The 119,701-nt window shown below is 44.3% G+C and overlaps 2 protein-coding genes and 1 pseudogene across 2 annotated transcripts; 1 reads left to right on the forward strand and 2 right to left on the reverse strand.

Moving 5' to 3' along the window:
- The first annotated feature begins 2,451 nt into the window (after positions 1–2,451).
- Positions 2,452–35,933, forward strand: A2ML1 (alpha-2-macroglobulin like 1). The gene is made up of 36 exons (XM_062570848.1): positions 2,452–2,514; positions 3,545–3,642; positions 10,905–11,091; positions 12,094–12,256; positions 12,630–12,682; positions 12,940–12,957; positions 13,450–13,609; positions 14,200–14,284; positions 15,213–15,327; positions 16,659–16,773; positions 17,187–17,296; positions 17,808–17,975; positions 18,333–18,563; positions 19,453–19,516; positions 20,277–20,422; positions 21,392–21,541; positions 21,967–22,083; positions 22,645–22,792; positions 23,264–23,381; positions 25,095–25,320; positions 25,444–25,570; positions 25,854–25,975; positions 26,508–26,562; positions 27,273–27,356; positions 27,745–27,921; positions 28,118–28,199; positions 28,573–28,729; positions 28,961–29,035; positions 32,497–32,659; positions 33,318–33,532; positions 33,747–33,962; positions 34,478–34,602; positions 34,877–34,967; positions 35,400–35,468; positions 35,698–35,800; positions 35,893–35,933. The coding sequence occupies exons 1-36, from the start codon at positions 2,452–2,454 to the stop codon at positions 35,931–35,933; spliced, it is 4,437 nt and encodes a 1,478-aa protein (XP_062426832.1).
- Positions 35,934–71,338: 35,405 nt separating this feature from the next.
- LOC134137727 (alpha-2-macroglobulin-like) lies at positions 71,339–91,195 on the reverse strand (annotated as a pseudogene).
- Positions 91,196–102,130: 10,935 nt separating this feature from the next.
- LOC134137837 (alpha-2-macroglobulin-like protein 1) lies at positions 102,131–106,408 on the reverse strand. The gene is made up of 4 exons (XM_062570979.1): positions 106,322–106,408; positions 104,864–105,010; positions 103,551–103,727; positions 102,131–102,265 (listed from the first exon to the last, which is right to left on the reverse strand). Exons 1-4 carry the CDS (start codon positions 106,406–106,408, stop codon positions 102,131–102,133), a joined length of 546 nt encoding a protein of 181 aa, XP_062426963.1.
- Between the last annotated feature and the right edge of the window lie 13,293 nt (positions 106,409–119,701).

A 119,701-nucleotide genomic window follows, 5' to 3' on the forward strand; every position in this document is an offset into this window, starting at 1 on the left:
TAAATAGACACAATGTGCTGGCCACTCAGGGAACACCAATACTGAAGTGCCCAGGCATTCCCAATGCAAAACTCATTCTAGTTCCTTTGAGGTGGATAGAGAGGGAATGCTGCCCCTAATCTGTGATGCAATGCCTTTGTTCAAGCCCAGGGCCAAAGCCTTGAAGATGTCAGCAGTTTTTTGTCTCTATAATGCTTCAAATATGTTTCCCTGTATGTCTTCCACAAGCCAGAAGACATACTGGTGGAAAAGTCTCACAGCATTCTGCTCTGCCTAGAAAGTAGGTATGACCTGAAGAGTCAGGGAGAGGCCTCAGTAGCTACTGAACGTTGGGCTTGGAGACTAAAAATCTTCTGTGGGCAGGTGCTGTTGCTAGTAGACTCTTAGTACATGAGAAGGCATGTTTTTCCATGAAGGACATATAGTTTATATAGACCTACCAGGATGTCTACATACTTGAATGCTGCTAGTCAGTATGTTACCTGTTCACACACACCTTTGTCCTTCCTTCTTTCCCTGAAAGCTGAAATACTCATCTCCCTTAAATGTTGGTGCTCAGGGGAACTAGTATGGACCAATGTGCCTCACTGTTTTTGGCTAGGTGGGATATGTCTCTTGTGTATTGATTTATTATTTTCTCTGTGATCCATTGGCAGGAAATTCCATCTGGAACATGGTCTCTCTGCAGCTCCCTGAGAATGTGGTTCAAGGTGCAGCAAGAGCCCAAGCATGTGTGCTGGGTAAGAAATCTGTCAGGTACCTGATGTGGTACAGGGTGTGGAAAGGGGTATGTTAGAGTATGTTAGCAGAGTGCGCATGTCTCGGAGCCTGCATGGGTATGTGAGAGGGTTGAGATGCTGATGAAGAGGCTTGGGACTTTGTAGAAGTAGATCTGAGTGCACTGGAATTTGAGGGGTTTGTGCAGGCAGCTTTAGGGAAAGGTGTGAGCAGAAAGTATATCAGGTGAGAAGAACATGTATATATATTATGTCTGTGTTTTATATGTTTATTATTTGAAAAGTGAATTCTATTTACTTTCCAAAAAGTAGGTTTGGTGTTCCAGGATTAGGTTAACTCAGTTGAAGGTAGTGACCTACCCATTTTTCCAGGTGGTTTTATGATAGTTATCCAACTTAGCCTTCTTTTTCAGCTATGTTGCTTCAATTAAAATTGGAGAAAATACATTTTGTTTTGAGTAAAACCCAATGTTTTTGACCAAAATCTATTTTTTTAAATCAAAGGAGTAAAAATAATTTGCTGAAGTTTGGGATGAACAGTACTTTCCTCCCAAACCAACTCTTTCTTTTGAGCCACCAAATCAAGATGTGACTGATGACTGCAATTTGCTCATGTGAGAGAATGCCAAAGGGGATGAATGACATGCATAGAAGTTGATGAAGCCAGCTGGAGGCTGGCTGGCAGAAGACACTAAACAGGCAGAACTCATGTGGTTGAGTAAATGTTGTGAGGATTTTGCTGGAAAGCAGGCAGAATTACAGGATAAGCAGGCAGAATTACAGGATAAGTAGTGACATTACAGAAGTAAGCCCTGCTTACTTACCCTGAATGTGCTCTAGTGCTGGGAGCTTGCCTGTGTCCTTGCCAAAGGACTTGGGCATTCTTGGGTGCTTGGGATGCTAGCCCCTGACATGGCATCTTTCTGGAAGGATCTACAGTTAGTAAAGGGTGTCTCCCTCTCCCTCTATCTCTTCCTCTTCCCTTTCTCAGGACTCGGTAGTTATCCTCCAAGCTCTTGCTAGATATGAGGCAGTGACATTCATCAAAACTGGAGTCAGTTCACTATCTCTGTGACAGTGAAATCATATGAATACTTCCAGCAATCCTACCATGTGGATGCTGCCAACAGGCTGTTGCTAGAGAAGCACTGCCTGCCTGGAGAGTTTGTTATAGACACATATGATGCAGGCTGCATATATATGCAGGTGAGTGCCAGGTTAGCTTGGAGGTGACACTGCCTGGCTCAGAGAGGCAAGTGTAGAGCTTTACAATTTTGCTGCCAGACTGGGGAAAGATAACCAGTGTTGGTGGATTCAGGAGAAATGGGGGCCAATAGCAAGTAAAGATACCTGCATTGCCTTTTGTGGCAGTGTTTGTTGATATTCCCATAAGCATCTTCTTCCAGATGGTTCTGAGGTATAATGTGCCTGCTGCAAAGAGTACTGAGGCATCCATCTTGAGTATGAAAGCAGGAAAGGATGGATGTGAGAAACAAACTATTCCTTGCTTCCTTCGTGTCACCATCAGCGTTAGGTGAGAGCTGGGAGGCAGGAAGCTGATGAGAGGGTCAAAGCATGTAGGGAAGGGGGTTGAAAATGAGGTGTCAGGATGGCAGGAGAAGCAGTGGATAGGGTGGAGAATCCTCACATGTACCATTAATGCAATTCTTTCTCTCCCATCCTTACTTATGTGGGGAGGAGTGGTACCTCCAACATGGCCATCATCAAAGTGAAGATGCTGTTTGGGTTCTGTCCAAGACAAGGCACTGAATACTGTGTAAGTTCCTACCTCTTTGACCCTGCCGTGGAAGTCAGACCCATATCACTGTGAGGAAGGGGAACTCAAGCCAGACAGTCTAGACAGTAGTGCCTGTATCGGTTTTCCCCTGAGGGCAGTGCCCATTGCACTGCTTCCTATCCTCAAAGAATTCTTCCCCTTCCCCTGGCTTGTTAGATTGCTTTAGCTCACTACTATGAATCTGAGATACCCAGGGAGTGCACTATTGCAGTACTGTGGTCAGGTTTGGACTTTGGGTAAGCAATGCACGCTCTCTCTTGCAGTCCCACTGAACAGATCCACCATTGGGCTAGGCTCTTAACTCCCATTCCCTTTTGTCAGCTCAAGTGGCAGCCCCTTTTGTGAAGAAAGTGGAGGTTGGGGATGAAGATCACACAATGTACTTGGAACAGTTTCATCCTGAGAACAGATGATTTGCACATCAGATCACTTTCTGCGTATTTCATGTATGTACAAGACATGATTTGGAGTCAGAGAAGGCAATTCAAATGAAAATTCAGACTAGATACTGTGACTTGAGTCAAAACTTTCACCTTTGCATCTCAGAAACCTGCTTGCTCTGTATTCTCTCAGCTTACTCTGGCTGCCTAGCTCATTGCCATCTAAAGACTGGCAGTTGCAGGCTGTATGATCTTTCCTCTTGCTCTTCTTCTGTCATTGAAGACTAGCAAGGTTCAGTTGCTCGATCCATTTATGCTAATCTGCAGCCATTCTTATATGGCCTGAAAGTCCTTTCTGCACTTGCACCTGCTACTACAGTTTCTTAAACGTTGAGAATTTAACCCTTATAACCATCTTTTCACATCCAGGAGTTGATCTTAATACTTTGTTTTCCCAGAAAGTCACCACTCCCATTGCATGGTCATACACTGGTTCTGTTCCTCGCTTTTAAAGCACACTTTGGAGACAATGCCCCACTGGAGTTGTACTGTGAGCTGCTCCTTGTTGTCACTCAGACCTTCACAATTTTTTTAATTCTGCCTATTCTCCGTTTCTCCTGCAATGATAGGCCCAGCATGCCTGGGGCTATCGCTTGTGGCGCATGGCTGGTGATGTCCAGATGCAGTCTGTTGCAACTACTCTGCCACATCCTGAGAGTTTCTGGGGGTGAGATGAGACTGAGGAAAGATCCAACTTGTAGGCCTATGTCTTACATTGAAGTTGAAAGCAACTGAAGGAGAACATCGATGTGGGCAGTACAGAGTTCTATAGAGTAAAGAAATCTCTGACTGTTCCTTCCTTTCCAGAATCCTGGCTGAGGAGACTACCTTAATTTTAGAGGTGTCCTGTAAACATAGACTGCCTCTCCTCTACCTTAGTCTGAACTGTGTTCTTCAGCATGCTGGGGTACAATGTTGTGAAGGCTTGCCTTCTTTTACTGACAGAGTGGATGCCTGACAGAGGCAGACTTGCTTGAACAGCACATAACCCCTCCCTTCCTTCCCATCACAGCAAGGCTAGTGTCCCTGGCACTAACAGATCAGCAGTAACTCGATCATGTGTTTTTCCTATCACAACAGAGCTTACAAGCTACTTCACCTATCTTTTCAACTTTACCTATCTTTTCAAAACATTTTGCAATCTTGCCTTTCAAATGGTCAATTACTGTGTTTAGTTGTAGATTATTATTTCCCAGGGAGGCTACAGCTGGGGCATAATACAACAGGTTGCTTCTGACCTGGAGAGATCTTGGGCCTTCAGAATATAAAAGCTGATCTAGCCTGTTTCTGCTTGATTTATGACAGAGTCCTCAGCTAGAAAAGTCCAAGCACATATACAGAACAAGAGTGTTTTCTCAAGTCTTTGAAATATCTTCACAGAGGACCAGGAAGCACCCTATTCCTACTGCCTTAATCCGCACAGTTATGTTAATCTCTTCTGCAAGGCATCACTGACAGAACAAGAGCAAAAAGCTATGTGACAATTCTTTGAACAAAGCAAATGCTAGAACCGCAGGAATGGTGAAGAGTACACCAGCCAGCTCTCTGCAGAAGCTGTAGAAACAGATACTAGAGTAATGCTTCCTAAGAAATGCCCATAAATAAATGCTTCTAAAAGCTGGAATTTGAATCATGCTGCTTTCTTAACAGTCACATCTGTCCACACTTGCAGAACAAACTGAAGCCAAAACTCAGGTGCTCTAGGGATTATAACAGTAGGGCATGCTAAGACTGTCTCAACAAGTGACAGATCCGCAAAACTGCAGAACCAAGGACTGAAACTGGTGCCAGAAGGCACAAGTAAATGAATCTTAAGGTCCCTTCAGAGCCTGGTTCTGTATCTCTTCCTCCTCTCCATCTGAACAAGCAGACTCAGACAACTTCACCATAATCCAAGATGTTCCAGTCAAGAACCTGAAGCCAGCAGTGGTCAGAGTCTACGATTACTACCAGCCAACTGAGTTATGGTTCTATATATGTCAGACAGTAGGCAGCCTAGGCCTCCAGCCTGATGTGAAGAGCTCCTGTGTTGTGGGAGATGGGGCATTTGGGCTGAAATAGAAGGAGGAGAAACTCAGCAGTCTGCGTAACTGAATAATAATGTGAATCTTGCTCCTGGAATGTGATTTCCCTTCTACATTTGGTGTGCTGTTTCACTTAAACAATTGACAACTCTTGTTAGGGGTGACCCCGAGCATCCTCTGATGCAGAGCCTCCATCAGAGTGAAAGCAGGGGACAGAAATATATGAACTCATTTTTTCCTCTTTCAGGAGATGAAATGAGAAGAAACAACTTGTCACAAAAAAATCCTATTTATTCCATTGTATGGACTTCTTAGGTCAAAGGGAAAGAGAATTGTCATATCCGGACTGCTCTTACATGTCTCTGGATCAGAGGACTAATATTGTCTTGCCTGATAGCTAAGAGGAAGAGAAAGGATTGAAGAGACCCTCTTTGATCCCTGTATAGAAAAGAGAGAGCTTGTGAGCTGTGAGTGAGAACTTGGGGAGTTCTTGGGGAGCCAGCTGGTCAGGGTGAGCCCTTTAGATGTTACCTGTTTGAGAGTTATGAGCATTATGAAGAGAAGAATCAGGAGCATGTACCCAGTGAGGGGAAAAAAGAAAAGAATTTTAGTTTATATACAATCTCCTTGCCAAGGCTGACTTGGGGAATGCCCTTGAGAATTATGCTGAGGGGGTGGAAAGTAATAAGTGCAGGGGTAGAATTCAGAAAGGGGTATATTGGTCAAGTGGCATTCTGCACTGTGTCTTAACATTCAATATCTATTTTACAATGATGCTTGGCGATGTGCCTTTTATTTTTAAATTTCTAGGCTTTTGTTCAGTAATCATACGCATGTCCCTATTGCTTGCTGTGTGGTTACTGCCCAGTCTATATGCTCAGTCTTACATTAGATGGAAATGGCATGGTAACAAGAATTTTAGGAAATATCTTGACTTTGGCCTCCTGCCCATGTCTGGCAGTATCCAAGGTATTCCACAAATGTCAGTCCTACCAAGCTGCTGCAATGTGTCAGATTAGTTTACTAGAATTGTTTTCCTGTACAATGACATTTGATTTGTGATGCCACCAAGAAGGAGCTGCTTGGGTAAACAGTCTAAGATGCCACTTAATTGAAAAAGTAGATGGCTTTCACAAAACAAAGGATCTCACATAACATATGAAAAATATATTACAAGTTGTGTCTGCAAGGCAGGCAAGACAGAGTTGGATACCATTGTAGAGAGACACTGAAGGTTCATAAAGGGTTAAACAAGGTAGATTTAAAGGACTTGCACTCCAAGCTGTGCGGGGAGCCTTGGGAGCTGTGTGGAGGAGTTGCAGATGGGAGGCTGCTGGACTCACAAGTTGGATGGATGGGTCACACATCCAGGTGGTACTTGACTCATATCCTTACATCTACTAGAGCTCTTTCCTTATCTCAGCTGTGATAACCTCGAGTAGCAACTGTCTGGGAAGCAGTTCAGACATTGTTGACAAAATGGAATATGCGTGCCTGGTCCTGATGGGAATTCGGTCAGTGTGTAATTTCACATGCTGGGCCTGCTGTCATGTACTCTGCCAGTCAGTGACTCCTCGACAGATCTTCTGTAGGAGAGCTTCCAGGTAGTGGAAGCTCTCCACCACAATTATTTTAACAGAACTTGCTTTATGTAGGACCTAAAACTTTCTCACTAGGTTCTGGTTTGGGTTTTGATTCTTTGTTAGCACTAGTGATGATTCATAAGCCAGAATTTTCAGACTGGACATCTTTAGTGGTTTCTAAATCTTGTGGTTTTGGTTGCTAGAGCTTACCAGCTTACATCCCGTTCTCAGCTTCCATGAGTGTCAGTCATTTGACACCTAGATTTGAATTTACAAGTCAGAATGTTGTAATTCAAAGAAGTCACCATGCTTGGAGTGCTGGTGAGACTTCTCATATTAATAAGATGAGAGGGAGAGATGAGGCAAGAACCAAAACTTTGGTACTGAACTAAGAAAGTTCTGGAGGTAAACTGTTTTTCTGGTGTGTGTGGGTCTCTGGATTCTTTGGCTAGAACTGAGCTGTGTAGTGTGTTCTTTTGTGAAAAATATGCTCCTTAGCAAAGCTGCAGCCTTCAGCATTCACACCTGTTCTTTTGGAGAGAGATTCATGGTTTGTCCATGGTTTGGGAGCCTTCTTGTGAAGGTTTCCACACTCGCTTGCAATCTTTATACAAGTTTATTAATTTGGGCCTAGTTTCATAATTCTTCAAAGTTCAATTCCAGTTAAAGAATTCTAAACCTGCAAGCTAAAGGCTTATATTAACATGCTGGGCAAAGTTTTCAGAACATGGGATTAATCCTGATAAAGGCTTCTGGATTTGTCTCCAAAATTCAGCTGTTTGAATGGTCTCAGCATAGGTGCCAAGCACTGACAGGACAATTTGCTCTATACTGCCTTTAAACTCTCTGACTGAGTCTGTTCCTATTTCTTTTGCTGTGTTTGTCCAGGTGTGCTCTCAAATTCTTGCTTGGTTTTGGGGCAGTGGATGGATTCTGCTGTCAAAACAACAGAAAGTGGGGGCAGCGCTCTACCTCAGGATTATGGAGACATACTTTGAAGGCATTCCATTATGTTAGGTATACTGGGTAGGCTGCAGAAGCATAATGGCCCCTGCAGGTATTACAAACCCTGAATGGATTCTAACATAGCCTTTCAAGCAGAAGGAGGCCCTAGGCCTGCTAGAAGCAGTTGGTGACTGTCTAGAGGAGAATGAAGACTGTTACTGTTTCTTTGATGACTTTTTCTGCCCTCCAAGCTCTTTAACAGGGTGCATTCTTTAAAGAAAATGATGGCTTCTTCCTTTCTTCATAGTCTCCCGTCAAAGCACTCAGCAGACATCCGTTTTTCCCCAGTACTCCTCTCACAGGAAACATTAATGTTATTGCCTCTTTATTTTCTTCAAAGAGATTAACACATAAGAGTGGTCCGCTGTGATGCTGTTGCTCCTGCCCCTGATTCTTAATTACAGCATATATCTTCCTTGATCATAGTACTAAGTGTCCTCATTTTCAGTTCTATTTTTGCTTCAAGTCCTCTGTGGAGAACAGGAATCTATCTGTTCCTGCTTTGTCAGCATGTAGTATTTCCTTTGCTCCAGCTTGACAGCGTCTTTTCATGAGGGACAGATCCCTTCCTTCTCATGGCTTTCTTGGGTGAGGACACAAAAGCATTCTTTTAGTCCATTTACAGAAAGAAACTGCAGAGCTAGAAACTGTGCTCAGCCTCGATCAACTTTGTCTAGTTCAGAGACACTGTTCAGATCTGTGACACCTGTGCAGCTGTCAGCCACTGCCTTCAGCAGGGATCCTTCAAACCTATCCTGCTGTGACCAAGAGCCAGATTTGCCTATGTCAAGCAAGGAATAGAGAACGCACCTGGGCAAACAGGGTAGGAGAAGCATGATGGGGCAGGGTCAGAGAGCTCTGTCCAGTGCCAGCCTAGGTAGGTGCAACTCCTGTCACTCACAAGCAGTGACAAGCAGCAGCTGGTCCTTTCTGGCTATGGTTTATTGATTTCAGGTCTGGCTGGTGCTTTTTGTAGGAAAGTCCCATATTTTAGGCAAAGGGGCAGTTTAAAGGAGTTCCTGCAGTTCTCACTAACATGATCCTCTTTCATGAAGAGACAGGAACAGGGAGAATGTGTTCATCAAAAGAAAGTAGCCAGTCTTTCTCACCTAATAGCATAGCACTGATTTAAACTAACTCAACAAACCAACTTTTCTGAAATCAGTTCAGAAAAAATACCCAGAAGCCAGAATGAGCAGTGAAGTATACACCCAAGACTAAGGCAGTGCTAGCACTAACTACACCCATGTATAGTGTATACACTATAATGTATAGTCTTTGTGATGTTCTCTTGCTCTAGAGTGGTCCAATGTTAGAAACAAAATGGAGATCAGTCTTTCCAAATCCAGCTGGAAAAGAGTATGGAGAGCTTTGGGAATGGTGATCCTAAGGATACCTGGAAATTCCTAAGCATCTTGGAACATGGTTTTACTGGACAAAGAAATCCTAACCACTTGCTTGAGAAATACCAGGTTAGGAACTTTATATGGAAAGCTTAAGCCACATCAACCCTATTACATTAAACAGTGCTGGGAAATATTTCCAGGCACAGAACCTTAGCTCTCTGTATTATTAGGACAGTCCCTGGTACATCTGAGCCTGGGCTATCTAACACTCTCACACAAATCTCTGACACAAATCTCTGACATGATTCAGGAGTTAATGCAATTTGTGGACCATACAGAACAGACAGTTTACATATGGCCATACTGTTTTGGAGGCCACGATGGTTTAGCAGCATGACTGACTATCCTTCTGTATAGGTTGTCCTCAGTGCTAGGGAACAGTATTTAGTATTTAATTTATGATATATAAATAGATTCTCATGTTCAAAAAAACCTAGATCATTCAGACTCAAAAATGAACAATGAAGAACCGGAACCAGCTCCTGAAATTGTTGAAGAAATGAGAGACCTCTCCTTGCAGATGTTGCCATTGCTAATGGATGTGGCAGGGAGCTGGTGGAGAGCTCTCTTGGCCAGTAAGTGTTTCATTTTTCTTCGAATGGGTGCAGAGAAGGAAACGTTAGAGTACAATCATCATAAACTAATTAGCGGGTGCTGGCTGGTGGCAGTGTTGATACTGTACTATCCTGTGCATGAGCAAGGAACTGCTTCATGTTCTCAAGTCTAACAGGATCTCTAAATCCCCAGGGAGATCCATAAATCCATAATCTGACCTCATGAAGCTGTTGAGCCCTCTGTCCTGAACAACAGCACTACCATCTGTGTACTGTTGGCTGCACAGCAGCAATCCATTTTCAGCTGAAACAAAGGGACATGAAAGACAGGTGATCAGGACCTGGCCTGGGTCACTGAGCAGCAAAGTTCTCTCTGTTTTTTTTCCATGAAAATGGAGAAAGGTCTCCATAGGGGCCTTGTAGAAGGGGATGTTCTGAACTACCAGTACTACCAGTAGGTGAATGACAGCCTAGACAGGCTTCTATTGGCTACGGGATTTTGGCACAGTGTGCCAATCTCTACTGCTGTGAGTATAATTTCAGGAGAGAGAAAGAGGTGGGGAGAAGCTGGCTCCTCCCTCATCTTATCTCTCCATTTAGGCTGTCCTAGAAAGAAATTATCCCCCCAAAAACAGCCACAGTGATCTAAGAGGAAGAGGACCATTGGAAGTTGGGCAGCAAGAGTCCCCAAGGATGTGGATAGTCATCCACCTGAGCTTTCTGCTCCACCTTGCAGCTGCTTTTCATCAACTGTGAGTGATGCTGAACTTCTGTTTTAGTCTCCTTCATAAAGGCATCAGTTTAGGTAGATAACCACATTCCATGTAGTCAGCTATCCTGCTTCCTGCTCTATCAGATCAGCCCAAAGGGCAGCTGAGTTTCTTACCATGTCTTCCATGCCTTAAATCAACTCTTGTGAGTTTAAATATAAGCTTTTCTGAGAGGAGGAAGGTGGGCGGAGGCTTCCATGTCAACTCTTAGACCCAGGTATATTTGTTTCTCCAATTGCTATGCAGATCATATCACTCGTATCTAGACGGCAGTGCTATGAGGCCAACTCTACCCAAAGACTTTAGATGCCAAGGAATTTTTGGGAGGAGTTCTGGAGATGACTAAAGTAAAGAGATTGAATAGAACATAAGGCTTTAAATCAAGCAGAAACTATTTCTTGAGTAGGCAGTAAAGCAATCTTCTCAGTGGGATCGCTTGCTTTTGAATATTTACTGCAATCTTGGCATAGTACTGAGGAATTCTCCAGTGGTGGGCTGCCAGTCACTGTGCAGCTGGGAAGCACTTTAGCATCTCTGAGCCCTCACATTAGTGTCACTGCTTGTGTCTTCTTCTCCCCCTGCCCCAGACATTACCTGGTGGTGATTCCTGCAGATCTCCGCTACCCATCCACCCAAGTTGCCTGCCTCCATATCACCTGTTATAAAGCAAAGCTTCAAGTGAATCTGGTCCTGGAGCGCTCTACAGGACGTGATTTGTTAGTGCAAGAAACCATCCAGAATGAGAAGAAGACCTTCATGTGCACTAAGTTCTGGGTGAGCCATCCTAGACAAATGCCATTGTTGATTCTCTTTACAAGAACTATAAATATGCCATAGTTTTCTCCCAACCAAGCTCCACTTTGCCATAGAGTGAGTCTGCTAGGAGAAGAGTGGGTAGTACCTATGAAGAGGTAGCCCAGCACAGCATCCCTTGGTCAACACTGATGTCCTCCTCTGAATCTAACTTTTGATTTCATTTGTTAAACTCTACCATCCTTCTAGATACACAAGAAGAACCTATCTTTTTCTTCTCCCTCTGCTCCAGACTAGGTGAAGTAGCTTTGGCTCTTCTGTGAAGGATTTACACAACTCCATAGCTAGAAAATGGGGAAATGGTGACTTGCATATCTCTTTGGAGAGAAACAGCAACAAGAGCAGTTGGATGGGAAGGAATGTGCTTGTTATTTATAAACAGCGTCTTAGAACTGATTCACTGTTGTTGAGAATTTAATTAAGATCTAAGATAAGACAGGCTTGCCCAAGCAATAAACTTTCTATTACACAACATTTTCTGTGCTGAGGCTGCTGGACTCAGGAAAACCCTGTGGTTTGTTCTGGCCTTGTAATCTGGCTTTCTTACTCATAAATGCTGGGTAAGTCCTGAAGGCCTAGCATTTGAGGCTGTATTATAGACTGATTTCTCTCCTACCACTTTGTACTACTACCTCCCACCTTTCTGGCACCTGCCAATCTTCCTCACCATGTCTGGAGGACCAAAGGTTTCAGTTACCTCCTTGTCCCCAGAAGCAAAATTCCTGAGCCAGTGGGAAGAGGGAGGGAGTCCATGACCTGCAGGGTCTGCTGCTATACTGTAATTTATACTGTTGACTGAGTGGGAGCTGGATGTGATATGGATCTGGATATTGGAAGGGATATCCTGGGGAATGAGAGGAGGGATTGGGGACTGGTTATCTCTTCCTCTTCCAGCTTACCCTGAATTCTAGCTGAGGGCCCTCAGAATGTTATTTGGGGGCCACATGCTCTCTGTCTGTATAGGTTGCACCTCCAGTTGATGGCACAGAGGAAATTGCCACTGTAATTCTGACCATCACAGGCCAAGAGGTCAGTATGGAAGAGAAGACAAAGGTCCTGATACGCAAGGCAAACAGTGGCACTTTCATCCAGACGGACAAGCCCATCTATCAGCCAGGGCAGACAGGTGAGAGCAGTCGATGGGAGCAAGCATGGCCTAGACTCTTGAGGGCTAATAACACTTCGTGGAAAGACTGCTGTCTCTCTACTGGAGAGACTTGAGATTCATGAACAGTCCTAGCAGAAGGTTTTGAAAAGGTGTCTCTTGTGCAGTGATGTTTTCAATGTTTGTGACGTCCAGCTTGTGGTGACTATGAAGTTGCAGGAGGATGCATTGTCCATGACATCTTACATGTGTGAATGTCTGTGTCAGGTGTTACCACAAGTACATGTGTGGAATGGAGATAGAACCAAGGAGAAAGGCATAGTAGAAGTGTGCAAGGAAGAAGTGAGATCTGATATGGTCAGTTCAAAATATTCCCTGATTTTCTTGCCTTCAGTGAAATTTCGTATCGTGACTCTGGATGAGGATTTCTTTGGACTCAATGACTCGGTAAGCCAGACCTGTGGGGCTGTAGAAGAGGCTACCCTATTCCATGCTTAGATCCTACTCCCTTTCTCTCCTGTTCCTCTGTCACAATCCTAACTTTTCCCTACCCCCAACACCTGGGCCAGGCCTGTTGAGTGTCCAGAGGAAAGTCGCAGCTAGAGTAAGAGATGATAGCTCAGAAAGATGACAAAGTTATCTCAAGTATGTTATGTGTGTTGCTGACATGTTTTTCTAATATTTTTGCTTTTTTTTCTCCCCAGTTTTCCCTGTTTCTTCAGGTGAGTGATGCTGAAATCTAGTGTTATATTAATGCTGATTGCCACCATTTCATTATGCTATTCATATTCTAATCTGGGTAGATTTTAGATCTGTAATTGGACTGGTAGAGCTTCAAGTTTTCTTAAACTAATATACTCCCTACAGCTTCTGTGTCTTTTGTAAGACTTACATGAGGTTATGTTCTCAGTTGCTTCAATATAAATGTGAGTTATTCCAGACTTGCAAGAGTATAGATATGAGATCAATTTAGACCATTATGATAAGAGGTTAGAATTGTAAAGGATCATTTCTTGAGATCTGAATTTAAAATGTAGAAAGAAAACAAAATGCTAGGAGAAGAATCTAGTATTACATTATCTTCAGCATTTCTTGACTAGACTATACTGACCTTATAGCACTTGATAGTCTGCTGCACTGAAATACTAAAACAGGGTTTCTGTGCAGTCTGATGCTGGAGAACAACTATTTCTTCCTCTCTTTTGTGGGTGTAGGACCCTAACAACAACCGGATAGGACAGTGGCTGGATGTGACCCCCCAAGACGGCATTGCAGATATGTCTTTCCAGCTAACTGACGAACCTCTGCTGGGGACATATGTCATCAACGTATCCAAAAAGGAAGCATATGGCAGCTTCTCCGTTCAGGAGTATGGTATGAGTTGGGGAGAGTGTATCTGAGCTGCAAAGAAATCACACTTTGATGCAGGAAAATGGATAGTTATCCCAAGATAACCATCCCAGGAGCAGATGGGAAAAATAATGACATCTGTTACAGAAAAGAGTCTGAACTGAGGCTCAGAAGAAAGACTGCTTTTGGACTTTGGGTCAGTTTGTGGGAGGAGTGCTGTGCAAGGTCCTAGACTTTTGATACAGCTGACTTTTGCAGATCTCTGTGTCAGACAAGACAAGGTCATAAGAATTGGCTTTTCAAGAAAATCAGAAGTGTGGTACCATCCCACTTCTCTTTCATCTAATTAATTGCACTGGGAGGCTAATTTCTTCTCAGAAAGAAGTGGAGGGTCATGGACATGTTTGAGTTTTAGTTTGGGAAGGGCAATCAACCAAGGACTGCACACAAATCTCTGAGAGAACCAAGGGCCACATTCCCTTTCCACTTCTTATCACCACCTTCCCCCTCCATTTCCCATCTCTTGTTCTACTACAGTCTGTCTTCATGTTGATTCTTTGGACAGGCTGTCCATGGACATTTTTTTCTTACAATTCTCTATCTTTTCCTTTCAGGGCTACCAAAATTTGAAGTGATCTTTGAAGGGCCAGTTAAGATTTATGCACTAGATAAAACCTTCCCACTCCGGGTTTGTGGCAGGTGAGAATTCTGCTTGGAAAGATGGGCCCTGTGTTAATTTTTGCCCTAATGATGAGCATAAGCTGGTCATGTAAAACTGTGGATCTCCGGGGAAATTTACTACAGTTCAATTACAGGAGGCCAGAATCTTCCAAGGCAGGTGTTTCAGCACCCTGATGTAACATGAATGTTCTTGAGAACATCCTTCTGTTACTATAATGCCCCTACTCTAAAAATATCCCAGAAGTCACTACAGACAAGATATAGGAACAGCTTACCCTTTGATAAGCGGCCATTTGTAGGGCAGAACGTGGCATATGTTTGGTGTTCATTTTACTGCAGAACAAATTCATGGAAAATGAAGGGAAGCCTTTCTAGATTATTTTCTAGGGGAAGTTACAGAGAAGTAAAAAGTAATCACCCTAGTTATTGTCAAAGGACAGCACTAGGCTTAACAACCTTAACATTAAATGCATGTTCTTAATGAATCACCTATGCTTCTGCTTATAGCGTGATGCCTCCAGCGTATTCTGGGAGTATCACAATTGATGCTGACTGAAAGTGTAGCACTCTATGCTAAGTCAGCACCTATAACATTACTCTTTCTCAGAACAGATTAGTTTTGCACTAATTTTCTTACAAAGCCCTTGGATACCATACCACAGACCTAAACAGACTGATAGACAATGGGAAAGGGCACTGGTGGAGCTCTGGAAAGTTGTGGCATATCATCCAGTTATGATGTTTAATTTGAAGTTCTCACATCATTTCAATGTCCAAGCCTGTCCCTGTTTAGGGACAGTGCTTCAGGGCTCTTGTGCTTGCTTTACAGCTGCTATCTTATTCTAGATTGTGAATATCCATGAATAAATTGTTTCTGGGGATGTGCAAACCAAGTCCCTGTGTTCTCTCACTGTGTAAATGTCTCTTCCTCTTCTCTCCCAAACAGATACACTTATGGCAAAGGCATCCAGGGGATGGTTCATGTGATCCTTTGTCAGAAGATAGCCTCATTCTTGTATAATACTTCAAAATCTGATCTCTGTCAGGAATTCAACAACCAGGTATGCTGCTTTGCAGGGGCTGAGTCCCATTCAGTGACATTTATGCTCAGTCCCAGGGTGAGGCAAGACAATGCTGGAGGTTTCAGCTGAAAAAATAGTGATGTCGTCCTATGGTTTTGGCTGCTTGGCCATGGAGTCTACTGATGCTACCTCTTAGTAACTGTCTGGTGACTATGACTTGGTCACTATATCACATGCCTGTTCTACATTGCTGACTGCTGTCTGTACCATCTGTTGTTTTCCTATTGAGTTGCAGCTTTTTTAATTCAATCTATAATAATATCTGGGAGCCCAGGACCAGAGTAAAAAATGTACTTCTTCAAAGAAATCTCTACCCTGAGGGCAGCATCCTGATGGTGCTGATTCCTTTGTTGCACACAAAAGCCGATGACCCTTCCCCACCTTGCAAAGCTATGTGATGCTCCAGAAGTCCTTGTTCTGCCCAAAGACAGAAATGTCGTAGATTCTGTACAGTCTGCTTAGAGTTTTACTTCTTGCTGTTTGCTCTGCGGAGAAGGGTCATGTCCTGTATCCCCGAACAGCAGCTAACCCCCAAAATAGCAACACCACAAGACTGTTAGGGTGTGAGAGTTGCATCTTTCTGTAGTCCTTCACGCCTCATCCTTCCCCCTTCTCTTGTTCCATTTCATGTTTCACTCCACAATAGGCTCTTTTGTGGTTGTCAGTTGTTTGACAGCTTACCTGAATCTTTTGAGGGAAGCTGGACCTTGATGTCATTAGTCTAGTGTTTATTTTCTCAGCAGAGTCCCTTGCCTCAAGGAATACCTGCTTTTTTTTTAAAAAAAAAGGGAATGGCTTTGACTTACATATCTGCCAGTGTAATAAAGTGCACCCTAGAAAGAATTAAGGAATACAATTACTTTTGTCTTCTCTGTGCACTGGACTGTTTCTTGTGGTGTTCTGGCTTCTTGGAAGGGCCACTTTCCTATGTTTTTTTTAAATGAGTATTTGTGCAAATTCTTCTCACTCAGTGAGGAAGAGAAATAATTCAGTTATGTGCAACGGCACAAAAAAGGCAAAAAGAATTAGTATGAGGAGTCCTCAGAGGGGAGGAAGACAGCTTCCCTCCACCTCCCACATCTCTCTGATGCTGTGCCATGTGTGACCTGGTGCAGATGAGTGGCAGAGGCATATCAACCTGTGGGTGCAGCAGTAATCCCTGAGTCAGAATAGCTCTTATAGGATCCTTTACAGAGTAGGCAAACTCCTTCTGAGCAGGAATTTTGTGCTACTATTTCTCTCACCTTTGGATAATTTCTAACATAATTACCTTGTGCAGACTTTGTTCCCTCTCTCTGTGTGTTTTTCAGACAGACAAGATGGGTTGCTTCTTCACAAGTGTGACTCTGTCCTCCTTTAGCCAAGACTTCTGGTATTATCAGGACAGCATACTTGTAGAGGCCTCACTGGTGGAAAGTGGCACAGGTAACTGGAAATGTCTCTAGGGGCTGAGAAAAAGCATGTGAAGATGCACAGATCTCATCAGGAACACCATAGACTTTCAGGCTAGCAAGGGCTCTGTCGCTGGGTCTTTAAGCCCACTGAGGACACAGATATGGACAGAGCCACTGATGCCTGAAGTCATGACCCTCTCTCTCTGAGTGCCTGTGGTCCAGTTTCAGGCAGGGATGCTTAGGAACCTTTCTAAGGGCTAGAAACAACTGGGAGAATCACCAGATACCCACAGCTCTGGGCAAATCATCTCCCTGGTATGAAACGTGTGTGCAGCCAAATATGCACAACATTATTACTAGTGGGTCATTCTACAGGGTAATTGCTGACTGCTTGTTTTCCTATCTCTCTCTCTCTTACATTTCTGTCTTTTTGCTTTTACTTAGAAATACAGGTCAATGCTTCCCACAAATTATTCATCTCTAAAGTTGGTGGCATGGCCTTGTTTGAGGATGTGAATTCTTACTACCATGCTGGAGAGATGTACAGGGGGAAGGTAATTCTCAGCTACAGCCCTTTGGAGAAGAGAGCAAAAGCAATGTGTTGACAGTGACCATTATCTAACAATGTCTTGTTGTGTTCCACCTCCAGCCAAGGCCTTGGGAGGGCATGACTCCCAGAAAAAAATCTTGAATCATCAAAAGTGAGAAAAAATCCCCAAATAAGCCTTGAGGGAGTAGGTATTATGGGGATACATTTGTGTGGCGTAAATGCCAATCATCTGAAATTTCAGCATCTGAGAGGCCTTCTGCTGGGGAGGGGTAGGGTTGTCTCATGAATGTGGGAGTTTCATCACAGCTAGATCACACAGATGAATTAACAGAATAACATAAATTAAATATAGGAGGTGACCAGCAGCAATGTTGATAATACTGTTAGTGCTGGAAGGATGACCTTGCCGACCTTGGAAATGCTGCTGTTGACTTGCTATTGACTTGGAGAAGTAGGATATTCCAGCCACTAATTAGACTGTTCTGGGATCCTCTCTTTCCCCCCGGTGTTCTCAGATTAAAGTCATCGATTACCAAGGCAAATCACTGCAGTACAAGAAAGTCCTCCTCATAGAAAACAATGGTGAGCAGCAGTTTCAGCGAGAGTACATCACTGGAGACTCTGGGACAGCTTCATTTAGCCTGAACACAACTGCTTGGAACAGTGCCTCAGTCTCCCTGGAGGTGGGTGGGGAAGGCTCTGTCTCAACTGACTGTGCAAGGCAGAGATAAGCCTACATGTTGGAGCTAGTTACTGCCCAATTGACATCTCCACTTTGCCCTCTTGAAGGACCATAAATCAAACCAGAAACACCTCAGCATGGTCTGGATATCTGCTTCTTCTGAGACCTTATTTTCTGGATCCCGGTTGCTCTTTTGCTGAACTCTTCACACAGAGACCTGTGTTGCTCAGCCCTGCTCCAGGCTTCTTATCAAGCCACAGCTAGGGTCATCTGCAGCCTGGGAATATCTGATCTTGCTTCTCGTTCCCTAGCTGAATTGCTTAACCATTTTATTTTATTTTATTTTATGTCTCATCAGGCAAGTGTCCTACATCAAGATTCTGATAGAAAGCCTGGGGCAGTTGATTTGAATTACCAGAGAGCCACTTATTTCATACGTCCATTCTACAGCACCACCAGGAGTTTTCTCACTATTGGCCGTGTGCCAGAAATGATACCCTGCGGTAAAAAGAAGGCTGTCCAGGTGGACTTCAGAATTTACCAGGAAGACCTGGAACATGGGCCTAAGCGTGTCATTTTCTCCTACTTTGTGAGTTTCTGGGGAACTGCTGGTGGATCAGCTTAAGACACAAGAGCAGCATCCTCTACAAATTCAAGCCTAATATTCAATAAATTTGTCTCAGTCCAGGAAAAGTAGTTCATTCTCAGCCATCATGAGGTTCGATTCTGGTTTTGATCCTAGGGCTACAGTGATAGCAGGAAAAGCAGCACCCTTTACTTGGGCCCTGTACAGATTCAGAGCAGGTATGTGGCTTACCTGTCCTTCTCCAAGTGGTATTTGTTGCAGCAGCAGCTATCTACCCCAGGAGCAGTGGTAGGCCAAGGGTATTTGTGGGTGCAAGAGCTTTTAGCTATTTGGAGAGTATTTGATGCCTGAGCAGCTGTTCTCCATCTCCCCTTGGGGTTAATGGCAGATGAATAGAAATATTTCAGGCACTAGGCAAGTTACTATGCCTATGCAGTAGCACTCAGCTTCACAAGCACTATTTTCTGTCAGTGGATCCTAGCTCTGTATTTAACAAAGCCCCTTCAGTAGCCTAGAGATCTCAAAAGGTGTATTCAGTTCCTCTGCACCAAGATGACTGATGTCAAATCCATTTATTACAGGTTTTGCTTCACTCAGTATGTGGGCTATTGTTACTAGGAGCTGGACCATGTGAAGAACTTTCCCCAAAGATCATCAGTCATTTCATAGGACTTTTGCATATACCAGATTTAGTGCCTTTTAAAAGATCTTTATATTCTAGTTCATTGATGTTATGAGCTTTCTGTGATCCCTGAAAGTGAGATAACCACTGTATCTCCTTTGTCTTCTCTTTCCTCCATTTAATCTCCAAGTTCAGTGACAGTTTGATCTGCATAGTGATTTCAAAAATTGTGTGACTGGCATTCCCTTCTCTTTCTCTCTTTTTTCTTAGGTTGTGGGGAAAGGAGGGATAGTCCACGCAGGTCAGAAGACTGTTTGGGTTGGGCTACCAAGAAGTAAGTTTTGTGTCTAGCAAGCACTTACTGTTCTGTGACAGCCCCACTTTGTGGATACATGGTATATGCCTCAGCAATACTGAAATGGCTCCTGTTTTTTCTATTGCATCAGAGCATCTTGTGTTTCTAGCTTGCATATTTCCCTTAGCCTTTTGCTTGGCAATGAGAGGTCAGCGCTCAGCATTTCCCAGCCTATAGGTTCAACCTCTATTGCCTTTGTTTTCAAAGAAGTTTCTTTTCGTTGCCCCTGCAAGGGACATGAGCTATAGACTTACCCTCTTTCAAAACCATCCTCCTTTGATTTGCAGTCAAATAACCTTTGAGTAGTTAGGATGCTGCAGCTTATCATCTTGATGGGTGTTGACTCACTGTCTTCTGCTTCTCCATCCCTCCTTTCTTTACCTAAAAGTACTTAGGGACAAAGATCACCTTTTATTTGGTGATACAATGGGTGATTTTTGGTGATGGGAGGCTCTGAATGATGTCCAAGACTCTCACGCTTTGTAGAGCTAAGCTGGAATTCCAAGCTGTTTCATCTCCTTGAGGTGGTGAATAGAACCAGGAAGATCCCTTTGCTGATCTTGAATAGCAGGTCCAGAGACACGTTGACTACTTCAGTGATCTTCAGAAATCTCCTTGAATTTGAGAGACCTGAGGAGAGGAACTAAAACAGGCACATACAGAATGATGGTAAAAGCTGATCAGAGTCCATTTCCATTATCAAAACTACTTTCTCTCCTTCCATCTCCCCTCCATCTAGCACTGAAAAGCTTCTTCTCCATCCCTCTTACCTTTGACTCGATCTATGCCCCAACTCCAACACTTGTGGTTTATGTCATCTTCCCTAATGGAAAAATCATCGCTGATTTTGCTGTCTTCAGTGTCTCCATGTGTTTCAGAAATAAGGTAGGAGTCATGTCTGAGAGTATAACTGAATGTGTGAAGGTGTATGTGTCTGTTACAATCCATGAAGAGACTGTGAAGAATACCTGTTATGTGTAGTCCTGGGTGGCTTATACTGTGTGGAGTGCTGTGTCAGGTAGACTGCTTTATGGGAATGGTGAAGGATGCTGTAATGTATGGAGCAAGCATGTGCTGAACGCTGTGGGGCATGCTGCACTGTCTTGGAAGAGGCAGAGAATTACTGTGTTTTTCTATCTCCATAGGCTTGTTAGCAAGTACAGCCCAGCAGGATCACAGCCCAGCACACTTAGTGCATTAGTCTCCTGGGAGACCTCAGGGCTACTCTACTGCTTCAGCAGGCACTTGGACTTGCTGGTATTTGATGCTGGACAGACAACTGTGAATGGGTGATGGAAGAAGTAGATTTTACCAGCCATTCAGAAAGGGCTGAAGTTCTGTGGTCATTGTGAAATCGCTGGGAATCTGCTCCTTGGCTAGGCCTTGCATTCCAAAGACTAACTTCTGAGGACTGGAATCAGCCTTACTCCACAGCTCCATATCTGCTATATATCATATTCAAACAAGAACAAGAAATGTTTCAGAAAACTGAGACTAAACTCACAGAAAATATTGAGATAAAAACTAGACCTGTTTCTTATTTGAGACTCCAAAAGGAGCAGAAAGAAGGCTGTGGGGATGGCTCATTTGCTGGGTAGAGAAAGTGCTGTGTTCTGACACAGTAATATCTCCAGTATTGCTAGTCGCTATATCTGTCTTTCATGTAATATGTCATCTTTCCTTTTAGAACTCCAACATTTTCTTAAATATACCTGGGGATACTTAGCAGATTCTTTGGATCCTTGGAAACTTTCTTCATGTAGACTTCTCCCTGCTCAGGAAGTGGTAGAACGGTCAATAGTAGAGATCTCACTCTGCCTGGCTCACTTGCATTTTTATGTTGTTCCCTTCCAGGTGAAGTTGGGCTTCTCAAAGACTGAGACCCTTCCTAATTCAGAAGTCAACCTCCACCTGCTGGCAGCTCCTGGGTCCATGTGTGCTGTCAGGGTTGTGGATCAGAGTGTTCTTCTACTAAAGCCAGAAAAAGAGCTCAGCAACTCTATGGTGAGTGAAACTGCTCTGACTTCTCCTTCCATTATATTAACATGAAGATGGAGAGAGAGGTGGGCTATTGCATCTGTGCAGAATTTACCTCTCAAAGAACTCAAAGCACTGCCTAGAGGGATCAGTATTGCTCTCACTGTGGCATGAGTAAGGATTAGGGGATGTGTGTGAGGAAAAAGGTTAAAGGTCACTCTGCATCAGTGGCAAAACCAGACTCAGGTTTTGCTGTCTGATCTCATGTTTAGTTCAGCAGGTCATGCTAGCTCTGTCAGAGGAGAACCAGAGAAGAGTGACTGTGAGTCTGTGCTTTTTGGCATGATTTCATAAATGGTAGCCAGGAACAATTTAGATTTGGGTGTACTAGAGGAATGAATGTCAGGTTTTACTTGCACTGACTGGTAGTTTGCTGCTTCTTGCTTTCCCAGATCTATGGGCTGTTCCCATCTATTTATAACTCCAGGTATCCTCGCCAAGTGTCTGAAGATGATCATTTGTGTGGGTTCTCAGATTCTGATCAGCCTGATGTGTTTACAGCATTCAGGGTAATAATAATTGATTATTTGGGGTAATCCATGAATTGAGAGAAGTGTGATGATGCCCTTACTTTACCAATATCCTAGGATGGCATTACAGATATTGTAGGGAACAGGTCCTGTTCCTTGAATAAGCTACTTGAAATTGTTGGCTGAAAAGAAACTTGTATGGTTACTGCACATTAGCTGGATGATCCAGGATGCCATGTATTATTTGTTACTTGAATTTGATTTTACATATATTTAATCTCCATAGAATGAGAGATTTGAATTGCCCAGGATTAATTTTGCAGTAGGAACTGAACTGTGCAGGCTGATAAGACTTAGTACCTAAACAACTTTGTGTTTGAAAAAGAATAAATTTGGCTAATTCAGGACAGATAAATGAACTCAGGAAACCTTGTTTCCCCATTGCCAGGGAAATCTAAATGATTTCCTCTTAAACTGAAGCAAGACTATAATTTATCAAGCCAGAAGGACAGCTGAGTCCCCACTGTATGAGGGAACAGGTAAAGGGTGGAGAGGGGAGGACAAGCTTCTGGTGCATCAATTCTTTCTTTTTTTCTATAGGAAATGGGGTTTAAAATTCTGTCCAACACCAATATCAAGAAACCAAGAGCATGTCTAACTACTCCATCAACAACTATATTGAAGGGAACAGGAATGTTTATTTCCAAGCCCATGTTAATGTTTGCCCAGCCCTATAAAGCATATAACAGTAAGCACTTGCCAGCTGTTCTTTCTTATATATGGGATGCTTAGTCTTTCAGGGGAAAGCAGTCCTGTATTTGAGACAAGATGCTACAGTTGCTGTATTTGCAAATAGAAGAGAGAAAAATGTTTCCTGTCTCTAAACCTGTCATATTAGTGTGAAGCTGTCTGGGACTAATGGCTTCCAGCTCTGAAATGTTAGTGATTTGCCTGGAGACCAAATCTCATCTTTGAGATGAGGAAATATTTGTCCTTCCTGTGATGCCTACAAACACAGTAAGTCCCAAAGCACATGAGTACTATCAAATGAGGCAAGTGATTTTAAACTTTAGACTAGCACCTTAGGTTCCAGTGCAGTGCTTCTTCTCATGAGCTGATTGGATGACCTGCAGCCTGACCATCCTGAGCTAAGCTGGGGCTCATCTGCTCTAAACTAGAGCTGAGGATCCTGTGCTAACTGAATCTTTGTTGTTTCCAGCTGGGCACCTGACAACAACTGCCTATCAGCCCACTAAGTATTTGCCTATTTCTCAAGCTGAAGAGAAATTTCACAAGTATTTCCCAGAAACCTGGATATGGGATTTGTATTCCGTGGGGTAAGTAAATTGAGCAGAAGTACCTAGTCTGAGTGGCTTAGTGTAACCTGGATTGCAGATGCAGTAGGCTTAGACTATAAGCTGCTGAGGAAGATACCTAAGAACACTTGTCATGGGGCTTATTACTACCAGACTATTTCTCATTAGAGCTGATATCTGCATCCAGTGCATTTTTCTTTGCTAGATGATAATACAGAAGTAGTATCTATCCATGGGAGCAGGCTGCATGCATTTATAGGAAAGCAGATGTGGTGCAGTGAAAAGGTTTGGTATACTGTCTATAGGCAGTTTGTAGTAGCCCTGTGGGCCAGCAGTTGTCAAACTGGGCACAAGGGATGTATCTTGGGGTGTAAGAGAAGCTGATCCATACAGGAGCCTGTTGCATGACTGTGAATTCTGTCCTGAGAGAAAGGCTGAAGCCTCAGTGAGTGGGCAGGGTCCCCTGAGGGAGGGGACCAGTACTAGTGAGGAAGAGAAGGTGCTTGGGTCTGGAGGGGATATGAGATGAAGTGCTGACAGGGCAGCATGAAGCGAATTCTAGATGGCTTTTAAGTGCTTTTTGTCCCAGAGAAGGAATTTCTATCCGGAGTTTCTGCTGCCCTTCTTCCTTGCTGTTCCATCTACTTCCAAGATTCCCCATATGAGCAGGGAGCAAACTCTTTTTCAAACAAGTGTTTTCAAAATAGGAAGGGTGTGCAGTGAATCACAGAGGAGAGGGAGTAAAATGCTGCTGTGGGAGGTCATTGTTTACTGAGCCTCAGGAGAGGGACTTTTGGAGATTTTTCACTTCTAACTTTTTAAGAATTTCTTGTTTGGAGTCTACTTAGACAAGCCTCTCCTCCCACCTCTGCCCTCCTCACCTCCCTTATAATTCCAACAACATCCATCATTTCACCCACTGACTACCAGAAGATATCTCCTACACAATTTGTCTACCAGCCTGATTTGAGCAACCAACGATGTCACTGATCACATGTGCCTGGCAAAAGGATTCTTTAGGGGAAAGTAAATGCCTCTCATTATTAGAGACAAATATCATTAGCTTATGTGAGGGATGCTTTAATTTCTGCTGTGGTAGCAGCCATGGAACAGTCTAGAGCTTTCAGAAGCTGTGATCTGGAAACAGGTACTTTAAGCCAAGTCTCTGCTTTGTCTTCAGATTGGACTTTAATCTGCTATTATTTCACAAAAACAAGAATGGCTAGATTTGTCCCTTCTGCTGAGTGCTGTTCTTGGGCCAGTTCTGTTGCTCTTCTGTTTCCTGGTTCTTCATTCCTAGGCCGAGCAAAATAAAACTGCTGACAATTGTAAAGCAATTTTAGATAAGAAAAGTGCAAGTGCTGCCTGAGGAAAGTGATGACTATGACTGATGGCATCTTCCAGGCTTGTAACCCCCTGTAATATTGTTGTTCTGTTGATACAAGCATCTGAGGCAGAGGTGGAACTGAGCTGCTAATTTGGACATCTGAAATAGATACTGTGAATATTTTTCCTCTCAGCTGCTCATGGGATGGTGTGTATTGGCACATCTAATTCATCTAAGTGATGTGTCCCTGGGTGCTTTTTCTATACTCTGAGGGCTTCAGGTTCAGTAGAGTTCTGAATTAGTTTAGCAAACTGGATGTACTGGGGAGAAGGATGCAGACCAGGTCACCTGTTGCTGTGTACAATGAGATTCTGTTAAAGTTTCTATTACTATCCACTTCTCCTCAGTCCCAGTGGGAAGAAGAATATCACTGTAACTGTGCCTGACACTGTCACAGAATGGAAGGCAGGGATGTTCTGCACAGGGCGTCATGGCTTTGGACTTGCACCTACTTCCAGTCTGCTTGTTTTCAAGCCTTTTCTTGTGGACCTCACATTGCCATCTTCTGTGATCCAGTGGGAGACTTTCATGTTGAAGGCTGCAGTCTTCAACTATTTGCAGACGTGCATGAAGGTGAGCCTTATCAGGGGCTCTGCAAGGAAAGCAGGGCATAGGTGGGTAGGAAATGGCTAAGGTCCATGGCCTATTTTAGGAAAGGTGAGATGTCACAATCTGCCATTCCTGCTGCCCCTTCAGATCCAAGTGACCTTAGAGGAGTCCACACACTTCCAGCTGAAGCCATGCAAAGGCTGTGTCTACAGCAGCTGCTTGTGCGCCAATGAAGCTAAGACATTTCAATGGAGTGTTACAGCTAAGCAACTGGGTGAGGATAACAGGGAATTGGGGTGGTGGAGTTGGGAAGGGAGATGCTTTGTAAGAGCTGACAGGAAGTGAAGAAACTGGGATGTGTATCTTGTTAACTTGAGGGTTCTAGTTTGCATTCATCCTAAGGACTTAAATACTCACAACTATGGTAAGAGGTACACAGCCTCCCGTATTTAGGGCTTTGATCCAACACTTTGCTGCTAAGAGGTGACTTCAACTGTGTTAGTGGAAAGCTTTTTCTTATAAGATACTTGCTGCACTAAATGTTTCTTTATTTTCAGGGCTAATGAACATCACCCTGAGCACAGAGGCTGTGGCTACCAAAGAGCTCTGTGGCAAAGAGATACCATTTGTCCCAGCCCAAGGACAGAAAGATACAATCATCAAACTACTTCTAGTCCGGGTCAGACAAGCTCTTCTGTTACCTGGATATACAAGTGGGCTTTGTGCAATCCCCAGATGCTATGCAGATTAATTTGGGGAGTTATCCCTTGTTATTCAAGGCATGTAATTAGAGACTCAAGGCCTGAGCTGGGCCCAGTTGTGAGGGCTGATGGATGTGGGAGGAATGGGGTTATCCTCCACTTCATGCCAACCTCTGTTCTTTTGCTTGTGATCAGGCTTCTAAATGGAAAACTTTAAATATACACCCTCTTTCAGGCCCTCCTTCTTCAGTTGAGCCTCCTCAGCTCTCCACTGAATCTTAAAGCATCTGTTTCATATACATTCAGAATTCAGGTCATTCAAAAATTCATATTGTTTTCTTATCTAGAATTAAAATAATTGTCAATAATTTTAATTTTATGTGACAATGATATTACTCCAGCTGGCAATTGAGCCTGAACCAGGGTTTTGTCCATACCTATTTCTAATCCACATGTAATTCTGCTTCTCTCTTATCTGCTCATTAATGTTACTTTTATATGCTCCAACAGCCAGAGGGAGTGTTGGTAGAGAAGGCTCACAGCTTCATCCTGTGTCCCAAAAAAGGTATATAAATTTTTGCATTTCAGTGTGCTCATCTCCTTTCTCCCTGGCTAGCTACCTTCTGAGTTTTTCCATTTACTGGAATATTTTCCTCTGTCAGACTGGTCAAGCTGCAAAGGCATATTCTAATTCTGATGCCTCCAGGAGCTTCTCCTGGTTAGAACAGAGGGATCCAATCCTTTAGCATAAACATCCCTGTTAGTAATGTGACAGCCCAAGGTCTTTCAACATGTGGAAATGAAGCCAGACTACTGAACATGGCCAGGCTGGAGGACATGACTTTGGATTTCTGCTGCTGCCCTGAAGTTTGTGGTATATGATGGAACCAATAGCAGATTTTGAGAGCACTAGGAGCATGGAGAAGACATATCCCTGCAACTGAAATCTGAAATGAAATGCAGTGACTTATGTAGAGAAAAGCAGGAATGTGGCTTTGGCTACAGAGGTTTCTGGTCTTCTGATCAGATCTTCTGATCCTCTCACCCTCTTGAGAAGGAAGGCTGAAGGACAGTACAGTCATGATGAGGTGGACAGAGGAAGCTGAGGGTGAGATGGGACAGAATTTGCTGGGTGATTTGGAAGCTCTGTGACAGGAAAATGGATGTTAGCACACAACAGTCATGATCAGAGAGATTCTGGGTATTTTGAAGGCTGTTTTTATCAAAATCTCTTTCTTTCTGCCTCCCCACACATCTTGCCCCTTCTGGTACCAGAGAATCCCGCACAGGAATCTGTGTCCCTGATGTTGCCTCTAAATGTCATTGAAGGTTCAGTCAGAGCCACCATCTCAGTCACTGGTAAGGAATTCAGCTTTGATAATACCTTTCCAAATCCTGTATATCTGAGTTTATCCCAGGAAAGCCCAAGCCCTTTCCAAGATTTTGAGGCTCCACTGCCTTTTGTATCCCATTTATGTGACTGTGTTTCTGGTTCCAGATGGGCTAAAACACATAAGAGGAGAGAGGTCATTCTTTTTAAGGGCTTCCCCTGGCAGGATAGGAATGTCTTCAGCTGATATGCAGGGCACAGCAGAGCTAATACACCAACTGGACAGAGCTGTACCTGCTCTGCTGTGCTGGGGCTGTGTTGCGTGGTGCACTGCCAGGAACTGGTCACAGATTTCTACAGGTAAATAGCCAACTACCTGGCCCAGAAAGTGGTCAGGGTGCCTATGCTCTGTTCCAGGTGACCTCATGGGGACAGCACTGCAGAACCTGGACCACCTGGTGCAGATGCCGCATGGCTGTGGAGAGCAGAACATGGTGCTGTTTGCCCCTGTTGTCTATATGCTGCAGTACCTGGAAAAGACAAGGCAGCTGACTCCAGAGATCAAGGAGAGGGCTACAGGATTTCTGAGCAATGGCAAGGACTGCAGGCCTGTCTTCCTCCTCTCTCTCCCACTCTGTGTTCACCCTACTAATAATCTCTGGTGCATACTCCCCTTCCCCCCCAGGCAACTCTACCACTTATACACTTACACCCCCAATTCCCTGCCCAGTCATCTCATTGCAAATACCATTCTGAGATCTGAGTACTAATTTCCTGTTCTTCTTCCTAGGGTACCAGATACAGCTGCAGTATCAGCACCCTGATGGTTCCTACAGTGAATTTGGTACCAGGGATGAGTATGGTAATACTTGGTAAGACCTAGGTTCTCTCCTTACAATACCTGCTGTCTAACTGCCTGGAGGGTGGGTAGCTTCCTGCACTGAAACCTTTCTGTCATATTGGACCCAAAGTGTTTCAAATGCTTTACAGGCCAGGGCACTCTAGAGGTGTGCAACTGTCCTTGGGATGAAGAGTGACACTGGACAGGCAAATTAGGAGTAACACTACAATACGAGAGAAGATACTTGTCAGTTTCAAACTCCCAGTTTTCTTTCTCTTTCTCAGTTTCTCTGTAGAGTCCTTCTTTCTGCTTATTCTCCCCTCTCTTTCTTATTCATTCTATCTCATTCTGCTTGTGTTCCCTCTTTCACATGCTTTTTTTTTTTCTGTTTTCTCCTCAACCAGGCTGACTGCATTTGTAATCAAATGCTTTGCCCAAGCCAAACCATACATATTCCTGGACAACAGGGGCATCCAAGCAGCTCTCACCTGGCTGGAGTTCCATCAGCTTCCCAATGGTTGCTTCAGAAATATGGGCCAACTTTTCCATACAACCATGAGGGTAGGGACCAGAGCACCTTCAAGGACATACTAAAAGCAGTTCTTGCCAAATGTACAAGCAAGATTTTTTTTTTTTTTTTTAGTTCAGTTTTGTGTGTTTTCTGCTCTCTTGCATGCAACTAAACCAGAGAAGGGCAGGGCCTTTGCTGAAAAACTTCAGGCCTTTGTGTATTATCCTTCCCAGCTGTTTGGATATTTGTGCATGTTTTTGCATATGATTATATTTATGCAGGGAGGTGTGGATGGAGAAGTCCCCTTGGCTGCCTACATCACTGCTGCATACTTAGAGACAGGAGAGACACCAAAGGTAAATATTGGGATTCTTTCCCGTGGTCTTCCTTCAGATTTGAATCCTGAAGACCTCAGTAGGGATACTGAGGCACACAACAGAGCATCTTGGAGAGGTTCAGGGACAAAGTAATGGGATGGGGGAGGAAGGGCTTATCATTTCTTAGGAAAAGGCCTTGACCACCCCTTGACAAGGGCATTGTTGGCAGGGGAGAGAAGGTAGGGTTAGGTTACGAGGAACTGTTGGGGTTCATGGCTAGATAGCAAGCCTACATCCCTGGCCTTGCTAATTCCTGTTTCTTCCCCCCTGTGCCTTGCTTCCCCATGCTCTATACACATCAGTTAGCAGTGATGTGTTTGGGAGCAATGGTGGGCATTGCTGCTCTTGCAGCCAAATAAATAGACATAATAATATTTTTAATGTGTTTTATCTACCAGACCATGGGAGTCTGGGGAAGGAGTGTTGCAGAGAGGTACATATTATGAAATAAAGAAAACTAGAATTGCCTACCCAAATAATGATGAGGGGGATCTCTTAAAAGTGCTGAGGATCATAGCTAATTATGAAACTCTGTGGTACTGGCAATTAAAAAAATATAATCAACTAAAATGCTAAGGACATTGAGAAGCAAAACTTTCTGAAAATATGAAAAGTGAATGAGCGGTGCTTTTCATTGTGGTGGCAAGCAATGGGCATAGAAAAAAGGGAGACAACTGTAAATTAACCTTCATCCTCACAACAGACATCATTTCGATCATCTTTTTTTCACCATAAGGACAATCAAGTATTGGAACAGGTTGCCTAGAGAGGTTTAAAAATCTCCGTTCTTGGAGGTTTTCAAAACCCAACAGGATATATCTCTGAACAACCTAGTCAGATCTCATAAGTGACCATGCTCTGAGCAAGAGGTTGGATTAGAGACCTCCTGAGATCTCTTCAAACTTGAGTTATTTGATTTCCTGATTCTGTGAAGTGTCTGAGTTTCAGCTGACTTGCGTGAAGGAGGCTTTTTATGAAACTGAATGAAAATATTTGACATGTATTGTGCTCCATAGCAGAATGAAACACAAGGTCAAGAACTTTTATCCTAGTAGTGGAAAAACAAAATTAAGGAGTTTGTAGTAGATCTTTGTGGCCAGTTCTGTAATTTGAGGAGGAAAGCAGGAAGTTCCTGAGAAGAAACCAAATTGTGCTCCAGATCCGTGAGAAATATCTCCAAAGAGAGACAAATGGAACCTCAAAGCATTTTGCATGATGAATCAGTGGTAACTGCTGTGTCCAGAGTGAATCCACCGAGGCTGACCAGTGTTTTGATCTTTGTGATGTTAGAAAACCTAAGCTACCACAGAATACCTCATGGAATTCCTCATGCTGCAGAGAAGTTGACAAGAATATTTTTATCTCAGAAAGAATTGTCCATGGAGTGAGGAACGCTTTGTTACAGCAGAAGTTAAAGAAACTATTGGTCTGAAAGCAACCAGATAGTTATTCAGTTGCACACACATGCACAAACCATTGCTTTCAGATAAAATGTTCATGATAATGAAAAGTCAGTCACAAGTAATGACAGAGAAGCAGTTTAAAACGTATCTTACAGTGGTCATCTTGGTCCAAGTAAAAGAATTTGCTGAGTAGATCTGTGGGTAGATAAAGTGGGAAAGATAAAGCCTGTAATAGCACTCAGGAAATTTCACTGATTGGATTATAAATGGTTTTAGGAAGAATATGCAATCTCTGGAGGTCAAAATCCTGAAAAAAAGTTTGAGGATGTCCTCCAAAAGTTCAGGCTCAGTATGGTTCAGAACAGAACTTACTTTCCCCTACAAACATAATTAAAAGATTCATGAAAGTCATTTAGGTATTGAAATATTGGAAAAAAGTTGGAGATGTTTTACATAGTCATGAATAAGTTTATATTAAGGCATGCTTTGCATGACAATAATCAAGACAGACTCAAAGAAGCCTCCACCCTCACCCCATGTTGGAAATTGTTCCAAGAGATCAAACTAGATTGTTTATGTTGGCTGGGAAAAAACAGCTTGTTATAGAGAAGCAGATCCTTAGCTGGCACATGACTGCTCACAGGGTAGCTGAATGCTTCTATACAGTGTACAGTTAGGACTGTACTGTCAACACCACAATGAGTGCAGTAAGTGTGAAAATACTTCCACTGGAGTACACTGTCAGTTCTTGTGTTAACTTCACCAGGAGACATGAGAGCCAGAAGGATAATAATACATATCAGACTGTTCCTAGACAAGGTATTAAGATGTAGGATAATAATTGGTATTAAGATGTATGGTAATAAATCATAGTTAGTATTTCAACTGCTTTCACTAGAATTTTGGCAGTTGTATAAAGACTAGTGCTGTTACCTCCATTTTAACCATCTGGGAAAGTGGTTTAAAAAACAAAATGATTAATAAGGGAGCCTTTGAACAAATGCCATGGACTTACTCTAATCCATTTTTAGCTCTAGTCATTTACAGAATACAGACTTTACTGTGCTACCTGTAGATATTACATTTAACAGCAGAAAATTTGGATTTTTTTTTTTTAAACAATGGGAGCTTAGCTTAGCTATCCTGCTTTGTTTTACTGGAAGAGGGCAAACAAAAAAGCAACAGTTTGATCCTGGGAACTTTTGATGCTTCATGTGTAGATACAATGAGTATCTCTGGGAATCAGTGGCTGTATCCAGCGGTTCTACTACACTGTCTAGAAAGCACCCACATGACAGAGACATTACCTTTTTTCCCTTCTAGAAGGAAAAGAGATGAGGAGTATATCACGTAGCAGACCAAATTTTAAATATAGTCCTTGTTTGGTCCTCACTGTACTTGAAAAGAGGCCACTGGAAGAGGAGGACCTCAAAGTGCTGGAGATGCACAAAGACAGGGCAGGCAACCACGGTGAGCCTTTGGCTCATGCTTGGAACGTATAGCAGAATGCTGGAACACAATGTCGCTGAGACCGGTGGATTTGCTCCTTCCTGCTAACAACATACTGATGTTCCAAGGAAACTGGAAAATCCAAGTGACCTCGTAAGGCATTGTAGAGGTAAATTGAACATGGTAATCTTGGTTACCAGGCTAGGTATAAGCATTTGGAATTGTTTGTTGTTGCTTTTGTTATATTTTGACTTGGAAAGTAAGATGTGGTGGTGACATTCCAGCAGTGAGAGGGTTTATTTCACTGACTGAGCATTGCTGAAGCCTGTGACTAACTAAGAAAAGGTAGCCAGGAGATCTACGTCAAGCACTTTCAGCATAGAATTGGAGACACTTTGCTTAGTGGTACTGCAGTGAAATAAAGGGAAGAGTGCAGGTTCGACCTCACCAAGATACACAATTGAATGTAGGAGGTGCTTTCTATGCCTACATATGCTAACGCATTCTTTTGCTTGAGTGTCCCTTGAGTTTGCCTGCCACATGTATGTGAATCTGAGTGACCAATGTCAATGTATGTCTTCTCTGTAGAGCAAAGTGGTGCGCAAGGCTCTGGGCTGTATCACTCCTTCTCTTCCCAAAGCTACCAACACTTACACACAGGCCCTGCTGGCCTACACCTTCGCCCTGGCTAAGGACACTCGTCACACACAAGAACTACTCGCTGTACTTGATCAAAAGGCAATCAGAGCAGGTATGGGAGCCTCAGTGCCAGGTGAACATCGGAGAAGGGACAGTTAGTCTTTATGAGGCCTTGGTCACATACAGACTGAAGGGACCATAGCCTTACTCTTGATCTTAATTCTGTCTGGTGTTCCAGAAAAACATTTTGAAAACTTAAAGTATGTGCTGGCAGTACTGTGGTGTGGGCATTGATTTATTTCAAATCTCTAGCCCTTTTTAGGTTGCTGAATTGGAGGTTGGGCTCTGAGAAAAATGGGGTTTCTTATGCAGGATTGCCAAGTGACAGAGTAGTAGGCAAGCTGCCCCACCTGCTGTAGTGCCTGACCCTTAGGACTAGCTAGTGCATAGCTAGCTAGTCTCAGGTAGCTAGCAGACCTGGCAAACTAGGTAGTGGAGGAGCGAGATATCTAGGAGTTACTGTGTATGTAGATTATCGGCTTATTAGTTTTTGGTCATCACCCTGAAAAATGGATTTTTAATATGTAATATGGATTGCTGAGTATTACAGAATAGATACTGAATACATGGGATTGGGGTTCACCTGGTGATGTATGTACCCAAGAGGTATTTACTCAATGATCTGTGTGTACTCTAGTCATTGTGCCTCCTAGGCCTGAGGATTTCTTTCCTGACAGTCCTCAGTGTTATCCACTCTCTTCCTTTTTCAGGTGGGCAGATCCATTGGAGTCAGACTCCATCCAAGGCACCCAGCACTGGCCCTTGGTCACAACCACTTTCTGTAGATGTGGAGTTGACAGCCTATGTCCTCTTGGCTCTGCTCTCCAAACCAAATGTCACAGGGGCTGATCTCATCACAGCGTCCGGCATTGTGTCCTGGCTAAATAGGCAGCAGAATGCATATGGAGGGTTTGCCTCAACACAGGTAACACAGGGTTGAGGAAGATAGTATTGCTTGAGAAAGAATCTCTGCAGGATATGTGCAAATGTGATTTTTAACAGTGTGAATGCTTTGAGGAAAAGGTCCTTATTCACAGAGACCCTCAGGAAGGCAAGTTCAAGGGTCTTTGGGTCTCAGAGCTGTAGATCTGTCCTAAAACGGCAAATGTGCAAACATGGAATTGTTTCTTCTTCTTCAGGACACAGTAGTTGCTCTGCAGGCCTTGTCCAAGTATGCAGCACTGACATACAGCACAAAAGGGGTTGCAGAAGTGAGGGTGAAATCCCAAAGAGGCTTTGGGAGGAAGTTTCAAATCTCCCATCAGAACCGGCTATTGGTGCAGGAGGTGGCACTGACAGAAATCCCAGGAAAGTTCTCTGTGCAGGCCCATGGCAGCTGTTGCGTCTTTACTCGGGTAGGTTGCCTCCTTGCTGCAGACTGTGCTATGTCAGCTTGTTGCTCATTATCTTATCAAATAAGAGTTTCTCTTGCAACTTCATATAAGGAAATGTGCATTAGCTAGGCTTCAGTCTCAGCCTGTCCACACTGCAATAAGCCTGCATGGCATGGGAAACTCTGAGATACAATGTGTCCAAATGTGAGGACAGTGATGCTTTCATGGCTCCCAGGATATCAGTAAATGTAAATCTTGCACAGTGGTTCCAATGCTGTGTGCTTGACTAGTTTCAAGTGGAAGGGAGGGGAGAAGGAACCCCAACTGGAAGGATCATGGAAGTTTTCCACTCTGAAGGATCTTTAGTTCTGGAAGGAGTACTGGAAGGAGTGCTAGTCCTGTTCATTGTATATAGTTTATCCAGTAACTGTCTGTGGTCCATAGCTTAAAGATTAGAGTAGTCAGTGAAGAGGCATGATAGGTGATATTAAACTAATTATCCATGTTTTATTCTCTCTTTTTATCTCTCCTTGCAGATGGTGCTGAGATACAACACACCCTCCCCACAGGCCTCCACATCCTTTGCCTTGCGAGTGAAAACTAAGCCAGTCAATTGCACCAAGGAAGATATACACTCTGTTACTCTCTATGTCAATGTCAGGTGACTCCAAAGACACTGCCCCAATTTGGAAGGAAGGCCAGACATGGTTGGAGAGCTGTGGGGATTGGGGGAAGGTAGCTTATTGGCTGCAATGGAGGCACCAGAAACTTTAAGCAGAAGGTTCAGAGGGTGAATTTGGCACATGGAAGGGGAGTGTGGGTTTGGTCCCGGTCCCAGCTAGGCTGTCTGGCTCAAGGTCCTACACACATGATATAGTTGTGGAGGAAAGGGAGAGCTGGCAGGGATGCTCTGACTGTTTTATTTTCTTCCCCAGCTACACTGGGAGAAGAGCCACTTCCAACATGGTGATCGTGGAGGTCTCCCTGCTCTCTGGATTCATCCTCGCTCCAGGATCCAGGACATCTGTAAGAAGCCTGGAATCAGGATAATCATGTGGTGTCAGTCATTCATGCCCCAAGGGAGAGGGAGGTTATGTAGAAAGTGGTTGCCTGTCTCTCCCTTGAGCAATCTCACCATCTCTTCCCCTCTGCCACTGAACTAAGCATGAATATTTATTGTCAGCTCCTTCCTTGTGCCTTGAGGATGGTGATCCTTCTGGCCCAATTGGCTCAGCAAATTCTTGACAGCTCTCTAGGCTATGTTCCTGTACTTAGGTCTTGCAAGAGATGAGCAGCCTGCGGGAAGCTCAGCCTGCAAGGAGTGAGAGCCCAGAATAAGTTTGGAAATGACTGGATGGGAACCTACCTATTTAGGCCTAGATAAACTTTGCTGGGATGTCTCACACTTGCCTTTCCAAAAGACCCAAGTTAGTTTATTTCTTTACTCTCCTGTCCCAGTTGCAGCACTGGCACCTTGTGAGAAGAACTGAAGAAACCCAAGCAGGTGTTGCCATCTACTTGGACAAGGTATATGTGCTGCTAGAAAAGCTGCAGGACAGAAGTGGAGGACATTAGCAGAGCTGTGTGGAGAATCTAGGGCTGGGATAGCAGGGGGAATTGTAGAATATTCAAGATTCATCTTGAAGTCCTGTCTTTGACTTCACGGAGTTGTTACTGCCTTCATTTAGGATGAAATTTAGGTAAGGAAAAATGGACACAGCTGCTAAGTGAACTGTCATTTGCCCTTCTCCTCCAGCTGAGCCATAAGTCTGAGACATATGTCCTACATCTGGAACAAGAGATTGGGGTGACCAACCTGAAACCAGGGCATGTCAGGGTCTATGACTACTACCATCCAGGTGAGTGTGGGACCATAGAGCATTAGGGCTGGCTCGGATTTTGTGCTTGGCTCAATGCAAAGGTAACTTAGATCTTTCCTGTCCTGTTGCAGAGGAGCAGGCCCTGGCTGATTATAATGTTTTCTGCAGCTAAGGTAGGTGTGAACCCCACCAAGATTTTTGCTGTTTCCTTCCTCAACCCCTCTACAGACCTAGCAGCCTTGTGAAGTTTTCTCTACAGTCCACCCATCTCTTCCTGCTCTAGAGGAGCCTGTGTATCTCTGATTTAGCATATCCCTTCATGTAGGAGTGCATCAGAATTCCTTAGGCCTCCAGGGACTTTACTCTCTGCCCTCTGTTTTCTGGACTTTGTAGTGTCATCTTTGCTGGATTACCCTGTGGGTCAGACATGAAGTGATTGCCAAATATCGTTGCTATGAAAAGTTATGTGCTCTTTCTGGGACTCTCCACAGGGATATTTGGGCTGGTATAGTACATGGGTCTGCCTGCTAACAGAGCGACAGTGCTTCTATGCAGTTTGCACTGTTCTGGAAGAACTTCCAAGCAGAATTCATGGTCCTAGTTTCAGCTTATGCAATTTGGCTATAGAGAGTTTCACATCTTCTTGGGGGGAGGCTGGGATACTCCTTCTCCCTGCCCTCATTCCTCCAACCATCTGGTCTGCTCTCTTACTGTCCACTGTTTCAACCCACAGGGATTCCAGTAGTGGGAGATGCTCCAGATCAGCAGCGCTGCTGCATTGTTGCTTCTGGGATGATGGATCATATGTCTCCTGGAAAGTCACATTGGTGCTTGGGATATTGGTGCTGGGGCAGATCTCAAGCTGGATTTCAGGATTAAACCCAGCCCAAACCTTATTCCTCATCCTGACATTCTGACATCACATTTTCTGGTGAATTTTTTGGGGTGTCTGATTAATTCTGATTGTTTTAATCCAGGGATTTCCCAGCTTGTAAAAAGAATGAAAATAAAAAATAAATCAAGAGTTTGGGTACTCTGGTATGTCTTTGGGCTCCATAGCAGAGTGGTTATCTTGGGTGAGAGTGCAGAAGCAAACTGTTATAGAAACAGTGTAACTGAACTATGCACCTGGCATTCACTTTTCCCAGCACTGAATTCCACTCCAGTAGCATTGTGCAGTCACTATATAGGATGTGGACTCTAGTCTTGCTTGGAGGCTGATCCTACTGAGCAACATCTACCACCATCTAGTAGAGATGTAGCTGAGCAATAAGTATTGCGAATTGAGGGAGTCCAGCTTATGGTCTAGGATCTTTCAAGACTGACAGAGCTAGGTCTTTGTATAGACACATCTCCACAGAACCTTGCTGACTGTAAGAATGTGAAAACAGTGTGTAAAGAGTTGGGGGGGGGGGAATGGAGGAAGAGTAGGGAAGGATGAAGGGTCTGGATTTGGCTACAGCCCTGAAAGTTTTTTAGATGAGGCCCTGAGGTATGGCTGGGATCTGTGAGGGTTTGGACATGGGGTATTTGGATTTAAATTTCAAGTTCAAGGTTCCAGAGTAATCGTAAAGTCTCAGCAACTCTTCAGTGAGAGGCAAAGCTAGAAGCATTGCCAAGTTCTTTTGCTTAGAAGTGAACAATCTCCGTATGCACTGAGGAGATCTGCTCACAAGGCAGGCTGGTGAAAGCCTACTCCATGTTTCATATGCAGATTAGTAGGACCAGAATGACTGAGCAGATTCAGCTCAGCATCTAGGTGTTACTGGTGTCCTGTGCAGTGCCATAAATGGCTGCAGCAAGGTTGGCTTGCTCCAGGAGTCACTTGCTCCCTGTTTCTGTGCCTTTGTTTAGCCAGGTGTTTTTCTTCTGTTTCCTCAGCAGTCCATAAACAGTGGAGAGTTCAACTCAGTAGGACAGGATTTTCCTGAGGACACCACTTTCTCTGAAATGTTTTAAAAACTGTTTCACAAGTACTGCAGCTTCCTTGCAAATGCCTTCTCTCCTCCAGCCGTTGTCTCTAGCCATGTCTGTGCCCTGGCTGACATCAAAAAACCCTCCAGAACTGGAGCCAGTCAGACGGGCACCTGCTATTTATATTTGGACTTGAGAGCATCATTAGTAGAGCTTGGGCTTTTATGGAGAGGGAGGAACTCCACTTAGTATTGACAATGCCACAACATTCTGATTGTCTGTTTTGTAGAGCTTAGCAAAGCTCAGGCAACAGATGTGACAAAATTCCTTGTGTTTTGAAATAGGTATTTTGGGGGAAAGTAATTACTGTAGTGGTCATGCAGACACATGCATTCCTTCTATTCCTTGTTGAACCCAGGAGGTATCAGCTGATACCTCAGCCCATTATTTCAGGAGGAGTTTACACAATCCCTTTTCCCCTGCCCCCATATGTGTATGTGTACACACACTGTATAAAAGTTGAATGTAGTGACAATTTTGACTCAGTATCCATTGCAATTTCTATGCCCATTTTTTTTAACAACTTCTCTGATTCTCTCAAAATGTTCTTTCTCTGCCTTAAACTTTAGTACCTGTGGTGTCTGGCTACTAGAGAATATTCGGAGGGAAGTGGCTGCATTTCAGAGAGAATTTAAAGACAGAGAAATAGCACTCTAGTGCTATTAGAAGCACTAAGAAGAAGTGCAAAACCCACTGATTTCTTTGTGGCCTAAACATCCCCCTCCCTACCTAGAACAGGAGTAGGTTGATGTTGAATATCAAACTTGTCTTTATAGCCTTCAAAAAACTGGGACATGAAGGTGATTCATCCTGCAGCCTTCATAGTGTGCATGCTTCCATCTAGCTTGGAATCAGGTCCACTACTTCAATGTCAAGGACTGACTCTCTGCCTCCAGAGACATAAATCCAGCTTCAATTGCTTGCAGGTCTCTTGCCTATTCCTTGGCCTAGTGGTCAGTTTTTCCACAGATTGGAGGAAGATCACAGCACAAGGCAGAAGCCAGGTACAGTGCACCTTCCCACAGGTTTTAGTAAGTGCAGAACCTTGCTAAGAGGCTCTCACTTTCTGGCCCTCTCCCTCTGGTTTTCACATCTGAGCATTGTTATCATAATGGGAGATACAAACAGGGCTGAGCTGACTGAACGGGTCACACAAAGCCTACAACTTTGTTTTAGCTGTTCCAACCTTTTTTTTTTTTTTAAAAAAAAATTAATTATTTTTTTTTTTATTGTGCTGCATTGTCTAGGCTTGATTGCTCAGGCTCAGGCTTCCAATAACTGCTAAGTCCAGAACTTCAAAAGTGTTTGGAGTCTGTTCTTACAAAACAATTACTGGAGTCAGTAGGAGGAAGGATTTTAAATGCCTTTGTCATTGTGAGCCTGTGTGTTGTTATAAAAGATCCTGCCTGTACCAAAGAACTGTTTTAGATCCACTGTGGGCAAACAAATGTCAGCTGGGGCTGTCCAGTAGGCACTGCCTGTACTTTTTGAGAACCATGAAAAGAAATGAAAGGCAGCTCAGTGCGACAGAGAATGATTCATGCTCCTGCTGCAGTTCCTGCTCATTTGTTTATCCAGGTGCACTTTCACCTTTTGAGGAAAAAATTGTTGGCACCAGAATTTCAGAGCTGAACAAAGCCCAGAGGGGGGAAAAAAAAGACATGCAGTTTATGTCTGCTCACTATTTGAAAAGAAGTTCCTCAGAAAGCCAATTTCTTTACCATGCATCAGTCTTTCCTAAAGAAAAAGAAAATCATCCCAGGACCTAAATAGTTAAGAGCTCTGTTTGGTACCTGAGGATGAACCAGTGATGTATTTTGATATGAAATGGCTGTTACACTAAAATAGAAGAGCTTCCTTACTTGAGGAAGAGTTTCAAGGACAAGATTTTCATGTCAGTTACGTTAGGATAAATCAGGGAAAAGTTCAGTGCCATCGCTAGTGTAACAGGTTTAAAAGTAGCATGTGGAAAGTAGCTCCCAAATTAGATAGACAGAGTGTGTTGACATTATCTAGGGCTAGAACCACACCCCCTTCCTCTAAGAAAGAAGACCCCTTAGAACTCTAGCCATCCAGCTGGTGACCTGCCTGACCATTTCCTCCCAGTGTATGTATGTAATTTGGCCCTGTAGTAGAACACACAGGAATATGTTTTATGGCTGGAGTTAATTGTAGTTGTTAGATTTCCTATTCAGATTAAAATATCTGTAGGGAAAAGATAGGATTAGAATTCCTGCTCTTCCTGCTTTCTGTGCTCTCCTTCTGGATGAGGGAACACTTTATAAAGAGCAGAACACGGTCTTCCTTTGCTCATCTTCCAGAATGACCAAAAAGGTAGTTTGGGGCTATTTTGGAATTCAGTAGGCACCTTCTCTATATATGCTTATTTTGTACAAAGCCCAGTCTCCCACTGAAGACAAATCTGCCTAGGGAGCAACAGACTTAAAAACGTGGGGACAGTGTGACCACAAGACTTGTAAGATCCAGTTGAGTGCACTGCCAAGAGGCCGTGAGACAATCCATCTAAAGGCAAAACAATGGGATTGGGGCTGCAAGTGGGACAAGAAGCGGTGTCAGCACACTGAACAGGAAACAGGCTGCTGCTCAGCAAAATAAAAATAATAATAAAAAAACCCAATTTGCCTAAATGATGCTAGTTGATCCATGGCAGGGAGGAGGGCCTGTGAGCAGAGAAACTGGAGTCCAAAAAGGCTTGGATTGGCTGGGGAGCATCCTGAAAGGCACAACCCTGTGCCTGGAGCACTATAAACACAGGAACAAGGTAGAAGAAAAGAAACTTTGGGGCTTCTCCTTGTCTGCTTCCTGGGAGAAACGGCAACAACAGCAGGTGGCCTAGAGGCCTTGGAAGAAGCAAGCACCCACCTTCTTCTTTCCTGACTTGATCTTAAGAGAAATCCACCTCCCAGGGGCTGTCCCATGAAAATGTGGACTCCCTTCCTCCTGAGCTGCCTGCTTTACACCCTGGAGATAGTGGCACAACCGTAAGTGACATTTCAAGATCTGGTGAGGGAGGGGCCAGGATGGCAGGAAGAGACATGGGATCCTGTTAGGCAACTTCTAAAAGGAACAGACAGGGGGTGGCTTACAGCATGCTATAAGCTCTGTTATGAACACTGCACGCCACAAGCCCCGTTATGAACACAGGCTCCTCCTGAAGGCGGGAACCTGTCCCATGAATATTTCTGCAATACAAGAGCTGGGTAAGGACTGAGAATGGGAACAATAAGAGTGAGGGACTCTAGTTTGAGGCAAGCTGGAGGGAAAGGCATAGGATAAAGAGAAGGGCAAATGAGAAGTAGTGAAGGGCTGGGGGTCATTAAGTAGGAATCAGTCTGTTGCCAAGATAGCTGAGGAGCCCTCTCAAAGCAAGAGGGGGGATCCTTTTTTTATTGAGGAGTTGGAGTAAAGCTGTAGAGAACCTGCACTTCTGATGTGGGATCAAAACAGACCCTGAGTCATAGAGAGTATTGGGATCAGGATTATACAGCTGCAACCTCAGCTCTGAAAGAATACAGCCACATGGAGGGTTTGGATCCCAGCCTGAAATTTGCAGCCCAACCCATCTCTCAGTCGATACCACTATTCCCTTTTCTATACATAGTGGGAACTCCTGGACAGTTCCCTTTGCAGAGACAGTCTTTACTATGTGTGTTTCCCTGCACTGCTGTAGCATGTTCCAAAACCACATACACACCAGTGTGACATGAGCTGCAGGCACTGCCATGCCCTGAGTTTTAATGAGAAACACCAAGCGCCTCTGGCAAAGGTTGATGTTTGGGTGATGTGGACTGTGTGAGCAGTAAGACCCCTTCCTGGGACGCCTATGCAGAATCAGGCCCCAGTGTGGAGAAGTTTGTTCTTCCCTGGCTTTTCCAGAATGCTGGGTTCTAGTAATGCCCAGCTAGCAGTATCCATTATTTTGGGAGGAGCAACTGGCTTGTTCTGTAGTTAATATACAGGATATGGAGTGAGAATGAGTGGAGGTTAGTCTAAACCTAGTGATCTGTGTGGGGTGTGAGAATAAAGATATTGTTTGCTCCAGGGATCTTGATGACAAAATCCCAGAGTACTTAGCTGGAGAAAAACTCCCAGTAGATTCAAAACTCCTGGTATCTGAGTGCAAAGGCAGTGAGGGACATTGGCACGTATCTGTTGGAACAGTGGTTCCTGTCCCATTGAAAAGAAGGGGCTATACCAACTTGCAGACTAGAAGGGGTAAATTCTTTCTCCATGCTCTATCTCTGGGGGTTTTCATTGCCTGTTAGTCAGGCCTTACAACAGTGTGGCACTTCAGTAAGCCTGCCATCAAAAGACGGGGGGGGGGGGGGGGGGCGGGGGCTAAGTGCCAGTCTTCTAGGAAAAGGGGTCTCCAGAGCCCTTCTCCTCCATTCCCGGAGCTTTCAGCAGGGGAATATGGTAAGTATGTTGCAGAAAGCATTTGCCTGAGTGTAATTTTACTTGGGAGAGTTCAGAACTGCTCATGCACTTCCTCTCTCATCCCTTCCTCCTGCTGGATGGTGGAGGTAATGCATCTTTCCCCTGGAGAGCTGACTTTATAACAGTGTAATCTGTCATGAAGAAAGTGTGTCATCCTGACACACTCTGTCTGATGACATGTCTTGATCTCAGCCATTGTTGTAAGTACAGCTACATAGCTGGCATTAACTTGGGCATGGTGAGCAGTATTTTTGCAGCAGCACGAAGCTAGCATGAGCTGCAGACCCACCCAAGACCCAAATACACTAAAAGTATCCCTTTCAAGCATTTCTCATATATGTCCCAAGAGATTCTCCCAGATTTACCATATCCCTTCTACCACCTCTGTAACTGGTTCATACTCTCATGATTAATCTGTTCCTCTCAGCCCAGCAGAGCAGTTGTACTCAACAGCAGTGGTAAACCCCTCTGCTTCCTCAGACCTTAGAGAATTTGTTCCAAGAAAGCATAACACTGTGTGATGTGATGTCTTGTTTCCTCACTACAGGAAGTACCTGATTATCCTCCCAGCTGAGCTGCCCTTCCCCTCTTCCCAGAGGGTGTGCTTGGACCTTCGTGGGGTGGAGAAGTCTATTCATGTGTCCTTAACTCTTGTGCAGGCATCTAGCAGCCTCAGCCTCTTTCACAAGGTTGTCCGAAACAACTGGATCTTTGAGTGCTCCAGATTTCAGGTCAGGGTCATTCTTGGAAAGCAGCTGTAGCTGGCAACTCCCAGTACGCTCTTTCAGCTCATGACTCTTCTCACCAGAGAAATAAAGTAAAAAAGGAGAAAAAGCATGGAAAGGAGTGAATACAAATTCAGGAAGGGTATTTAATGGGAGCCTAGCATCTCTGCTCCCTACCATTGTTAGTCTGTATGATACTGTTCCTCCTGGGCCTTTCACAATCCATCCTTCTGGCACAATTCACTGAGGGAAGAGCTGCCTGGCCAGGCACCCAGAGACTGACAAAGATGGAGGAGCTTAGAAGCACCCAGATGGCAGCTGTGTATCTCATGTGTAGCTCATTCTCTTCCCCGAGAAGAAAGCACTGTCACGGGGTGCATCTGTGAATCAATCAACTTCAATGCTTCACTTGGAGAAGAACCAAGCCTCACATTTCAGATAGCCTCCCCTCACATGTAATTCTCTCCAAGATTCTCTTTAATTACTTTAAAATGTGCTGGAGACCTAGGAAGGGCATGGGAATGTGTCCACAGAGATTCAGCACAGGGCTTCAATCTGTCAAACCCTTGAATCTTTTTTTTTTTTTTTTTTTTGGCTTGCCATGAGGAGTGAGAGTATATTTCATTCTCCATTACACATACAGCCCTGAAACTGGCCAGAAAACAGATTTCTCACGAGCATAGACCTCTTATTCCCTTGGTTTGAGTCTTCCCCAGCTTACTCCATGCAGACTGTAACAGTGGCCCTTTGAAGGGGACAGGTACAATTTCTGTGCCAGAACAGGCTTCCTCTTCCTCTTCTTCAAGGTCTGCCCCTGAGTACAAGCTAATGTTCCCTGTTCTTCCATGCACACAGCCCTTCAGTCACTGAAGGAATACCCTGTGCTGGTAGCAGGCAGCCTTCAGAATACAGTGGGGAAGGAGATGGCCTCACAGTGCAGGAGGAGCAAGGAGAAGAGCAGCTACTTTGATAGAATCTTGTCCTCTGCTGTTCTCTGCTAACCTGGTGACTCCTGTTTCCTGTTCTAGGTCCCCCAACCTGCAGGTTCCCAAGAAGTGGTCACTGTACAGCTGCATATCTCCAATGGCCACTATTTCAGTGCCAAAGAAGAGAAGAAAGTCCTGATCCGCAGAACTGGCACAGGCACCTTCATCCAGTTGGATAAACCCACTTATAAGCCAGGACAGACAGGTGAGCACTCTGCACGGAGCAGTACTCCTGACAGTTCCCCTACACTGACCTGTCTGGGATTTTTTCCCATCTTTTCCTTGAGTAAAAAGCTGAGTACTATGTGCCGTATTATATCTGAGGGATGGAGGGGAAAGCTATGCATGACTGAGGCCTATGCTGCCTCCTGGGGTGATGTATCTGTGCATCATTTCATCATGTTTTAGGTGAGGGAGGAGACTGGCAATATCAGCCTCAAAAGCTGTAGCAGCAGAGCAGGCTCAGAAGAGTGAACAGTCCTGAATTTTCTTTTCTTTCTTTCTTTTTTTTTTTTTTTTTTTTTAATAAAATGAAGGGTCCCAGTCAGTGCCAGGTAGGACCGACCTGCTCACACTGCAGATGAAGAAACATAAGGGTAACTCAGGGTGTAACCTATGAGAAAGATCCCAAATGTTAAGTCAGCTGCTGTGGTGCTGTGACAGGGCTGAAAAACCAGGGCTGAAAGCACAGGTATTGATTGCTGCTGCTATCAGGAGATGCAGCACAAAAAAACCGCTCTGTACACTTCCATCTTTCTTCTGGCAGCATATTCTCCAGATTCCTCTCCAGACCTGTGGCACAGGTGAGGAAGCAAGTAGGACTTTTTTGTCCCCTTTTTTGTCTATGGCTCTAAGCAACTGCCTAAGCTGTTCATAAATGGAGCCAGTTTTAGGTGGGAAAAGACAATCAAAATGTGAGACAAGAACATAATATTTTTATGCATATAGGGAGGAAAGAAAGCTGTATGAAAGACTAAGCAAATGATACGATGGTGTCTACAGGGCAGGACTGGGGAGTACTAGCAGAGTTGGTGGGGAGTTGTGTTTTTCAGGGTGAGGTAAGTACAAGGCAGGTCCATTTCTGAATGTAGTCCATCTTTAGAATGTGCTCTTTTCTTCGATTTTTTCCTTCAGTGAAATTTCGAATAGTGACATTGACTGAAGATTTTGTTCCTGTTAATAGCAAGGTAAAGCCCATCTGAGTGGACATGAGGAATTTTCCATATTTGGTCTATCAGTTTTGTCTCCTCTGCCAATTCCAAGCTGTGAATACTGAAACAGTCTGAGTGTTTGTAATATCCAAGGTAGTAGACACTCACCTGTTACTGAATTAAATTAAAAAATAACATTTAAAAAACATTCACCCATTTCCTGAGTGCTAAAGCCAGGCCGTATTGTTATCCTCACAGGGTTGCTGTTGACTGGTGGGAGGATTGAAATTGCTACTTGTATTTGGAGAGTGTGCCAGCACTTGCTGCTAGCTGAGTTAGTTTAGGGTAGTCCAGAAGTTGCAAGCACCTGTCCCCCCTCCCATAAAAAGTAGGCAGGGCTTCTGGGGGAATCTGCAGGCTGCTGGCTGTATGTGCAATTACTAGACAAATTGCGTGGAGACTTGGCTAGAACCAAAACTCTTTTTTCTTTTCAGCTCTGAAAAGACCAGCCCTGAATTTGAAAAGCCCTGAATTTGAAGCAATTAAAGGAGAGCCAACAGGAATTTATGCTATGACTAAATACTAAAAGCCACACAAGGGCAGGGAGTTAAATCGAATCCCTCTAGACTGAATTAAACTAATTTCCTCCTTCTGGAGCTCCTGATGAGAGTGTAGGATCATGCACTCACTTTCTCCCCTGACAGAGAAGGCATCTATCTTAGATCAGTTAGATATCAGGGTAGTAACCTTGTTATTTGCCAGAGTATGAATGTGTTTATAGTAAACAATACATTTGGTACCATGCCCACAATTGGTAAGATGGTTTATGATATTTGACCATAAATATTTGATATCTGTTTGTGAGTATAATACAGTTAGCATTATAAATGTTAATAATGCTGTGAGGAAAATTCAAGAAAGGTAATGCTTAATCAAAGCAATATTGCAGCATTAGAGCCATAACATATAATTTACAAATTAGATTGGTTGGAGGTAGGAGAGGTACTATTCACTGGCATATTTTGTTCTTAGTGCTGACTTTGGATTGCAGTTAGGAAAATAATTAACCTGCACTTTTTTTTTAGTTTCAATGCAGAGCTGCCTATAATAACTTGTATAAAAGCTTAGAATGATGAATAATGTGAATTAAAAATGACCTTCTGTTTACAGTCCAGTAACAGTCTTCAGTTCCCTACCCCTGCCTATGTGTGCCTCACTCTCTCAGGTCCCAAGCCCTTCACATCTGTTGCCTGCTGGCAGTGACATCAGTACAAACACAAAGTTAGTAAGCCTAGAAAGGCTGATGAAGTATGTCCTGCTTTCTGCCTCCTTGTTACTGTCAACCAAAGACAGCAGTAGTCCAAATCTCTAAACCTTGTCTTTTAGGCCAGGGGTTTTACAGAAAAGTATAGGGTGTGTTCTCCCAGCAGTTAAGGCAGTGTTACTAATTCTTGGGATCTCTATTACAAAACTGATACCTTTTAATACTTATTGTCTTCAAGTGATTTTGTGAGACTCTCTGCTTTCTCCCTTTTTTAAAAAGTAAATTATAACTGTTATGATCATAAAGTTTGAAAATGTGAGCCAAAGTGCATCTTAAAAATTCAGGGATCAAAAAGGAAATCCAAAGAATAGAAAAGATCTTTATGTTATTTTTTTCTTTATTATTTCAAAGACATTCTCCTGGTCTCTGTAGAATTAAGGTCCTTATACTGTAGTGTTTGGGAGAGGCAGTATTGTCACAGTGCTTGGGTTGTGCATGATAAGTTTGTATGTAGGTTGCTATATCGTGACAGTTTCTAATATCCATTCTGTTTACTTTGCAGTACTCGGTGGTGGAGGTCCAGGTGGGTGTATCAACTATTATACGGAAAGGTGCTTCAAGATGGATACATATGCAGTTTTCTTACTAAGCATAAGTTACTTTTCTTAGGATTTGTGCATGCATATTATCCAAATGTCTATTCAAATATTTCTGGAAACAAGCCTTTATTCTAAAATAAGACTAGAGCATTTAAAAGTCAGGAGCTTTCGTAGTTTCTTTTTAGATGGCAGTATAAAACAGTAATCCTTGATGTCTGCCTGTTTTACCTCTGTGTGTGTACAGAGTGACTCTAGTCACCTTATGAGTAAACCCAGCAAGAGTCTGTGGAATTTTGAAATCTCTGAAACTGTAAGAATCCTGTGAGCTCTGGATACAGATTAGTAGATGTTGCTGAAGACTGTCTTTTATTTCCTTCCCTCTGACTACAGGATCCAAACCAAAACCGAATTGGCCAGTGGCTGGATGTAAGACCGAAACAGGGCATTGTAGATCTCTCATTCCAGTTAGCTGCTGAACTTTCCTTGGGGACTTACACCATCAATGTTATGAACGTAAAAGTGTCCAGTACATTTCAAGTGGAGGAACATGGTAAGATGGAGGACAAAGAAAGAATTGGGTGGGAAAAGTTAGTTGTGTCTGTATAACAGAAGAGGTAACTGTAGGATTACTGTCTGAGAGCTAGGTAGTTCACTAGTGGGCAATATCAAAAATGCACACAAGGGAGATTGTACTGGAGAGCCCTGAAGAAGGTATATAGTAACAACTAGGCTGGCATGGAGTGAGAATTCACTAAAAACCTCTGTGACACTGCTCATATGGTAGTGAACAAAAGAGGATTCTCTCTTTGCTTTCCATGTTTTCAATTAGTCCTAGCATTAATCTCATTAGCATGTTCCTTCATGGCACTCCAGTCTTATATGAGTGCACTTGTCACTTTCTTGATCTCATGTCTAAGTAGTCTGCTGCTTTTGAGGAAGTAATACTGTGATTTTTGTTCCAGAGTTGCCACAGTTGCCAAGATTTGATGTTTTCCTTGAGAGACCAGCTCAGATTTATGCTTCAGATAAAACTTTCCTACTGCGTGTGTGTGGCAGGTGAGGAGGCTGTTCAGTGGAAAGAAACAGCTTATCAAAACTTTGTGTGTCTTTCCATGTCTCCTCTCTTGAACACATGAAGAAGGGGAAATGGCTCAAGAGGAGTCAAATACAAGTGCTTCCCTTTTGAAGAATCCCAACTGGGGTCAAACTTTTGTACTTGAGGTATATGAGCTGCTCTTGACAGACACTGCCTTGCTCTCCTGGGCAAGAGATACCCTGCTCTGGAGGCCATGTGCTGGCCTTGAACGATCTTAGGCATAGTAAAATGCATGTCTGACACTGGATTGATCTGCTGAGGTAGGAGCAGGAGCAGAAAGTTGTGTTTTCTTTGGAAAGTTGAGCTGTTCCTTCTCATTTACATGCTGCTGAACTTATTACCTTTGCAGAAGTAGTGGGTAGGTTTCTTTAGTTTTGTAATCATTAGCAAAAACTGAGTAGAAGAGGGTGTGAAGGAAGATGTCCTCAGAAGGTGTAAGCACCAAAAAGCAAAGGAGAATAATCTAGGAAGCATTTTCTGGACAGAAAAAGGGGCTGAACTGAGCCCTTTTTGAGGTTGGGCTGTCTGGAAACTTTTGTTGCCTCTTTGCTGTTGCACTGATATTTCTCATTAATTTAAAACAAGATCCTATGAAGCTCTAGCAGAAAACAGTATAGCACTTCACATGCCCAGGGTGGGTCATTGGTGTCTTCCTGCCACTGATACTGCCAGGCAGCAGTAAAAACGCATTATTCCATAAGGGAAGGCCAGACCGGATCCAAGCATGACAGTAAGGAAGGCAGGAGGAATGGCATCACTGGTAATAGTACAGCCCTACAATACCTGAGCAAGAAAAGTAGAGCAGGCCTGGTGATGGAAACAGGCTTAGAGAAGAGTCCAAATCACCAGATGAGTCCCTAATGATGAGGCAAATCTGAGTCAATCCAGGAAGTTAATTCAGTGAGTCTGTGTGAGGATCAGTGAAGTATATGGACTGGCACAGGCTTACCTACAAGTAATTCAAAGTCTGGAGCTTAAATATAGTGAAGTGGGGGAAGCCTTAATGAGGCTTCTCACAACTCTTGCTGCAAGGTTACACAGTTCCAGTATATCAGAGCTGGCTTTTATTAGCATGGGCAGCCAAACTGCTGTGAATGGGGGAAGGAGGCTGCAGATCCGGCTAGTCTACCCAAGGCTCCAGTGGCTACTTCTGCAGAGGTTTGTTCACTTCTGCAATTAAAAGGACCTGTTAACTGTCACATGGAAAACTGTGTTCCAGTAAGTCACAGCTCTTCAGACCTTAGAGCATGAGTTCCATCCTGGCTCAGCCAACTAGCCTCACTGTCTCCTGAATTACAGTGACCAAGGAGTCAATGTGACAGTGAAATATGGCTTCTGATTTGGTGATGGATAGGGTGTCTGCACTGTGATGGCAGAGGCACCTGAGCTGGCTCTGCTAAGGCTAGCACCAGCAGGGAAAACAATGAAGCTGTATCACTGCCATGCACTTACTATTCGTGTCTATAGAGAAACTGTTTTCTTCTGCTTTCACATTTGAGCTAGTATCTCTACTGGGTGCTGTTATGTGCTATGTGGACACATCAGCTCAGGTTAACTCTCTTCTTCTGCCTGCACTTCCAGGACAGCAGGCATCCAAAACTGGGAGAGCTTTGGAGTATGTGGGTCCTTTCCTGTTGGTGATTTGTTTCTCCCTCTGCTGGATGCAGGACTGTGCTATTGAACTCCTCAAGTGCAGTGTGTTGTAATTTTGCTTGTGACTGCTTACTAACTGCATTGATACTTTTATCAGGAAGGCTACTTCTGAGTAGCAATGGATTCAGCACAATACACAATTATCTTTCTCTGTTTTTCTCTGCTTGGTTGCTCCTCTGGTGTTTTTCTTGCAGGTATCACTATGGGAAAGCAGTGCAAGGGACCATGCAGGTCACATTGTGCCAGAAAGCGAGAAGGCGTCCTCAAAATGCCAGCAAAGATATCTGTAGGGAGTATAGTGGTCCGGTGAGTAAGATTCTGGAAGATACAGAGGTAGTGGAGGAACACCACAAAGAAGAATGTGTCAAGGGATTAGAGAAACAGAACAGACTGCAACCCAACTATTCATTGTGGGATATTTAGCTAAGGCAGCCAACCTCTGTATCTGTAGACTATGCTATGCTATGAATTGATACAGTGTAAGAAACAACAACTCATAGAGCTTTTGCAGGTTCAGAAATACCTTGTAAAGGTGAACCCATCCTAGAGCTGCACAAGGATGCTGATGTATGGTGGAAACATGGTTAATTCCACAGCCAGATCACACAGTCATTTTTATATCTTATTTCTCCCCCCTCTACCCCTAAAAAAACAGCATTTCATAGCTGGGTTCTTTGCTTCTACAATATATTTGGAAACATTCTATATTTTATGATTTGTCATTATGACCTCTTATGGTGATTGTAATCTTCTGCTTCTAGAGCTTAAGAGTCAGTTTCAGTATTCATTTGATTCTGCAGTTCTCATTGCTAGAATTCTTAAAATACAGCTATATTTGCTCTGTAATCCAGACAGTGAAGTTTTAAATCTTCTGCAGAACCTGGAAAGTCAACAACATTGTGTGATACATGATTTGTTTTATACTTATGCAATATGAATTATATGTATATTTATAATAGAGAGAGGATAATAAATATATTTTCAATATATATATTGAAAAATGAGTTATATATGTTGATTATATGTGTGTGTGTATATACACACATGCATATATATGTATGTGCATATATATACATGCACACATATAGTATAAAGTTTATGTATATATTTGGGAAAGAAGAGAGACAACACACAGGAAAAAAAAAATCTATACATTGTTAATTTCAGCATCCTAAATCAGACTAAGACTAGACTCTGAGGCTTCATTATAACTGTTGCAATCAAGAGTTATGACAGAATGACTAATATGGTGTACTTGTAATACATTTTCTTCTCACCAGTTTCAAATAACATCTACCACTTTCTATTGCAGACAGTGAGCAAGGGCTGCTTCACTACTTCTGTAAGCATGATGATCTTTAACCTGGCACACAGTGAGGAAAACAGCAAGCTCTATGTAGAGGCCTCTCTTCTGGAGGCTGGCACAGGTACCTGGGAGCTCAGCTTATAATCACATCATGGACAGAAAGTGCAAGGATGACAGGGACCATCACAGGACAGTGAATGCTCTTGTGCAGGGAACTTGCTGTACCCACATGCAGTAATTCTACCAACAGCAGGTAGAGGAAGTGTGGCTGGGACATGGTAAGTGAGGCCATAAAAGGGTTTGAAAACATGTTTACTGAGGGAAGAGCTGCCACAGGAACAGCCTCTAGATCTTTTGTAGGGTGCTGACATCAGGGAAAAAGTTTGAGTCACTTCAGTTAGAGGACCTGAGAAGAACAAAGTGAAATTAAACTAAGATGGAGTAATCTAACCTTGCTTCCCTTATATTGTGTGTTCCAACAGGGGTGCAAATCAATGCCTCCAGCCAAATCCCCATCTCTAGGAAAACTGCAAGGGTCGTTTTTGAGACACCAAATGCTTACTACATCCCTGGAGTACCCTACAGAGGGAAGGTGATTTTTCCATTGCTTCCTCTCTACCCCATAAATTGCCAGTGAATTTAATGTCTAGTAAATTTTGCTGACCTACACCATTTCTGACTGAAGCTATTAGACAGAGTCAGAAGCAGAGGGCATGTTTCCCCATCCCGAGACTTTGTTGCAGAACTTTACCTTACAGTGTGTCACATTACTTGACAGCACAGTGGAACAGTATTGGTCCAGCTGCAGCACTTCAAATTTCCTGATGTAATTTCACCTCCAGCTTCCACTGGGAGCAATAAGTGATTTTGTGAGAATCTTTCTGCTGTTGGCTAGGACCTGAATTCTGCATGGTCTAGCCACACACATTTTTGGGAAAGGAGAGTTTTCAGCCTCTCCCAGTTTATTTTTAGAGATGAGGAAGTTTTATAGGCCTCCTGCCTTCTTGGGGACCAGACTGAAGCTAAGCCACCTAAACAGGAGTTTCTGTGTTTGTCAGAGGAGGGAAGGTTTTAGGTAGGATACTGGAAAGGACATCTGACTTGGGCTTTTCTGCTCTTCCCTGTTGTCATCAGATAAAGCTTCAGGATCACCATGGAAATGGCATGAAAAACAAAAAAGTTTATCTCGTGATAAGGTTCATGAAGCGTCGGTTTATCAAAATATATATCACAGATGACAGTGGAAGAGCATCATTCAGCCTGGACACAAATGCTTGGAACAACTCCTCAGTCTATTTGGAGGTAAATCCTACACTGACATACACGAACGTGGAGGCCTGAGAACCCTGAAGCTCTGCCACCATCCCCCACTCCTGCCCTGTAGCCTCCCTGCCAGTTCAGCTTTGGGTTTTCCACATAGCTCTGACAGGGCAGAGCTGTGAGGAAGACATCGTGCAATAATCTTTCTCAAAGAAAGTTGAAGACAACCTAACAAAGCACTGAAGCAGAAAACTCTTCTGTCCTGATTTCTGTATGTCTCTGGTCCCCTCTCAGGGAAGGTTCACACTGGAGGATCTTACTCACACACCTCGGAAAACTGGCATCAATTACACAAATGCTTACCATCACCTGCAGCCCTTCCATGTCACAACAAAGAGCTTCTTGGACATACACCCCCTCATGGGAACATTGCCCTGTGGGCTGAAGCAGAGTGTCCAGGTGACATTCACACTCAATCGGGATGACCTGGGAGAAGACACCAGCCGTATAGGCTTTGCATATTATGTGAGTGAGGGTCATAGAGAACAGGGGGGAAATACAGAACAGACAGGACAAGCTCCCAATGAAATGCTGAGGGTGTAATTTAGATCATCCCTGTAGAGATGTTCTCTCCAGTGGTGCAAGACAAACCTGCACTTGGAGAACCTGGTGAATTCTAAATGGACAGTTCAGCCAGCTTGATCCTGGTAGTGAAGGGGCTAACTCCATGGGTGGAAGGAGCATTCTATCTCTGCAGCCCATTGACCCCTTAGCCTCTGCCAAAGCTGCAGTGGGAACTGAGAGCATGTTGTATGTTGTCAGACTATTTTTGCTTCTGGAAACTGAATGGTGGGTCTGCTTTTCACACTGTTATCAAACACCTACTCAGTGGAAAAGGCTTCTGATCTGCTCTGGATATCTGCCTACTAGAGATGAAATGCCTTAGATCTTTTTCCCCTTTCTCTGGGGAGCCCACTACCTACCTGTTGTCCTGACGGGACAGATCAAAATCGGATATGTTTAATCTCCTCCTCCTATACTGTAAAGTCTGCAAATCTGCCAGGCCCTAGGTGTGGAGCTAGACTGGACCCACAGTTTATTTCTTTGGTTGCTTGAGAGTGTGACATGCTCACAGGGTGAGCATTACTGTACTCTGATGACAATAACAGTTTGCTCATCCAGTGTCTGTCCTCCCTCAGGTCACTGGGAAGGCTGGAATTGTTGTCAGGGGCCAAAGGAGTGTCCAGGTTGGGAAGCTGAACAGTAAGTCTGCAGTAATCTGGTTCTATGGCCGATTAAAGGAGAACAGTTGGAGCTGTTGGGTTTCTAGTTAGGACAGTGAAAGTTACTTGAGTTTCTCTTGAGTTCTCTCAAGCTGTAGCCCCTGGGTAGTCAAAGAAGAAGATAGAAAGAGACTTGGAAAGCAATTTTATCAGTCAGGAAAGGGTGGAAAGATGGAGTGAAGAAAAAAATAAAGAAAAGAGAGACTGGGGAAGAATTGTGGAGTGATGAAGCACGTGGGCTTAAAGAGTGGAGGGAGAGAAAAGACAGACAAAAACAGAAGGTGTTAGTTTGATAGTATAGGATTATAAAACAGGAAAAAGAAGGAGGTCAGAAGGAGATCTTAGTAGGACAATGATGAAAACACTTTATCTTTGCCTCCTCAGTGTTGAAGGGCTCATTCTCCATCCCTTTGACCTTTACTGCTGACTTCACCCCATCACCTTCCTTAGTGGTGTATGCCATCTTCCCCAATGGAGGGGTGACAGCTGACAGCATCCAGTTTGATGTTGCCTTGTGCTTTGAAAACCAGGTGAGACTCGTACCTATGGCTGGGGAATTGCTGACAAGGAGGAATCAGCAGGCCTGTGGAAAGAGTCCCAAATACTTTAGAGACACATGGAGAAAAGAGAAGAAGATGTCTGCAGCGTAGTGCCCAGGAACAGGGAGAATTTCCATTCAGTAGTGACTTCTATTTATAGGAATGATTAAGCAGAGAAGATTTAACTCTAGTCTCCCTCTTTCTGCTTGCTGCATCTGTGCTGCATGTACCTCATGCCATCTCCCTCTCTTTTTCTCTCATATTTGCTTTCCTGATGTGTTGCTCAAGGCGAAGGTGAGTTTCTCAGCTAAAGAAACTCACCCAGGGTCAACAGTGCAGCTTCAACTGCAGGCAGCCCCTGGATCCATCTGTGCGATACAGGCAGTGGATGAAAGCAAGTTTCTCATGAAGCCAGACAGAGAGCTGACAAGCCAAATGGTGAGTGTCTCTGCAGCCAGGCAAAAAACAGGACTGATTATCTGAGTTGGAGAGAGGAGCAGCAGTTATGGCAAAGGGAGTCAGAGGCTAATGGATGAGGAGTGGTCTCTCTGTGAAGAAGGGGTGGATGTAGTGGGGGTGGGGCTGCCTAGAGAAATAGGTGAGAATAGGTATCTGTGCTGGAGGATGGTGAAGGGAAGCATCTGGAGGTGTGTTCTCTGCCTGATTCTTCTTTGTCTGTGAGTTTCCCTAGGTGTATAGTTTGTTTCCTGCTATCTACCGACATGGATATCCTGCCCAGGTAGAAGAGCATTCAAATCACTGCATTCAGTCTCAGTCCATGTCACCTCTTCTGCAAGGAAAATCACAGCATTCCATTCAGTCCGATATCTTTAACCTCTTCCAGGTAATTATCTCTGACTTTTCCCAGAGCTCTGGAAATTATTAGAACTTGAGATATTTTTCTCCCCAAACAGTCTGAGAAAGCCTTGCCTTCCCCAGGCAACTCCTTTGTCCTGACTCATCTGTGCTGGCTCAAGACAAGTACAATCCCATTATGAGTATGAGCACCTGTGTGGGCATTCACCTCTTCCCTGAGGCGGAAAGCAAGGTGATGAGATTCTGGACCAGCACAACCCAATGTTTTAGATTAGCGAACGAAGTCCTGAGCACTTACCCCGATATGTATGTCTACACTGTTAAAGCAAATAGACGCGGGAAGTGATCCCAAGCAATGAAACACTGACTGTTCACATGACTTAATTGTTAGCATTCTCTCTGGCATGCTGTTTTGGGCTGTTAGATGTCTTGAAGGCTGTGCCCTACCTCCCTGAACACTATGTCTATTTGGGCCAGTGTTACTATGGACTGCAGTACTTGTCTTCAGAGTTATTTTGAAGAGCAGTAGCTGCTCTTCCTCATTCACAGACATTTTTCTTCTTCCCTTGCCCTCCTTCTTTTTCTAACAGAACATGGGTCTGAAAATCTTCTCAAACCTTGTAATCAAGAAACCCGCTAAGTGCTCTCACTGGGCAGATAGGAAGCCCACCATGGGTGAGCCACACTTTCAGTCTGCCTGGCTTCCAGGACTTGAGGTCACCAGAGTGGAAGATCCTTTTGATCTCTGGGGTTTGCCGGTGGTGGATATTGACACTCTTAATGGTAATGGATGTTGCTGCCAAAGCATAGCTGCTAAATCCATCAACCCTCAGCAGAAATGACTGAGTCCCTATAAAAAGACTCTGAAGAATGTCACTACTTAGATGTTCCCTGAGGCTAAAGGATATATTTCCCTTTCCTTATATAGACAAATCCACGCATAGGCCAAGATCTTCAGGGGAAGGTTTCTCAGTGGTTATACCGCAGGTTGAGACCTGGCTTCTATTTCCACCTGTTCCCCTTTACTTCCTGTTTCTGTTTGTACTAGATAATCATACCAAAATGGCTCATGTGACTACTGATATTTAAACCACTACTGTTCACAGAGGGCTGGGATTTTTCTGCAGAAAAGTAAATGGGAATATTATTATTCCTAGAATCACAGAAATGTTAGTTAGAAGGGCCCTCTGGAGGTGTCTGCTCTCTCTGATGATGACTCTGGAGCAGATCAGTGGGGATTTTGCCTAGCCAAGTCTTGGAAATCTTCTACCAATGGTCAGCTTACTGCAAGTTCATTTTCCTGCTACCGCTCCCTATTTCCTTCCCCTTTTCCTTCTCCCACGAACTCAGCCCATTGGCTTGTGTATTCCCATGCCAGACTCCTTCCAGGACCCTACCCACTGTTTGCTCTGCCACTTTCTCTAGTGCTGGGCTATCTATTGTTCACAGGTTTCATCTGTCCTACCCTGATGCGAATCATTACTCTTTCTTTCAGGGGAGCCTTCTACAGAAGAGCAAAGGGTCTCTAAGGAACAACCTCAATCCACAGTTCAAGGTAGACTTCATGAATATTTCCCTGAAACTTGGATCTGGAGTCTGTTCTCTGTTGGGTGAGTGATGCCAGACTGTAAGGTGTTTAGAAAGATAAACCCTTTGTTATTAAGTCTTGACTGACTTGCATCTGAATGAAAGCTACCTATCAGTGGTACCTGGGGCCATGAGCCCTTCCTATTGTAGTGGAGTGGACTGATTTGCTTCATGCTAGAGATCTCTTTCTTTCAGCTCCAATGGCACCAGGGATGTCATAGTCACAGTGCCTGATACTGTCGCTGAGTGGAAAGTCAGGATGTTCTGCTTGACTGGGAGGGGCTTTGGCCTTGCTCCGATCGCAAGCCTCAGGACTGCCCAGCCCTTCTTTGTGGATGTGACATTGCCATATTCTGTGATCCAGGGAGAGACCTTCACACTAAAGGCTACAGTGTTCAACTATCTGCAGCAGTGCATACAGGTGTGTAACTGTGATACAGGTAACAGTGTATGGTACAGGCCTCTCATGCCCTGCAGTTTTACAAACACATGTGGCAAATTATCTCTCCTGCATTGCCCATTTACTCACCTGCATCTGTCACTCCCTCAGATCCATGTGGCCCTTACTAAATCCCTAGACTTCCAGGTGGAGCAGTGCAGGACCTGCAGAGACAAAGAATGCTTGTGTGTGGAGGAGTCCAAGATCTTCATGTGGAATGTGACAGCAATCCAGCTGGGTATGGCAGCAGACATGGATGTGGTTTTGGCAAATCCTAAAACTGAAGTGAGAGAGGGAGTGGTAGGTCCAATGAAACTAACAGGAGTTTATGTCCTCTGGATACCAAAGTTTGTTTTTAATGGTCCAAGACCCTTGACTATCACATCTGCTTTCTTTCTCCCCTCTTGGATTGGCCCATCAGAGAGGGCAGGAACTAAATGTGGAGAACCTTTTGAGGAGGTGTGTTACCAGGTGGGGGAGAGGGCTACATTGATGTATATATCTTGTGCTGTGCCCTAGGTGCAATAGGAAGGGGACACTGTGGACCAAGAGACTGCCGAACTTTCTGTTGTTACAAACCCATGTATTGGACCAGAGTCACTGCTGGTGAAGCATTACCCAGTTCTCTCATGCTTAGGGTGTTGGGACAAGCCATCAGCACTGGCTGGTTCACCCTTACCTGCCAAACCGCTAAGGCTATGAAGACTAGCCTCCTGAAGCATCTCAGATCACTATCAGTTAAAGCAAATGAGGTCCATTTGGCCAAAAGCATAAGAAATAGGCTGTGTTAATTTATTTGGCAGGGACTCTGAATATCACAGTCAGGATTGAGGTACTGGATGCCACACCACGCTGTGGGGACAAGAAGCTCTTGCCATCGAACATGAGGCGGAGGCACACTGTGGTCAAACGCTTGCTGGTCCAGGTCAGCATGAGAGCAAAGTCACTTCTCTGCCTGAGTATGAGGGGTCAGGTGATCCCTATTCCTCCACAAGGAGAGACAGGGCTAGGCTAAATACTTTTCTCTCACTTTTTGGCCACGATTAGCATATCAAGGCCTTGACTCAGTTTGCTGTGGTCTCTCCAGGATCTAGCCAAGCCTGTTCCCTTACAGTACTGTTTCTTGAGTTGCACCCGTATGTCGTATTTGTACCATTCCCTATACCTTTCTCTGCCCAGTCATCCATGTACATGGGCTTTCTTGAACAGTGCAGCAGACAACTTCATTGCAGCCCTGCAAAAGGTGATGAGGATGGAATCTCTGAGCACTTGGGCAGTAACTAGTTAATTTAGACCTGAAATCGCTTTTAAATTTTGATACTGTTTGGAAATTTTTTGTGTAATTATGTTTCTCGTGTCCCATGTTGGTGTTCCTGTGCAGCCAGAAGGTGTGCTAGTGGAGAGGACTTACAGCTCCCTGCTGTGCCCGAGAGGAGGTTTGTGGGCAGCTTGGATGGGTCCTGTAGCCTGAAATCAATAAACATGAGAGTATGATTGAACTGGGGGGAGGGGAGGAGCTCATGAATGAATGCTTTCAAATGAGTTTTCACAAAGAAAATTTTGCAAAAAAAGGATAAAAAATTACTTCCTACTTGATGTCCTATTGAATTTGCCACTGAGTATAGGTGGAGAACTCCTGCTCTATAGTCTTTTTTCCACACTGTAGTCCCTGACACTCTGCTGGGGCTTGGCAGTCTCCAGGAAGAGCACCTCCTACCATACCACCCTGACCTTGCAACATTGCAGGTCTTTAGGATGTTCCCCTAATGTGAACCTAATAGTCTGGTAAGCCCTCAGTCTAGCTGCTAGCTGTCATGTAATTTCTAATCTGAAAAGTTCCCAAGCAATGGAGCTTTATGCAATGCTGGGGACAGGCTTTAGGAAGTAACCTGCATCACGAGGATGTAGGCAAGCAGGATGTAGGCAGCATCCCATATGCCTGTTGCCAGCATTGTCCCTCTGGTTAAATGCATTTGGCTTGTTTTTTCATCTAACTTCTCCCTTCTGAGGTTATTAGGAAACATGGCTCAAGACTCTGTGTCCCTTTACCTCCCTGCCAATGTAGTAAAGGGATCTACCAGGGCTTCCATTTCCATCTTAGGTAAGTCATTTCTGTAGTGAGCTTCTGTTACATATGAACATGGATTGACTTGGTGATGATGTCAGAGATCCATTTGACATAAGACTGGTCGAAAGAGAAGATGCTAAGTTTCTATCCTCTGTAAGGTTTACCAGCAGCTGATTTTCAGATTTTTGGATTAGCAATTAGGCTTTAATGTGGAAGAAATCTGCAGAGTAAGATGAAGCCTCATTTTCCTGGCTAGGACATTGGAATAGAGATTCTAAGCTAAGGTTTAACTGAGACTTTGGAAATTTGGCTAGCCCTGTATAGATACAATCATCAAAGATAATAACCATCTATCTGCCTGTTAAGTTTCACTGCTATAATAGAAGCTCCTAGAGAGATGAAATCCACCTCAGCATTACTCAGTTGCAAACGGATTCCTTGGAGAAGCTGCTGGGCGTAGACATACTTACTATTCAGTCCACTTCTTTGTAATAGGCCCATTTGTCCCCATGCTAGAATTGATACAAAGCGAGGCCTGACATAAATGGCCGTGGATATTACACAAGAGGGCTCAAAGGAGGGAGGGGATTACAAGTCTTTCCTGGCTGGATGGGAGACAGCTTCATGGCATCTGACTAGCACCACCACTGTCTTACTAACATTTTGGTACTTGACATATGGCCATGTAGAACAGGCTTCATAGCCTTTCATGCTAAAGACCAGAAACATTTCAACCTTTTCCTAAGTGCTTCTATGTTCATCCGAACAGCAGCGCTGCTCATAGTCATTTACAAATAGTACTTATTATGGTAGGAATCCTTTGGAAGACAAAATCTAATAAGGGAAAATTCCTCAGGGACTCCATTCTAGGGCCACCCTTTATCACCCTTCCCCGAGACTGGAAAGAGGCAGAGCAGTCACAGCTCTCCATTCTGCACTCTGTTGTTTCCTCCTCTTTCTTCTGCTTTCCAATATATTTCTCCTGTGCAGAAATAAAGCCTGAATGTCCAGTGTCTGACTGAGGAGAAATTCAAATAATGTTAAGACTTACTTTGATTCTTAAACCCTTGTGTAGGTGACCTCATGGGGATGGCACTGCAGAACCTGGGCCACCTGGTGCAAATGCCCCATGGCTGTGGGGAGCAGAATATGGTGTTGTTTGCCCCCATTGTCTATGTGCTGCAGTACCTGGAGAAGACAAGGCAGCTGACCCCAGAGATCAGGGAGAGGGCAGTGGGATTCCTGCACAATGGCAAGTACAACAGACCTGCCTTGCTCCTCTGCCTTCTCCTGTGTCCACCCTACTAATAGCCTCTACTCTTACTCTCACTCTGTCACAGTGTTGGCCCCTTCCATATTACCGTGCTACATTAATCACTGTTCCCATCTCCCCAGGGTACCAGATGCAGCTTCTTTATAAGCATAGAGATGGATCCTACAGTGTTTTTGGGCATCAGGATGGAGAAGGGAATACTTGGTAAGCACTGAGGACATCCCTTGCTCCTGATTTTATTCTGTCTTGGCCAGAGCAGCTGATGTGTCTGGGAATAGCTCATAGAATATGATATGTGTTCCTTCTTTTGGATAGAGCCTCTCAGGAACTCTGACATGGAGATAGATTGAGGAGAGTCACTTAGAAAAAGACTGAGGCAGGTCAGCAGAGATTCTGGGAAAGTGGAATATAATGATGTGATCCCATAGAGATGTGAGGTCTCTTTTTCCCTCTGTGGGCATGCTGCTGTCCCATGCAGAACACTAGATTCAACTGTTGCTCTTATTAGCCAAGAGGTGCATGTATTGACAGGGGGAAGATCAGGGAAGAGTGATTAAAGTCATCTGCCAAGGGAGGGAGTTACTTGGGAGATTCTGAAAGATCTGCATTGTCCTGGCTTGGCCCTGTGATATCTGGGCTGGGAGTAATGAAGAAAAGAAGGAAGAAAATGGGGGATTCTGAAGGACTTCAAGATTGTCTCTAGGTATTTGAGAGAAATGATGAAATGACGGGATAAAATACTAGTGCCTGACTTTGTGGAACTAGGCTGAGGGAGAAGAGCCACTTGGGTCCCAAGGCCCATTTCCATGTTAAGTTTGCCTTTCTGTCTGAAACTAACTCTTTCTAAGCTCCCCACTATGTTGATGTTAACTTCAGGGTCAAGCATGGGGAAAGCATTTCACTTTGTCCTTGTGTGTTTCTCTTTCTCTCACAACTCATCCTCTTCCTAGGCTGACAGCTTTTGTAGTCAAGAGTTTCGGCCAAGCCAGGAAATACATCTACATAGATGACAAAAATGTCCAGGATGCCTTGCATTGGCTAGAGCAAAACCAGCTCCCCAGTGGCTGCTTTGCCACCAAAGGGAATCTTTTTCATTCCTCCTTGAAGGTAAATGAGGAATTTACCTTAGGCAGCACATCTGGGGACTGGCTGGCTGGATGTTGTGGCAACAAAGGATTATGGGGATCACAAAGGATACTGGAAAGTCAGTCCTGCAATCCATGTAGTCAGCCCTATAGAAAACAGGGCATGGGGCAGTTACAGGGAGCCACCGCATGAGGCCTTGAAATGCCACCCAGTGAAATATGCTTCAGATCCCAGGCTGATCTGGAAGAATGGACCTGAGAGCCTTAGAGACCCACTTCTAAGAGTCTCAAGTGCTGTAGTGTGTCTGTGTCAGGCTGGAATCCTGCATCTCTGGTGACTAATTCTCTTCACAGGGTGGGACAAATGATGAAATCTCCTTAGGGGCATATGTTGCTATAGCACTGCTGGAATTGGGTCAGCCACTTAAGGTGAGCACACTCCATTCATTTCCTGCTCTCATTTACTCTCCTACACCTGGGCCCAGTATGAGGAAGAAGTCCATAATGGTGTCGTTCTCTAGGCCTAAGTAGGGCATTGCTGTGAGAAAGTAAGTGTTTGGTGAAACTGTGAAGTAATTCCTCAAAAATGGTACCACACTGGCATGGAGTCATAGGGGTTGGTTAAGGAACAGTTGTGGCTATTTCTCACAGTGCACAGTGGGGCTGCACTGCCTGTTTTACCAAGTGAAAATGTTTAATTAGTGGATTTCTCTGAAGCTACATCAACAAAATGTAATCTGGTTCCCTGGAATAAGCCCCATGAAATTAGAGAGCCTGTCCCGCACTTTGCCTCTGTATAAACTTGGCATATGTTTCTTCTTCCAATGCAGGGCAAGCTGATGCAGAATACCTTTGGCTGTCTGCAGCAGGCAGTTCACAACATTACAAACATCTACACAGAAGCTGTCTTGGCCTATGCCTTTGCTTTATCTGGAGATTATGAGACAACCCAGGAGTTGCTGTACAAGTTGGAGGAACAGGCCATCAAATCAGGTGCTGACTGTTTGTTGGGGTAGGGCCTCTCATTCAGCTGCTGGGATCTGGAGTAATGTATCCAAGCAAGATATCCCAACGGCACCTAAGGTGGCCAAACCTGGAGTATATTTGTTAACCTATGCAAGAGGCTTGCTAAGGAAAAAAATGCACCTGCTGTTCTTTCTCCTGTTTGTGCAGTAATTGCACTGCGTGACTGCAGATACAATATGTTATTAAGCAAGCTATGAAAAGGACTTACAAGCATGTTTCCTCAGCCTAGAGGATTTCAGGATCCTCCTGAGGATCCTGAGAGCTAGGACTGGGTGAAGCTCTGCAGAATAAACTGAAGAAAGCAATCCTGGCCTGAGTCCAGAGAATTAGCTGAAAGAGCCATGAAAACACAGCATTTCTTCTTTTCTATTTCTAATATCACAAATTTCATTCTCTCCACATAGAATAAATGCTTTTTTTTCTTCCCCAGGAGGACAAATCCACTGGAGCCCTAAACGAAGCTCCCCAGCTTCCACAGACTTCTGGCCTAGGACTCAGTCAGTGGACATAGAATTGACAGCCTATGTGCTCCTGGCCTATCTCTCAAAGCCACGAGTGCGTGCAGGTGACATGACAATTGCAGCTAGTATTGTGGCATGGCTGATCCAGCAGCAGAATGCCTACGGGGGCTTTGCTTCCACTCAGGTAACAAATAGCTCCCGGTGATTCATATCCTGTTGCATCTGAAGTTGGCGGAATGAATTCTCTTAGGGTCTTCTCTTTTAGAGTTGGTTCCACAGAGTTGATCCTCACAGAGAGGTGACTGTCTCTCCATCTCTAGGACACAGTTGTTGCCTTGCAAGCCTTGGCAAAATATGCAGCAAGGACATTCAGCACATCAGGCCAAGCACTTGTGAGGGTGAAGTCCCAGAGGGGCTTTGGGAAGACATTTCAAGTCACCCGCCAGAAACGACTGCTGTTGCAGCAGGCAGCAGTGACAGAAATCCCAGGTGATTTCTTGGTGCAGGTTCATGGCAGCAGCTGTGTCTTTACTCAGGTAAGGTGGCGGGATGAGAGAGGAGAGGTGGAGGATTATTCCTCTTCTCCTCACATCTCATATCTGGCCTATCTTTTGCACTTCTAATGCTCACTCTGCAGACAGTGCTGAGGTACCATGAGCCTCCCCCACGGACCACCACAACCTTCACTCTGCGTGTCAACACACAGCTGACCAACTGTAGCCAGACCAATATGCATGTCCTCACCGTTCATATCCTTGTCAGGTGACCCCAAGGATCCTGAACTTCTCCAGCAAGTGCCCAAGTCTACTGGGGGACAGCAACTGGGAAAACCTCAAGGCTGAAATGAAGGAATTGTACACTTGGGTCAGACAGGCTGGAGGGGGAATCTGGCAGGTGGAAGGGGTGATGAAAAAATGTGTTGACTACCTCCTGTGAGAGTGAACAGTCCTGTCTTGGCCCTGGTCCCAGCTGGGCAGCCTGGCTTAGGGTCCTGAACACAGAGTATGGTGGTAGAGGGAAGGGAGAACTGGGAAGGACTCTCTGACAGTTTGATCTTCTTCCTCAGCTATGTTGGCAGCAGAGTCACTTCTAACATGGTGATTGTAGAAGTCTCCCTGTTGTCTGGCTTCATCCTGCCTCCAGGATCCAGGATGTTGGTAAGGACCCTTGATCAGAAAAGGAGAAACTGTAGTAGAGGGGTCACAATGCTTACTACTGTTGGAAATTGCCCATTTCAGGCTGTGAGGCAACTATTAACATGAACCCTTTTACTACTGAAATTGAACCAAAGTCTCTCACTTCCCTGCAGAACCCACTAGAGTGGGCTATGGAAGTTCAAAGGTGGTTTGGGTTCTCCCACTGACACTGTTATACCTTGCGACAGGAAGATGTGCTCTTAAGTGTGTTAAACATGAGGATTTGTTTATCAGAAATTCTAAGGAAAGAATCATTTCAATTCGAGCCAAGATTTTTTTCAATTTAGTGATAAAACTGAAAGCTGAATTATTTGCACAACCCCCAGGCAGGTCTTTAAGAGCAGTCTGGCAGACAGTACTCTAAGATAATGACAGTCTTTACTGGTGCCTCTACCTGTTAGCCGACTATATTTTATTCGTATGGCCTTGTGTCCCCAGAGTGGGACACTCTTCTTTAACAGAGTAGGGACAGCATAATTCACCCCTGAGACGAGGCTCATGAGGGATATTCCAGGAAGGACTACCAAATGTATAACCACTAAAACCTTTGTGCAAGAGAAAGACACACTGTGTCTTCAGTCCAACTGGAAGCCCTAAGAAAAGAGCTACAAATTTCTTTATGTTATTGTTTCCTGTCCCAGCTGCAGCGCAACACCATCATTAAGAAAATAGAAGTAAAAGCTGATGTGGTCTACATTTATTTGGAAAAGGTAAATGGAAACAACAGCAGTAAGTCAAGCATGGTGGGAGCAAGAGGCCAGAGGATAGGAGCTGTGTGGGAAGACCAAGACTGGGCTAACAGTTAGGCAAGGACTCTGGTAGAAAGGCATGTAGAGGAACCTTGACTAAATTAACTGTTAATTGGTTAGTATTTTCTATTGCTAACATACATACATTTCTAAAATTTGGAATTTATAATGGATTAGAGAGATCTAGTGCAGGAAAGATAAAGATGAATGTATGATTAACTTTGCTGATTTCTTTCCACCTCTACAAGCTCAGTGATGAATCTCAGATTTTCATTCTGCAACTGGAACAAATAATTGAGATGAAGAACCTGAAACCAGCCATCATTAAAGTCTACGATTACTACCAGCCAGGTTGGCCTGCAGTAGCAGATTCTCCTGCTTCTCTGGGGCTAGGAGCTGGGTTCCTTAGATCTCTGGCCTTTGCTGGGAAAAGGCATTGTGCACTCTTCTCTGTGCACATGCATGTGTGTGTAACTGTCTTCCTCATTTCCTTTTGCAGAGGAGCGAGCCTTGGCTGATTACAATGCTGTCTGCAGTTGAGGTAGGCAGCAGGTCCCTGTGACACACTGTGATAGAAACAATGATGTTTGGAAATTATGAGTCTTGAGTGGGAGAGAGGGAATATCTTTTAGTCACATAAGCAGTAAAAGGCAGAAGAAGGATCGCTATTATTGAGGAGCATATATCCAGCAAGAATGAGGAACAGTGAGTTACCTGTGGCTGAATGTGTGGAGCTAGGCTCAGGGGTCTTTTGAAGTCAGGAAGGAAGCTGAAAGGCTCTAGCCGACAGCAGAGATAGGCACAGCCTCTGTCTAAATTGGAGTGAAGAAAGAATTGCTAACCTAGCGACTATCATCTCATATGGAATGAGAATGCAGAGCTACAATGACCTGTGTGACAAGGGGCCTCAGACCTAAATGGTGTCCCATTTCCCTCCTCCCAGTACATTCATTGCAGGGTGGGAGATAAGTGATTCAGGGAGCCAAAGGAGCAAGCTACACCTGGAAAGATGTAATGTTTTGTTTTGTGGAGCAACATGCCCAGCTGTCAGAAAGGGGATGGCCTGTTAGTACCAGCCTGAAGCCAGGACAAGTCTGGAGAAGTCCCCTCTGAAAGGATAAAACAGAATCTTGATACAGCAAGTGCTGCATCCTGGCATATCCCTCAGACAGAGCACTGCCTGGGGACCTGCCTAGAAAGCCAGTCCCACTACCAGCCAAGACAGGGCTTGTTTCACAGCCTGGTGATAGCCATGAGAAGGGATGAATCATGCCCTCCTAGTGTCTTAGCTTGTGTTCTCCACAGTGCCACATGTCTCCTCAGAAAGGGGAGCCCAAGTTCCCACAGTTGTGACAAAGAAGAGGAGAGGAACTACCACCCAGTGACTCCTGCCTTTGCCCAATGTTTCAGGTTGGGCACCGAATGGAAGGGGATGCTGCAGCTGGGATACTGCCCACATTAAAGTTGAGTGCATGTGGTCTTGTGCCTCAGTGGATGGACTTAGGAATCACCACAATCCAGCAGCTATGCCTGTACTGTGGAAGTCTGGGGGGGGGATGGTGGGGTGGGAGGAAGCATTACATATCTGGGATATGCCTGAGAAGAAGAATTAAAATAAGCATCACCCCTGACTGCTGTCATTGTGCCAGTTGTTGATGAACAACAAACTCGGCCCATGGGGATACCGTTTCTACTGCTACTAATGTACAAACCTGGAAGCTCCTCTATTACTTTTCCTCGCACTTCTCATGGTTTCTCCTATCACTCCCTGCGAAGTCCCTGCAAGACTGCTGAAACTTTTGGGAACAAGGTGCAAATGAACATGCTGTGATAGATGCATCTCCTGCATCCTTTCTGCAAGCTCCCTTGCCTTCAACCCTGCTTTGAAGTTGTCTCCAAATAGTAATACAATGTTATTGAGACTGTAACCCTTCACCCCTTCTCAACAATAGCTCCTTGTCAACTGCACTTAGTAAGTATCTCTAAATGCAGTTGTCGGCTAAGGGAGCTGTTGATCGTATCCCAGGATTCCCCTGCCTCAGCTCAGGATGGTGGGATGATCACCTTTTCCCACTATCAAATCTACCTTGGTGAGTGCTCTACCTTCTCCCGTGTAAGTCCACATTGGAAGGCAGTCCAGTATTGGAAGGACAGAGTTTTAGTCTTGTATATGCTCACAGAACAGAGCTGAGGTGGTCCTGGGTGCTCTTAAGCATGATTTTCCTGGTTTTAGAGAAGAACACTAAGCCTGGATAATCATTCAACCAGACAATTGTCTCCTGACTTTTAATAAGATGCCAGGCATAATCTGAATCTTCATGAAACTAACTGCTTAGGAGGCAATTTTAAGCATTTTCTCTCTCTGCTTCTCTCTTTGCACATTTCCATGTGGTGGCTGGAGCAGAGATGACAAAGGATCGAGGGATAATGGCTGCAGAGGATGGGTCTGCCCCTGTTCCTGTGGAGACAACAAAGGACAAAAGTCTGTGTTGCTGAAGTATTAAAATTAGCCACTAGGAACTTTTTGTGCCTCATGACTAAACAGAACTGCCAAGCCATCAAGGATAGGGTTCTCTCTAACTGGCCCCTTAGCACATTTCAGCCCCATGTGCAAAGTCTAAAGCAGAATCTCCACTAAGATAGTGGGGCTTGTGGCAGGCATCCTAGATGCAACACTAGGCATCAGTGTTGCATGTATACCTATTATCCACAACCGTGAGATGCCCTCAGCAGTGTCTTTCATCCACATGACTCCATATGTTCCACATATTAGATGCCTCATGAAGCAGATGTTTTTCTGCAGCTCATGGACTGCAAATAAGGAAAAATGTGCTTATATCAAAGTTTATGACAAGACCAGACACACAGAATTCAAGCTTTGACTTTGAGAGGCAGTGGGCACAAACTGAAACACAGGAAGTTCTGCCTGAATATGAGGGGGAATTTCTTTCCCCTGAGAGTGACAGAGCCCTGGAACAGGTTGCCCAGAGAGGTTGTGGAGTCTCCTTCTCTGGAGATGTTAAAAACCCACCTGAATGCAACCCTGTCTAACATGCTCTAGGTGACCCTGCTTAAGCAGGGAGGTTGGACTCCAGAGGTTCCTTCCAACCTCAACCACTCTGATTTCTGTGATTTGCCTGTCCTGGAAATAGAATGAGACAGGCGCTCATTTCCTGGTAAGGATCAGAACCCAGGCTTGGTTCTGTGATTCTGTGATTGCAAAAGACCTAGCAATGAAAAGGAGTCAGGCTCTGCAATGAAGGTGAACATGGAGTATTGCATGCACAGGGCTGGAAGGTTTTGGAACGGCAGTGAAAGTGGCCAGTATGGGAACTGTATTGACTTGAGGAAAGTATATTCAATCCTCAATTGCAGGATTGGTGGTAGGACTTGGGAGAGGCAGCCTTTGTTTTCTGAAGCATACCTCCAACTCTGTCATGAGCTGGGCACCTCAAGTGTTCAAGCACAGTTCTCTCTTTTCCTTGTTTTAACCACTGAGATACGAGAATGCACCCTTTGCCCCGCTAACCACTTAACACCCTCAATCTGCCATGTGGCAAGTTTCTTGATTAAGGACCTTAATCTTCATCTCCCTCCCTCTTTATCATCCTCAGGACCACCCCTGTGATGGCAAAAGATGTGCTGGGCCCTCACCTTATTTGAAAGGGACATTGTAGTTCATCACTGTAGTTTTTTTCTGTAAAAGGAGAGGAAAAAGTGCCCATGAGATACGCTCACCAAAAAATCACAACTCAGCATTGTGTCTGTGCATCTAGAACTGGTGTGCCCTCAGTTTACAAGCCATGACTCCTGCCACTGTGACAACTGAAATCACTTGTATATGTCAAAGTTTCTGTGTGCAATTAGCCTAGATTCATCCAAGTCATACAGTCTGCGACCTTTTGAAGCACTGTTACAGGATTCTTCACTTTCTGAAGAAATAACAATCCCTGACACATTTTTAGCTTTTCCTCCCATTAGGGACCCCAGAAAACACAGGTCAAATTATTGTCACTGTCATTATCCCAAGCTATCTCCTCACTTTTCTGACGCCCACAAAATGAATGTCCAAATACACAGCTCTGAACTCCTAGCTTCCTTCTTGTTGGAAGAGTTAGACACTAAGTGGTGCCACCTGCCAGCTTCAAGCTTGCAAGTTTTAGGGGCAAGAGAAAGAAAGATCCACCATCTTGAAGCCCAAGAAGGTAAGTCCACTACTAAAGAGTTTTTAAGGGGAGGTTAGATGAACGTGTCTGAGATGGTATCGGCTTGGACTTGGCAGTTTCAGAAAGTTCCTTCTAGTGTTACATTTTTGAAATTTCTGAAGTCCAGCATCTGAGCTCACCTGGTATGTAGTAATCATAGACCTTGACATTAGCAGGCTTAAGATCCTTCATCCATGTGTCCTGCTGCACCAGCAAGGTGTAGACCTGAAGCTGCTGAGTCAGCTAAAGCCAAGAGATGCAAAGATTACAGCCAGAACCAGAGTCTTGTAAGACAGTCCCTTCAACCTGCTTTCACACAAACTTCTGTTGAGGCCTCAACATTGTAATAGATCTGTTCTGCCTTTCAGTCTGTCTCAGCAGTACCTTTTACTCAACCTCTGTGATCATACACCACTTGGGGGCACTAAATTTAACTTAGTTCATGAAAGATATCAAATTCATGGAGGCAATGAGCACATTCCTATTCATTTTTGCTCTGAACTCCTTCATGAAGGGCTTCTTTTCCTGAGTCAGGCCTCATTTTCTACTTGTTCCTATATAATCACTTTAGATTAGCTTTTATTCTGTAAACTCACACAACCTGTTAGATTAGACAAATACAAGGTGCAGATGAACATCTGCTGGATGGTGATAGTTACATGAGCTGCTGTTCAGTGGATTCCATTCTCTGCCACTTGGCAGCCTAAGCTGAAATCTTTCTCTGCACTGCCTTTCTGCTCTGTGCTGTAGACACAGCAAAAAGAGCCCTTCTGCAAGCCTGATGGAGCCATGCTAAAATAACCTGTTCACTCTCAGGCTATCTTAGCTCAGCTGATACACAGGTGGAGATAAAGAGTCAAATCCCAGAGAAATGTAGAAGTTCTCCTTGAAAATTCAGAGGTTTTCAAATTCATGCCACCTGTTGTTTCTGGTATTATTTGGCTATGAGTGTGGCTAGTGAAAGGCTGGAGTTAATCTGCTAATCTATTGACTAATGAGGCTGTAGAGTGAGCATTGCTACTCACAAAGACATCTGGTTTGATATTGACTAATCCTGGCAAACTCCATGAGCAATTTTAGATGCTTCCTACTACATTTAGGCTGCTTACAGCTGGGCAACAATAGCACTTGCTGCTTAAAATAACTTGTGGAAACAAGATATATAAGAGCCTTAAAAATATCCATTAACTCTCAGTCCTCTTAATGATTAGATTAGGCTAAATTCCACTCACTTCATCCAGACAGAGAATAATTTGGTCAGCTTCACGTTGAACTTTCTTCATTAAATGCATTTTATTTAGCTGAAAATAGATAAACAAAATAAAAAAGCCTATCAGAAAGGCTATATCAGGAAGCAGAAGTATTCAGGGGGATTTGTCATTGTGAGAGCATGGACAAAATTTTAATGGGGACAAAGAAATGCTTGGGGTGGAGAAAGGCAAAGTGAAGATCTTCTTGTGTCATAGAAGAGACACTAAGTGTAAAGACCTCTTGGGAAGAGAAGAACTGTATTTACCTGCCCACAGGAATGTTTATGATCATGCTTACAATCTGGCATGATTGCTTACAATCCTGCATCACAGACATCTGTCACCATTCCCACCCCAGCTGGACACAAACTCACAGTCTCACCTCTTCCAGTGAACCTGCTATGGGGCTGTGTCCAGTCAGCAGCTCCACTTGGATCAGGACGATGTTGGTGAACACACGATTTCTTGTACAGCTGCAGCAGGAACCCAGAGAAGAGCACTGAACCATGATCTCCACAGGTACTCCAGCCCGTCTTTGCCACTCTAGTGGAGGGATTTGTGGTTCCTTCCAGTGCTCCTCCTGTAAGCATACTTGTTTCTGTACTGTAATAAATACTTGTGCTTCCCCAGATCTCTCTCAACTGTTCTGTGCCAAGGTGAACAAATTCCTTGGAAGGTTTCTGGAGTTTCCTTCTATAGGCAGGACTCGGAGTATCATATTCTCCTGTTTTGTTGGTAGTTCTGGACCAAATCAGGCAGAGGTAAAGCAGAGGAGGGTGATGTGACAACCAGCCAGGAGCAGAGAAGGGAAGACTTTGGAATGAAGTCAGCAATCAGTCCCTCAAGGCCTTCACAATACTGGTGTTTTGAGACCGCATTGTGTAATGAAGGTGAGACTCATAGGCCTTGGGAGAAATTGTGATGACTGATGCAATGAAGAGATAGGACTAGAGCCTATACCATCCTTCCAGGGCCTGGCACCTTCCAGTTAGCTGAGGAGAGCACAGTTAAAAGAATAGGGAAGTCTTAACACTTGGACCTCATGAGGGAAGGGAAATCTTGGCCATCTAGAGGCTGGTGCAGGCCAGTAGCCTCTCAGCACAGAGGAAAAGGACAGTTGAGTGTCTCCTACCGAGCACGGACAGTGACAGGAAACTGGGTGGCACGGGGCAAGGTGCATTCTGTCTGCACAGACATGGCAAAGGCGACGTTGCTTTTCTGTGGAGGGATATGGTATGGCCTATCAATCAGGAGAGAAAGAAAGAAGCTAGTCGGCAGCTTTTTGCTGCCAAACATCCTTGTCTAGAATTTGGCTGCTGTTTGCTGTCTTGCATTGATATAAGAGAAAATGATGTTGTGGAAGCAGAGGTTGTGCTACTGCACTGTTCCTAGTGGTTGTCACACGGGCTCTTAGAGGAGAGGTATAGCTTTAACTAGGTGATGACAATCCAAACTTCATATGGGAAACTGCTATTCCTTTTCCATTGAATCCCAGCTACTCCTGCCAGCCCTGAGGCTCTCGATTTCTGCAAGTCACTACAGTCTATTTTCAGTCCTGGCTAAACAGTAGAGTGAGATTTTCTCTGGCTTTGCAGGGCTTTTCCCCAGGCAGATCTTGCTTTCCTTGCAGAAAGAAGCACCCATGGCCCTGCACATGTGCACTGTACTCTTTGAGAGCGGCTGCCAGCTCTGCTGTCTGTAACAGGAGCCAATTAGTGTTGTTTACCTGGATGTTTTGGCTGAAGCCCTCAGAGGAGAGAGAAGTCTGAAGATCAGGGCCCTCCTTGCTAAAGGTCTTGGTTGCATACAGAGCTAGGGCTTCTAGGGCAACCACCATGTCCCATGGGAAGAGACACACATTGAACAAAATAGGGTCCCTGATTCCTCTGCATGCATAGTCCTTAGCCTTTCCCTTCCTTGTACTACAGCTACAGCCCAAAACAGGGGTGAACATTCCCCTTGGAAACTTAGCATGGAACTAGCTCAGAAGAATGCAAGTACTAGGATTCACCCTTTCAGTTCCTAGGAGCACACATCCCCTCTCTCTCTCTCTCTCCCTCCCTCTCTCTCTCTCTCTCTCTCTTTTTTTCCTGCAGGCATTGCTAGAACCTATTGCTCTCACAAGCCCCAGCTAACAGCAGGTTATCTGTTGCTGATGGCTTCAGTGGATTGCCTGAGTTGAAATAAAATATCCATAGGGGTTTTGCTGCTTGGTGAGCCAAGATAAAATCTGTGATACTTTTCTGACGTTATCTGAAGACAAACTTGACTTTGAAAGGCGAGCCTTTCATCACCACCAACAGATGGTGCCTGATATCAGTATAGGAATCCCCTTCCTTTTTGGACTGTTGACTCCAGAACATTTGGTTATCTAAGGGAAGAATAGGAAGACTTACGGAGTATGTAGTTGTACCTAAAGACCCTGGAGTCCTCCTCAACCCATGTGCTTAGATACTGAGACAACATATAGATGCATATCTTCTTCCTTATCCTCCACTCCTTGCTTTTGCTACCTGCCACCCCCCCAAAAAAAAATTAAAAAAAAAAAAGCAGCTGCAGGCTGAAGGAGCTCTAGAATATGCATGAAGCTCCATAGAGCAAGTCTGTCTTGCTCACATTAAGTATATAGCTTGTTTCTACTTGGTAAACAGAGAATATCCAAGCCTTGAGCTCCCCACGCAGCTCTGACAGTGTTCCTTACTCCTGTCCTGCGGTTCCATGACATTGTATTCCTAGGGTCTCCACACAGCTCTGCCCATGTCCCTCACTCCTACCTCTTAGAGTCTAGTATGTGATTTTATGGCTACCTTATCTAATCTTTTGAGGATTTTCTGCACCGGTGCCTTATCACCTGCTACTGCAAAGGCATTTGCTGCTAGTGCCAGGCTATAAAGGCTGGAACTGCCAGTATTCATATTGACCAAGTCTTTTACACATTTCAGAGCTTTCCACAAAACTGAGTCCTCAAATACAAATAAAAGTTGCTGGTAAGGTGTCTCAGGGAGGAACTCAGGGAGGAACTACAGCTTTGATATGTGCAGAGGAGGTAGGAACAGGGACAAAATAAATATGTAAAAAAATGGTAATGCACTCCTATGTATGTAAACATAGGCAGACCTTAAATTTACTTGTCTGCAAAGAGGTTGTACATACAGCATGACTTTGCTGCTGATACTCTCAGAGCGTGGCATCCCTGAGTATGTGAGAGCTATGATGATCAAAGAGCTCAGCTGTAGTCCTTCCTCCACTGCACCCTGCAGTCAGTACAAAACAAAGAAGAGGAGGGCTGCCATAAGGAGAGAGAGAGAGAAATGTTTTCTAGTGCTTTCTGCTTTCCAAGTCAGTTCCAAGTCTGCATAGACAACAGTGCTGATCCTTTACTTCTGCTAGGGAAGTGCCAGGGCTGGTATCTGCTCATGCAACTACCACTGCCAGGACATTTCTCAGTCACAGGACCCCAAGCTCATTTGTGTAGCTCATTCTCTCCCTCCATTGGAAACTAAGCGCCTTTCTTTTTCCTCTCTCCTTCAAAAGGATTTTCAGTAGCAGATTATAGCACTAGAGGAAAGTAATGTTCTCACAGCCCAAGTACCACATTATATCTCACTTGAGGGCTGGAACAGTGGCAACATGTGCAGGAGCAAAGAAAAATGTAGCTTTTGTGAGGGAAAGTAAAAAGTACCATTCTCTACACTTGGAGGAGTGATTCTCTGAGGACACTTGCCTGTGCAGTGAACTTAGTGGCACTGCCTTGCTGGTTTTCTGTATGTGTCTGTGCATGTACAAGTGTTGCGTTTCTCAGTGCATACGGTGCACTCCTGGAAAAGTGAATCTCACTAGTGGCTTCCATCAATCCCATTCATTCTTTACACAGTGAGGGGCTCAGATTGAAGGAGGAAAAGGCAGCTCATTAGTAGGGAAGGAAACTAGTGCAGTGTACTAAGGAATAATGGAGAGCTTGAAAACCTTTTTAGTTTTAGGGAGTGTGTTTGGATTTGAGTGCATTGGTGCAGTTCCTGTACGGGTATCATCAAATGCAAGCCTCCATCATCCACAACCTGAAGAAGCACCAACATGGCTAAGCACAACCCTGAGCATCCGCCAAGGTAGACCTTGGGCCCTTCAGGGCCTTCCTCCTGCAGTGAGATTGGGTTTGTTCTTGGCATCCAGGCTGGGCCAGATGCAGAAGTGCTTAATGAGTGACCAAGCATATCATACAATCAAGCCATTGTTGAAGAGCTTCCCCACACTTTTGAAGCACCTAGAAAGAGTCTGACTTTTTACCAGGGCACTAGCATCCTTTATATTTTGTTCATCTATGTGGATGAAGTCCTGGGCTTGGCTGAAGGTCTTGAGGACAAGGGTAGTCAGCCTAGAGCCAAGGAAGAGAGAAGAAAACCAGACTGAACCAGTCACTGATGCTAATCTCTAGAGGGATACAGAAGTCTCTGTATCTTCTTCTATCTCATCCCTGCAGAAATACTAGCAGGCCAGAGCCTTTTGAAATACTTGGAACTGGAAGCAATAGGCATGAGATAGATGCTTCTGAAGTCTGTAGCTCAAGCTCATATTTTTCCATTTGCAGCAAGAGAATATTTGAGAAAGAAAATTCACTGAGAATTCAGTGTTTCCCCCATGTCTCTGTCAGCCCCAAGATGATGCCTGTGTGTGAGGTAAACCCAGAAGGGCTGATATTTGATGACCATAAAGGTTGCTCACTCAACTCCTCTCACACACCTCCCTGGGAACAATGCACCACAGAAATCTTGGGAAGAACAAAGCTTTGAAGCTAAGTCTTCAGAAGCAGACTCTCAGTTGAGGCTGCCCAAACACAAACACTCAAGAAGGGGTATCCTAAATCAGTTCACTGGTGTGTTTCTTTTCTGAAATGTCTTAGAAGTGCTTTATGTTTGAAATAACTTTACATCTCCAGACTCACTCAAGTTCCCCAGTGGTCAACATCCAGGCCAGCTTGAGCAAGACCAGATCCAGTTGTTGCCCTTCAACTGTTTCTGGAGATCTCTGCTTCCCATGTGTTCCCTGGCTCACTTCCTTTCCCAAAGGCACTATATGAGCCATCTGCATGCTTATATAAGAGTTACTGTTGATATTCTGTGGAAAGAGGTAGGAGACAGTGAAGACATTCTGTCTGTCACATTCTCAAGGTGACAGCCTCTCCCTTCAATAATTATAATGATAATGATAGTTACAGAAAGCATTGTCTCTAAGGAATGCCACAAAGGGTTTTCAGAGGGTATCTTTTACCCTATGTTTAGCTGAGATGTAGAAGCCTGATTACACCACTGTAATTCCCAAGATATCAGGCAAGTGACACTGGATAAATCCTGCTCAACCCCAAGGTGTCTGCTGAGATCTTCATCAAACAACCCAGTTTAGTGAACATCACCATTTAATAAAACAACATGAAGAGAAATCAGTTTATCACTTTCCAGATAGTCAGTTGCTTTCTGTTAGATTTCTGGAGTCAGTTGTCCTGTCTCTTCAAGGTATCACGTGATGAAGACATTGGGAGAAAAATGAACAATGTTCTGCTCTCCACAGTCATTGGGCATTTGGAGGAGCTCCTCTATGTTGTCCAGTGTTGTTCCCAAAATATCTGCTGTGGGACAGAATCATAGCTTAAAGAGCTTTACATATTCTTGCATACTAAAAACTTCTGTGCTCATTGATTCTCTAAATAATCCACTAACCCAGTTCACCTCTGCTCACACTGGGTAGATATTAATGTCAACAGACCTGTGGCAGTGTAGAACTAAGTGGTCAAAGGAGTAGACTGGCAGAAACATTGATAAGGTACTCCTCCTGTCTTGCCCTTGGTTGGGTGAAGTTACAAGTCCATCTGGCTCAGTGTCACTTGTATAAGAGAGGCCAGAATAGGATGCTTTCCTGGAAGACCTAGGGGCCCTGGCGGCATTACACCTCATTGTGTACATTTCTTTTTGCTACTTGCATTACTATAGAAGATATGGTAGTGAAGAAGTGAAGAAAAGCCTCCTGCAGGGAAAAATCTTAATTTCCAAGACTCTCTAGAGCTCGCCTAAGAAAGAGATATGGGCTCTCGCTGATTCTAGGACCACTTTCTCTGACATAGTGAAGGTGATTGTCTCTGAGACAAAAGTTCCTGCAAATGGCAAAAGCATCAGTACAACAACAGCCAAGAAGCAGATGGCAGACCCACAGACACTCTCTGTGGATAGCATAAACAAGATTGGGATCACCTGGTCATGGAACTGAAGTCAGAAATCAACTGACAGGATGACAGGGTGATGAGGTCACCCACAGATGTGTGACTATGATGTGGTTATGCAATAGCTTGGTGCTGTCAGGAGGTTGTGATACTGGGGAGAGTTGAATGGCTTTGTCTTCTCATAAACTTCCTGAGAATGCTCCAAAATTCCGAATTTTCCCCTCTCCATGCCTCTCCAGACAGTACTGGAGATGTTCAAAGATGACATTGCTTCTGCTTGGGCTTCTTGATTCATGCACCTATGCAGGCCCAGTGACTCCTGTCTCACAGGTTTCCACATCGACCTTCTGGGTGGAGAAGGGGTATGTGTCACAAAATCACAGAACGGTTGAGGTTGGAAGGGACCTCTGGAGATCATCTAGTCCAACCCCCCTACTCAAGGGGGGTCCCCTAGAGCGCATTAGATAGGATAATGTCCAGATGGGTTTTGAATATCTCCAGAGAAGGAGACTCCACAACCTCTCTGGGCAACCTGTTCCAAGGCTCTCTCACTCTCAGAGGAAAGAAATTCCTCCTCTCATTCAGTCGGAACTTCCTGTGGTTGAGTTTGTACCCATTGTGTCTTGTCCTGTTGCTTGGCACCACTGAAAAGAGTTTGTCCCCATCCCCTTGACACCCTCCCTTCAGGTACTTGTACACATCGATAAGATCCCCCCTCAGTCTTCTCTTCTCCAGGTTAAACAGGCCCAGCTCTCACAGCCATTCTTCATAGGGGAGATACTTCAGTCCTCTGATCATCTTTGTAGCCCTATGCTGGACTCTCTCCAGTAGCTCCATGGCTCTCTTGTACTGGGGAGCCCAGAACTGGACACAGCACTCGAGATGAGGCCTCACCGGGGCTGTATAGAGGGACAGGATCACCTCCCTCAACCTGCTGGCAACACTCTTCCTAATGTGCCCAAGGACACCATTGGCCTTCCTGGCTACACGGGCACATTGCTGGCTCATGGTCAACTCATCATCCACCAGCACTCCCAGGTCCTTCTCTGCAGAGCTGCTTTCCAACACATCATCCCCCAGGGTATACTGGTGTCTACGGTTATTTCTCCTTAGGTTCAGGACCCTGCACTTGCTCTTGTTGAACTTCTTGAGGTTTCTCTCTGCCCAACTCTTCAGCCTGTTGAGTTCTATCTGAAAGGCAACACAGCTTTCTAAAGCACTCCCCTCCATTTGCTATCATCAGCAAACTTGCTGAGAAAGCACTCTGTCCCTTCATTCGGGTCATTGATGAATAAGTTGAACAGGACTGGCCCCAGTAATGAGCCCTGGGGAACTTCACTAGCTACAGCCCTCCAGTTAGACTCTGTACTGCTGATGACAACCCTTTGAGCACTGCCTTTCAGCCAGTTCTCAATCCACCCCACAGTCCACTCGTCTAACAAACACTTCGTCAGCTTACCTAGTAGGATGTTATGGGAGACATAACATCCTGTGTCGAAAGCCTTGCTGAAGTCAAGGTACACAACAGCCACTGCTCTTTCCTCATCTACCCAGCCAGTCATGCCATCATAGAAGGCTATCAGATTGGTTAAGCAGGATTTTTCCCTTTGGTGAATCCATGTTGACTACTCCTGATCACCTTCTTTTCCTCCACATGCTTAGAGATGCCATCCAAGATGAGCTGTTCCATCACCTTTCCAGGGATGGAAGTGAGGTTGACTGGCCCGTACTTCCGTGGGTCTCCTTCTTACTCTTTTTGAAGACTGGAGTGACATTGGCTTTCTTCCAGTCCTCAGGCACCTCTCCTGTTTTCCATGACCTTTCAAAGATGATGGAGAGCAGCCTAGCAATAATATTCTCCAGCTCCCTCAATACTTGTGGGTGCATCCCATCAGGGCCCATGGATTTGTGGGTGTCACATTTGCCTAAAAGATCTCTTGATCCTCCTCAACCAAGGGCAAGTCTTTCTTTCTCCAGACTTGCTCTCTTGTCTCCAGGCTCTAGGACTCCCGAAGGCTGCCCTTAGCAGTGAAGACTGAAGCAAAGAAGGCATTCAGTAACTCTGCTTTCTCTGTATTCTTCACAGGCTCCCACACCATTCAGTAGTGGTCTCATATTTTCCTTTGTCTTCTTTTTTCTACTGATATACTTGAAGAACCTCTTCTTGCTGTCCTTGACATCTCCTGCCAGATTTAACTAGAAATAGGCCTTAGCCTTCCTCATCACATCCCTTCCTATTCTGACAACATTCCTATATTCCTCCCAAGTGACCTGTTCCCTCTTCCACATTCTGTGGACTTTCTTCTTCTGTTTCAGTTTTGCCAGGAGCTCCTTGGTCATTCATGCAAGTCTCCTGCACCCTTTGCTGGCCTTCTTTCTCCTTGGGATGCACGGCTCTTGAGCTTGGAGGAAGTGATGTTTGAATATTAGCCAGCTCTCTTGGACCCCTTTTCCTTCTAGAGCCCTAACCCATGGGATTCCTCCAAGTAGTTCCCTGAAGAGGCTGTCCTCCTGAAGTCCATGGTTGTAATCCTACTTATTGCCTTGCTTTTTCCACACGTGATCCTGAACTCCATTTTCTCATGGTCACTGCAGACAAGGCTGCCCCCAACCTTCACATCTCCAATAGCCCGTCTGTCTTCCTTTCCAACAGCCCCCCTGCCCAGTGGGAAGAAATCTAATTAGCTCAGAAGGCAGAGCAGTAAAATGAGATGTCAGTCGGGCACCCCATCACCTTTGTCAGAGCAAATTCTGCAAATGGCCTCACATGAACAGCAGGGATATGTCTGTTACTGATAAATTTTGCTGGGAAATAGGTTTCTAAGTTTTTATACTAACATGATCCCCAAGGCCCTGATAGCAAGCAATTCAGATAGCTCTGACACACACAGCATGTCCTGAGCTGCTGTCTTCAGCATATGCCTTTATTCAATCTCACTTGCAGAATCACGCTTCTTCTAGCCTCTCTGAGAAAGGTGTTTACCCTACTGGTGAACTCTCTAAGAGGCACTCCATCGGGCTGCCTTAAGTCTGAGAAACTAGTTCTGTAACCACTCCAATCTCTGGCACAAAAACTGTACTCTCAGTGCAAACATCATCCTGCTCAATCACCTCAGCAGTGACAGTGAAATTCACCTTCTATTCTTTAGGAACAAAACATAAAAAGACCAGATTGCTCATGTGCACCAAAATTTCAGTTTGCTTAGCCTAAGGCCACTCATTCATACTTTGCATGGTAGGCCACCTTCCCTTCCACCCCAGCTCTGGACTCTTCAAACAGCTTTGCCACTGCCTCTCCTCCTGTCTTAGACCCTAGTCCTCCTTTGCCCCTCTTACCTAGTTTTATTGCCTTCACATCTCAGAAAAATGTTTTTGCTGAATCAGGGCACAGACAAATAGCGAACCTGACATTGTTGTGCACAAATTCAAAATCCGTGACATCCATTAGGCTAAGCTGGAGCTAGAGATGGAATAAAAGGGAGTAGGGGTCAAGTGCAGAAGCCCATGGTAAGCAAGACAATGGCACAGTTGCCAGAGTTGTGGGCCACCATTAGTCCATGACCCTCACTATCCTGTGGGGTTATGTCACAGCACAGCTGAGCCTATGCAGAAGCAAAACTTGGAGATGGCTGTGCATGGAGCTTTTTTGAAGAGCTTCCTTGGTGTCTTTTACCCAGTTTCTGAGGGGACAGCCCTTCTTCTGGGCCTCCATCAGTGAAATAAATAATGTTACCATACACCCCTCTGCCCAACACTCATCTTGGAAGGAGCTACTTACTACCATGCACTGCTTCAGGTAGTTGAAGAGTTTGGTTGTGAGAGAGAATGACTCTCCGCAGAAGATGGACTTGGGCAAGGTGAATTCCACAAAGAAGGGCTTGAAGCTCCACAAGCTGATGGTCTCTGAGATTACCAATCCATAGCTCTCTGAGGTGCAGGAAGTCATGGACTTCCAGTCTGTGATAGTGTTGGGTGGTGTAACAGGTAGCTCAGCAGACCCTGAACCACTGAGGAGAAAACAGAGAGGAAGGTGTTGCTCCCATTCCTGTGAAGATTTCTCTTGAGTTGTTTGGAAGGCTATCTGGGTAATTTGTGGGAGGAGAAGGGCTGGAGAAATGCATTTTGTAGTGACAGTGCCCCCCCCCCCAAAAAAAAAAAAAAAAAAAAGGATTCCTGTTGCTGATTTTGAATCATGGCCTTCATGGCCTTAACTTTTATGTATTTACTCTATTCTAAAAGTGATCAGTTGCCCAATTTGGTTACTATATTAAGAGGAGATATATTTTAGTATTGACTGGGCTGTAAGGGTCAGGGGGTTTGGAGAGGAAATTACAGAAATGTGCAAATAGCTGGTGTCAGGCAAAGATGGCTGAGGGAAAAGGCAGTACTACAGATACATTTCAGATATATTCTTGACTTAGGGAGGGACTAACCTGAGCAGGGATATAGAGAAATGACCCAGGAATAATGGGCATGGGAGAGTCCCATCCCTGTTCTCCCAGGACTGCCATGCATGAACTGTGACTGAATCCAACTGTATTCCTACAAAAATGATTTTTCTTGATGTTGTTTGGAAACTCTGTACACTCAGCCTTGCAAGTGTTTATGGTAGTGCTACTACTTTTTGTAGGATAAGCAAGAGGTGAAGTTGCAAACAGAGGAATGGAGATGGAAAAAAATGAAGAAGGAGTATGAGTTGGGAATGTATGTATGTGAAGGGTTCTTAGGCAGTGAGACAGAAGTATGGAAAAGATAGCAAGAGAGTGGGCAAGGAATGACTGAGAGACTCTTGCAAATCAAAATTTGTTTCTGGACAATATTGCACCTCAAATTCCTGTTTTGTGTGGGCATACTGGGCCCCCCACGAAACCATGTTATACATCCAGCCTGAGCCATAGAGTACTGTGTCACATTTCTACCACTCTAATACCCAAACTCTCAATCACAGCTAGGAAGTCATTATGAGAGTCACTTACTGATCTGTATGCAAGCAACAGAAGACAGTCCATGGCCTGAAATATGCACAATCTATCTAGGTAAGATGGAGAGGTAGAAATTCCATTTTACAGATGAAGAACATTAATATATGGGAGAAAGAAGAAAGCTGAGATGATTGTCTGTGTAAATGAGGGGAGAGCTGTGGATCTTGCATGCCTTGACTATAGCAACATCTTTGACACAGTCTCCAATAGTACCCTTGTAGCCAAGTTAGTGAAATGTGGACTGGATAAGTGGATGGTAAGGATGAAAAATTGGCTAGGCCATCAAACTGAGAGAGTGATGCTCAGTGAAATAAAGTCCAGTTGGTGGATGTTTACCTGTGGCATCCCTCAGGGATTGATAATCAGGCTGATACTGCTTAATAGCTTCATTGATGACCCGGAAGAAGTGTTAGAGTGCATCTCTACTAAGTTATCAGACTATATCTAATTAAGGGAGGTGGTTGATACAACATGCAACAATACAGGCTGGCACCAAATGCCTAGAAAACAACTATTCAGAGAGAGATTTCTCATGTATGATAAGTTGAGTATGAATCAGTTGTGTGCTCTTGCAATAAGGAAGGCATCTACATCTGGGATGTATAAGGAAGACTGAAGCCAGCAGGTTGAGGGAAGTGATTATTTCCTTCTGTGGAATCTCCATCCTTGGAGATATTCAGAATTTGACTATAGCAGTGTGATCTAATTGCCTTGTGCAGGATGTTGAGCTAAAGACTTCTGCAGAGATCCTTTCTATCCTACAAGATTCTGTGATTCTGAGCTGTCTGAGATCATTTGGAAAATCTCAAATAGAGCCAGGAATCGAACCAAACTTCCATTGTCCTTATCCATTTCTTCTGGCTTTCCTTGTCTCTGTGGGCACAAAGGCAATGATGCCCTGGCTCTACTCCTGCCCATTCCCTTTCAGATCTGGTTGGCAGGAGGTTGGGATCATGTGGGGTCACAACCCATGATTAGTCTCTTGACAGTGACCAGACTCCAGATAAATGTTTCTGGAAACCAGGTACATACTGGCTTTGCTTTGCTGCCCATTTCAACATGCTTTAACTAAGCACCTTCAATAGCAGTATCTACCTGTGTACCCAGGTACCCAGGTTGTCTGAGTTGCCTGCTCATCATAAGCAATTAGGAATATAAGCATTCATTCAAACACAGAGTATCTGTGAGATTAGAATAGACTTCAGTTGGGCAAAGCTCAACTCCTTACCCTCCTGTTGGAGAGATGCTGTTAAAAACCCTGCAAATAGTTAACAAGACTTGAGGACAAGGGAGAGGGAAAACAGTGTTGCAAAGGATAACCAGCTCCAGCCCAATAATCTTGATGAAACCACAGCACTTTGAAGAATGTGAGAGGTTGGCAAGACAAAAACAGCAGAATAATCCAGAAGTGACCTTAGGTTCATTAAAGCTTATTAACATATTATACTACACACTCACTATGAATAATGAGATGGAAATGACATGATAATGATATTACTGCCTCTTCTCTGCTTCCTATGCTAATTAACAGGAATGTTAAAGCACAAGCACAGAGCAAACATCTGATGCAATGAAACTGTAACCAGTAGAAAAATTTGTATAAAGCACTTCCTGAAAAGTGTGTATAAATAAAGAATGAGAAGGGGAGAATGTGTGCTAGCTTTGTGGATTTACCACCTACCATCCATCTCTGTGCAGAAATGAAATAATATCTCAACCCTGTGTGTCTATGGGTTGCTTGCACACTGGGTAACAGAATCCAGTTTTGGGAAAACACTCCTATTCCCATTTTGATCCCCCCCACATTCCTTGTCCTCTTCAAGATGCCCTCAAAGTTCTTCAATGTTAGTCTCCTACAGTAAGACATCCCAGGTGAGCATGTGAATCTCAGCTATATGTATGTGCTCCTCCAGGAAGAACTCAGCCTGCTCATAGACACTTCTTGCTCTTTCAGCCCCTGCATAAAGGCCTCGATACCCCCATGTGCCAGTATTGGCTGATTCTCTTGTTTTCAGCAAAACTTCTCCCAGTCTTACAAACAGATCCTCCTTCTTGAGGTAGCTGTCTCACTCTCCCTCTTGACCAAATTGTCTTCCTATCTGCCAACAGAAACTTCCAAGTAGGTTCTTCCTAAGTAACCAATATTCCACCCCTCCATTGCCCTGTGCATTCACACTGCCAAGGCCTTTCTCCTCTTCCTGTGTTCATCTCCTGTTTAACTTCTGACTCACTCATCACTTCTGGGAAGCAATCCCCAGTTCCTCAGTGCACTGCATGTGCAGCTGCCCTTGTGTGCCCACGGGTGTCTGTCACCCATGATTTTCAAAGAAACAGGATAAATCAAGATGTAGACATACAGTCATAGCAGAAAGTGGTCTGGGAGTGGCACTCAATCAGAGTCTTGATTTTAAGGCTGGTTAAAAATGTTAGACCTGAATTTTGTCAGAAAGAAGGGGAAGAAAAGAAGGCAGAGCTCCATGGAGGGGACAGCATGTCTGAGGGTCTATCTCTGACCCAGTCTCCCAGCTTATCAGCATGTTGCTGCACCTCTGACTCACGTAAAAGCTTCACAAGGAGAGAATGCAGAATCAGTCTGCTCCCAGAGCCCAGATTCTGAACCCTCACATCAAAGGTGAATCTTTACTGCCAGGGGTGTGGGGATGACTACTCACATGTGCATGCACACAAACAAAGTCACTACAGTGGTATCATAGTTTGCTCCTCAGCCCAATGTAGACTTGTTCTCATTTCATCCCTGTTTGACCTCTTTACTCCTCCCAGGTTTTACCCTTCTTTCTCCCATGCCCCCTTCCCTTCTTCTCAGGTGCTTTGCTTTTTCAGCCTCCTCTCACTCAGACTGACATTCTCCACTCCCTCCAATTCCTAAAAAGTCTGGGAGTCTACAGTTTGGCAAAAGTGTGTGTGTGGGGGGCTGTGCTTTAGGGATCTGTCTGATCAATGGGAATTCAGCAAGCTAGAGCATCTTGTGTCAGAGAACTCTCAGTTCAGAAGCATAACAAATTCAGAACCTAAAGTGGTTATTGTTTACAAAAAAAGATGATTTGTGAAGCTGCACTGGGGTACAGAAGGGCTTAGCTCTGATATTTTGAGGATTATAGAAATTAGATTTACTTTCAGAAGTCCATAAATGTCTAGTTGGAAAACTGCATAAGAATAGCTGTTGCACATGAAGAGTTACATGGTTCCTGATAGAAGAGTAGTCTGAGAGGAACTGATGGTTCCTGAGCCCTTGTGCATAGTACAGTAGTCACTGTAAGGGTCTGTGATCACACTGCGGTACTCTTGAGGATAGCTGAGCATACTGTATATCTGTAGGCAGAGAATGAAAACAATACAGGTTAGTGTGAGAGGGAGAAAGTTTTTCATTTCTATCCAGAGATTCTCTATGACTGCAGAAGCACAGCTCAGATCCTGCCTGCAACAAAAGCCCAGCTCCAGAGATTTTCGAGCTTCATGGACAGCCTCCAAAGCTTTCAGTTGCACAGCACTAGAGATGATCCCCTTTTGGGCACAGGTACCTGGCTGTGGCCACAGCTAGTTTACAGTTTTAACCTGAGAGCTTATTGCAAACTGAGAGGAGACCCTCTCTGTAAGAGTCCTTAGGGGAGCATCTTGTCTGACTGAGAGCACATCCTAGATACACCAAGAGGCATTTCAAGGGTCCTCAGACCCAGTAAATCACAGGTCTAGAGGAGAGAGGGCCTTCCACTGCCAAGCCTCCATTGCTTGTTCAGTCTGTGAATGGAAGGACTGGCTGGTTCATGTGAGTTGAGACAAAGATATGGAGCCTATCACACACTGGACATTTCTTCTAACAGCTCTTATTTCAGAGCACTGTGATGGATTGGTTCAGGAGATGGAAGTCTCTTGCCACTTGGTTGCCGTTGTGGCAAAAAGTGTTCTAAGTTTAACAAGGATGGTCTTTGGCCTGTAGTGGGGGTAATGGTGTACTCTACTAGATCCCTCAGTATAGACTGAGAATTTGGGCTGAGGGTTGATACTGGCCTGAGGGTTGATACTGGCCTTCATTTCTTTCTCATGAACCCATCTCTGGTCCCTATGCAAATGTTTGTTAACGTATCTACTGTGACTGCTTACCCAGTGCCTGCAACTAGAGTCTCAAAAACACATATATGTAATGCTGATACAGATAATGCACCAACTGCTGATAGTCCAGGTGGTCCCTCTCAAAGATGCCCTGTGGTGATTTGAGCTGGCATAACCTCCTGGGTCACTGTGGAGAGTTTCAATCCTGGCAGCACATACTACCTAAGGCATGAGCAACTTAGAAGCAATTACAGTGGTGTCTGGTATCTTGAATCCGTGGGAAAGTCTGTGGAATTAGTTTAGGAGTTCATGTAGGGAACTACAAGGACTCTCTGTGTAATGCAGGATGTAAAGCATGGAGATGCTGAGCAGGGGCTGTGGGACTGCAGGGGCATTTGGAGGCATTATTGATTGTGATGGTCAGTCCATGGCGGACAGAACTCTGGCTACAGTTGCACTGTCCAGCCAAAAAAGGACTTAGTGATGAGTTGATGGGCCTTTATAAAATATGAAATAAATGGCAGCTGTTGTCTGAAATGGTGAAGCTGGATCACAGCACTACATTTGTATAAACTGGCATAAAGTATTTCAATAGGTGTCTGAGAAACTCTGTTTCTGTATTAATTGCTTGGTGAGTGGGATGTACAAATCTGCATTAGCTACTGTCCATTGCTAATTTGAACTGGGACCTTCCTGTGTGGGTTATTACAAATCCTTCACTGCTTTCAGGCATCTTTCCTCAGCTCAGGTGATTGAATTCTGTATTTTACCTATAATATTAAAACTAAACTAAGAGATTACAGAGGAAAAAAAAAACCCAACCAACCAAACAAAAAAACCCTCCGAGCTCTTTTGGGAAGTTTCCCTAGGTTTGTGGCCACATTAACTGCTTAAGCTTTTATTTTCTGTATGTTTAATATAAAAATGTGCTTAAAGAATAGTTTAAGATAGTCACAAATCTCCATTTTGAAGCCTGCAGGGACTAAAAGTCCTGTGCTACTCCAGAAAAGTTGATGGAGAGGTATTTACAGCTCAGTGACAGCCACCATTTGTTGCAGGAACCCCCTATTTGATAGACATCATGACACTGTACTGCAAAACTTGTGTGGATATTAACGGAAAGAAGGGCAAGAAGTCAAGGGCTGTTCTCACGCATTCTGAGATAAATGGCTTTCTGCACCCATTTCTCCCCACCATCGTTTTACACCTTTTGTTTTCCCCAAGACAAGAAGAGATCACCACTTTTTATAAAGTAAGTGTTTTACCTCAGTTCCAGCAGGTGGTGCTGTGGGAAGGAAAAAAACAGAGCTATTGGCTGTATGGTTTGATGTAAGTTACCATTCACCTCCCTGAGTTATTTGTCTCTCAGACATACATGAGTTTTCCCTAAAAAATTCACAGGTGCTGTCCCAGCATCATGAGCAGCATCTGTATAGTAGGTCATGCTCAATGCTGCGTGCAAGCAGCCAAAACAAGAGTGAGATTAGATGTCCACAGATGATCTCCTGGCTGTGCCAAGAATTGATCCAGATATCCTGGAGGCAGCCCATATCATTTTCAGACTTATTAAGGTTTCTCCAGTCTTGACTTACTGGTTCATTGCTGGCAATAAAGTTCTGATCCAAGATTACAATTCGCAACTTGACTATAGAGCAAAAGAAAAACAGGGCTGGCTGAATCAAGTCCATTAATTATAATAGGGATGGAAACATCTAAGAAAGATGATGTGCTGATGATGTGCTTCATTCAGAAGGTATGGGCAGAATTCAGAGCCAGCCATTCTTGGCTCCATGTTCAAAGATTTGCTACGAGATCTCAACTCTGCTAGAAAAGAGGGGTGGAAGTGGTAATGTGGGGTTTTGGGGAAGGCTGGCTGTGCTTCTGAGAAACAGCACTTTTTTTAGATATTGGACCTATGATGGGGCAGTCAGTCTTGCTTGCAGTGAGAGTCAGGCCAGCAGAGATGACGGAGAGACACAAGGAAAATAGTTGTGCCCTGTGGCAATCTGAACTGTCTTAGAGTGGTGATGAGGCCTGCAGGGCTATGATCCTCTGAGGCAGACAGTCTATGAGAGAGAGAAGAATTTAGGCACATTCTGGATCTACAGAAGCACTCAGGAATGTAACATACTATTGTATGAACCTTTCCTCATAAATCAGCCAAAACACACAAACCATGCTCACACTGACATGATGTCCGAGCTTAGCTAGTACTGGAGAAAAAATGTGCCATGCTGGCATGGGTGGGAACTATCCCTAAATCCTTCACAATAGGCATAGCCAAGAATGGTAGAGGGAGATGAGGGCTGTGGCCTGTCTTCCTTGCAGAGCAGGCACCACTCAGCTAGCTGCCTGCTCCAAGAGATAGTGGCTACCCCATATGTTGAGGTCTGTGCTATGGAAAATAATGCTCACCAGCCACCATAACAGGGTCCAGCCTTAGGTTCCCACTGATTCCAGAAGGTCAGAGACAACTAAAGCAAAATAAAGTTTAATGGCATATGTACAGTAATTACAGCTTGAGCTTGGTGCCTCCAAGGAGGGACCCCAAACACAGAAATTCCTGGGCAATTATACCTTACAATCTAAATCCTCCCCTCTCGTCATGTGATAGTTTGGAACTAACAGTAATATTAGAGTTTGGGGGTCTTCCAGCTCCCAGTTGTTCCTTTCCATAGTTTCCAGGTGTGTTCTTTACTTGTTATCTCACTTCTGCATAGTTGTGGATGGCTCTTTTGCTCCTTTATCTTGTCCTTAGGAATCAATCTTGTGGTTCCTTTGTTTCTTTTTTCTGTGTCCTAGGTTAAAGTCCATCTCCCTGCCGGCGCTCATTAATGCTAAGCTGCTTATCTTTCTCTACATCTTTCTTTATCTCATAGGACATGGAATTCTATCCATACCAACCTGTCCAGGTTTGTACATAGGTTTGTCTGTCTGGATAAAAGTCTTTTTGTCTACATGCTTGATTAGGACTTTCTGTTTCTTCTGAAAGAACTGAAGAATAACTCTGAGATAACTTCTTGGAACATGATGACAATAAAAGTCACTTCGTCTGTGTTTCCAACAAGAGCAGGGACCTTCAGACATAGCTGTAAATTAACCATTATTCAGGATTTTGTATCCATAGGCTTTCAAAATAATGATTTTGATACTGATTTTATATTTTGCTCCCTTCTACTTGCCCTAAAAGATCTCAGAGCACTTTTCAGAATGTTTTCTAAAGAAAAAATAATAAAAAAAATCTAGAAGAGTAAAATATCAGTGAGGCTTCAGAGCATTGTCAGCCCTACATATGCTGAAGTAGAAGATTCAGTGCCTGATTAAAAGGTGCCCAAGGGAAGGCACAGTCCTTGGCCTTCCTATCCAGCAACAGCAGAACTCATATGGCATACACTCTGCTGACAACCCTTGAGAATCTCCTTCTCACCTGGAAGCTTGTGCAATGAAAGAAGGTGAGGTGAAAGATAGGATGAATGATCAGAGTCTGATTCTCAGCTTTGCTTTGCAAGGTCACACAGATTGGGACTGCTTCTTTTCTCCTGAGCTGGAGGCACACTTTCTCTGAGAAGGGGTAGTAGAGCTGAGATGGTATTGCCACAGCATAATTCCTACAAGAAGAAAAAGATGCCATATGAAGCTGACTTCTTAGGAGGATTGGTTTTGACCCTGGGATTTGGATACTTCTTAATAAGACTCCTGGTCCCTCCATTCCAGTGTCGTGATGCCAGTGAGACTAGATTACACTGCTCTTTCCATCTGTCAGTACTGCAGCATGACCACTGAGTCTGTGCTACATGCTGCATGCACCTACAATAAGAGGTAGTCACTGGTTTTAAGACTGAATGTCAAGATAAAGTGGAGAAAATGAAATAAGTTTGGCCTAAGGTGAAAAGGCTTGCTCATTTCACACAAGGGATTAGCAGCAGGGCTTAGACTACACTGCAAGTTTCCTGAAACTTTGGTCTTTTCACTGCACCACACCATGACTCCTCAGCAGCTCACTTGGTTGATTATCTGCTTTCTGTCTTATGAGCTATTCTTGGGCTCAGAACCAATGTTACACATTGTATGAGTCTCACTGTCATAACTTCATGTCCTGAACACAAAATCTCATGAGCATCTGCTCTTCAGCTCCTGAAACACTTATTCTCCTTGCTTTCTCAATCCACATCTCAGATGTCTGTGGCTATTAGCATATCTGTGCACATGGATAAGACCAAGAAGCTGTATTGGTTCTTACCACCTTATAAAGTACTGCAGCAGCTAGGACCAAAGAAGAGCCAACATTCAAGAAGCAGTTGATTTCTGTAAATCATCAAAATGTGTTCTCCAGAACAGATTTTAGGATCCTCTGTTTGATGGAGCCCTATATCCTTCAGCCAGGTGTAACTGCTGGCCCTTACCTCCCAGAGGCATATTCATGGTAGTTTCCACTTCCTGCCACACCAGGAGAAAACATACTACACAGCAGGCTTGGCAATGGGAACAGTACTAGGTAGCAGACAAAATTTGTTTTTGTTTTTGGCTTTTGGTGAAAACAGAGGTTTGATTAACTTGAAAAGTCTTATCACTGATTCCTTGTGCTTACTGCTGCTAGATAGGGTCAGCCAGTGGCACCTTTTGTGGTATCAGGAGGACAGGACCTGGAATGATCAGAACAGCTAGAGGCAGGGACATGAATTGTTGGAAGTTCTTTGCTGGGGCTCAACACCCTGGCAGGAGAGAGTCAAAGTCCAGCTGGCAGCAGCCTTGAGGGTCGTCACGCTTAAAGGCTGTCAAGCTGCCTTGAGCAGCTTGTCTGCTGCTAATATCAGGGGAGCTGATAATAGATGTCAACTCTGTCTTGATTTTTCTTCTTAGCACGTCTCATGGCACCTCCTCCCTGTTATTGGACAATAAGGATTGGAGGTACACTAAACACCTAATTGAACTTACCAGATATCCCTTGCTCCTAGTGATCCCTGAGTGTACTCTCTACTCCGGAAAATTTTCTTTCACATTCCCCCCTTTTTGCAGTTCACCCCTTGCTTTTGCTTTATGAGCTATAAAAGTATGAGACATCATCTCCAAGATTATCTTACAGGGATCCCAAAAGCCAGGCTAGATTATTTTATGAGGAAGCTACAGCAAGCATTGGCACACGGGCAGGACAGCAGATACCGAAGCAAGCAGTATTACCACAAAGCAAAGCTCTGTGCTAAGAGAAATGGTAGGAAACACACAGCAGTAAAACCTTATCTCAGAGTGAGCTATATCAGCCTATATAACATGTCCAGGGGGAAGAAACTGCACTGCCCCCTGGAAGAAGCTTTTAAAACTAGACAAGTTTTTAAAACCGGACTTGAAACAAGACATTCCTGCAGATATTGGCAAGTCAGAATTAAACACATGCAGAACCTTGGCAGGGCTTATCTGACCTGACTCCTTGCAGAAATACACGGTCTACATCAAAGGCACTAGAAGAAGAGCCAAGGAACCTTGCAGGGTGGGCAGGCAGGTGCATATGAGAAGGAAGTGAAACCTATGACATACAGGCAATGATGCTCCTCTAGAAAAACTTGCCTTGTCTCAGAACTTTTGATCTGTTTCTGTCACCCCCTGCTCTGAGGAGTCCCCACAGACCAGCATGTGGATATGAAGCAACAGAGGTTCTTACAGCATTGCAGATGTTCCAGCCACTCTAGGCAGGAGAAGGATGCTGCCCCACAGGATAGTGTGGCTCCACATAGCTGACTGCAGGTCAAATCCCTCCATAGAAAGATGAGCCTCTCTTTTGTCCTCCCTTCACCCCTGCTTCTGCTGCTTTCTTTCTTTCCTCTCCCCCTCTTCCAGAGCTTAAAGACTATGCAGCTCCTTCTCTGATAGGGTGGCTGTCTCTCTCTTTGCTTTAAAAGCAGAAAGACAGAAGTCAAACTGTGCATGGCTGGGGCTGGGATGTGGGCAGGTGGAAGGAGTGGAGACAATTTTTATTTGACCAGACACAAGAGACACTTGTCTCAACGTCTACCAAGGCTTGTTACTACTTCCCTGAGAAATGTCTGCTCTGCCTTCTTCTCTTATGCAACATAGCTGATGGCAGCAGGAGTGCCAAGTTATTCTATTTGGTATGAGGCACAATTTGCAATCATCTTCAGGAGCTTCTTTACCAGGATTTCACTGGAAACATCCTAGTGCAAATTCGTTCTTTGTGATATCATTGGGTTGAGTTTTTTCTTTTATGTATTATTTACTTCTTACTAAAACTTCACTCCTGCCTTGCAGCCTCCTGCGAGACAAACCCGGGGCTCCCCATACAGTTCTACCAGTGCTCTTACACCTGCCTGGAAGAAGGGAAGTTTAGCATGTTACTATATTTTTGTTGCCTTTCTTTCACACCCAACTTCAGAGATGGCCAGCTTGACCATTCAGAGATGCAAAGCCTAGGTAATGTTTCTGAAATCAAACAGAAGTCTGATTGTTTTATTCTCCCAGTAGTTTAACTTGACCTCGAAAACCTGTTGATTTCAGAGAATCAAATATGCTCACAGATCAGTGATATACAATGCTTTAAACTTGCACATTATCTTCTTGTCAGTGCTAGGTTAAAGGCTAGTTTGTTCCTGTTACATCACACTGTGTATTAAGAGAGTGGATGCTGAGCCCATTCAGAGGCTGTGCCAAAATAAATCCAGAGGATTACTTCAGCTGGGAGCAAAGGGGACAGATAGCAAATCCCTTCTATGTTGTGTACCTTAGGTTATTCTCTGCAAAAACACAACTGGGGCCAGGGCAAGATGAGGACACCCACCTTCAAACAAGGTCATAAGTGGAGGGCAAATATGTCCAAACCACACTCACATCAGCTGCAGTTGCTGCCATCCAATAAAACTATATGAAAGGTTGTAGTGCCTGGGAGGATTCTGGAAGAGATGGCTGGTCATGTGAGGTAGAAATACCTTATGGGTGGATGAATCTGGCAGAAGGTTGGACAATGGAGTGAGGGGGTGTAAGGTAGATATTAGCTAAAGTGTGTGAGGTGCTTGGACCTTAAAATGTCTTGATAAACGTGGAAATGCCTTTCAGTGGAGCAATGAGGGGAATCTGATGCTGGATATGCAGGAACAGCCCTGGAGAAGGTTCTGTACCCAGGAGGATCAGACATAATTACGTTGAATGAGTGAACAGAGAAAGTGATGCAGGGAATGAAGGCGAATTGAAAAGTTTTGACTCCAAGCTCTAACTAAAAGCTGAATGAGAGAAGGATCACTAATGATTCAAAGAGTACTGAAAAGATGCGTTCTTCAAACTGAGGGTAGGAGCTTGTGCATAACTTTGGTTGTCATGGGATGTTACAGCTAGGACACAGACCAGCCACAGCTGAGGTGGGTTTCTCTCATGAATCCACTTCAACCTGGATTACAGCTCACCCACCCCACATCTTTTCTTTAGTGCTTTGACACCCCATGGCCTGGAAAACCATGGGCACCTGAGTTTGGATGTGGGTGGGGAATTGTGCTGCATGGCCTTTACTCTGTTGTTATTGAAGTAAGTAAATATTAGTTAATGTCATTAGCCTGGGAGAGATGCAGTCTCCATACTGCAACTCTCCCACTCTTTGGACTCAGAAGTATCAAAGTGAGGGTATTTAGGACTGCACCAGTCCATGAATACAGGCTGTTCTCTGCTCCTGTGTGGATCTTGTCAGCTGTCTGTCCCAGCCCAAGCAATGGGAGCACAAGTGCTCCTCTTAGCTCTGATCCTATTCCCAGCCACAGCTGCAGCGAACTTGGAACCGTGAGATTATTTCCTTTTGATTTTGGTGGGCTTGATGGAAGGGGCTATCATTGAAGGGTGTGGTGGTGAAATGCTGCATTATTTAGCACTATAGAGATGAATGGCCTTGTTCTCAAGGCAGGCTGAGCTAGAGCTGGGGATGTCCAGTATCACTGCAGATGAAGACCCTTGTGTTTGTTAGTGCAGGACTAACACTGAAAAGCAACAGAAGCAATAATTTTTGTGTTTTTCATCTCATGTCTTGCTAGTGGCAGAGTAAAATTTGGTGCGGGATCTGAAGCCTTATGCCTCAGTCATTGAGTCTTTGTCTTCATTCCTCACACAGGCTCACTGCTCTTGCTGTACTTGCAATCCTGCACTGGGCAGACTGGTCCTGGCTGCTGTCAGGGTGCTGGCAAGCATATGACAGGAGCCCTCTGGTTTTACATGAAGCACAATATCTCTTCCTGATGTGGGAAGGGAGCTGCCCCACAGTTCCTTCAGGCCTCCAGACCTCCCTAATCCATGGTCTACATATTCATGAGTGCAGTAGAGATGGATTCTGGTCTGTCTACCTCAGCCTCTGAATTATCATTGAATGTCTCCTGTTTTCTTCTAGTCACTGTGTGGTGGTGTTCCCTGCTGTCATTCACCATTCTCAAGAGGAGAAGCTTTGTGTGCACCTCAAGTATCTCCCTGAGGCTGTCCACCTGGCTGTCACCTTAGAGGCAGAAGCCCAGAATCACACACTAGTGGAACAGAATGTGGAGAAGCCAGGCACTTTTGAATGCTTCCAGGTGAATGTAGCTGTGATTGTTGATTTGGCAGAGGATGCTCTCACTGTCACTTCAGACAGAAGCCCAGCACCATTCTGGGCACACTAGCCTTCTCTGCCTTGTTATACATGGCATCAGTAAGCGTCTGTGCAAACAGGTTAAGTTTATTCCCCTACCAGTGCAAAACAAAATATAGCAGGGTCCTGCAACCAAGCAAAGTGAATAATCCTTCTCTGTGCAGATGTAAGCCTTGACTTTTCATTTATATTCGTCCGTTTTATCCCACTTAAAACCTGCTGGAAAAAAAAAAATGTCTGTTTCCTCGTCAGTGTTTTGTTCATGCAAATGCTTGTACGTCAGAGTGCAAACCATTGCCTGGGGAATTCTTTCCATCTTTGCTTCTTCTGAGGTCTGACCCTCCAGCTCTGAGAGAGTGATTCTGCTCTAAAGCTTTATCTGTATTGCAAGATGTGGTTGCAGCCTGCATAGACATTGACTTGGCTTTAATTTAGTTGTGTTGGATGGTTATGGTGCTGAACTCTTAATGAACTGGATTTCACCTAAGTAGTCTGGATATTTCCTGGGTATTTTGAGCATCATTCCTGCTGTAGTTAGCTGAGTTAGCCATATTGAGACTACTACATGAGGCTATGTGACTACAGAAACTTCAGTTACATCTTTGGAGAGATGGACATGTGTCTAACACCGAGACTCTCCAAACTGCCATTGTCTTCCTCAGCACTATACTAAATCTCTGTGTCATTCTTACAGATTTTTACACATGTTTATGCCCCACTTGCCCTTGAGATTCAGCACAGCTCAAGAAGGGGCTGTAGTCATTTCTGGTTCTTGCATCAACAAGATAATGATTAACCAAGTCTTCAGTGCCAAGCCTCAGTGCTCTCTCTTTGGAGAGAGCCAGTCTTGTCTCTAGAAACTCAGGAAGCCTGCAGTTAGCAAAAAGGAACCTTTCTCCTGGTGAGCTGAGTACCTAGGATGGCTGGTCTCTGGCTGATGGAGTTCTTTACAACATTTGGCAGAACTGTTTTTTTGAAACAGAGCTACACTTCAGCTGTTTGGCTGTGATCTTCTCTACTTATATCTAGACTCTCTTAATATCTTTCTGGAATGCTGAGATATCCAAAGTTTTCATCTGATCACTATCTCATTTTCCTTTGCTATCTTAGTCATCTCCAGCTCTGATTTTTCTTATTGTTTTCCTTTGTTTGGCCACAATCTTTCATTACTGTGAAGTGGAAGAATCACATGTCAGATTGATCACTCTTACGTTCATGAATCAGAGAAAGGAAGTGATTTCTCTGATTCTCCTTTTAGTGTCAAGTGGATAAGAGATAGAATCATACAGTGGAGTTCAGACTCTAAAGTTTGGGGATTGTTGAACAGTGAGGCTCTTTCTCACATTTGAGATAAGATTTAAGCTCTCTGATAAATTTGTTTTCTATTTCCTTATCCCAACCAATCCAGGTGCCGGAATTCATTCCCAAGAAAATGGATGATTCCACTTTACACGTAAGACTCGTTTCTCAGCTGCCTTTCTTACAAACCAGAGGGCTTCAGCTCCTCCTGTCTGAGCCATGTTAAAGGGAGGAGATGTAGGATGGAGAAATAACAAAGGGAACAGGGAAATGTGGAAAAGGCAAACATGAGAAGGAGAAAAGAAGGGAAGAAGAAGGAGGAATGTGGGAAGCATAGAGAAGACTACGACTAGTAAAAGGAGTGAAAAAACTCAAAGGAGGGGAATGAAAAAGAGGGAAGTTGAAGGGGATAATAAAGATGATTATTTCTGAATGCTGTTTTGGGAATATAACAACAAACATTGGAGCAAAGGAAGGCCCAACCTCCCAGCATTGCCCCAGTTTGGTAGGAGAGGTGCCTCTGTTTTCCCATCAAGCTGTTTACAGTCTCAGGTACTTTTAAATTTTTTATCTGACAGACAGATGAGGTGGTTTTTATGCATGCCCTGATCCACAGTGGGGACAGTGTGCTCTTTGAAGGTCGCAAGAAAGTTCTGGTAAAGCCACAGAAGAATGTAACTCTAGTAGAGACAGACAAAGCCTTGTACAAACCTGGAGAAACAGGTAAGGCAAACAGTTGAAATGTAGATATACAGAGGGCAGAATCAGGGTAGCAGCCACATCTGGGGTGATTATTTCATCAAGTGCAGCAAGTTAAGCCTGTTGCAGCTGGAAGAAAGCAGATCTTTGTTATCAGGTGTTTCACGGAATGGTGAGAGTCAGGATGCCATACTGCACCAAATGCCCCGCATGCTGCTCTTGGGTGTTGCTTTGCTGAGGTATCTCAAATGAGTTCTAAAAGGAAAAACAGAACTCTCCAGGACACTGGGTAATCTTGTTGTTTTTTAAAGACTGTTGTTTGTATTTGAGGAACACCTAGAATCATTGCATAAATAGTGGCTTGAGTGTGCTTGGAGCTGAACAAATATATAAAATCCTTACTCCACAGATCTCACCATATGAATAGACTACATATAGACCAAACCCACTGTTTTATCCATCAGAACAATCTTGGAAGGTAAAGACAACAAGTTTTTGGAACATTCAGCTGTGTATAAACCTCCCACACAAAGTCAATTTGTGTTTGAAGGGAGTTGTTTGAGGAAAGACTTGAATATCTCCAAGCTAATCAAAGAAAGAAAAAGATACTAGACCACAAAAAGGAAAAAGCAGACTTATGCACAGGTGTATTGCAGCCAGAACATTTTACTGTTCTCTTCTTTTCTTCTGCAGTGAAGTTTCGAATTGTGAACCTTGATGAAGATCTTAAGGTCATTAAAAATATGGTGAGTATCACCCTGTGCTTTTCAACAAGAAGGAGCCTCAACATGATACACATTGAAAAGGCTCTTAAAAGGAACACCTCCCTACATGCCTGTTAAACCACAAGAATAAGTGATTTTTGAAAGGAAACCACTCATCTGTTGGTTCCCTGGAGAAAGACTACTTTTCTAGCTAGCACAGAGGGAGGAGACCTAGTATGGGGTCTGGATAGGGCAGAATTTTCTGATCAAGAGCCCATGCCAGTTAGAGTTATTAATACTGGACCACATGCATGCTATTTTGCCCTGTACATTATTGAAGTTCTCTCTCTCTCTCCCTTTCCCCCCCTCTCTCTCAATCTCTCTCTTTTTTTTTTTTCTTTTACAGTATCCCCAGATATGGCTGGAGGTGAGTGACAAAGACCTGACTACAGGGAGATCTCTATCTTCTCCCATGCCCTTTCAATCTTGGACTGAGCTGTGCCACAATTATTACCTCAGACATAAGACAGCTAAAGTGTTTTCTCCTTTGCCAGCCAGGGCGAGGCAGGGCAGTATTGCACCTTTGTCTAACATCTTGCCTGCAAAGAGCACAAAGAACAAGGCAAAGTGCTCCACAGATGAAAGAGATGCTTCTTCTTCCAACAGTGTCCTGGCATTATCACTTCACTTGTAGTTTCAATGTCCTTGTTAAGCTTCACAACTCACACATTCCCTAGAAGAATAATGGGAAGGGGAAAAAGAACTTCCCTTGGTGGTCTATCATCCTCTCTACTGGGGCAAGGGTAAGCTCTGGTAGTGCCTTCTGCACTCACTTTGTGCCTGAATATGGCTGGACCTACCAGGTACCCCCATTCACAGTGTGACTTGGTGGCTCTGCATGTTCTTTCCCAAACAGGATTCTGAACACAATCGTATTGCTGAGTGGCTGAATGTAAAGTCAAGACACGGTATAGTGGATTTATCCTTCCCCCTGGCTTCTGAAGCAACCCTTAGGGTGTATACCATCTCAGTGCAACAAGGCAGGGCTGAAAAATCCTTCAGAGTTGATGAATATGGTGAGACTTGGGAGAGAGAGACAATGAAGAAATAACTTGAGTAGCTGGAGAAGACAGCAGGGTGATTTGGCCATGTTCATCAGACCTTTTGTTCTGGAAACAACAGTCTGGGGGGGGGGGGGGGGACAGAGGGATCTGTGTGCACATCTCATGCTGGGCTCATTTTTCTGCAGGTGTGTAGGGTACAAGCATGAAGTTGTGGTCTGACATCTTGTTCTAGCTGTAGCCGAGTCCTGTAATGAGCATTTTCTGCTGCTCAATGTCACCCTCTTCTAGGCTAAATTTACTGTCCTCTCCAGTCACCTCCCAAAATGGGAACTGGCATCATGCCTTAGCCCAGTTCAGTAGCAACAATATGGGTTAGGAGAAAATCCTGTGCTGTTTAAAATGATTATGCTTGACTGAGTGACAGCTCTATGAGGAATTGTAATAGCAAATATAAGGAGGTGGGGACAAAGGGAGTAACCTGTATTACACCATTGTGATAGGCAACTGAGGCCATTATTGCCTTCTTTCCATCTGAACTGCAGCTATAACAGAACTTCCAGTCACTGCCCATGCTCACTGTGGCCTTTTTTCATTTCTTCATATCCTTCCCCCTTCCATGCCTCTATCTGCAGAGCCGATGAAATTCGAAATGAAGCTTGAGCACCCTCCGTTCATTTCTACACTGGATGAGGAATTTCAGGTGAAGGTCTGTGGCAAGTGAGTACCTGATACCATCGTGATTTCTGTCCTTTGGCTTCACAATCACTTCTAGATTACCGATAGCAGAGAATTAGCATTCCAGTGTGATGTTCTCTCTTTACCCAATGGTTGGGGAAGCCAGACCTGTGAAAATGGCTCCTTTGTGCACCTGGTCATTTACTGTGTGGCTGAAGGACACTAAGGGTTCTGGTGTAGGGGGCAGTTGAGATGATAGTTTGAGAAGGCGAAGTGATACCAAGGGACAAGCTGAAGTTTCTGAGTTATCAAGGTACAGAGTTCTCCCAATCTCCACATCCTCCCTGACGGTGAGGTGGCCTGGTCTCATTGTTTACTCTTTCTGCTGAAGGGGCTCATCTTCAGGTGGATGTTTTTCCCCTTCAACACAAGTATACTTATGGCAAGCCCATTCAGGGAAAAATAGATGTTTCTTTTATTCTGAGCTCACATTCTTCTGAAGAAGAAAGTTCAAATTCTACTGAGATGAAGAAGCACAAGAGCTGGGTAAGTAAACAAATAGAAGAGTGGAAAATATCACCTGCTGGAAACATCTATCTGTCCACTTAATCTGCCTGGATGCACCTCAGATGTGCATCAGTCTATTTAGTTTGGTATCTTCCCATTTGATAGACCTGATCAGACCATTTATTCCTGTTCCTGTGACTCTGCTGCTTGAATTACCATTCTGGCTGCTATATGTAATGCAGTATTTCAAAAGAAGGTGCAAACTCTGTATAAGTAGTGATGGCCAACATCTCTCCAAATTGTATCATATTGTACAGAATCAGACCACTGGTCCTTTCAGTCATGTGATTTCTCTCACTGATGAATAGGATATCAGTGCATCAGATGTTCTCTGTTGCTTAGTGCCCTGTTTGCTGCTGTAACCACACAGTTAATGCATCATTTTAAGCTTGCTAGTGTCCTGGCTCAGTGTGTCTAGCACTGGTCACACTTTCAGAACACTTGTATTCCTTATGTGTTTGTGGTTAAGCCCCACATTAAGTTTTTCCCAGAGATTTCAGATGCATCTCATTCAGCTTACAAGTCACAACAAAGTATTTTCATATGTCAGGTCTTCTGGCTCCAAACAGAATGTGAAAATCCAGCTGGATGTCTGCATCTTTTAAAATGCATCCAGTAGCAAAACAACTCCAGCCAGAATGCTGTGAGCTCTTAGCTGTGCAAAATACCAACTGTATGTCAGCTCCCTCTCACATGAGTTTTAAGAGGCCCTGTAGCATTATTTGGAGAAGAACTTACGGGTGCAACTAGAAACAGTTTGTCTTCCCCCTCTTGGCAGACTGGCTATTTCCACCTTGATGCTTGGAACAGTGCTTGGAATTTGGAACTAGTTGGATGCACTTGTTTAACATAACCATGATACAGAGATGAAAATGAATGCCACAGAACTCTTAGTGGCAGGCCTTATTCCACTGGGCTGTATAGTTTCATGGAATAAGTTATCTGTTATTCAGGCAAAGACATCCATGTTCTTTCAGCTGCAGGAGCTGGGCTTAATCCAGTCTCCTTCTGAGTTTGTGTAACATAATTATCAGATCTGCCTGAAGCACATGGTTGTGCCACTTTTTTTGGTGACAGTTTGATCCAAACATGTTCAATTTCTCCTCTGAGGTATCCCTGATGGTTTTCTGCAGAAGTATAGGTTTTTGACCTCCCAAAAGTATTTGGAGAAATTCATTTAGAATTATTTAATATTTACCAGAACAGGCTCCCCCCCCCCCGGTCTTCCTCCCCCTTCCCCTCTCCTTCTCCCTCTCCCTCTCTTCCCCTCTTTCTCTCTCTCTCTCTCTCTCTCTCTTCCTTTGTTCATATCTGTCTCTCCTCCAGACGGACAAGAACGGCTGTGCTACTTTTACAATGAAGATGGAGACTCTGGAATTAACTAAATCTGACAGCTATATAGCTGTGATAGGAACAATAGAAGATGAAACAGGTACTGGAGGACATGGGAAGAGTCTTCCTCTATTTGCAGTCAACTTCTTCTCCTTTCTTTCCTTGATGTTTTTGTTTCTATTCTCTCTTTGGCAATTACATTCCTTTTGGAAACGTAACTTGAGAGTTCCCTACTCTCCTGTTAAGACAATGGTCTCTGTTCTAGTATCTCCTCCTCTTCCATGTATTGTTACCACATTTCCTAATTGTCCCCCCTCTCCATCTTCAATAGCAAGTAGAGGTCATTTTAGTTTTTGCCTGGACACTTAGATGTCCCTCAGCCAGCAGCTGAGGATGGGAGACTGAGGAATGGGACCAGACCAGGCCTGGAAGCACTTGTCTTCTGCTCCTTCCAATTTATGATCATACACCTGAAAATTGTTGTTTTCAGTCTGGTAAAACACCCACTTTCCCACTATCTGCATTTCTGCAGCTGACATGCAATTCATGGCCAAGCAATATGATCTTCTATTGCCACACTTTCCCCACAGACTGGAGCAGTTGCTCCAGCTGCTTTCCCTAGTGTCTCAGTTTGAACCAGAATGGGATAATTTGGGTTGGGTTAGATTTGATGATTAGAGGATCTGTAATCTGGGATATAGATTTCTGTCCACAGGGAACCATGGGAACTGTAGTTCTCTAGTGCTTGTTCCTTGGCCTATGGCTATTGTCCAGAGAGCCCTAAACTTGCTGCAGAGTAGTAGAACTTCACTATGCAAAAGCTACTTTGGCTCTTGCTGTACTTCAGGGCATTTAACGAGAAGTGCAGATTGAAAATATGGGTGCAGTTTACATGGTAGCGGTTTAAAGTCTAGTGTGGGGTGTGTTCCCATGGAAAGAGAGAGTAGGCAAATGGGATTGTGGCCAAACCTATTAGACTTAGACTTTTGCTAAGGCTTCAGCAGAGAAAGTATTGTTGCCTTTAAAGTGCTGTTTAAACAAAAGAACTTTTTAAACTACAGATATGTGTTCTGCCCACCAGCTCCGGTAATAATTTAGTGTTCTCAGCAGACACAAGATATGCAAGCTCCCTTGTCACTTGATTCTGATGGTTCAGCCATGCTTTTGTGCTTTGAAGGGTACCTACTCCCTTGCAAATGACACTGAGAAGAATCCTTCCGACTCCACAGTCTAAAAATCAAAAAATAACGTGTAGTTACAGGTGAAATTAGTTCTTTCATTCACAGGCGATCTGACAAAAAATAAATAAATGCTTTGTGATATAAAAGGAAAGTCTGCAGTGTTAGTTTTTCAGTAAGTCTGATGCAGAGTCTTTGGAGGATATGGCTTTAGGGAGAGAGTTAGATGAAGTTTAGCCTAATGCTCAGTCTTGATAGATCCATCAGGTTTGTTCTGGATCCAAGGAGAAGCAGTATATTCAATTGGAGTTGTATTCCTTTAAGTAGCCTGCAAAAGTAGTAGCAGAGCATACTACATTTTATATGAAGACTGTGCAACCCAGGGAAAGCCAATGATGCTCAGAGATTAGAGCATGCATCTACAATTTATAAAATGAGGACTTTGAGCTGGACACAAGTTGCCTTCCTTTATATACACACAAACAAGAAATACAATAGGATGGAAGTCAGCCATTTCAACTGCAGACTGGTCACTTCAGTCAAGGAGATGGGTATGTCCATTCCTCACCAGCAATATTGTCCCTGCTAGAATACATCTTTTTCTCAAAACCTCTTTGCATACAGGAAACTGGTTTCTTGATTTTAGTGTTGGTTAATATTTTCATGCGCAATAGCTGGGAAAACAGTGAAGACAATAAATCAGTGGTAAATAGAAGAAAAAAGGAATGTTGAAAAAAGTCTCACAATACCAAGTATTAATCAGTGGGCTGATGGCAACTGAAACTCTTAAAAGGGCTGCTTCTTTGGATACGTACACATAGATTCACAGGCTCAGACTCTGGGCAGTGTGGGAGGAGTGGAAATCAACTTATGAGGAATACCAGGGCCAATTCTTGTCTCTCATAAAAGTAAATTCCAACCACTTCTGTTCCTCATATATCTGAGACCTGTCTCTAACAATGAGGTTAGAGTCAGATGCCATATCTCTCATGAAAAAAATAGGAAAAAAAAAATCTATCTTTTAAGTCTATGCACAAGTTTAGAACAGATATTTCTGACTTACTGTTCACACGCAAACATTCTTATGGAAGTTACTACACAGTCCTGACTTAGAAAACCGATAAGGACCTCAATCACAACTTAGTATGGATTTTACTTTCATATAAATAAGAATTCCAGGACCTGTGCTTCCTAAGGGCAGGAATATTGTGCTGAATGCACCCTTGTGTGCTTGCACTGAAAAAGAGAGAATTCATCATCACAAAAAGAATGCATTTGGTCCTGTGAACAGTCTTTGCTGTGATTTAATGGTCTGCAAGTCACTGAGAACTCTTCTACCTTCCTGGAGTACCACAACCCTTTATGGAAAGGATAGGTTTTCACCTTGTGTATGGTTCTTTAAGCAGCATTCTATCCAGAGCAGCACTGGTTGGGATTATGTTTGCAGAGGGACTGTTACTCTTTTTATGGATATTATGATTGTTAGTGTATTGGTTTATTTTGTCATTAGTGTTTGCAGTTGTCTATAAAACCAAGGTGTGTAAAGAACTTCATTCTATCAAAACATTGGAAGAGAAGTAAGAACAGACTCAATGAAACTCAATATAATAAAGCCAAACAGTGATCAATTAAAATACAGTGAGGCGCTACAGTCTTACTGGGGCATTCTTGCCAGCCCCTCCCCCCCGTCCCATAGACACTGTAGTCTAAACTAAGAGTTTATGCTGTCTTTCTCTAATCAAGGAGTTTACACTATGTTTACTCAGAAGTTCCATCCTTCCACAGAGTTCCCAAACAAGTGTAGCTGCACTGGAGAAGAACAAGGCAGAAAGGACTTGTAGCAGGGAAAGTCAGGGCAGGTGAAGTTTGCTAAGAGGAAATTCTTCTATGCATTCAAGATGGCATACTGGCAACCAACCACTGGCTCAGAAAAATCTTGTTGAAAGTGTAGAGACTCACCTTAAATAAATTAAAGACATCAGCATCACTTTGGTACCACGGTGCTCCCATACAGGTCTTTTTCTTTTGGAGACTGGATTGCAGAGGCAAGCAAGGGTATGCCTCAAAGTCTTCCAAGTGATAAGGGAACCCTCGACCTCCAATTATAAAACTGTCATCAAATATCTGTTCATACAGCTTCAATGGAAAAACAGAGGTCATTATAAGGAGCTAGCCAACAAGCATGTGTATGGGTGAATCATTTGGATTGTAGACCTCTATTATACTTCATAAATCTTTGTAGTTGTACTTTATAAAGCTTTACAGTTGAAGGAGGTGGCACAAGCCCAACTTACACTAAAGACCTTAAAACCAAAAGAGTGGACATAGATGAGAAGTCTTTAGTCTGTGGACTTTTACTGTGTCAATTCACATAGTGCAAGATTAGGATAGCACACATGATTCAGTCTGAGCACAAGGCACTGGTGTATCTGATTTGCCTATTTAATGATACCTATTTAACTTATACTTTATATATGTTATTAGATGATGTTACAAGATGCTTTGTATGAGACATATACTTATGTATTTTCTGTGGCACGTATTTTGGAACTGTGTCATGATTTTGAATTCTTGCAGTATTTTTGTACTAACTAAAAAGTCTTAAATTGAAGACCTCTGAAGGGCCTCTGAAACACACAGCTGCTTTAATATAACTTCCCTGAACCCCTCTTGATTATCAATATGCACCTGGATGTCAACAAAATCCTAGCTGCTTTTCATCAATCACTGTGTGCCCCTTGGGGCCACACTGAGTTCAGTCCTCCCTAGCTACTTTTCCCTAAAGAACAGCAACTACTCAGATACTCAGCCTGATCTATCACATAGATATAATGCAGCAGTGTTTGGGACAGAGGGACAGAAAGAATATACCGGGACAATATTCATTTTTCAAAACTTGGCCTCGCTGCTGTGTGAAAGATGAGAGCGCGGAGAGGTATGTGGATATAAAGGATGCTCTTAAGGACTCTACCTCAATGCAGAGAACAACAGTTCTTCAAAGCTGCTCTTCCCACCCACCCATGCACTGCCCTGCAGCATCCAGCACTCTCCAGGCAGAGGCATACAGTGCAGGGCAGATGCACCACAAACATGAGCACCGCATAACTGCTCAGAAGAGGCATAGGACTGGGAAATGCTAGGGTAGACACGTAACACCACAGCATTGTCTTGAGATGGACTGTGGTCTTCCCCCTGCCAGAAGCCTCCTGCCAAGACAGGGAGACAGAGGGCAGACAGACACTAGGGAGTGAGTCATGGCAGGCTGCACTCACAGTCGTTGCTGTCAGGGTATGGTTCTCCAAAAGGAGTACACTCTCCTCAACAGCTTGAACAGAGCACAGGGACCCTGTAGCAGCCTTAAGGTTCAGAGTGACTTCTGACCCTGGGACTTCCTCCTTATGTGAGAAGTTCAGTGCCACCTACAAAATGAGACAAGATCAGGGGCTTAACACTGGGGAATAGAATCCTGGGACTCATAGGTGTCTAGGCAGCTGAGGGCAAGTCAGAGAGTAAGGTAGGAAAGAACATTAAGATGCTGAGACAGGCCCTTATAGAAATCCAGTGGGGATGTAACTGGAATTACTGTGCATGCAGCTCAGCCAGAATTCCCCTACCGTCACATAGCCCCATCTCTCTAATCCAGGGCTACCATGAGTAGCTAGACAGGTTGGGTTCCCCTTTGCATTAAGGAGAGTGTAGGGCAATAGTGTATTCCCAAGCCACTCATGGGGAATAGAGTGGCTCAGCATACAAAGAAATGCCTTCGAGGGCTTTGCGTCCACCCAGGTAACAAGCTGGGGAAAGGTATGGGGGGAAGGAGAGGGATGTGCCTTACATGTGCATGTCACTCCAGATCTAGCCTTTGAAGAGAGGTATGCATGGGCCCTGCTTGTGAAGGGGAATGCCATGACGGACTTCTGTTCAGTGGTGTAAATAGCATCAACTAAGACCTGGGACTGCTAAGCCCAGAGTTCTGAAGCCACCCCTGCCAGATGTCATCCTGTTGCTTGTGCACTTAGTGGCACTTACCCTGCTTGTGTTAGAATGGGAATCAGGCCCATGGTTCTTCACACAGTGCCTGACTTAGTGTGATGTATCTTGTACCCACTGCTCCACAGCAGAGTGACTCTCTCTTTGTCTTCAGGACACAGTTGTTAGCCTGCAGGCCCTGGCTCAGTATGCAGCCCTGATTCCTCGTGAGATCAGAGATGTAACAGTGATGGTGAAAGGCAAGGATGCTTCTCCACTGGAGTTCCATGTGCACAGGAACAACAAATTGGTTCTGCATCAGGCATCTCTCCTTGCAGTCCCGGGGTTATACACAGTGCAGGCAACTGGGAGTGGATGTGTCTATGTACAAGTAAGTGTATGTACCACAAAGCTATAGGGTATTGCCATTCATTCCGCAAGTGAGAATTTGGCTCTAAGTAGGCACCATAGTGTCAAATTCTCAGTAGGACTTGGCTTTCTAGGCGGAATCATGTCAAGCTTGAAGGAGCTCTGGTATACTCAGCTGACATGGTTTTAGTGCAAACATCCATGGTATCTTCTCAGAAATGTCTCAACTTTGCTGGTGCCATACCATAGAGCCAAATACTATTAAGAAATTAGTAGATCTGAGGGCAGATTAGGTACAGAACTGTACCTGCTTCTACATCAAGCATGTGTTGATGATGTCAGGAGCTGAGAATTGTAAATTTCTTCTGACATGCTATTCTTTGGGTTGTTGCCTCATGCAGAGATGAGGAGTGATGGAGGATCAGGATCTTCTTATCCCAGTACACGAACACAACTGAGCCATCTGGTGGAGTCATCATAGTGGCTTGCTTATGAACCATTCATACAGCAAAAATACTGCAGAGTCAAGTCACTCCCTGTGTAAATCTCCTGCCTGGGTTACTTCTTCAGACAAGTTTGCAGAGAATCTACAAGCAGTGTATAGATAACAGGACATAAAATTTATTTATTGCTAATGCATGTAGGAGGTTGCCAGGACTAACAAGCTACTTGACAACACTTGAATATTGTCACTGAATGTGGCAAGACACCTGATGAGTCTCTGCTGCCCAGGCAGTCAGTTACCAGGCAGGTGGTGGGAGACTGGCCTCTGTTGATCCTTGGAATGGGATGATCCTCTCTCTTGCAGGGTGGTCCTCTTCTGATTCTCTGCTCTTTCTTTTTTCTTGCTTTCTTTCTTTTTTTTAGAGTTTTATACTTTTTTGTTAGTGTTTTTCATCTTGAGTCTTAGACCATGTCAACAATTATATTTCTTCTTTCAACTTATGGGCAGGGCTTTAGCTGATGTACTCTCTCACACCTTAACAATAATTTTCTTCGTAAGACTGAGGCAAAGGTCACCGAGCTGTTCTGTACTGAATGAGACCTTGGATCACTGACAATTGACCCTCTAGGCTGAGGATTACTCTTGGATGATGTATCTGACCCTATTTGCTAATTACAACAGGTCTGAACAGGAAGTAGACGCAGGGCCTGCTCTGTTAGCCATTGGTTACTAATTTTTTAAAGGATGGATGCACAGACAGTCCTTTAGCTCATACAGAGATGTTCTGGGGCACTTCACAGATATGTTCTCTCCTCCATCAGACTACTCTGTACTACAACATCCCACCATCAAAAGCAGAGGAGGTCTTTGTTCTGGATGTAGGAACAGTGCCAAGGAATTGTGATAGAGCCAGGAAACAACTTGACATCCACATGTCTGTCAGGTATGAGATCCTTTTGGACTCTTTCTTCAGTGGAAAGATGTGGGAGCCAGCAGAAGTATAACCCCCTAAAAGCCTATAGAACAGAGCTCCCTGTCTGTGGTGACAAAAGGCATTGGTGGATACCATCTCCTTCTTCATAGGTCTTAAAGAGATCACAAGGTGAGAACTGAGGAAGCTAAGTAACACATTGTTTCTGTGGCTATTTAAGGCACTGCTAATCTCAGGCAGCACAAAGCAGCTCAGTGGTCCTCAGAGAACTAACAGGAGATGGTAGAATTCCCAAGAGCCAGAGCTTCCCATTTGCTGGAGGCTTGGCAGTCTAGGCTGAACTAGCCCTGGGGTAGGTACTCCTACAGTGTGAACCTCTACTGGAACCAGATGGCAGAAAATCTAGTCCCTACCCATGCCTCATTTTTGTCTAGCATGAGTGTCTTCATTCATATTCTCTACACTCTCCTGGCCTGAAAGAAGATAATGCCACCATTTTCCTTTCTTAGATGTAAAGGCAAAAGAACAGGAGACAATGCATTTCAATCTGTAATAATGAAGACTACTTGCACCTGTTATAGAGTGCAGCATGAACACTAACCATTTTACCTTTTGCTGCACAATCTCCCTCCATATTAAGCAAGATGTTACATGTGTGTGCAAGGGGGATTTCTTTCCCTTTCTCCCATCACCTAACAAGCTGCTGAGCTTTCACATCTGTGTAAAGAAGGCTAGAGTTTGGGAACATTCACCACTATCTTTCTTACAGAAATGCTGTGATGTCTTCTACATTCAATGTGTTTCTCTCCTGCCTTTTTTTCAGTTATGTTGGGGACCGTGAGACCAGTAATATGGCCTTGATAGAAGTGGAGATGCTGCCAGGGTTCATTCCTGTGAAGAGCTCCCTGACAGCGGTAAGGGACCCTTCTCTCTGTCCTTCCATGAAGATGTAAAGGCCTATTCTCCAGATGTAGCTCAGAAATATCCAAACCCCTATGAATTCCTGCTAGAGGGCAGTAGCTACAGGAGGTGGTGCATTCAGATAACTAAACTAAGGAAGTGTAGATACACTACTGGGCTATATCACAAGGCAACTTTCCACCTATAGAATTGAGTGTGCAGTTTTTCATGCTTAGTAGTGAGGATCACACAGTGAGGTAAGAGATTAGATAGGAGCTGAAAAACACCTAGATTGAACCACTAGGGGTGCCCTGAAACCCTTGGCTGTTGCCTGTGCCATTTTTAGGGATACTTCATTAGGCAGTGTTGAATCCCATAAAGTTGTTCAATGACAAGCTCCATCCATGAGATAGCTGGGAATATCTGTCATATCTTTGTACTAAATAGATTGTCCTTTGCTACATGTGCTGAAAGTATGAATGTGACTCAAGGAAATTTGTTCCTAATTGGATAAAAATATTTTCTATTTTTTTGTGCACTCACAACAAAACCCATTGCCTGCCTTATAGGTAGGGAACACAGCCCTCCCTGAATTAGGCTCATTAAGCTTGACTGCTGTCTAACTCAAGGCAGTAGTGCACTGAGAAACACCTAAATCTGCGTTAAACAACAAGCAAGGCTGATGAGCTAATGCTAACTCATGCTCTTCCCTCGTCTTCCCATAGCTGGAGGAGATATTCCTGGTGAAAAAGATAGAGATGAAACCAGCAGACAAAATCACAATCTACTTGGAAGAGGTAAGAGGAAGATCACTGGGGTTTACCTATTCAAGGAGTAGCAACAACAGTACTTTGCACCAGGATTCTTAAAGATCAGAAATACAAAGCTCTAGGCTGATGAAGCAAGCTACAATTTTGGCAAAAGAGGAGCGTGGAGGGACCTGAAGAGGTGGAGATGAAAGAAGAAAATCTGTCGCAGAGAGAATAAAGCTGGGATGTGGGTGATTTTGAAGAGGCCAATGCATTTCTGCTTGCTTCTCTCCAGTTGGATAAGACTTCTGTGAACCTCACCATCTCAGTAGAACAAGATATTGAAGTTCAGAACCTGAAACCAGCAACAGTACATGTCTATGACTACTATAAGCCAGGTGGGATTTCACTGGCATAGGCAAAGAGTCTCTAACATTCCTTTGATTTCACTCAGACGCAACTCTGTCTGTGCCCCTTATTCCAGTAAACTTCCTTCTGCACCTCCAGACTTGGGTTCCCTGTGTAGAAAACCTTCTACATAAAAATTACAGAATCATTTGCTTTTCTGTTCCTAGACCTTTCCTGAGGTAAGACTATCTTGCACTGTTTTGTGGCATGGGTGTGTTCAAAATGACTTGCTCTCGCTTCAAGTCAGTCTCTGTAAGCAAGCTTCTCTGTCAACTTACTGTATCTTTTCCAGCTCCTTGACTCTCTTGAAAATATTTGTGCATTTATTTAACATCAATATTACATACTGACACTTGGATCCATTAGAAGGTAGAATTTAGTTCTATGTTTTTCAGGTATAATGTAATAATCCTGCCATTTGTTGGGTGTTTCATGTCCCATTTCTTATCCTTTAAAGCTCTAAATGAACTATTAGCCCACAGAAGAGAGGCCTTGAAGTCACTGATAATCTGTGAGACAATTCAGTGCTCAGTATGAGCTAAAAAAGCAAATGGAATATTAGCAATTATTAGAAAGAATTTAAGAACAAAATGGAAAAAAATGTCACTGGGGACCTAGATAGTGGCATAATGTACCAAAATGTTGGATAATGAATTCCATTTTTGTTCCATCTCCCCACCTCATATCAAAAAGTGGAGGAGAATTCTTAATTCACTAGCAATTTCCCTCTGGGGAAGCATGGAAACACTTTGGCAGTGGCTTAAATAGCCACAGCAACAACAAAAATAGTAAAATAATGATAATAACAGTATTTAGGTATGTAAAGGCTGTCTTTATTATTATCTAATATGCTCTTCAGACCATCTTCTGTAAAAATGTTTTGTGCTCAAAAAAAAACATTTGACATGAAAATACTAATTCTCAATTAACCCCCCCCCAGCTACTAAAATGCCTTCTATTTTAAAAAAATGTCCTTGCATTAGAAGATATCACATTACATAACAAGACCTTTTGCTTATATGAGAGTTCAGACAGGTTAAACAGCTGTAGTGGAGACATGCTGGGGAGATGAACCTCTGGTCTGAGCCACTGTAGATGGTTTTTCTGTTCCCACACTCACAGTCTGAGGAATGAAAAATCAAAGGCAGTGGGATTAAAGTGGATTAAAGGGGAAGAAGCTTGTCACTAGCCTACCATGCAGTTTGCAGCTCACTACCTATTCTCCTTTTTAAAAAAATTACAGATGACCGCACAGCAAGAGAATACACCTCCCCTTGCAGTTCAGGTTAGTGTCAGTACACCTTCAAGGTGGTAACACCTGAAACAGAGAAAAAGGCTGGGTGGTTTGCACAATTCCTTGCTCTGTAAGCAGTAAGACAGCCTACTGCACTAGTTTGGCATCAAGTGAAATAAAGCATGTGGAACATGAAAAGCAGATAGTGACTTGACAGATCATTAAATCTGCACAGAATTCATTCATTGGAAGAGAAAGAAAGAGAAAAATTCCTTAAGTAACAGTTACACATTTTTTGTTTAGTCTTTCTTTTGGCTTAGTATTCTCCTCTTGGAGTTCCATCCCTGGGCTACTCTCTCAATTGTGCTAACACAACAGTTTGTCCCTAACCAAACTCCAAACACAAAGGTATTTTTAGCCCTGTGGTATCACAGCTCTGTGACAAGCCTTAGTTTGGTTCACTACATGCCCCATGACCCATCTTTCTATCACAAGTGAGGAGCAGGAACAGACAAGGGGATGCTAAGGGAGAGATACTTGATCAATTCTTCCATTTTCTTTCAAACTTTGCAGATTGTTTAATCTTCAGTGCCTTAAGACAGGAGGCCACAAGACCAAAACATCATCATCCACAACATCATTTCTTGTGTCTTTTTTTTTTTTTTTTTTTTTTTTTTTTTTTTTGAAACTCAACAAAGGCATGATCCTGCAGATCTCAGGTTTGGATCCCATTGCCATTAGATCAAGTGCTCCAGGATTTTGCTTCAGTGCCTATTGCTTTAAAAATAAGCCTGCCAAGTAATATCAAAGAAGGACTAGATCTGGATGTATTTTTGGAAATGTTTTTTTAATAGCTTTTGCTTTCTTTTTTGGAGGCAACCACTTAAAATCTTCTCTTAGTGATTCTGTTCCTTGTCATAAAATGTATGAAATAACAGTATGGGGCAGTGACAAACTGCATTTGCACAGCATATATGCACAATCAGAAAAGCTGTAGGAGATGTTTCACAGAAATAAAAGACATAAATAGATGCTACCATACAGTGAGCTGTCCATGATCTTTCACCTTCCTGATGATGTAGCAAATTGAGTACTGCTGTCCTCACAGATTCCACAGTACATCTGGCCGGCAGAATTGGATAAAGCAGCTAGCTAAGACAACCTCGGAAAGCTAACAGATGAAGATCACATGCAGGTGCTATGAATAACAAGGTAGACTAAGACTTATGTAAAATACTGCAGTATGTCACCACCTTATGGTACCATGTTGGAACAGTATTGCAGGATGGGAGAAATGGTCACAGTTCTCTCATGTGTGGAGAATGCCGAGGAATGAGTAGACTGTGTCTGTCCCCAGCATGCTGAAAAAGTCCTGGCAGTCTTGATAGACAGAAAGGTGAACATGAACCAGCAGTTGCCCTGGCAGCAAAACCAGGAGCATAGACAGCAGATCAAGGAAAGCTATTATCCTCTTCTACTCAGAACTCATTAGGCCACATCTAGAATACTGAGCCCAGTTTTGACACACATCTCCAGTACAGGAAAGATGTTGATAAACTGGAGTGAGTTCATCAGAGGTACACCAAGACAGTCAGGGGGGCTGAAACATTTGCTTTATGAGCAAATGCTTTATGATTTGTCTGTATGAGGAGAGGGTGAGGAAACCAGGGTTGTTCAGCCTAGAAAAGGGAAAGCTTTATGGGGGACCTGATAGAAGCCTTCCAGTACCTATAAGGATGGGATGGTGAGAGAACAGATGTGAAATGAGAGGTTCAGCCTGGATATAGTGGAAAACTTGTTTACCACAAGTTGAGTCAAGCATTGGAACAGGCTGTCTAGAAAAGCTGTACAGTCTCCATTCTTGGAAGTTTTCAAGATCTGACTGGATAAAACCCTGTGCAACCTAGTCTGATTTTGTAGATGACTTGACTTGGAGCAGGTGTTTGCACAAGAGATCTTCTCAGGTCCCTTCCCAGCAGTAAGTGCCACCTCAGCCAGCACAGATAGAAGGTGGTGTCTCAGCACCATGTAAGAAAAGTTATTGATAGGCAGGCCAGCAGACAAAGGTGCTTCTCAGGAAAGCAGAAACTGCTGTAGGAGGCAAACGAACTCTCTGTCCTTCTCCCCAAAGCCGTAAGAGTGAGGGAAGTCTACGTTGTTCTCATGCAGTGCATCACAAAACGCTTAGGAGGTGCACAGGTGTCTCTATGCCCTCCCCTCCTCCTGTGACTTTGCCCCTGTCCTTCCTTAGGAAGGCTGTGGGGGTAATGCCAAGTCACAGATCATAAAGACTACCTCTGCTTGGCAGCTCCTAAGGGATTGAGGTACCTCTTGGGACAGAAGGTGAGAAATGAAAAAGGCCTCAGAAAGATCATGGCAGATGTCCCCCTACAACAACAGTCTCTACCCTTTCCTAGGGGCATGAGCAATCAGTTAGCCTCTTTACAGGGTCATACAGCATGGTCTCTACCCTAAGATGCCTTGGAGTGAAGAACAAACAATCTTCAGAATGGCAATTAGGTGTGATCCCAGGAAGCTGACCTAGGAAAGAGAAGGTGAAGAGAGATAATCTGTAAGAGAGGAAGTATTACTGGTGCAACACAATGGCATGGAGGGGTAACACTGAGACAACATTTTCAGCAGCAGATCAAACAATCTCACAGCTTTCTGCTAACAAAGGGGAAAGTTCTGTTCATTTTCCTGCTTCTCCCTTGATTGCCATCTTCCTTTCAAATGGCATTTAGCAGCTCTGTTATCATCAGCGTTTCCCACCTCCCACCACAGGAGTAATTCAAGGATTTAAAATGGGATTGGTGAGGGAATGCAAGGAGCACAGAACAGAAAGCCTCCTGCCTGCTGCAGCTACTTCCCACTCCCTTGCGCCAAGGGAGAGCCTCATCACACGGCCCGGCTGCGCCTCTGAGTGACAGCTCTCCCCCTCCCAACCCGCGAGCCTTCTGGTTGCCGTGGCACCAGCGCGATGCTGACGTCACCAGCGTCCTTCGTTTCCACGGCATTCCTAACGTACGACACCGGCTCCTCCCTCTCGCACTCTCCGACTGGGCGGTGCCTGGATTCCCAGATACCGACCTTGGGGAGCCCCACCCTGCCCAGCAAGATAACCCCTCTCTGCGAACTCTTATTCTCCGACACCCGCAGCCCCACCTGTGCCTCCAAACTTCCCCACTTCCACTCCTCCACCCCAATAACTCCTGCAGCTCCCCCCAAACTCTCTCAATCCCCTGCCTCTCGTCTTCTGCTGGAAACCCTCCTGGCTCCCCTCCTTTCCCCTCCCCCTTCCCCCCCCCAAACTGCTGCACCTCAGACCCTCTTTCCCCTCAACCTCTCTGCTGGTGCCAGAAGCGGAACTAGGCATGCCTCAGTTGCCATACTGCAGAACAGATAGCTCCCTGTGCATGAAAGACTTAAAGCAGTATTGGTCCTGCACTGCAGGCATCCTCCAGCTTTACTCAGGATACAGACTAATCAACAAATGCTGCCCAGGAGACAGGAACCTAGATGAAGAAAGATGAGCTTGTGTGTCTGAAAGAGTCCTGGGCCTGGAGAAGAGCTACTGGGCTCATACAGTCTAATTTAGGAGGTTGAAACTGTTAGAGACCTTTCAACCCACATCCTATCTGAAGGGTTCTTCCAGTCAACCCCCAGTGCTCACATGACTTTCCTAACTGCTGTCAGAGCTACTTATACGAAGTACTAGTGTCCTCCAAAAGGCTCTTACCTCTTCTCCAGGTGACCTGCGCTCCTGCCATGCAAATACCACTTTTTTTTTTCTTCCCACTTCCCTCTTGTGTAGGATCACATCCAGGTAGGTTTTGAATATCTCTAGAGGAGACTCCACAACCTCTCTGGACAGCCTGTAATATGTGAGCCTCAATGGCCAGATATTCTCTAAAGGAAGATTACCCTACAGTATAGAGTGACTACAACACAGGAATACAGTGGGCTTAACAGTTTGGCTTTTGCAGGTTCCACTGATAGTCTTTGACAAGGAAAATCTTGGATGCACCCCAGAAGTCCATCTGGAGCAAAAAGAAACAGAACCATAGAAAGAACAGGAACTACAATGTACATCCAAGCAGTCTATCCAGTCAATAAAATTTATAGTACATAGAGTCCTAGTTGATTCATGTGACATAGTAAAGGTAGGCATGGAGAAAAAATATAGCTACAACATTTCCTAGACAAGGCCTGAAAGTTGAGGCTTAAGCTTAAATAGTGCTCCTTGACCGAAGGGCAGAGCATCATGGTGGAGGCTCCAGCAAAGGCTTATCAGGGCCATTAAGCTAACTGGTGCACTCAGGTCCCTGTTACATACCTCTTCCTTTCTTACTCTCATTTTCTCTGTGATGTACTACTAACATTTCTGCATTGAGGGAGGAGGGGAACAGGAGTGGTACAAGGGGGAATAGGGTAGAAGGGAGGCACTCGGAGTGGGCATAGACCAGAAAGAAGAATATTCTTGGGGATATCTCAAATAAGGATAGTGGACTGTGGGGATAGTCAGGAGCCAGTGGGAAGAGAAAGGTTTGTGGTGCCTTTGTCAGCCTTTTTCTGGTCCCATTCCAAAGGTGCATCTAGCCTTTCTCCAAACCCATAGCCTGAACCCTAAAACATTTTTCAGGCCAATGCTGTTATTAAGACCCCCATGTCTGGCCCATAACAGAAACTCCTAACAGCACAGCTTTCCTGGCAACACATGTCTTTCCTTGCTAGCCCCTTTCTGGTTCCATTCCAAGGGAAGGTATATGGTGGCAACAGAGCTGCGCTATGTGGATTTTCCGTTGTGGGCCAGAAGTTAGGGATTTCAGAAAATCTAGAAGTGCCATTGGAGTGGGTCTGTGCAGGGGCTGGCAAAGGAAGGTGTGTTGTGGCAGGAGAGCTATGTTGTGAGGAGTTTCTGCTGTAGGGCAGAAATGGAGGTCTCAGGACCAGCATTGCCCTGAAAAATAGGATTAAGGTTTTGAGAAAGAGAAAGCATAGAGGTACTGTTGGAGCGCATCTGTGTAGGAGCTAAGAAGTAAAGGTGTGTGATGGCAAGAGAGCTGTCCTGTGAGGAGTTTTGGTTGTGGGCTAGACATGGGGGTTATAGTGTCAGCTTTGGCCTGAAAAATGATACAGGGTCAGTGTTAGGATTTGTGTAAAACAGAAAGGCTAGAGGTGCCATTGGGGTGGGTCTCAAAAGGGGCTGGCCAGGAAAGAGAAGTGGTGGCAAGAGAGCTGTGCTTTGAGGAGTTTTTGTTGTGGGCCAAAAAGACAATGGAAAATGGGTGGTTGCAAGCAAACTGCTTGTGAGGAGTTTCTGATATTGGCCAGACATGGGGATCTCATTGCCAACTTGGAAAGTGCCAGTTTTACTCGGAAAATGTTACAGGGTTAGCATTAGGTTTGGGGGGGAAAGAAAGAGAAAGGGTGGAGGCAGCATAGGAGTGGGTCTAGAAAGGGGCTGACTAGGAAAGTTGTATGTTCAAAGGAGAGCTGTCTGTGAGGCATTTCTGTTGTGGGCCAGATGTGGGAGTATCAATGCCAGTATGAGCCTACAAAATGTTTCATGATTTGGGTAAGGGCTGTGAGAAAGAGAAAGGCTAGAGGCACTGTTAGAGTGGTTCTGGAAAGCAGCTGGCCAGGGTAAGTGTGTGGTGCCAAGAGCTGTCTTGTGAGGGATTTCTGTTGTGGGGCAGAAATGGGGGTCTCAATGCCAGCCTAAGAGAAAGGATAGAGGCACTATTGGAGTGGGTCTGTGTAGGAGTTGAGATGGGAAGGTATGTTGTGACACAAGAGCTGTCCTTTGTGGAATTTCTGTTATTGGCCTGAAATAGGGCTCTTAGTGCTAGCATTGGCCTGAAGAATGTTAGGTTTAGCTCAGTTGGTTAGAGCGTGGTGCTAATAATGCCAGGGTTGCAGGTCTGATCCCCATACGGGCTACTTGTTTGAGAGTTGGACTAGATGATCTCCAGAGGTCCTTTCCAACCTTACCAATTCTATGATTCTATGAATGTGTTAGGGTGAGGGTTGGTAGAGATGCCATAGGAGTGGGTATGGAAAGGGGCTAGTGAGGGAAGGTGTGTGGTAGCAAGAGAGCTGTTCTGTAGGAGGGTCTGTTGTGGGCTGGGCATGGGGGTCTTAGTGCCAGCATTGGCCTGAAAAATGTTTTAGGGTCAGGACTAAGGTTAGGGGAAAGAGAAAGGGTAAAGATGGCATAGGAGTAGTCTGGGAAGGGATCTGATAAAGGAAAGTGTATGGTGGCAAAAGAGCTTTGCTATGAGGAGGATCTGTTGTGGACCAGTTTATCTCCAAAATGAGGCTCTCAGTGCCAGCATTGGTCTAGAAAATGGGTTAAGGGTTGGGGTTAGGGTTTGCGGAAACAGAATGACTAGAGACAGCATAAGAGTAGGTCTGGAAAGGGGCTGACCGGGGAACTAAGAGAGCTGTGCTATGAGGAAGTTCTGTTGTGGGCCAAACTAGAGATCTCAGTGCTAGCATTGGCCTAAAAAGTGTTTTAGGGTTAGTGTAAGGGTTTTGAGAAAGTGGAAAAGCTAGCAGTGACATTGAATTGGATCTGGAAGGGGCTACCAAGGGAAGGGGTAGGGTGGCAAGAGAGCTGTTCTGTGAGGAAGTTCTGTGGTAGACCAGTCATGGGGCTCTGTGACAGCATTAGTCTAGAAAATGGTTTAGGTTTTGGTTTATGGTCAGGGGTTGGGTTTGGATTCAGGTTTGGAGAAAAAAAAAGGGTAAATACTGCCTAGGAGTGTGTCTGGAAAGGGATCTGGCTGGGGATGGTGTGTGTTGTCACAAGTTTCTGTTGTGGGCTGGACATAGAGAACTTAATGACAACAATGGCCTGAAAAATTATTTCAGGTCAGGGTTAAGTTCAGGGGAAAGAGAAGGGCTAGAGGCACTGCAGGAATGGTTCTAGAAAGGGTCTAGTAAGAGAAGGTGTGTGGTGGCAAGAGAACTGTGCTTTAAGGTGGTTCTATTGTGGGCCAGACATGGGGTTTTCACTGCCAGCATTGGCCTAGCAAATGGGGTAGAAAGAGGATTTGGAGAAAGAGAAAAGCTAGAGACTGATTAGAGTTTGGAGAAAGAGGTGAGAGATGGAGAAAGAGAAAGGCTAGAGGCTGGTTAGGTGGAGGGGTAGGCAGAGGCTTTGGAGATGGGATGGTGATACCACAGGGTCGTGGAGCGTCTGGAGAGGGATGGGGGCTCGGGATGGGAGCAGCAGAGGGCCAGAGAGCAGCAGAGGGGTGGAATGCAGAGCTGGAGGGTAGGTGGAGTCCCAGCTCTGGGTGGTGGGTCTGGGGAACAGCAGCAGATGGCTCTGGGCTGTGGCAGCAGAGGGTAGGTGGAATAATGCTGGAGGGTCTGGGAAGTGATAGGGGCTTGGGCAGGCAGGGAGTCTGGGGAGTGACAGTGGCTCAGCATGGCAGAGGGTCTGGGGGACAACAGAGGCTTGGGATAGAGCTGGCAGAGGGTAGGCAGAGGGTCTTGGTGTTGGAACAATGCTGTGGAAACCCTGAAAATAGTTAGCAAAAATCTAGAAGGAAGAGAGGATATTGTAAAACACTAATGCAAAGGACAACCAATTCCAGCCAAATAACTCCAGGAAACCACAGCTCTTTGAAGAATGTGAAGAGTTGACAAGACAAAGACAGCAGAAAAACCCAGAGTAACCTCTAAGTTCATTAAGTCTTATTAACATATTAAGTTACATTCTTTTGACTGAATAATGAGATGATAATGACATAATAATTATGTTACCACCTTCCTCCTTGCTTCTTATGCTAATTAACAAAAATGTGAAAGTGTAAGTGCAGAGTAAATACATGATGTAACCAATAGAAAAATTTGTATAAAGTACCTCCTTCCCCCCAAAAAATGTATATATAAATAAAGAATGAGAAAAGGAGAAGGTGGATCTACCACCTTGCATTCATCTCTGCTCAGAAATGAAATAAACAAATATCTTGATCCTGTGTGTCTATTGTTTGCTTGCACACCGGGTAAAAGAACCGAATTTTGAGACAACACTGGGAACAACAGAGGCTTGGCATGGTGGAGGTGGAGGGCCTGGTGACCAACAGAGGCTCGGCATGGGGTAGGCAGAGGTTAAGTGGGGGGCCTTGGGAATGAGAGAGGCTTGGCATGGGGTAAGGTCTGGGGAACAGCAGAGGCTCTGGACGGGGCAGGCAGAGGGTCTGGGGAATGAGGGAGGCTCTGGACAGCAGAAAGTCTGGGGAACAACAGAGGCTCAGGACGGTAGAGAGTTTGGAAAATGACAGAGGCTCAGCACTACAGAGGGTAGGTGCAGTGGAGGGTCTGGGGAACAACAGAGGCTTGGGAGGGCAGACAGAGGGTCTGGGGAATGACACAGATTTGGCATGGCGGAGCTGGAGGGTCTGGGTAAAGACAGAGCCTTGGGAGGGCAGAGGTGGATGGACTAGCCAACCAGAGATGCTTGGGACTGCAGAGGTGGAATATCTTGGGAGTGACAGAGACTCAATACTGCGGAGACTCAGGGTCTGGGAAATGATGGAGGCTCGAGAAGGGTCTGGGAATGAGGGAGACTCAGGACTGTGGAGGGTCTGGGGAATGACAGAGACTTGAGACATGCAGGGTCTAAGGAAAGGTAGAGTCCCAGGATGAGGAGACAGACAGTGGGTGGAGGGTCTGGGGAATGACAGAGACTTGGGAGGGTATAGTCAGAGGGTAGGTGGAGGGCCTGAGGAACAAGAGAGGCTTGGGAGGGTGGAGCTGGAGGATCTGGGGAATGACAGAGGCTCAGGATGGCAGAGGGTCTGGGGAACAACAGAGACTTGGGACAGGGTAGGTAGAGGGGAGGCAGAGAGTCTGGGGAACAAGAGATGCTCGGCATGGCTGAGGGTCTGGGGGATGACAGGCTTGGGACAGTGGAGGGAGAATGCCTCGGGAATGCCAGAGGCTTGAGATGGTGTAAGCAGAGGGTAGGCTGAAGGTCTTGGGAACGACAGACACACAGTGCGGTGGAGGGTCTGAGGAATGACAGAGACTCGGCATGGTGGAGGTGGAGGCTCTGGAGAAAGACAGAGGCCCAGCGCAGCAAAGGCAGAA

Source organism: Rhea pennata, chromosome 1, assembly GCF_028389875.1.
Source record: "Rhea pennata isolate bPtePen1 chromosome 1, bPtePen1.pri, whole genome shotgun sequence".
Classification (NCBI taxonomy): domain Eukaryota; kingdom Metazoa; phylum Chordata; class Aves; order Rheiformes; family Rheidae; genus Rhea; species Rhea pennata.

Excerpts from the sequence above, each read along its gene's own strand:
- A2ML1 (XM_062570848.1), top strand. The coding sequence starts at position 2,452 with ATGGCCATCATCAAAGTGAAGATGCTGTTTGGGTTCTGTCCAAGACAA. Across the intron at positions 14,285-15,212 it reads CCACTCCGGGTTTGTGGCAG|ATACACTTATGGCAAAGGCA; the intron begins GTGAGAATTCTG and ends TCTCCCAAACAG. Across the intron at positions 35,469-35,697 it reads TTGCCATCTACTTGGACAAG|CTGAGCCATAAGTCTGAGAC; the intron begins GTATATGTGCTG and ends CTTCTCCTCCAG.
- LOC134137837 (XM_062570979.1), bottom strand. The coding sequence starts at position 106,408 with ATGATGACTCCACCAGATGGCTCAGTTGTGTTCGTGTACTGGGATAAG. Across the intron at positions 105,011-106,321 it reads ACTCCTCATCTCTGCATGAG|GTGGCACTGAACTTCTCACA; the intron begins GCAACAACCCAA and ends CTCATTTTGTAG. Across the intron at positions 103,728-104,863 it reads ATACCCTGACAGCAACGACT|CTGTATGAACAGATATTTGA; the intron begins GTGAGTGCAGCC and ends TTTCCATTGAAG.